We start from the raw sequence: 114,042 nt of genomic DNA, 5'->3' as shown, positions 1-114,042 counted from the left end.
AAATAATAAAAAAAAAGAAAAGCCTTAGCTCTTCCCAAAGGAGGGCCCATGTACTGGAGATGCCCAGAGGGTACTGTCAGATTAAATCATTTTAAAACATCGGTAGCAAGAACAATGCCAGCTTGCTTTCACACACACCTTCCGCATCTCTCCCCGCACATACAATGAAAGCAGAAATTAAATTAAATTAAATTAAACCGGGCTGGTTTGCGCGAGCGGTTTCCCGCTGCGGACAGGGCAGTAGCCCCGCAGCGCAGGGGGCGGTGGCTCGGGGACGGCTGTGCCCAGGCTCTGGTGCCCCCGGCCCGGGGCGCGGCACCAGGCGAGCCCCCAGCCCGCCGGGCCTGCGGAGGGGCACAGCCGGCCCCCGCCCTCCCTTGCCACCAGGCCGGAGCAGCGGGGCCCGCGGAGGGCAGCCCACGGGCGCTGAGGCGGGCAGGCGCCACTGCCCACACGGAGCTGTCAGGGCCCGGCGGGCTGGGGGCGGGGGGAGCGGTCTGGCGCGCATGCGCGCCGCCACGCGCCGGACCCTAACGGCCGCCAACCGCCGCGCTCCCCTCAGCGCCGGGCGGGCGGCTCGCGGGCGGGCGGGCGGACGGACTCACCGAGGCGCAGGGGCTGGAGGTGGCGCTCGGGGTAGGCGAGCGCTGCACTGTCACCAGAGCCATCGAGGCACGGCGGGGCCCCCCGTCCGGCCGGCGGGGGCCTTACTCCATGGCGAGAGCCGGTGGTGGTGGTGGTGGCGGCAGTGGCGACGGCGGCTGGGCGGGCGGGGAGGGGAGCGGAGGTGTCGCGGCGCCGGCCGCAGGGGGCAGCAGCTCCACGCGCGCCAACGGCCTCTCGCCGACTGAGGCGCGCTGGGGCTGGGCCGGGCGGGCACAATAAGGCTCCAGCGCGCATGCGCCACCTGTCAGCGCCGCGCCGCCTCCGGGCCGCCGCCGCGGGTTAACCCCTGCGGCGCCGCAGCGCTTCCGAGCCGCGGCCCGCCGGCGTCCTGCGGCGGCGCCCGGCCCGGCCCGGCTTCCAGTGACCTCCGCTCAGCCCGCTCCGGCGCGATCCGGTCCGGCTCCTGTGAGGGAAGGGAGGGAGGGCGGGGGCGCGGCATTCATCCCCGTTTGTCGAGCCTGAGGTGATCTTTGGTGCTGGGCTCCCACTCGCTGGCAGCCGCCCAGAGCAGACGCGGCCCCGGCAGGTAGGAGCGATGTTTTGCTGGAATCCCGTTCTCCTGGGAGCCGAGGCGGCAGCAGGGCGTGTGGCACGAGGCTCTGCGAAAGCGGGCCTTCCCTTGTACCTTGACGCTCCCGCGTTGTTGGTTTTTCCCTGGACTACGGAGCAATACTAACTCTTTCTGCAGTGAAAACAGACTAAAATTCTTTACATCATACATCAATGCACGAGCTCAAATAGCAAAAAAAAAAAAAAAAAAAAAAAAAAAAAAAAAATCTAGTAAGTACACATGACATTTTAAGCTTTGAAATATCCCCAGAATGCAATCCTACTTGAAAGTTTGCACTCTGAGACAAAGTGCCGAATACTGTTAAGCCAATTTATCATTTGCAGTTGCAGCCTGGTGCTGCTGAATTTTTGGTTGTGTTAGCATGAAAGCCATGGGGATCAAGTGCTGTCTTGGGCATCTAGGGGAAAACACTACATATGATAAACGGAAGCCATGCTAAATACCAAACAGAGCAGAGTGCATTTAATGCATTAATTCCTTTTAAGTATGTGGTTCATACTGCTTTCAGCTGCTTCTCAAGTTGACAGGACTGCGAGAGGCTCTTTGGCCCCTGTAAATCTGAGCATCAGAAAAGCGCCTCTAGTAGCTCTGCAGTCTGTTCCCCGGGCTCTACAGTCGAAATAATAAACAGGGAGGTTCTGTGCACTCTGCTAGTTGTGCCTTACTGCAGTGAAGAAGTGAGGGCTGCTAATGAGGCATTTTGCCTCCTAGTGGACGAGGGAGAATGAAAGGCAGGTTCATTAAACTAGACTAAAGTCGGGCTTAGAAAGTGAGTGTTGTTGGGGTTCTTCAGAGGGCTACACACCAAGGCAGAGCCTTGAACATGAAAGAGTCTAGAAGAACGCTCAGTGGGATCGGAGCGCATAGGGAGAATAAGCAATGACCCATACATAAACAAAGAGTCATTGTCCTCCGTTTTGTAACCGTCATGTTATTATTTTGAAACACAATACTTGCAGAAAGCTTGCTAACATTGTGCTGTGAGTTACGGCACAGGGCTCAAGAAAATACCTTCCAGACCTCTTTTAAATTATTATCCTGCTAGTCCGAAATATTCTATAACTTACCAACAAAACATTATTTTTTTATACGCAGCCTCCTGTGCTGTCTCTCCCTCCCCATTTATTGAGGACCTAGAGAAAACCACCCCAGGTGGTTTGGGTGTATCTGTACAGGTAGAAATAGATTGGCCAAAACTGCGCCAAAATGCAGACAAGCTTCTGCCATTATAAATAAAGCATCTTCTGTAAAAGTTTTAAGAGCAAAAGAATAGTTTTGTGCTTGTGAGTTGCATGTACCTAATGAATGGGTGTATGATTTTTACACACTTTCAAATGACATAGCTAGGCCAGTAAGATTGTTAGATGTGGCTACTGAAAAGAGCTCTAGCTCATAGTTTCATTTGTTTTAACCAATAGAAGACAGAACTTCTTTCCTACTCGTATTTTCTGTTTGCTCCAACTTGATAACTAAATTACAAAAACTATGTTTTTCATACCATATTAATCACTTTTTTATTTACTTCTTACCCCAGTTCAGGAAGGGACAGAAGTACAAGGTTAACTAAAAATGTCCTTTGACCAACAATATAATGGAGCACATGGGAACTCTGTTCTTGATAACTTTAGAGGTTATTTTTGTTTGCTGCTATGTTCATTGTAGATGCTTTTCTTTACATTTTACTCAGATGTGAAGTTTATTTTCCTAACTGCTTTTTTCCTAAATTTTTTTTCCTAACTTCTGTGAAACAGAAGTCTCCTGGGCAGAATGCTTCATTCCTTCAGGTGAAAACCATTCTGCATCACAGTAATCCTTTTGCTAATCCTGGGAACATAAGAAGCACAGATTCAGATGCTTGGCATATGCTGTATGTTGGTTATGCAAAGCATCACGAAGCTTTTCAGAACGAGAGTCTTTGTGATTTCTGAGCTCTTTGTTGAGCTTGTAGCCAGGTACTTCTCCATGCTCCTATAAAGTTTTTTGCCATGATTTTCCGTGGAGGCAGGACTCATATTTGAGGATATGAACTATTTTTCTCTGGCATATGACAGGAATCTTAATGCCTCTCACCTATCTCTGAAGTAGCGTATCTGGTTATTGTTTCATTTTCATCAGATGGATTCCTGCAAATACAGATCTACTTTCAGGCATATCTAGTTTTCATTTAGACATGTCTGTGTTGATATAAGCAGACTACAAGTTCCTAGAGTATTCATACAATTCCCTCGCCTGGGACTAGTTTTTCATTCTGGATTTTGAGAATTAGTTATGCAGTGATTACTATCAAGAAATGATTATTTAAACCACCTTCCCAAAGTGATCTTTGTCTAATTTTCATATATCTTGTAGCACTTCCAGTTATTTGAACAGCAAACACTTTTAAAAATCATTTACTACGAGTAAATAATGGAGTTGATATCTGCAGTTATCTGGAGGTCCAACATATCAGTTGTTAACTACAATAATCACAGATTGTAATGGTTCTTCAAGCCATTAGAAAGGTATAATTTACACGTGCAATGGTTTTTAGCAGCAAAATTTAAGTATGGGAGAGGAAGCTATAAGGCAGATGTATTATGATTGAGAAGAGCAATTAGAGGGCAGTCTGTGGTCACAACATCATGGCTGGTACAAAAAATAGAAACTGGAGGCCTATGGCTATATTCTTCCATGTGCTGAAAACACTGTGGTCAGCACTTAGTAGCTTTAGCCCAACAGCTCTTTTAAAGCCTGTGAAGCTATACGTGGGCTGGTTTTGTATGCATTTCTAAAATTTATTTTTTTTCTTTTTTTAATACACTGCAAATATTTCTCTGGCTAACACAACTTATTTTTATTATTACTACGTGTCAGGGCTTTATTGCATAATCTTGGCATCAGCTGCAAAAGGCGACAGAATGCTCCCAAAATGCATCTTATACAGAAAAAAAACCAGAAAAAGATAGAAGAGACAATTCCAGCAAAACAACTTTGATGACATACTCAGCCTATTATTTTGTCAACACTTCAAGTATTTGGTGGCATAATAAGAAGATACACTTTGCTTAGTGAAAACATTAAGAGATAACAGTCAAGTTAAATAGGGTGCAGTTAAGGATTTGCTTAACCCACGGGATTCAGTTTTCAGAAAAATAAAAATAGAGCCATTTTGATCCCTCTTTCCAAGTTTTGTTTGTATGCTCTCATTGAGGAATTAAACAATAGCTTTAAAGAAAGTGAGATTATTTTTTAAATTGAGGTGTCACACAAAAGAAAAGATGTGTAAGTTGACCATAATAATGACAAAATTCTGATTTGTAAAGGATAAAACTCAAGCCCACTTGAGAGAACAAGACAACAGGACCAGGGCCAGTTTGCTTTGAGGGGAAAAAAAGCACAATCCAATTTAAAGCTTCATTTTAAATCATTTTATATTGCTCTGCACCATTTTTCTATTTAATTTTTTGATGTAATCAATGTTTTATTTCAACGCATGTTGGAAATACACTAAAATGAGCTTGTTTCCTTCTGATACACTTTTTTTTTTCCAAATAGCAATAGCAAAAATGACTTTCTAAAAACAGTAAAAAATGACAGTTTGCATTCTGAAATTAAAACTCCAAAGTTCCTGAACTGGACAAAAACCGTGACTCACACAGATACTGGATCAGATTTTTTAGAAATCTGTTATTTATATTAAACCTCTATTTCACATTTTATGACAAGCTCAGCTGTCTCATGAAATTGAAAATTATGCTGTACCAGAGGGTAGGGTACAGTGCAGCTGTTCTAATGGCAAATAGCACAGATAAAGTCACAGTTTAGAGTTTTCATGCAGGTAAAAAGTCCAAAGGTCATGCATCCTCCAGTGCAACATATAGAGGAAGAAATAGCAGTAGGTGGACCTCGTTTCCTGGCAGAAATTGCCATCAGTTTCCTAATTGGAAATGCTGCATATCATAAATGAAGTCAATAAACAGACACCTGATTTACATTAGTATAAATGAGAGCAGCATGAGTGTTCATAGACTGTTTTGCTTTGCCCTTCTCCTTTCCCTTTGTTGCATAGTATTCTTTATAAATAGAAGAATAAGAGAAATTATTAAAAAACAATTCATCAAATTCCTTTAGATTCTGGTTTAAAGGTAGTCTTACAAAATGGTTCTGTAAGTTACCGCCTTTTTAGTGCTGTACCTGTCTTTCCTAACAGGCTGATACAGTGACACAGGTTTTTTACAAAAAGAAGAACCTAAAAATGTCTGTTAAATTTTGATTTGTAATTATTTTTTTTTAATCTCTCAGGTTCTCACATCTATTTGATGCAACCCTCCGTTTAGCCTGTAATTTTGTGGATTTGTGGCAGTTCTGGACTTCAAGATCCTTAAATCTGAAGGTGAACCTCTTTTTACTGGGCACTTGTGGATTCTCTTTCTGACTGTATGTCCCTTTAATGTTGTCTGTTGCCATTCATAGTCTTTTTTTTTTTTTTCCAGTCATGTAACACAATGATCTAAGTTCAGTACTGAAGAGTATGCTGGGCTGCCAAAGCCAAAAGACAACCTACAGCTATTCTGAGTCGTGGATGAGACATAGCAACCTTTGGGATTATTGCTTAGCAACAGCAAACACACACAGAGGAGTAAAGCTCACAGTCCAGCTCTACAGCAGGACTGAGAAATCCCTAATTGAATTTAAGTTTTTTAATGGCTGAGAACAGATGGGCATATATTTAAATTCCTATTCATTTGCAAAACCACTCTGGAAGCAGGAGGAATAAGATCTATTTTCATACCTGCTTCAAAGGTAAGAAAAACAGTTCTTTAGAGCTTCAGAAAACAAACAAGAAAATCTTCTTTAATTCTAATTGAAATTTAAAAGAAGATCAAGTGTTCAGAGGTATTGGGCACATTGTGATTAGTGAAATAAACATTCTCTATGAAACGCTTTAAGGAAAGTCAAGTCTATTTCTGAGCAGTAGCAGAATAAAAGAGATTGGACTCAGTTTTTGAAAGGACTTGTGTAATTCAAATGTTCCCAAAATATTTACCTGGACAAATTTTAGTCTTTCTTTGCCCTATTCCACCCATGAAAATTCCTAAGAGAATAACAATGAAACGGTAAAAATATTACTTATGAGTAGATTTGTTTCTTGTACAGAAAACTGGGAGATAATAATTTTGTACGTGCAGGGATTCCAGCAGGAATATTTCTGTCACAGAAAAGGAGCCAGGAAAGTGGCATCCTACTAAATAATGAAAAGCTTATCTTGCGCTTAGCTTGAACAAAGGCTTACAGGAAACTTTATATCAGATTTCAAATTTCCTAGGTGTTTCTAAAGCTTATCTCTGTGCCCTATGCTTACTTTTATTTGGACAGCCAAGCCGGACTCCACTAGAGAATGTCATAGGCCTTGAGAACTGTCTGTTACAGGCCAAATTCTCAGCTGATATAAATCAACACAGTTACATTGCAGTGTATGAAGCAGTGGCTTCTTACACAAACAGAAGTGTTGTCCCTGTAATCCTTGACAAATTCCAAGTTTCAGACCTGATTCTAGCATTCATTTGTGGTTTATTTTAGCTATTACTTGCTATTTTTAAGTTCTTCAATTTCTTCCTTGCCTCCTTTATCTCTCCTAAAAATTAAAGCAGTGAGTATAGTTCTGCGTGCCCTACTTCCATTCTTGGAGTTATGTCAGTGTTATGGAATGGAGATAGAGCAGTTGCACTTAGTTGTGTCTTTCATTTGGGAATGTAGAAGCATTTATAAGCACTAATCTTCACAGTCATCCTAATAAATAGTTGAAAGCAATGTAGAAAATAAATTTATCATCATTCGGAGTCAGCCACCTCATAGAGTCAGTTGCCACATTAACATTGCATAGAAACCTCAGAACAGTTTCGTAAAGGATGTTAAAAAATAACGTAAGTAATAGAAACTGCAAGAACAGTTTATTCTGGCACAACAAAATCAGTTGATTTGGAATGGGACCAGGACATTTGGTTGACACCCTACTTTGAACCAAAAAAAGTCTGTTTTTACTGCTTGTTGAAAAAAAGCTCACCTAAGGAAGGAACAATTTGACACATTTGACAGATTTTTCTTTCTGCCATTACAAAGCTGCACTCCTTTACAACTCATGTCCTTTGGTGGAAAAAACAGCTACCATTTTTACAAGACTCTGGATCGGGCAGGCAGCTTGATCCATAAATTTATCTTACTCTCCAGCAGGTAGTCATTATTCCAAACAAACAACTAGAAAATGCCAGCAAGCCCATTTAGAAAACAGACAGAAATTTAGTGCTGTGAAACTTCCTACCTATCCAAGCAATATTTGGATTCAGACAATGATTATGAATGAGAAGATCAACATCCTAGTAATTACATTGGTGTGCCAGGAGGGCCATAGATCACATCTGTGCATTTCCTGGAAGGCTAAACTCTGCAGAATAGCTACAAATGCTTAAGTATGAAATAGGAGGAGCAAAACACATCAAAGGCAGTAGTATTGCTGTGAATATTGAAAGGCCATAGTGAAAAGCGCTTTCAAATACAAACTTAAATAGGATAGTTGAAAGTGGAGTTTCATTTTAATTTGGAAGGACATTAGTCAGGTAGTCTATTAATATCACCATTCCCTTGCTGTTGCTTAACACCGGGCTAGGTTTTTTTGCAGCATGCTGGTGATTTTTCGTGCTTTGAGTTAAGTAGTTAAGCTACATTCTGCTGTATTCTGTATGTGTAAATCCCATTACAGATGCCAGTAGTTTTGTATGGAGGCATATAGGAATAACTTTCATTAGCAACTCAGTTTCTCCCTGATATTTCACAGAATAAACCTTCTGAGAAGGAAGCAGTTTTGTGAAATTGTAAAGGGAGATAGCGGCTCTCTGGAGGTCCATCTTTTACTGAGTGATCTACAAGATTAAATGCTGGCAAACAGCTTAATTTCAGAGTTCAGGTTATAGAATTTCCTATCCTTATGTGTTTTGCTGACCCATACTCCTGATGTTCTTTATCACCTTAAAAAAAAAAAATGTGCAGAGGAAACAAAACTGCAAAAGTTGAAATTAAGTAGCCTATAGGGTAAGCTTCCAACACTGTTTTCCACAGCTACTGAAAAGATGAAATGCTAACTGAGGATAGCAGAAAATGGGGAAAAGGTGTGTAGATACAGAAATCTCATTCCCAGGCATCTGATACTTTGTATGATTTGCTTCCTGAGTCTCATATCCACTGGACTTCCTGGAGGCATGGAAGGGAACTGTAACAGAAATAATGACATTAGAGATAAGAGGAATCCAATAGTTACAACTAGGCGATAAAACTTCTGAGCACTGTTCTCCACTTGGTTTCTAACTCACTAAGTGACCTGGAATTAATCATTTCTCTTTTGTGTCTCAGCTTTTTCTTCCATAAAAGAGGAACACAGTTACTTAGTTGCACTGTCTCCAAGGGCTGTTGCGATACATAATTAATCTTTAGAAATCACTTACTGATCTTTGAAGTAAAGAGATTGTATTTATTTAAGAGTACAAAGCAGCAGAATATAAAAATGAACACAGCGAAATATCTATTAGTCATTTCCTAACTATAGACTTGCTTCCTGTGTCACCTGTCAGGACACTGCTATCTCTCTTGGCATTATATAATATACTTCTCTTTTTCTGTGTCACAGTGAATGAAGTATGGCTGCTCAGTCAGAAGAAGCACAAATTCCAGGTCTAAAACTCCCTGAACATGGAAATAAGACTATGACTGTCACAGAATTGAAGACAAATCAGGGAAGTGACGAGCTACCATGTCTTAGCAATTATGCTCCGTGGAAAGACTGTTTTTATGAAAAGGTACAGCAGAGAACTCTGAGTCTGCAGGAGACAAAGATTAAGATGATTCAGGCACAAAAGGCAAAAGAAGAAAAGGTGAAAAAGAGAGAACCCTGTGACTGTCTGTCCAAGGGATGGTTTAGAGAAGAGAGATACTCACTGGATACTCGTACCTATTTGCTTGACAAACTCTTACCTACATTAATCCCAGGGGTGGAAAAGCTGTTAATGGAAGTGGAAAGAAAAAATGTGCTTGCAACAGACAAGCACTCAACCAAATTTGACCCCATTAATTTTCTTGGAGAATATCTGATGAGGCATAACCCCCAGTCCGATATTTTTACAAAACCAGGCCCATATGCGAGAGGAATGAAGATGGTTACAGAGGAGCTAAAAATTGAGGTACCAGATACAACATCAAACAGGTGAGAGATTTGAAAATATTGCTGGTTGCAAGACTTCAGCTCATGTCTCGGTCTCTATTTTACAAAAGGAGTGGAATCACAACCGTCTAGTTTGCAAAATGTGGAACTAAATGAGATGGTAGTTGCCTCCTTCTTAAAAACTGAGAAGCAGGACAAATACCAGACCATGTCACATAGGCACTTCTGTTTAAAGAAATATTCTGCCCTTCACAGGTGTGTAATACCTCCTTTGACTCTATCTTAATTACTTGTGTGGAATGCAAACAGCTTTTGAACGAATCTTGAAGCAGTCTAGGTTACTCACAGTAGTTCTTTAGGACAAATTATTAGTATCAATGGACTATGGACTCTCCAGACCATTTCTTTTGTGTTCCAAACTTAATGGAATGATGAGCCTCTTTTCTCATTCAGGATGATTTCCCTTTACTAAACTAAGAGCAATATGGTGCTGGTACATCATAGAAAGTCCTTCTTGTAGGATTTTTATTTTAGCCTTTCTTTCTAGATCCTTTTTCCTTTTAAAATAGAAACTACTTTTTATTTTATTATCTGGCTTATTTGTAGGGAGTATTCTAGATTGATTGCTTCTGTATAATATTTAGTGAATATTGGGGCATCTTACAATATATAACAGTTAAAATGTGAGTGCATTAGGTGAAAATGCTTCCATTTTAATTGCATTATTTGGAAAAACTTAGAAGTGAACATTTACATTTATAGATGACCTAGAGGTTATTGTGATTGATGTCAAAATTACTCATTTGCTACTAGAATCATTTATTCTGTACCTCTGTGTGTAGAATAATGACTTTGTTTGAATGGCTGTCTCTTTTGTTTGCATAAATAGTATGTACAGTTTGAAAATTTGTTTCAGTGTCAGGAATTAGGGAAGTAAAATGTTGACATGTCTTATGCATGACACTAAGTGAAGATAATTGAAGTTCCCAGTATTATAATGAATAAAAGAATATGTTAAATCTCTCTCTCTCTCTCTTCTCTGAGTCTCTGTCTCTCTATAGTCTACATGCCATTGTAATTCATAGGAACATGCACTATATGAATACAACTAAAGCTGTGTGATAAGTAAATTTCACACAATCACTGACCTCTTTTTGTCTCACAGAATAAAATAAATATAACTGCATTCATCATGGTCAGTATGTGAGAGCTCAGCTTTTTGGCTTTTCTTCATAAAGAGGCATGTAATAGTACAACCAGAGGTGGTAAGATATTTCCTAACAAAACGCAGTTGTATTGGAAATGTCAGTTCACTGAAACAAATGATCTGGGGAAACATTTGGTTTTCAGTGAAATTTCACATGAGCAGAGACTGTTGTGGGGGAATGCCTGAGATCCCAGGCTTGCCACGCCTTTCTTTTGGGGGCTGTTTTACCATTCATATTGCTTCATAGAGGGATACCTGGCTACAGGAAGTTTAGGACCATATTTTTTTTATTATTATTTTGAAAAGAAAAAAAAGGAAATTGAACTAAAATATGTAGTTTTTCCTTTTAATTTTTATTCTGCTAAAATTTTTAAATACTCCTAACTCTCATTCAGAATCAGAGCTTGTTTCTGGAGATGCCACGTTTTCCTGTAGAATGCAAAGTGTTGGCTACCCAGTGACTTATCTTGGCATTGTCCTGTGTTTGCATGTAGCGCCAGGTTCTCAGTTTTTAGCTATGGAAGATTCAGAGCTGATGCACAGGAAGTGACTTATTGGAGTCATAGAGGTCAACTCTTTGTGGTCAACACTGCCAGGAGGTTTACATAACCGTAGCTGTAGTAGGATTTGCATATCTGCTGGTAGTATTACCACGGGATTTGCATTCTCCATAGCTCAGGATTTACATATTTGTGATAGCACTGTATTGTGTGATGTGTATAGGGTGCTTAAACCAGCAACACAGAGGATTTTACTGACACCGTGTAGCATTTTGAGACTCCTAATGTGAGTCACTAGCTTTTTAAACAGGAAGAAAATGTAAAAAGAGAAATGCCAGGATGGGCTCAGAATCTCTCTCATAAGCAGCAGAAAGATCAGGAGTGAAATTCTGGTCCCAGCGGAACTTGTGGAAGCCTTGACATTACCTTCAACAAAGGCAGGATTTCACCACAGATACTTATCTAAAGTTTACTAATCCTCAGTCAGCTTTCTCAGGCTTCTTCCAGTCTCTCCTTAACTGTGACCTCACTGGGAGTCAAGGAATGAGGAGAACAGATGGATAAAATTCATTATCTGAACGGATTGATACCTGAAACAGAGACTGCATTTGTCCAAGGATGGCAGTCCTGTCTGAGTCACCCATCTCTGTGTGGGTGTTAGGCGGCTGACTTCCTGAAGAAACATGTTTTATTCTGCAGGGAGAAGTCACCATCCTTACCATCTCATCTTTTCTGGAAATGTCTAATACTGAAATGAGCTCATTGGACCATGGATACCCAGCACTTTTATAGCTTGTTTTATATGTCAGAGGTGGGAAGGTTTTGTCCCATGCCAGGGACAAGAGACATAGGATGCACCTGCCTGGTGATTTAGGACCTTAGGAATAAATGCAAAACTGCAGCACAGTGCAGATGCAGCATGTAATGTAACTTGTGCTTGACACTGCCCAAATTAATCACCAGAGCAGCCTGGCATCCCTTAGCATGGCCTCAGATCTTTTTTTCTTCTTGCAGACTATTCTGGAGGAGAACCTGCAGCTGGGTCTGTTTTCCTCTTTCTGTCTTTAGCATATAGTGAAGAAAAATCTCATGCTCCCTTTAGCATGGTTCCTACTACATACCTCCTCTTTGCTGTGTCTGTGATGGAGCCAGAAAATTACTCATTCTCCTGCTATCAAGGTGCCAGAGGTTGAACTGCTTTGCCAGGCACTTGTGCAATGTCCATGATTGATTAAATAACCCAATTATTGATTAAGAAACCTCTGTGATAAGTGGCCATGAAGAATAGGTACCTAGTGATGAAAATGACAGTGATCGAAGTGTATTGTTACAACAAGCTAAACAGGCCTTTATATTCATTAATGCAAATGTCATTGTTTTTATAATTTCTAGGATAACCTCAGAGCAGCAGAAGAGCCAGGGACAGTGTCAGCCCATCTTCATGCAATATATGAAAAACAGAGGGAGGAAGGGGGCAAAAATCATTTGGTTAAAATGTAGTTTCCAGACTACTGTGTTCTAAGGGACAAAAGAGGAGTAACTCCCTTTACTCTGACTAGCTATATGTTGGTGTGACTGAGAGCTACAGAGCAGGTGTGCTGTCTCTGTAATACAGAGAGATTCGAACCACCTCTAGAAGCAGAAATAGGCTGTTTTCAGACCCTTTCTCCCCATATGAACTGATCCTTTGGCTTTTAGCATTTTGAGCTTTAGTAATTTCCTAAATGTTTTATTTCCATTTCATAAATGAACAAAGTCAAAACCAAAGCAGATCGGTTCTACAGGATCAATTTAATTCTGTTGATTTTTGTACAAAGTAGGATATTGGCAAAAACATGTCTGGATGCTTACAGAAGCAAAGAAAACAGAAAGAAAAACAGAGAGAGGTAATTTCAGTCCAGCCTTGCAAACCCTTAAGTATTCACATAGAAAGAAAAGGTTGGTAGGTACTTTGTCCTAAAGTAGTAAGGAGTTTATTGTGTGAGACTGCTTAAGAAATTTAATGTTGCTATTTGCCAGTGAAGAGCTTATGTGAAATAGGCTTAGAAACAAATGCATATTTTGCTGGTAAATGAAGTGTAGAAAAACTAGGCACCTCCATTCCTGTTAAAATTGAAAGAAAATTGAAGGACATCTACAGAATAAATGATTAATGCGATTATAAACGTATGCAAGCATTAAAGGTAAAATTTATCACTGTTGGAATTACACAAACAAGCACTGTTGTACAGATGATTTTACCCTTGAATGTCAACTATGAACTGTACAAGAGGGTTTCTCCACATTCATGTACCTCATTCAGCAGCTTTTTCTTCAGCTTCATACTTACCCTGGATTTTGGGAGGCCATACATATCAGAATGTAAATAATCTCACCTCCTGGGAGCTGCCCTCTGAAAACACTGATTACTAATATCTAATCCAGTAATTGTGCTAATAATTTTGTGCCCAAAGATGAAGTATTTCCCTGGAGAAAGATCTGCTGGTACTAAAAGGACAAGAATTTCAGTGTGAAGTTATTTCATTTCTTTTTGTGCTTCAGAAGGGGTTTAGTCTAACTTAAATATATTTATTATGATAACTTTCTAAACCATATGCCCATGTCCTTCAGGTTGGCCAGGATGAAGTTTGAGGCAAAGAACAAACGTAAGCAAAGGGAACAGGTGGAGAATATAAAGTCTCAAGTGAAAGAGATGAGAAAGGAAGCTCTGGCAATTCAGTTCAAAGAATGGACAATGGATGTCAGTGGGAGAATACCAATCGCGCTGGTAACTAGGGAAGATATTTGTTAATATACCACTGCATTTATTCCAGACAGGAGGAAAAGGGAGTTGGTGATAATGCAGTCTGCCTTGGCATGACAGTAATGAAGCAGAAGGATGAGTAGTGGCTCTGATCTGACACCACCTAGGATCAGGGTGCAAGCTGGTGTCTATTATTTAGCCTCTATTATTTAACCTTGCTAAGCTCTAATTCACCATGTGCACATGGAAGGATTGCAATACTTTCTCCACAGAGGTTCTAGGAAGCTAAATACACCTTGAAGTACTCAGATGATACATACTTCATCACTGCATGGCCTTCACCATGTACCTGGTTGTCCCTCAGAATCCTTTTCAAAAGGTCTAGACAGCCACTCTTGCTCTCCTATGGCATCGTTAAATCTTGTTTATATCTCCATCAACACTGCAGCCCAGAAAAGATGAGATTTGAAATCGTCATAGTACATCTATTGATATCAGCACCTTACTTACAAGTCACATAAGTCCCTTAGGAAAATCTCCTGTGGCTACATAGGGTACAACATAGACAAGGTCTACATTTAACAGGGCCTCTTTATTTGTGGTAGGAAGCCTGGTGGACCCACAGAACTGGTCATTCAGGCTGATTTATTTTAGTAATTACCTACTGTTGTCTGCATGAAACAGACCTTTGACTATTACCTTGATTTGTAGGTTCAGAGTGCCCTGAGGTCATTTCTGGATGTCACTGCTTCTACTCCCATAAGTGCAGGAAAAGGTAAATTTTTGAGTGTCTTCTTTAGTTTTATTTCTATGATCTGAATTCTGATGCAGACTGAGCAAACTGCAAATGCATTTGATCATGGCAAAGAATCTGTAAGGGTAGTTACACCAGCTAGGACACTAACCACAGATCTTCAGGCAGATTGGAAAGAGAATCAACCAACTTGTGGTTCATCAGTATGATCATGAAAAGTACAGAGAGAAGTTTAAAAAATCTTTCAGAGAGATAAAAAGATCAGATTACAGGCCCTCTCCACTTATATCCTGCATTATCCAAACATTGCCATGTGTATATCACTGATTTCACTGTAACAACCTCCATCTTCACCTGCTTTATCACAGCAGGTGATAAAGCTTCCTGCCTCTTGGGAAGCCTTGGAAATTCTAAGGACAGCTTGGCATATTGGGAAGTGGGGAGGAAAGGCAGTATAAAAAAAATTGAAGTCTGACAGTGTTGTTGTTTTTTATGGTTTCGGGGAAAGCGCTGAAATTTACCTGACATACTCCACAAAATACTTCAGCCTGTATAGCCATTCCTTTTGATCACAGGCATGCCAGCCACATAAAACACAAGGGCCTCTGTATCAGAGCACTAGCATGGAAAGGATTTCCATAATGCTGATCCTCTTTATAGTTTACACTTGACCTCCCTGAATAATGATAATTGAATAGATAGAGCTAGAAATCTAGAAGTGGCAATGTACAGCCTGCTGCTAGCCCTTTATATAGATAACATATAATGATCATCAATGATAACAAATCTGCCTTTGCTGGAGGATGGGAGATAAGCAGGGCACCTCCAGACTGTATTTCTGTTTGCTGCTGAAATAACCTTCATCTAGAGCTTGCCCTTGCTCAGCCCTCTCTATATTACGGAGCTGTTTCTCTGAGTAATCATCCTAGACTGGTAACATATCATGCAAATGCCAAACACAGCCTTTGTGCTTCTAATATAGTGGCCATGGTTCTTGAGTCTTTCCAGCAGGAACAGGTACTGGTACATAAAAATGTGAAGGAAGTTTCTGGCCACACACTTGCTCTACAGATGCTGGAGGTGCTTTATGCCATATTTCACTAATAGCTTTGCTCTGTTTCTTAGTGTATTTAATAGCTTCCAATATGCATTAATGGACCTTTAAGCCTTGTTCTATAGTTTAATAAAGACAATGTGTAGTTTAGGAATGTCCTAAGGAACAAGAAACAAATGAATTCTATGGTGAGTTTTCTCATCATTCCTGATACACTGTAGAATAAATAACAGAGAAATAATCACAATAGAAATAGCATGTCTATGCTTCATTCAGAAATCCATGTAGGCATTTGACCTATCTTCTCAGTCCTTGATAGAAGCACAGAAGTTGGCCAAAAGATAGTTTTGAATATTATAGTCAATCAGAATATTTCCACGGAGCTGCTTCGGCAAATTACCATAGTTTTCAGATTACACTACTGCAAGGAAGAATCCCTGTCCTCAAAGTTTTAAGTATTGGTTTGTTAAAACTGTGCAGGGATAGCCTCAGATAAACTTATGAGAATAAATGTAATGTAACATACACTGCACAAAAAATGTGTATAACATGCAAAACCACATCTGTTTGCTTTCTAAACCAGTATCCCTTCGTTTTCTACTAGCAGTCTATGACAGGAAGCTGGAAATCGTAGACATGTTGGAAAAAAAAGTAAACATAGATGAATTCACAGAGGTGAGAAAAGAAGTAAAAGTATCTGATTCTGAACATGATGTTTATCACAAAGTAGTAGCATTTCTGTAGGAACAGCTAACATGAATAACTGAAGGGCTTCTTTTTTCTCCATCATTCCAGGTAATTCCTCATCTTAGGGCATTTCATGATACTTCCATCTTGCTATCCACCCTCCACAGTCACATTGCTTTAATTCTGGCCAGCAACAGGGAATATTTTTCTTTCCTCTGCTCCTCCTGCAGCCTGTGCTGCTCTCTGAGAAGATATTCCCAAAGCAGTGATTTTTACAACACACCTTTCAGTCCCTGTTTAGCTTGCAGAAGGGCTCCATTGCTGGTATACTGCAAGGAGAAAAACCTTAAATTGCTTTTGGATTCGGATTTTACATTGGTTGTGCATGGTAGATTCAGTGTCCAATATAACTATTACCTTGAGGTAATTAATACTATCTGTAAACTATTGTTATTCCTACTGACATTCTATTATTCATGGAAAAAACTTAACATGACTAACTGGGATGAGAAGCTGTCATTTTTGTCCTGAGCTGTTACTGGCCAAACTGCAACAATGTCATGACTGCATGTGAAGCAGAATTAGGCTGAAAAATGTGCAGTTTAAAAATCAAAAGCCATCATTAAGAAACATCAGAAATATGTTTTTAACTCTCCAAAATCAAGAAGTGTAGTTGGAAATTTCATCCCATCATTTTGCTTTTCATCAATTTGGAAACAACTGAATCAGTTCAAACTAAATTTACTGTAAAACTCTGCAGGCCAAGTCTTTGCCAACTGTTTCTACCTACAACAGAGCTAAATTTTATGGCTGGGTTATTAAACCTGTGAAAGGGAATGTTTAGAATAGAAATAATGACAGAGCCTCAACTGCAGCAGTGCTAGTGGGTGCTGTTATGATAATTAAAAACAGAGTATGAAGCATCTGTGCAGAGACTAATTTCAAGCAGCTATGTGTGATTTTTGTGCCTTCTTCACTCTCAGGAGACCCAGACGTTCAGTATTTTGCACAGAGATGCAATTTTATGATAACTTGTTGAAGATTTTTTAAGCATGAAATGAGATATTTTAAAATTTAACCTCAGAATAACTGCATTTAATTAAGGAACCTATTATGGATAATGGGAGCCCAGAGAATTGCTTTCGTCACTGAAATGAAGCATCAATCCATAAGCTCTATATTACATGTATAAGCACTGGATGAATTCATACAACATTAACATTAGAAGAATGTTTTAAAATATACTTTGCACACTTTATGTTTTAAGTCAATTAAAAGATACAAGAATTCAGAAATGTGAAAGACCTGAAATGTCAAGCTGTAAATTTACCAGCCAGTGCAAAATGGTTCTCAGAATACATTCTCTGGTGCTTTTTTCCAGTTCAGTTTTAAGTGAATCAAGTGATAAGGCTTTCTCACTTCCCGTGGGAAACTATTCCATAATCATAGGCCTCACTCTTAGGATAGTGCTGTCTCTAACCCTCAGCTTCAATAACCTTCGTTCATCAATTTGCATCATCCACCAAAAGCAGAAAAAGAAATGATCTTTCTCCATACTGATCTAGGCCCTTCCACATGTGGAAAGCATTACTTTTTAATGGACCTTAAAATTAAATGGTTTTATTTTTTTTCTTTCTTTTCAGTGCAGCTTTGGGTTATTTAATGGCTCTTAGAAACTCAGTCGAAAGACCTCACACAGTCTTCTTTTTCTGGGCAAGCAAAACAGTGGCTGTTGGTCTTTGTATCTGTACATCCTTGGTGACAAGCAGGTGGAGTCTTTTATATTAAAAGAGTTTATATCTCAAAGATCAGTCTTCCATAATTTATTTCACAGGATTTGTACTGTAACTTGCAGAACCTCTACTAGTCTGACACACAGCTTTTGACACCAAGAGAAATTTGGGCCTTCATAGAACTCAAAGGGCCTAAAGGACCCTTAGGCTTTAAAGATGAGATTATTTTTCAGGATTGCATTTGGCTTCCTCCTTTTATAATGAGATCAGTAGAAACAAAAAGCAAAGCCCAGCTGACCAATTGTTATCCATGATATGTGTTTACAAACTGCAGTGAGACTTCAAACTGAATAGCAAGAAGGAGGTATGCCAGCTTTCTTCTGAGAGGTGTTGAAATCTCTTGTTTAATAATAAATAAATGTATGTTTTTCATGTGTGCAATACTTTACGCTCTAGAGGGCTTTACACACATTAGCTAAGAAAAGCTTATGACCCCACAATCCTGCCTACACAGGCGAACATACGCTTCTAAAATTTCTGTGTAGCCGTTAGACAGCAATATTAATAGATAAGCCTTTGTATGTGTCATCAAAATGACACAAAAAATAACAAGCTGCTTGTCCAAGCTGTCTGCTCCCAGCTGCTGTCATCTTTAAGGTTTATCTGTCACAGGGTCCCAGGTTGTAATAGCTCTGAAAATCTAGCAGATTCATGTACAGCCTGATCTACTACCCTCTCCCCAACCCACCTACATCCTTTCTTTGTATGCTGAAATGCAGAAAAACTCATATTGCTTTAAGGATTCTTCTTTTCCACTAGCCACCTTCAGGCCATTGACTGTTTGTTTTCTGTCCTTCCTCCTCCCTAGTTGTCCCATATGTTTTGAAATTACGCAATACAGACATGAATAATAGTATATGTTAATATTTCAGTTAGTTAATCCCTGTGCAACATTTTCAACAAGTTCAAGATGCACTAGCACTTATGTTAGCAAAGGTTCTCTAGCTCTCAATACTCTAAAAATGGGATAATGGGAAACATTCTATGTTTTGCAAATTCCTCCTTTTAACTGCACAGGCTCCGTGTTACTATGGCTGGCTCTAGCAACCTGCTGTAATAATTCAGCACGGGCTTTGGGATTGTGGTTTGTTCTGAGGGCCATTATTATTTATACCATGCACACCACATTTTTAGAACCATATTGCTTTTGCTCATAAAACCACGTGGCTATAAATCCGAAGTGTTAAAGTGTCTCCAAGACTAGGACTTAAAATAAATCTTGATTTAGTAGTATTCCCGGTATCAGAGGACTTAGGTGACAGCATGCTCATTTTCAAAAGGTTCTTTCTTTCTTTTTTTTTCTTTTTTTTTTTTTTTTAGATGATTGTGACCAATTGTATTCAGATCAGTTCACTCACTCAACACTGAAGTTGTGGCCAATAGTCATTCTGTGGCCATAGGGTGCTGAATGACTGTCAGTTCTATGAAAACTAATTGCTCCAAATGTTACCTTGAGAATACTAGACGTTGCAGAAAACCACAGAGATCTTATATCTGAGAATTGAGATAATCTCTCTTAGGCAGTGACATTTCACAGGAGGGACTCTGGTGCAGCATCTCTGAGCCGCTGACCATGATGAGTATTCTCTGGGCCAGGAAAGGAACTGTTTAACACATTTGTCCAGTGCCTAGCACAGCAATGTCCCAGGCTATTTTGAAGAATGTTGCTGTTTCTGAAATAAAGAACAAAATAAGCAGTGTAGCATGCATGCACCAAGTTTGCATTACTTTAGTAGACTAAAGTGCAAGAGAAGTTCCAATATATTACTTTGCACGTGATAGTTTAAGCGTTCAAATAAAGATGAAAATACTTGAAGCTAACCATTTACACCACTTCTTGCTCTCCATAGTATGTCCATTCCACCATTGAAAACTTTTCAAGTGACATGTTCCAAGAACTCCTGAAGCATCTCTGTCAGTGTGCTGATGACTTCCGAGAAATAATAAGACATGATATGTGGAGGCAAATGTTTACTGATCTCTTCATAGATTGTGATTATGGAAAGGTAGGCAAAGCAACTCTAAACCTAATTTCCATATGGTGATGCTTCCAATTTGGTATTTCTCTGGGTCATTGCTTTCTTTTTGTTCTTTATAACTCCAGGTACTCTATTTTTGCTTACTCTGCATTATTTTAGAAGACAATAGCTGATGTATTGTCTTCAAATTTATGGTTCTTACTTAGACATAGAAATAATCAATAGCCTAAACCTGCTGGCTAATTAGAAACTAAATAACCCAAAGTGATGATCTGTAGTTGGAGTCTGATAATTCTGGAAAAGAAAATAATCATGGACATTACTATTCCTGGTCATTACCTGTTCCCATAGCACTTTCATAATATTTGGGTGCTAGCTTTTCTATCCAGCCATATTTCAGCAAAGATAACCTTAAAGAAGTTGATCTTAACAAATGTATACATTACTACAATAATGATATAATTTCATCAATTATGTTGTATTAATTTGTATACCTTTGCTCCTTTTATCAAATAATTGCAGAATGCTTCAAAATTAGAAAGCAAAAATAATCTAAGCTTTACAGCCTCTCTCCAGTAAGTACTGTGAACATCAGCTGCAGTTTATAGCCAGAAAATTAAAATACAGTGAGTCAGTTACAGAGCTGGAAATGGAACCCAAGAGCCATAATTTGGTTTTCAGCAGCTCTAAACTCTATCTTTTGTCCTCTGAATACACCTACATCCCCGTTAAAAAAAAAGAGTTATTAGAAAACCAGTAAGTAGTAGGAGCTGAAGAATCAATGGCATAAGCTTTTGCTAAAAACTTGGGCTTCATCCAAAAATGTATAGCTTTTTTCATGAGTAGTCTCAGTTAGCCAATGCTGGCTACTGCGCAGCAAACAGCTGACATAATCTTGCACTTTTCTCACTACGTATTATATATTCTATTCATCATTCCTCTAATGATGTTTATAGCATGCCTACCCAGAATGAATGAACTGTGCTCTACAATGTCATGCTAATAATGTCATTACTTCTAAGAGAATGGGATTTCAGAGCACATTTCAACACCAATAGTATGTTTTAGAGAATGGCAGACAAGCTATTTCAGAGATGAGGAAAGAAATATGTCTATTTCTCAGTCAGAAGACATTTAATTTTCCTATTGCCACATCAAGAACAGTTATAATGGCTTGTTAGTGTAATATGTAAAGCAGAGTCCTATCTTTGCCCTGCATTTTGAAAGCTACCCTTCTTCCTCTTTTGTGTTTTAATGTTACTTTCTTCCTATTAGTTCTGTGGCAGTTAGCACCATCTCCATGCTACTCATCCTGGTGGAATCTCAGAGACAGAGAGCCAAAGATTCTAGCACAGCATAACAAGAGTGAGCAGCTATCAGCACAGATGTCATCACTACCCAGAAAAAAAATCATAGTACAAATATAATTGCTGTTTCTAGCCTCTGAGATAGACTTGCTCTCCCAAATACAGTTTGTGAAACTAGTATGGCCCATGCACTTCTTTTAAATTTGACCTGATCTTCTTCTGGTCTCTGGGTTAGATGCAAACTAATCCAAAGACTTCTGCCACTTCACTGTGATCCATTACCTGTAGTGCTTATTCTGCAAAGCACAGCAAAGCAGTTGATTCAGTTCCTAATTTACATTTGTTTGGTGGCAGGCGGTTATTCCAGTCTGCGTAGTGAATGTGGCCAGCTGTCTCAGTGATTTGCAATTAGGGCCAGGGAGCTGAGAAAGCAGCGTTTAAATTACAGTCAGATTAGAAGGTATCCACATGATCATTATTATGATTTCAAATGTGTGAATCCAAAAGGATGGCAGTTCAGCAACAACAGCCTGGACTATATAGTGAAGCAGTTACATTCCAAGACAACTCCAGAAAAAAATTTAATCGCTGCTCTAATGCCCCAAAAGGAGATGGCTCTTTGAATTTTAAGGTTCTTACCTGTCTGCTATTTTGTGTCAGGCAGTCAGTACCTATCCTGAAAGTGTGAAATGTTGTTACTTTGATCTTCATGTGAAGAATTCGTTTGGCAGTATTGGTCACAATCATCTAACTGTAATTTCTCCAGAGTAGGCAATAGGATACACCTGCAAAGTAATATGTATGAGGAGTTCCAGCTAAGCTCAGAGAAATAATCTTTATCCCACTGAAATAAATTGACTACTTTGAATTTTTTGCTGATGTTTTGTTAATGATAAATGCCTTTGTGGGGCAGCAAATGATGATGTGATGCAAATGATGGCAAAAAGAAGCAGATAAAAAAAGTGGAAATAATTGTAATTTTTTTTTGTCTAGGTCGGTCTCTTAAATAGGCAAATAGTACTCGCCCTACTGGAAGAGTTCTATGACAGAAGCCCTGTGATTACCAAGAGGGGATTCTGTAATCCAAGACAATGTAAGTATATGGGATGTTTGGATTGTGCTTAAAACATTGGAAGACGCATGAAGTTGTATAGTTAATGTATGTTTTGTAAGTATTGCCAGAAAAAAGGCTTAAAAAGGGCCTAAATAAAAGCTGTGACATAGGATTTATTTTGCAAAAAAAAATGTATTTTGCAAACCGTGTGATACAATGTTCAGAAATGCTTCCAACATCTAAAACTTTTCTTTCATACAAAATTCTGTAATGCTTTCTGGAAGTAGGCATAAAGCAACACAACTTTCCCTGGAACAAGTGTTCTTTCATATTGGGCAATATTAGAAGTTAATTTGATAGTTACACTAAAATTTCTCCAGGAAGATAGAAGAATTAAAATAAAACAGTCATCTTCATGAAAGTAAAGTATTTTTCAGATATGGGACATTAATTACGTGCTGAGATTAAATGCAAGGGAAATTACAGCTTTCATTTTTAGTATGGAGAATTACAAAAAATGACGTCTGTTTCAGAAGATATATGGCATAATGCACACTTGATGACAAGAGCAGTTCTCTGCAGGTAAAAATACTGTTCCAATATCTTGAGTTTCTGAGTTTGAATATTTACAGGGGATACTTTCTAATGGTATGTATTTGCTTAGGAATACCTTTCTTCTTTTTTTTTTTTCTTGTTTTCTTATGTGACACCAGAGAACATGAAACAAATGCAAACTATCAACTTATCAACCTTTTTTTCTATATTAGGGCCAATAGTTGAGCTGCAAGAGACTGAGCTTGTAGATTTATGGGGAGGCCTTGATGAGCAGGAAGTTTTTGAGGAACTTAGTGAAAAGTCTGCACTGTCTGAAACAGAAATTTCTGAGGGACAGACTTTAGCATACGAACCTGTAGGTGATGATAGACAAGGCACATACGGAATGAGCGCTACTGACAGAGAAGATCCTTTTGAACAAATGGACATGAGTGAAGCTGGGACTAGAGAGATTTCTAAGGAGGAAAACCAAACAGCAACTGTGCTTCTGAAAACAGAATCAAGTGATGCAGAGGTAAGAGAGGAAAGTGAGGATGGTGTGTCAACGATGAAAAGCACTGATTTTGAACCTAGTGATGTGGATGGAGATATAATCCACAGTGAGAGATCTACTTTGTATGGAGACACCAGAACTGAGATGCAAGCTGAGACTGCAAGTGCAGACAGCCAGGAGGAATCCTTCCCAAGATCAACCTTTACTGGGGATTGTAGCACTAGAGATGAAGAACCTGGATCTGAAAAACAAATGGAGGAGAGGGAATTCAGCCTGGGTAGAGAGCCAGTTCCAGAAACAAGTACAGGTAAAGACTATATGATCTCAGATAGAGAATCTGGCACAGAAGGGCAAGTTAGACAGGAGGAGGACAGTTGGATTGCAGAGCCAACCAAAACAATTCCAAGACCAACACCTGAAGTTACAAGCATGACCTCAGAAGAAGGAGCTGTGTCTGGGAAAGAAACTTCTTCAAGAAAAGAGAGTTTTTCTAAGCAGCATGACAACCAGTTTGGAAGACAGGCAAGCTCAGAGACAAGACCACAGGCTGAATACCTTTTGCAAGACCAGGATAAAGGTAAAACATTCTCCTTTGCTGTGGCAAATCTTCGTCTGCATTGGTTTAACTATAGGTGTGTTTTTAATCCATTTCAAAACCAGAGGAAGCATGTGAGTAATTTCTGAGTAGGCAAGAGCATAAGTTTTGTTATCTTCTCAGCATGATATTTCCTGTCAGGATTTCAGAGCATGTTCCTCTCCCAGGACAGCAGTTGAGTCACTTTGCTGGTGATCTGTATTCAAGGCACTGAGCAGGCTCTTTAAATCAAGCAGGGACTTTTTTGAAGCAGCAGCACTTTTATAATAAGGAGAAACTTTATGTTCTGCTTCCACTCTCGAATATTATGACAGCAAGACAGAGCAGGAGCACATTAAATATAGAAATAGCTTTTAATAATTATTAGAATTGAAGGTCTATAGGGAAATATATTACGGAATCATATGCAGGAATCTTTTATCTCACTGTGTTTCCAAAGGAATATCATACTTCTCAATTATAAACAAAAGCCCTTGTTCTAGGAAGGCTGTGGTTGTGTAACTGTGTGTTCTGTATGAGGTGCTTTCTTAAACATAGTAGAAGGACAAACCTCCTTAACAGTGCTCTATGAATGCATTGTTTTGCATCTCACAGCTTAAAACACTGCAAGAACTGGGTTTACATTGCACTCCAGTCTAGTGATAAACTTATCATGTAAAGGGATGTGAACTTGATAGTACAGCGCCCTAGTATCTACGGCTTTGTGTGGTTAACTTCCAGTACAGAGCACTAACTTGTTATGCAGCCAGTCCACGGATGTACAAAGCTTTGTTTGAGGGATGCCATCCTTGCATCTTCAGAGCAGATTCCCACTCTTTTCTCATTGACATGATGGTAGGATGCTCTTCCAGAGAGAGAGGAGTGGGAAACAAGAAGTCTGGATATCATGTTGAACCTACATTGGAAAAGAAGGCTATTTTATTGCTGTTGCTAAAATGGATATTTGTAGTTGGGCTTAAGAAACGTAACAGTCACCAGGTGAGTTTCAGGAAGCAATATTCCAGACAGTAAAAATAAATAACTATTGATAACAAGCGTAACTCCAGAGACATAGAGGTAGATTTTACATACTGATCAGTAGGGTGCTCAGACCAGTAAGCCCTGGTTCACAGAAGATTTATTTTTAAAATTGCAGGTCCAGTACTCTCAGCCAGAAAGGATTCTCAAACTGAAGTTAACCAGGAGTTTGAAAAAGCAAAACAATTGATGGATGGGATGCCATGGTCAGGTGACTGCTTGTGTCAGCTCTTTTCACCTGCTTTAGACTGTGTTTGGATATGTATTTAACAGTCTTTAAAAAGCCGTATCTTATATCATTTTAAAAGGTTTGTATACTTACACAGTACGTTTTATCTTTCATCAGGTGATCTTCTGACCTCTGACCTAAGTTTCAGGTATAGCAGCTATGGAGAGGGAATTCCAGAGGACTGGAATTGTGAGAACTCTAGATTTCCAGGTATTTGGTTACAAAGTTGTATGTTCACGTGGACACAGAGTGACTGGCAGTGTCTATACACATGCTGTTACTGTATACTGAGCTATAAGTTTTGGAGACAATACAAACACTGGTTCCTGAAGCTGACTTCAAGATCAAGAGAAGAGTAGGCTTGTCTCAGACCATGTAGAACTTGTCTCAGAAGGCAACTTTTGATATAAATGATTTCAGCTACATCACTATTTTCAGTGATGTAACCTGGTTGCATGATAGCATCTATGCTAGGCTGGAGCAAAAGACTGAAGAGATACTATTAGAAAGTATCAACAGATTAAGGCCTTTAGTTAGCATGGAGCAAGTCTGTATTCAGTCATAACTTCACTGGATAAGAAGTGCAGAATTCAGCCTTTCTTTGATATCTCTCATTTGGCTGGCTTTAGGGTAGCATTTAGCTTCCAGCAATGCACTGTGCTTCTGCCTTTCAGACTTGCGTCCAATCATGGCAGAGATTCAGAGCCGTGGTGCTTCTCACATTAGGAGTGCGTTTGATGAAAGTTGCCTCAACCTGCCGCAGTTTGTCCAGCTCATGGAGATGTTTGTTGGTAAAGGCACTTCTTTGCCTACTATGAAGAGGCTTATTGCATTTATCAAAGAAGAATACAAACAGACAGAAGAGGATAAAATGGAACAACTAAAGAAAGTAAATATTGATGAGTTTTGCTTATCCCATGTCCAAACACAAGAGACACTTATAAAGTCAGTTCTTAATATTATACTGGCAGAGCTATTCACTTGCAATCTTGCATTCTTTTGCCCTTTCATTTTCATATGGATTCACCTACTTTAGCCCTTAGCCCTAGAACTGATGACAGACAAATCCTGTGACAGGTTATCTGCCTGTTTCAGAGCTGGCCTCGGTGAGACAGCAAGTGGATAGTTAGCTGTGAAAGAGCTCAAAACGTTCTGTTCTCTAGCAGTCAAGAACCTGATGTCTGACCTACTGCACTAGCATGTACATATGAGTTTGTGGATGTTTTGGGGAGGAATATAAATAAGTGTGCTTGCTCTTGCACGCGTGTGTGGGTGTGTATGAATGGGTACATACGTCTTCATGTTTAAGTTGCAAGGAGCAGTTGCCATCTGTTGAATAAATACGCTTCTCTCCAGCAATATCCTCAAGCACTGCATCAGGATGCCCCATATCATTTCAGAGTGTAGATATATTTCTTGGTGGATCTGTCCATAGAAGTGTCTGTAGCTGCAGTTTTCTCAGACTGCTTTCTAGTTTCCCTTTGTGCTCCTGACCTAATTTGGATGAGATATTGGATTTGACAGCTCTGCTGTCTTCATGCTGAACACAATATACACTGCCACTGTTTTGGCCTTTGAGAGAATTCCACTCCGAGCCATTTATCACTGTGTGCTGTGCAAATGCTGGTTCTAAAAAAACAAGTTGCACATACAGTTTCTTGGAGCCCATACACTTCAGCACAGCACCAGCAAAACAGCAAGGTACAGAAATACAAGCTTTCAAATCTTTGGGCGTTACTAACCAGGCTCTGGTTGTTTTTGTCTGGGAAGATGTTTGTATTCTGGGAAACTGTCACTTACCTGAGTTAATCTCACGTTAGATCTAGCACAGGCTTCACTTGTTTGTTTACTGGAAAATAACCCTTTGCAATGCTGATTCTGTCTGGTAAAACTAACCTGTCAACTGTGTGTATTGTTTTCAGGTATCTCCTAGTTTTAATGATTCATCTGGGTGTCCAAGTTGTGTATTTATGGAATTGACCTGGCCAGCAGGGATTGTGTGATGAGCCTACTGCTGCAATTTTCATACTTGTGTAGAATCTGAGTATCAGTGTCCACGAATTATCAAAAACCAGCTGTTTCTCTGTTCTAGGTTCACCGCAGCTCTCTCTTGGCCCGACGGAAACTGCTTTTGGAGGCACTTTTTGAAAAGTGGGACAACAATGGATCTGGGTTTCTGGACCTGGAAGAGGTAGATGCTGTTCTAAGCACATTCAAAGAAGGAATGGAAAAAAAGGCCTTGAGGAATGGTAAGGAAACAGCTTTACTGTGAGAGAGGAACAATGTCAACACAGCAGGCCTTCAAGCATTCAATGACGGTACTAATGAAATTATAAGCAAGCAACAGAAATTTTTTGGTTTTGCAGGCATAATTGTAAGTGTACATGTATGAAGTATAAAATGAAAAGGAACTTGTTAATACATAGCTCTATGCCCTCCTTCTGCAAAAGACTGTTCTGAGAATTAGGTTCCCAGTCAGAGAGGTAGTCCAATGCTTTCGTGACATTGTGCCAAGTTGAAAATTTATTTCCTCTTTAATAAGCATTAAGTGTATGTAATATAGCAGTGAAAAATGCAAAAAAAAAAAAAAAAAAAAAAGCCTGGGGATATGTGTTTTGCACTTTTGGTATGGCCTGAGTTATATAGCTGGTTTTAATAGATATATTTTACTGAGCTATCTGCAGGAATGTCTCTTGCAGGAGAGAGCACCAGCTCTCCTTATAGGTCTCAAATGACCTTTAGTAATCCACACTGTTGCATAGATCTCATGAATTAGATAGCAACTTTGAGTCTCATTTCTCAGTTGGTTCATTTCTCTCAATAAACTTAGCAAATTTGGTCTTTGACTTGGGTCAGTCAGAAATGCAGCAGGTTCACCTAGACCTGTGTGGCAGCCTCATGTGTATTAACATGTGGGCATTATATGCTCTGAAATACTGCATTAGCAATTAAGAACATGTCTGTATTTGTGCTTGGGCAAAGAGGATAGGTTTTATTCATCTGAAATCTGGGGGAAAGTCTGCACTGAACACTGCTACCCTAGATGGTCCCTCCTTCCCAATGCTTCAGGTTTGTACATCTCTGTATTACTCACTCTGCTATGCATTACTGAAAATGCCTCTTTTTGGCAACCACCTGAATTTCATTATCCCTTAGCTCGCTTGAGGCAGCTGGAGGAGTGCAGGGCTGCTGGCATGCTATGGTCAGTTCTCTCCAGGCTGTACAACCACAGAAACTGGGTGGTTTACAGTTCTGCTATACTCAAGCTATGTCAGAACACACTACAGAAATATGGAAGGACATAGTCCCGTCTCTGAAGACCTCATAAAGTAAAGGATAAATAAATAGAAATATGGTATAGCAAAATCAATGCTACATAAAAAGCAACATAAAACTATTTCTAGCAGCCTCAACCTAATCTCTCAAAGCAATCATAGAACAAGAAGATTTGAAGGTGGAGCTTACAGACATTGCATTCCTCCTGGATGAAAGCACAGCGTGAAAAGTGGGTTGAAATATTTGATTTTCTTTGTAAGTGAAAAGTGTAACAATACATATATAGCGGGGCCAAATAATTCATTATGTTGTGCCTCGCTAATGAAGGGACTGATCCTCCCAGGTGCTTACAGTTCCTGTGAGAGCCTTCCAGGGCAGAACAGCTTTCTTTGTAGAGGGCAAACCTATTCTTAGCTAACTGGAGAACTAGCACCAACTTTACCTTTTCTTGCCCGCTGCTATATATGCTGGCATTATCCTGCTGCATCTCAAGTCCTTGCCCAAACTTCACACATCCCAAAAAACAAATCTAGTGACATTATCAATGAGAGATCAAAAGCGTTGTAAGAATGGTGCAGACAAATAGTAGTTCTTTCTGCACTCAGCTCAAGGAACAATTCATATCACTTGTGCACGCAGACCCACAAGGCTGGGACCGTGGCTGGATTCAGCATTGCAGACAAAAGAATTGATGCGTCTGGCAGTGCTACGGGTCAGATTCCCCTGTGGATGACCATAGGGAGCCCCTTCCTGCACCTTGTGCTCTCCTGTTAGAACTTTGGTCAACAAAACAATTTTTTTATTAAAATGTCATTTGAACCAAAACCAATCATTTTGGAAGACATTTTTTCTTTGGAAGAAAAAACACTGGGACTGAAGGGGAAAAAAAGTTCAGCTTCTCATGTATTTCTTTTTTCATCTCTTTCTTCAAAGGGAGGAAAAAGTGGAGGTCAAATCCAAACAATTGTATATCATCAGAAAATCCTCCATCCTAATTTTGCCAGAAAATCAGAAATGACATTAAAGAATTCAGAACATTCTTCAGATGATTACCAGAATAAGACAGCATTAACAGTCAGCTCGAGAATGAGTGGAGCTTGTTAGTCACTACTACACACCAATGCTACTGCTACAGCTAAAATCAATGATAAAATGCCCACTGATTTCTGAGGGGGAAGGAGGAGACTCTCAGCTCCTGTAAAATATGTTTTTTGTTTTCTTTTTTCTCACAGCAAGAGGCAATCAGGGCATCAGGCAGCTTCCTGCCAGTTCTTGCACATCGTTAACCAGATGATTTTCTATTAGCCTGTTCCTTACAGACTATTTTATGTATTGATCACAAATACTGCCTGCTTAGCAGCAAACTTCACAGTTCTACCTATATATCACTGATTGTTAGTTTGTTAGTAGGAAGTGACCTGACAAATAGTTCTCTTTCCTTTTCTTTAATTCTTTGAGTCCTGCAGGATTTGAAATCAGGATGCAAAAAAAATGATCAAAGTGTTAGTCACTACAGTGTTCAGGAAAGGAATTGCCAGAGTCGTGATCAGGCAAGCACAGCTATAGGCAGAGTACTTGGTGAATCCCAGATTTCCAAAGCCAGGAAGCTGACCTGCAACTTCCAAAGACTGTACAAGAGCACCCCCATGAGTCCAAGATCTACAGCAAAGGAAGGAACATAATCAGATCTTATAAAAACTGTTATGGGGGCAAACAATTCAGAAAATCTCCTGTTAGACTGGCTTCTGATTTAAGTAGTAACTGAATGGAAACTGATCCAGTGAATGTACGTTTTCATGCTCAGCCTTTTAGGATTCCAAAACTAGGAAGAGCCTTATTTGTCTTCAGGACTTCTGGGAAAACTGGAAGTTTGTGAACTAGTAGAATTGAGTAGATACAGTAGATACACGAAAGCAATTCTTGATCATCACAATTAGATCCTTGTTGCATTCCTCCTTTCTCCAAGGGAAAAGGAAACTCTGCCAACCCTTTCTCCTGCAACTTATTTGCCCGTATTTGGGCCAGGTCAGCTTCATTCCCTAGGATATGAAAAACAGGATTGGAGCATGGCTCCACACCTCTGGCTTTTGCCAATGAGAAAGAGTAGCCTCCATGCAGTGATCCTTACTCCTTCATTCCCCTGGGAGTTAACAGACTCTGTGATGCTTTAGATATTTTTCAAACAAATTCAATCTTCTAAACCCAGCCACTTTTGCTAGCTCTTATTCAGGTGTTCTTGTTCTTTTTGCTCCACATGCATATCTCCAGGTGATTCTCAAACATTATTGTCCCATCTGTTGCATGTCCTCAATGAGGCTTTCATTTTCTTTGATCTTCATTTATGAGATTTAGCACAGTACAAATAATTCATCACAGGCACCCAAAGCAGCGTAATTAAGAATGATGGTTACTTTGGAAGGCTTCAAAAGAAAAATATAATTTCTGCAAATTTTGTATATAATGGAAAATTCAGGAATAAGAATGGTTTGTGAAATCATCTGTAGACTCTGACATTCACATTTTTAATGGGAATGGTTAGTAGTTTTGCTGTAAGATTTTGGCTAATATTGAAGCATTTCTACCTGCATCCCAGTCCCACCAGCCCCTCAAATGTCCATGAAGTTTGGTTCTACTGAAAAGGTGCCTCTGATTTTTCATATCTCCAGGCACCTGTCCCATTTTCTGTTGATCTTTATTGTTTAGGTATCTTGCAGAGGTGTAAAAGGGGCTCAGGAGCAATTTGCAGGTTTCTTTCTCAGAGTATGAGGCTGGAGGCACTTAGAGGAAAAGGTACATCCAGCCTTGAAACTGGAGATTACCTGTCATGATGACAATTTAAGTTCAGGGAATAGCTGGAAGAAAACCAGAATGAGGGTCTGGAGCATTCCACCTGAAGCCAGTTTAGGGGAAAAGCAAAATATATTATAGATTGTATAGAGATTACATAGATTGTCCTTGTCTTATTTTCTGTTTCTTCTACTAGCAAAGAAACACCTTTGCTCACATTACCCACAGCCAAGCAGAATGGGGAAACTGTCCCCACAGACATTCCAGACTTACCTTGAATTGGTGGTTTCTGAGTTAACTGGAGATGAGGATGAAGTCATTGATAACTTGGTGGAGTTTCTGACCACCAGTGTGGAACGAAGTCACGTGGAGCACCTGCGACGCTTGGCGAGGAGGAAATGGCTGCATAGTATCGAACAAGCAGCTGAGACCAGTGGAGCAAGCATGGAACCAGTTTACAAAGCAGTGTTTAAGGTCCTCTCCCAGGTATGTACCCCAGGAAGCATGAGAGTGTTTTCAGTTATGGATAGTGACACTGTCTTCAGACCCTGTTGCATTTGAGTGGAACTCTCAGATACCATGAGAAATTGGTCTAAGGCTGGATTTCCTTGTGCTTTTCTGAGCTTAGCTCAGGCTCAGGAGAGCCAGTGGTTATCCACAGAAAGAATCACAAGTCAGATTTGAGACACAGGAATTCTTATCCATGCTTTGCCAACAAAGAATACCTTTCATGAATACTTGCTGTCTCACATTTTGGAGACCTGATTAGTGTCAAATGTCAAAATCCACAATTTTAGCTTTAGAGCTTCTGAGAGGAAATGCAACAGATTTAGTCTGTGACAAAGATGAATAAGTTGTAGTGGGAATAGTTTCATTTTTTACTTCCAGATGCAACTTCAGATATTTGTCCTGACCATTAAAGCCCCCTTCAGAGCAAAACTTCTCTCCCTTTTCTGTAATGTAGTTATTGAAGCATTTTTATAATATTGTCCAGATCTGGAAAGGCAACAACTCTGGCACTTGCTTGTCTGTTGTTCCAGAAGAATATCCCATTGGAGATTAAATCAATAGGAGTTTTGCTTAGGCACAGATTATAATTATAAATTATTTTTAGGTGAACTAGCCTCTGCTAGCAGTAGCAAAAATGAAATCCGTTCTCCCTGTCAATCAAAATATGTGGTGTTTTTGCTTGTAATGGAGTATTCAGGTCAGATGCAATCACAGCATAAACATACATATGTCATGCAGTTGGTGCATGACATATAAAATCAGTGACCTAGAACAGCAGATCAGCATAAATGAGACAAGTGATAAGTGCATGAAATAAGAGTAATGGCCAATGGCTAATGTACATAATGTAATGGGAAACATCTGGTTGCTAGGATGCGGAAGCCCATGGGGATAACAAGAGGATCAGTGCATATATTGCCCTTTTGGAAGAGAACCAGGTCTCACCAGAGCGAGGACGGATTCTCCTACGCTGTGTAGCATGTACTGCAGATGATGCTCCGTATGTCCTAAATCAGATACTTTACAGAGATGTAGATGGAGTAAGGTAAGGAAAGCTGCAGAGAATGGTTCCTTTTTCTCAAAAAATATGTGGAATGTAAGGGTACCAGGCAGTGGTTTGGGGTGTGCTAGAAATGCAGGTTGACAGGGTACTCCACAGAAGAACTTCCCTCGGGGCCCACTGTGGAATGATTCATTATCATATATGTTATTATAATTTACACGGTCTACTTATAACTGCTCTGTGTGGGATTTCACTCCTTTCCTTAGGGAGATTAGCTCACAGTCTAATAAGTCTCATCCTTTAGCTAATGTCTATTATATTCACCCTTCCTTTTTCCTCCTTTAAAATTAATTCCATTACAGCATTTTATATCCACTGGATATTTTTTGAGAACAATGCCTTTTCTTCCCTAATATTTACAGTGTAAACAGCTTTTCTGCCTCTTTACTTCTTGTTTCCATAAGTTAGACACATTTATCTCTTTCTTTAAATCTTGCCTCTGCTCTCACTTCTGAATTCCTTTTCATTACACTCATTAGCTGATGTTTTTACAATGACTTGAGGATGAAAAGAGCCTTATTTATTGCCACTGACTTTGAGATGCAAGTAGTAAATGCAGTATTTCTAAGTGTGGTTAGAGTAAGGAGCTAACACCTTCCTTCTCTGATGCCTAATGAAGAAGAGTTCAAAGCTGTCTTTTTATTTTGCTAAATATTTTCCACTACTTTTACAAAGCTCCTCATAAGCTATTTTTTTTAGCTTTTTAGCTGTTGAAGAGGGGAAGCCAATCCATGTTCCAAAAGTTCAGCTCCATGGAAACATCCACTTCTGGAACTATGACCGCCCAGCTGAGGAGAGAAGAGGTTCATTCCTGGTACTGCCGTTGCAAGATGCTCGCTGGAGAGTCTTTGGAATTCTAGGACTTGATACACTTCGGGACAAGTGTGAGAAAACCATCTTTCTGACCCATGAGATCAGTTTCTATCAGGTAAGCACCATGAGAAGGCATTTCATAGACTACTCTTCAAAAAACTGGGTGAGGACCATGTGAATTTTACAGGCTTGCTCTGAGTAGATGAAGATGTACATCTCAGAATGGAATCCCTTTTTACTGTTTGTGGTGAAACTGGTATGTGCAGAACACCTTATTAGTATCTTGCTTATTACCACTTTACCTGTAATTGAATATCAGATTTCACCTTCTCAGTAGTTTATTTAAGCTTCTCCTGCAGATTTGACTAGTAAATTAACTGCAGATTTGTGCAAAGCCCAAAGAAAGTAGCATTAATTTACCCTGGACCTAATATTTGTGTTTGTTTCCGTAAAGTGTCATGAAATTTCACTTTTTACATGGTGGATTAATTATAAACAATGGCTGTTCGGATTTCTTTAGAATGCTAGAACTCTCTTTAGAATCAGCCTCATTGTGTATGCATCATCTGAACAGCAGGGAGCGCAGTAAGCCAACATTAGCAAAAAATTGGTTCTTTCCGCTAAAAAACAACTTTGTCTAGTTTAAGATTTGGCTGTGACGAGGGTGCTCTACAGCCTCGGAGCCTTATTTGATATGGGACATTTCATTGTAGCTTTTTAGCATTACAAGTTCTGATTTAAGTAACTTGTTACAACCATTTTACTTCATTTTGCTGCCTGAACATTTCCCCAGCTTAATCCCCAAGTCATATGGAAATGTCTGGCTCATTTGGAGTATTCTACTTTCACAGGGAGTTTCTCATACATTCAGCAAAGCCTACCACCATGTCTGCGCACTGGAAAATATTCTGCAAGTGACGCTCACTGCTCTGGACTGGTTGTATCCAAGAGCACCCAACATCCACACTGTTATTACGTATCTGATGGAGCCTGGCCAAGATAAGGTATGCAGGGTAGCGCAGTGAAAAGGGAGGGCTGGGGCTGATGGAGCTACTTTGGCATTTCTAGCTGCCTATCATTTCCTAGCAGCTTTTTCATCAAAACAGAAACCTATATGAGGTTTTTGTGCCTGCTTATGCATCAAAGGGGCAGTACAAATAGAGAGAGAAGGTTCCCTCTTTAAAGAAGACTACTCTTCATTCTTGTCCTCCTCCCATTTAAAACATCTCAGCACTACTCCTACAGTAGCCATTTCTCCGTGGGAAAAGGGAATATTCTTCTGCTTTAGTGTTTATGGCTGCATAAAAGTGAACAAAGCAAAACCGCACACCTACGCAGAAGTACATCCAGCAACTGGCTTACCAGCATTGCAACTCCCTGCTAAAGCTCTGCTAATTTGGCCCTCCACAAAGGAAACTTTGTGGAGATTCTACGTGTGCCAAAAAGGCATAGAATAAAGAAGATAATTAACATCCTAGCTCTTAATGTTAGCAAACAAGATGTAAATACAACTCCAGAAGTAGCTGCTCCCAGTTAGCTTGTAAGGGCAGCCCACATCCCTGCAGATCATATTCCAGTTATTCAGCAGGCACTTGGGCCCTGGGAAGCTTGTCAGTTCACATAAAAGTGAGTTAAGACAAAAAGCAAGTGTATGGATTATTTAGGACTGATCCTGTGTCACTGAAAAGTCTTTATGACATCTTCTGCAACCATAATTCATCTGCTTCCTCTGATAAGCAGGATTTGTGTTGGCAGCATTCTGTTGTCATTCTAGGCTTTGCTCTGTCCCTTTGTTAGCTGCCTGATAGCCAGGCCTTTTGCTCCCCTCTGTCCTTTTCATATATCAAGGTATGCTAAAATGAACATGACATGAGAAAGAGGTCTGTAAAAGGATATGAAAAAGAAGGGTCCATAGGAAACCTCTTCCCTGACCTGTGGCTGTTCCTCAGCCTGGGAACAGATTAAATAGTCTGGCTGAGGGAGGTCCAGGGCACATTTTTCATGAATCTTGAGCAATATACTTTGGGAATAAAACCAGACATTGTTGGAAGATATCTTTAAACCATCCCATTGCATTTGAATATAAGTGGGAGCTTTCCTCTGAGAAATAAAGCTTTCTCTCTCTCCAAGCTTCAGAATTGCTGTTCCTTTCAGAGATGAAGCTAAACCTCCTGTCTCTCTAACAGACATATGACTATGCTCTGCGGAAGGTGATTACTACAGATCATTCAGGGCAAAGAGAAATTCATACCTCTCCAGTTCTTCTCCTCAGAAAAGAGAACCTTTTAAGGTGGGTACTGCACCTGCAAACTAACCTGTTACTTCTGGTCCTAGATTATAGCCTGTATCAGGCACAATACACATTACATAAAGCCCATGGGAATGCAAGCCTACAAGGGTATCTGCCTATAGCTCTCTTACCACCATGGCATCTGGTGTGTGTATGCATGTGATACTGACTTATGAGGTGGTGATGTACATTTTCTTTGAGGTTAGGACTGTAAAAACTTAGATTCTAATATAGTGCTTACCTGATGAGCTGCCAAGCAAGCTCTATGCCTGTTGTGAAAGGTCTGCAAGATCAGAGCCTATACTGTAGCATTTTGCTCTTTAATCTGTCTTTTTTCCTGGCTATATTAGTCTCATTTCCTTCAACTATCTTTTTCCTTCAACTGCCAAGAACCTCACAGACTTGTCTTTAAACACATCCTCCTTGTTGTCAAGCTTGGTTAACAGTCATTTGCTGTTAGAGCAGATGTTTTTACTTCTTACAAAATTCTATAGAACAAATGTCAACATGGTTACAAACAGGAAGCTGTTTTTAAAGCAAGACTACAACTTAATATGTGTTTGTTAAACTCTTATGATTTTTAACAATTGCCTGAGTTAAGCAGTATTGTGCTCCAAAATGCTATTTTCACCTCTCTTTATGTGGCCTGAATGACACTTAAATCTGTTCAAAGTTAAGCTACAATAAGCAACTGATTTAGTAATATAAATACCCTTGTCTCAACAAGAGATGAATGGCTTCCTACTAAAATGTGCTACATAAGTACCAAAAAGACTGGAATTACAAAATGTAGGACATATTTTTCTCTTTACTTTCATTTTAGAGATTACCTGTTTAAATGCACAGACAGTTCACAGGTCATTGGTACTTATGTCTGTGGGGAACACCACTTTGCAATACCTCTCCGTGATCTATCAGGACATGCTCTTGGAGTATTAGATCTAAGTATGGGACATCACCAGGAATTACCACCTCATGAACATAAAGACCTGCAAAAAATGCTAAAGATGGTCCAAGCTGCCTGCTCTGAGATATTGAAGATGTCTTCAGGGGAAACAGAACCAGTCTATGTACTAGGTATTGTGCATACAGAGCCAAACTCCTTTTTTTTTTTGTGGGGATGAAATTAGGTTTCTCAGTAATACTACACTTGCAATATCATTCATACAAGTGTGAAAAGACAAATATAAACCTTTGGTACATACAATCTACTGAGCAAGCCTAAGTACTTAGCAGAGTACAGTTAAGCAGAATGTCTAAACTGTGGCTTAGGTTCACAAGGTGTTTTACTGCCTTTGGGTATCTCGCATTTCCTCCTCAGAACTGTCCAAGTAAAATCAAAAGAATTTGACTGTCACAGCTCCAGAATTACCTGCATCCCTGAACCCTTCATGGTCTCAAGACCCTTGCTCATTCCTTAGGCCTTTGTCTGACACAGTGCGAAACCTGCTTGCTGTGCCAGGATGTGCGTGTCAGGTTTCCAAACCAGGGTTAGATCTTGATACCATTTATCTTTTCTGTTTGTCTGGACTGTGCAACCAGAATGAGTCTCTCCCAGCAGAGCTGTATTACTTGCACTGTGGGAGGCTGTATTAATTACTTCCTTGGTGACTCCAGTTTTCCTGGGGACACAGTGGGTCTGATAACACTTATGGCCCCTGTGCAATTCCCTTGGAATATTCTGTGTTCTCAACACATCACACTTAAGTTACAGTGAGTTTAGTCTTCTCAAGCACATCTGCATTTTGAAATGATTCACAGAATACTTGGGCTGTGTGAAAAACAGCCACTTAGTTAATAAGAGAAAGAGTTAATCATAAAAAGGGCAGAGCCTTTCAGTCAGTAGCATGTCTTGAGTAGCAGATGTTTATTAGCAGTTTCTTGAAAGGTTGGCTTGTGATTCCAGAGGCAGAACATGCAGCAAGTTTGAGGCATACAGGGATTCTTTTCCACCGGTTCATGCTGCAGGACCTGCGTGAGTGTGTCCAGAAACTTAAAGCTGAGGACTTTGCTGAAATAAAGAGCTATGTAGAACCTCCAACTCTGGTACATAACATAGTAAAGGCCGTGCTGTTGCTTTTCTATCCAAACTGGAAGGAGAAGATTGAGAACTGGAGTCAGTGTATACTGGTGAGAATTTGAAGTGTTGAGGCATTTTTTCTGTTCTTCTGCCCCCAAGAAGATAAAATGGAATTTGCCAAGGGTGGATAGGCAGTGAAATAATTTGATGCATGTCACACAAAAAGGGGTGGCCAGTTTAATAAACCAGATTTTTTTTTTTTAAGTGGAGAATAGGCAAGTGAACACTGTAGGTATGTTCATGCATAAGTAATGACCAGATAAAGTCACTTAAAAAACTGCATTGTAAATACAGTTGTTGATAGAAAAGAATTGGACAACAGAATTTGGAGAGATTACATCCATTGAGACACAGTGTTAAGGAGCTGTTATATATGGTAAAAATATCCATATAACAGACATAAGTCTATAGTTATTCCATATCTGCCTAAATGCAAAATGAAGAATATGATTTGTAGTCAATTTCTAAACATTGGAGGGATATCCTTCTAAATTAAGCATAAATGAATACTACGTATTTTTCCATCCTTGCAGACCTTATCCTTTCAATCTCCCATTTCTTCTATTTATCTTTTCTAGAAGTTCTACCTACAGATATCCTATATGCTTGACTTAGCCATCTTCAATTCTGTAATGCTCTTAAATTTTTCACCACCACCTGACTCTGTTCTCTGCATTGCAGAAACTTGATGACAATTTGATTCAGAAGATTTACTACTTTGATCCAACCGCTGCACCTGCACAAGTTCAAGCAGAAGTGCTGCTGGACTGTATCACCGGTAAATATCCTGAACTTTGTGGGGTTACCAGACATAGCTCATCAATGAAACTGATTCAGCATTCAACTGAATGCTTTTAAGGTGCTTGTTTCAGAAACTAACTTGGGCTTCTCAATAGATTGAATCACAGATAATCCTAAATGTTTGCACTCTTTTTCAGTCAATAAAGGTCAATCCCTTAAATTTACTACCAAAATTCATTGCCTTAAGAAAAGGGGAACAGATCAGCTTTGAGATCTATAAAAAAGGTGACCTCACTGTAAACCTATAGATAACATATTAAGAGTGATGGTTCTTTTGATGAGCAATCTGTTCTGCGTACTTCAGACTGCGCTGCCCTGCACTAGGGACTTGCGCATAGTTCCACTCTTAGGGATGATCTTCTCTGCTTAGTATGGTAGAATCACTGGTCACAATTTTGACTTTGACTTTTGCAGTTATAGCTCTTCTTTGTTTCAGGTATACCTAGAGCAGACGTGTGGAAGCATGGCTCTGTTCTGACTGAATACCTGTATGACTGGGTAGGCACCTGCTTGTCACTGGTAGCGCTCACAAAGTGCCTTCATGACACCAAAGCTCCATCTTCAGCCACTGTGATACCAAATTCTAAAGTTAAATCATTCATTTTCTCATATAACTCTAGTGATTCTGATAGTTAATATTTTTCATTAAATTAACTGTTGTTTTACATTTGTTCTGCATTGCTACTAAATATTTTTGTTAAGATGGTAGGTAGGAAGCCTGTTAGGAATTTTAAAGAAAACTTTCTAAAATATTAAAGGGAACAATTTTGCTAGTATAGATATATCTACTAAGCTTTAAAAGTTTTTAAAAAAATTATTTTTTTAATTCTGATGAGAAAAGAGAGAAGTAAGGAAAAACAGTTTATGTCTACCAAGCAGCAAGGTTCATAAATGATACAGCAAAACCTTTCAAGATTCACTCTCCTTATTTTTTTAGGAATATTTTTAAATAAAGGTTGTTAATCAACATTAAAAAAACTTCTAAATGAGATGCAGAAAAGCCCTACACTTTTAATATACTAAAAAGAGCTTTCTTATTGGAATAAAGCTTGAGATTACAGCCAAGTTCGCTGTCTGCAGCAAGATTTCATCTTTGCAATAACGTTTCTTTTGGCAGAATCACTTTTTTAATAAAATTTTGGGAAATGAAACACCTCTTTCTTTATTTAGTCAGCAACAGGGGACGTCGACCAGGTATTTTATAGCTGATGGCGGCGGGTTGATTTCTAAGCCTCTTCTCCCCTCCCACCTGGCAATGGCGGCCTGGGCGGGGCAGGGGGGGGCCTGCCCCAGCCCCCGGCGGCCCCGGCGCTCGGGGCGCCTGCTCCCCCCCATCAGCACTTTCGTCACTCGCCGATGAGCCGTTAAAAAAACGTCCCCAGGCTCTAGCACCCCTCCCCCCCCCTCCATCCGCCCTCTCGCTGCTTCCGCGCTGGGGAGAGGCGGGGGCAGGCGGCTGCCCGAGCGCCCGGGGCGGGCGGGGAAAGGGGCGCCTCGGCTGAGGGGAATCTGCGGCCGCGGAACGGCAGGCGGCTCCACCCCGCGGCGGCGGCGGGTGCCGGGACAAGATGGCGGCGCCGAGCAAGCAGTGAGTGAGGGCGGCGCTGGGGCTGCGGGGCCGCCTCGGGGCCTCGGGGCTGGGCGGGCCCTGCTGCGCGGGGCAGCAGCTGGGGGGGGGGGGCGGGGGCCGCCGCTCGGCGCTCAGGGCGGGCGCAGACGGGGCCCTGCCTCGGGCCCCCGGGCCTGGCAGAGCCCCCCGCCCGGGCCGGCCCGCCCGCCCGCCGTGTAAGGGGCCTGTCACGCGGGGCCGGCGCCTGAGGCTTTTCCAGCTGGGGAGCTGGTGGTTGTCCGGGCACTCGAGGGGCAGGAGGACCGAGGACCCGGCCCGGCAAGGAAATCGCTTAAGCGGCTTCATTTGCGCTCGGAGCCCTCGGGAGCAGCAGGCCTCGGTAGCCGGTTGGCCCCCTGAGCTCCCTTCCATCGGCTGCCGCGTCTTTGCGGGCCTGGGGCTTCAGTTCCGTGCCTGCTGTTTCTTACAGTTGTTTTGTAAACGTGGCAGAAGTGTTTAGTTTTCCAGAGTTAGTACAGTGCTGCTGTTAAGCTGGGGCTGTCCTTTGGACCAGAGCAGGATGGGTTTACCCTGTAGCCTTGTTATCTGTAGTGGTCTGAATTTAAAGCTATGTTTACTTTAAAAGAATAAAAACAAAAAACAAGAATACAAATGAAAAAGCAGTGATGGCTACTGTTGTTCTAATACAGGGGAGTTTTCACTCTTAAGAAGCAGCAGTCTCTTAGGAGTCCCATGCAGAGTGCTTTGTAGCTGGTACAATCCAAATCTGCAGAATACTTGGGACTGACATGATGCTGGTGTGGCAGGAGCGCAGTTTGGCCTGCTGTCTGCACAGCAGGAGCAAATAAAGCTAGTGGGGGCAGGCTGAAAGCATATGAAAGGAAATAGTTCTTCACAGAGTGTGGAGATAAGCTGGAGACCTCCACAATGCTGTAGATACAGGAAGCTAAATGAGCTCAGGGAGAGGCTGATGGAAGAGAAATTCTTGAAGGCAAAACTGGTGATTACTGAAAATGCCACAGATGTTAGGTGTGTCAGCCCAAGGGTCCTGCATGTGTAGTTATTTGATTTCTATGTATGACATAAGCTGACTGTAAGTTTTTTTACCAGAGCTGTATCTGTGTATTGGTGATTTACAGTCTCGTGGTAAGTATGTGAACTATTTACAGCAGAGGCAAACTTAATTACAGAGGAGTATGTCCTGTAGGCTAAGACTAGGTTAAAGAGTAGTCATTTCTCCTCTCTCTGTGAGAGGAAAAGGCATTATTTAAAAAACTAAGGATGAGAGGGTGTTGCCACCAAATTTAGATGGTAGCATTCAGAAACTTTTGCATAGAAAAAACAGCAATAACATTGAGAGAAGCTGACAAGTATGTGGCAAAGTTGAGTGTGCTGCTACAAATACTGGTCAGGACTATATTTGATAGCATTGTGTTGATGCTGATCTCTTGTTTCTAAAATTGTGAATAGTGGATTTTTGTTTTAGAACACACTGTATTTTTTGTTGTGAATACTATTAAAGGCAATCTTTAATCTTTTTCCCAGATATGGACTTATTTTGCCCCAAAAAATGCAGCAGAAAAATCTTGCTACGAAGAAACTCTCAGTGTTTGCAGATGACTCTGATGAAGAGGTCAGTTAATCAATTTTCTTCTGAAATTTGCCCCATATTCTTGAAAGTATTTTATTTATTACAATTTATTTACAATCCTAATGCTAGCATCAGATTACAGCAACATTATGAAGATATGCATCATCATTTTGATTGTGATTGTGAAATATGATCTATGTTTTCTTTAGTTCAGGTTAAATGGAAGTGATAACTTGATGCTTAGTTACTTTCTGTCAGCTTTTCCCAAAGGTAATTACACATTTGTGGCCATTTCTTTGCAAGTGTTAGCAACATCTCGCTCATAAAGAAATTGTTTAGGTTTGTCACAGGTAAACATGTCTACAAATAGAAACACCAGTAGTGGTTAACTGTTGATTTTAACACCTACACTTTATAAGTGTGTTTTAATATTGATCTTTCCACCCAAATTTGGCAATACTGATTTATTAAGTGGGGACTTACTTTCAACAAAAGCAAAAGTAACTTCAGTGGAGTTTACTGTCCAAGCTGAACAAGTCAAAAGTTTTAAAGAAGAAAAGGAGGGGGGGAAGCCCCCCCCCCCAAAAGCCACCCTTCCCTCAAAAAACAGGCAAGTAGTGAATGTTGCTTGTAATTTTCGTGATACTTGAAATGTGTTATTAGGTCAGAGAATATACAGCCTTTTTATGATCACAAAGTTTATTAATATTGTATGATGTGTGATTATATTACATGATGTTGATAGTGTCCCTTTCCTTAGTTTCCTTAATCTTTTTTTAATACTACCTTCAGAATAAAAAATTTCTACCTGCCCCTGTAGAGGGTGCTGTACACCATAAAAATTACAGTTCTGTATGTACTGCTGTTAGCATGAGGAACATTCAAGAACTGGCTTGGTATATAAGGCTGATTTGTTTACCTTTACACATACCCAGCTTCTAAAATAGACTGTGTTTCAACTTGTATAACCAAACAATTTAAATAGCTTCATAGTTTACAGGTAAAGAGTAGAAACTCAGAACTGTAGAGATGAACTTGCCACATAGATGGAGAACCAATATTACTATTTTTCACAAACTATTATGTTTTTGAACCTATGGTTACTATATTCTGGTTTTTATCCGTCAGGAATTACTGGTGTTAATTTAATCATAAAGTCATTGTGCGCACATTAAACTTTTTCACCAACCCCACCCTCTTCTCTGAAAATAAAGTTAACATATGCTTATAGTCTGGAATTTTAACCTTTTAAGATGTTAACATTTAAAATACTAATATTTTTATAACCTTTGTTAGATAAATGCTATTTTTACTTTAAAGAGTGTTACTGAATGCACTTATGCGTTATCTTGTGTGTGGTTTAAAAAACAATGCTAGTAAGGTGTCAAATAATCTGCCAGTCTCTCACTCCCATTATCAACATAGTTTTTTAGTGTGTTACCTCAGCTTCTGTGAGAAGTAGTTGCTCTTAACTATATTTTGCAGAAAGCATGGGTCATTTGTATGCCAGGTTCCACAGTAGAGTCCAGAATGCTGCTGAAGGTGTCTGAACTCCCTTTATATGATGTATGGTGAGAGAGTGAGGTGCTTCCTAGTAATATTGACTGACCCTGTACACTGAACATGAAGCTGCCTCAGTGCAGCTTACAGGAAGCACACAGGATGTCAGTGTTTAAGTCGCTTCTCTTTCCTCACTTAGCCAGTGCGCTCAGAACTGTCGGGAAATGCCTCATTTGAGCTCATAGTTGGCCCCATGACTCAAAAGAGAGGCTTTCCTTTAAACACAGCTAACAGAGATAGTAGTGGATCCACTGCACTCAGTGGCGGGAGAATTTTCCTTGTCTTTGGCGGTTTGGGATTTGGTGTTCTTTTCTACATTGAGGGACTGAACCCACATGTTTCAAATTCTAAGCACAAGCTTGAAGTAGTCTATTGCCATTAAATACTAAATTATTCTTAAGATGTGTAAGAAATCCATGAGGTAGGACTGGACCCTTCCCAAGTATGGGAGAGTCTTGCTTTTTTTCCATTTTTGCATTTTGTCTTTGGACCAATGAATTTTGACTTCTTTCCAGAAAAATAGAATGGCTAGGAAGCCATTGTTAGCAAGAAGCAGGAATGCCCTTGTAAAATACCCTGTAGCCCAGGGCACTCTCCTGGGAGGTAAGAGGTGTGAATTTGAATTCTTGCAGGCAAAGGGAACACCTGGGTCCAAGTCTCTTACATGCTGGGCAGAGTAGTTATCACCTAGCTCTTCTATTGCTGTGATGAAAAGCACAATCATCACGATGGCCAACAGCAGGGATTCCTTTGTATAGAATTTGTTGATATTTTGTGCAGAATTTAACCTGTTTGACATGCTGTGAATTTATCAAGTTGGCTTTGGGGACCTGAGCAAGAGGGATATCCAGTCTGAATCCTGGTGGAGTTAAGCATGTATTAAGAACTGAACTTCTCATCGTTGTCAGGCATGCAGAAAAACACTGGGTAACTGAGGTACCTGCAGATTGAAAACTTAGAAAGCTGTAAACCTGAGATGCTTCCAGAGTTATCAATTGGATTGCATATTTTCAAATTATAGTTCTGGATCCATTTGAAATTTAAGGGCTTGAGTTAATGGGTCTCTTTCTGAGATCTGGCCCTAAATGCTTTGCTTAAGGCTACACAGCAAGCATATAGCAAAACAGGTTTTTCTGTCCCTCTGCTGCTAGATGCACTTGTTATCTGGAAGTGTGTCCTTTCACATGCAATGAGAGGATAAAAACAAAATCATGATAAAGCATCATTATGAAGCTCTACCACAGCAGAATATTCTGGGGTTTGATTTTGGTATGTGGAAAAAGACCCTTACTCTTTGAAACACTAGATGATTTGCATTATACTCTTCAACTGATTAGCTGTTACCCAAAATACTTTCAATACATGCTGGTGACACTAATGGAGAATGGTGTTTTCTAAAGCTTCAGAGAAATACATAGTGTAAATGTTTCTGTAGTTTCATTGTTAATATTTAAACATGAAAGCAAAATAATGAATTATAATATGATGCTATAAACTAACTTTTAGCTTAGCAGATTAAGGTTTCTTCCTTCCAAAGGATTTGTGAAGGCTGACACATTCACTATCAGTATCTACTCTAAAGACTCTTGGAAGTTGCCATGCGCATCAATATGGTACATACACAGCAAAAAGTAATAATCTCCTAACTGCCTTTATCACATGAGATCACTTTAAAAAAAGGCAAAATTACTTTATTAGTTCAATAATAATTTCAGAGCTTTTCGAGATAAGGAGTAGCATTTGGGAGGGGTTTCATTTCCTGTCTGCTACCTTATCTGTCAGAACTACATCTCAAATGTCTGGAGATTGTATTTTTAACTGAACTCTAATAAAGTTTGTGCTGGGAAATCTACACACCTGACTTGGTCTGTGATTATGTATTAGATACCAAACTTCTGCTCTTTTTTTTTTAATGTTACTATGCATATTTCGTTAAGATACTGCCTCTACGCTTGCTGAAGGAATTTGAAAGGTGTGTGTTTTTATAAAAATTCTGTCTGCTGTGGCTGAGGACATCAGTGAATGCTAGTGACTGGTGAAGATGATCTTTAGGTTAGTTAACAGCAAGCTAAACGTCTGGGATGGCAATTTTCTTGAAATACCATTTTGCCTGGGAAAAAGTAAACAATGCAATTCCAGTTATTTCTAACCCAAATAATTCTGGGGTTTTTTTTTTTTGCCTTCATAGTGAGAAGTAATTGTTACTTTGTTAAAATATTTTGGGGGAGTTGTTACCCCTAGGAAAGCCTATTACAGGGAATATATACTACAGCAACAAATAATGAGATGTTAGAAATAAGTTCCCATTCTGGCTTATTCTCATTTGTGATCTCTCCACTTTCGTCAAAGAAATTATCCTCCCCCCCTTTTTTTTCTATGTATTGCCTTTTCAGAGACAGTTTGTCAGTATTACTATTGTGCTGTTTCATATTCTGTTGTTTAACTGGAATTTAGTTGAAATAGCTCTGGGTAAATTGAGACTCATATTACAGCAGGTAAGATTTCCGTTTCTTTATTTTACCAGAACTATCCAACATATATTCCTGTACCTTGCATGGCAGTCTTTCAAAATTGATTCATTGCTACGGGATGTAATGTGCAGATGAAGAGTTAACTGTGCACACAGCATGATAGGTGCTAAATTCTGGAAAGATGTGTTGGAGTCGATGTGGATAGTTTGGTAGATGTATCAGCTTAGTTTTTAGTGACCATCCAAAAGATAAATGGAGTGTTTAAGAAAATGTGTTTTTTTTTTAAAAAAAAAAAAGACACTGGAAAACAAGGAGAAAACTATATGCTATTGCAGACTCAGATCTTTGTTTTTGCTTGCAGCTTCTTCTGTTCACTTTCAAAAAAGATAAAGCATGGCTTAAGAAGAAGAAGAAAAAAAAAGGAGAGCTAATGAGTAATGATTATGGCCAGAGTTTATGCAAGTTTTCAGACAGAATAAAACTAGATAGACTAGGAGGCTCTTAGAAAAGATTACTGAGGAAAAGAAAGTGGAGAGAAATAACTGAAGTGTATAAAAGCATGAAAGATTTAGAGAAGGTAAAGTGATTTTGCAGTTTACCAGTTTTATCATTCAAAATATGAGTGTTAGGATGTATTATGGAATAACCAAGTAACTGGTTTAATCTAAACAAAAGGAAGGGGTTTTGATGGTTTTTTGTTTGGTTGGTTTGGGATTTTTTTTTTCTCCCACACAATGTATAATTAAATTGTGGAACTCATTGCCACAGGATGCTGTGGTGTGTCCGAAAATGTAGATGGATTCAGAAAGTCATTAGCCAAATTAAGGGATGCATCTTGGTGTCAAACAATGATCCAGGTGTGTCCTCCAGTTCAGGAAGTCCCTAAACTTCTGTTTACTGGAAGCTGTGAGGGTGTGCTGAGGAAAGCTAATTATTCACATGACCTGTTTTTCACATTATTTCTCTTCTGTTAGTGGCCATGGCTAGGATTGCATATGAAATGAGATGAATCTGTTGTCTGGCTTTCTTTTAATGAAGGCTTGAGTCTCATTTATGTTTAGTAATTTTCCATATGTAGCCTTATAGTATGATAATACAAGTTTACAGGTGAGTAAGCCCTAATGAACTGTTGCTGAATATGTGTGTGTGTGTGTGTGTATATATATATATATATATATATATATATATATATATATATATATATGAGAATGTAAGTAGGTTTAACTAAAACTTGCTCATTTTAAGATCACATTTTGATACCAAAATGTCACAAATCCAAGTATCTTGACATGAGCCTGAAGATAACACGAGATTCAGTACACCACACGAGAAGAGTGAAATGGTCTGAACAAAGTCATGTCTCAGCCTTTCTGAGACTTAGCCATGTAGGTCCACAAACTCTGGGTGACATCCATACATATAAAATTATGTAGACATCTACAGTCGAGTACCCTGAACTCCTGCTCAGGGTCAATAGAGATATTGATCCTTCTGGGGCACAACTCATTCTGAAGTAGATATCTAAAATCAGTTAGATGAATTTTGCTCTGGAAGCATCTATTTCTCTTTAATGACAGACAGCATTCAGGATGGCTAATTCAGCATAAATATAAGTTTTTGCTTTTTGAGAACTCATTGGCTATCTGGGCATCTTTCTCTTGCTGATCAAATAATAGTCCAGATTATCCTGCTGTTGCTGTTTGGTCAAATACTCTTCTGCATATCCAGCTAAAACTAGACTGTTGTAGTGAGGGATTAAAACAAACTACATTTAATCTGCCTTGCATCATTAAAACAATTTCATTTCACTTTAAAATGAATTTCTCTGTAAAGAAAGATAACTTATTTAGTATGTCTACTGAGAAACGGCATGTGGAGAGTTCAAAAGTACAGTGTTAAAAGGCAAGGCCATGTAGAATTAAGGCTGTAACTTTCCAGAAACTAGCTTCATTACTGAAAATGGTACTAGTCATAGGTCTAAGACTGTCTGTGATTATGCTGCAAATGGTGTCACATCTGCTGCCCTAGGAATTGCATAACTTAGAGCAGAATTTAGAAGAAATTCCTGCTAAAACCCAAAGCCAGCAACTGGCTTTTTATCAAGAATGGATGAGATGGCTAACAAATCAGAAGACTAAATGTAACACAACTGTTCTTTCAACTAAGCACATTCAAGTCAATCATTTATTACCCTCCTTTTGATATAGTTTCCTAAAAAGAGGTTTAGACAAGTCATTCTCTGACATTTGCCCCTAGTAACATCTTGAACACGCTGCCTAATTTCAAGCAAATTGGACAAGACTAGGCATGTCTAGCTGCAGAACAAAGATCCCACTAATGGCCTGAAGAGAGGAGAGGCAGCATGACCTTAACCCACCTCCTTGCTGTCCCGCAGGCCTGGAGGCAGAGGGCTGGCTGCCTAGCCACCCTGTTCCTGCCATTTAGCTGATAAGCAGATTCCTACATCTTGGCCACTCACATCGCATGCTGCTTCTTAGCAAAGCCAAATGAAAGTTTTTGCGGACATCAGAGGAAATTCAGACTGTTTCAGAGTGTGCATATGGGATAGCACTTGGGATATTGTAGATGGGCTCTTCAGTGAATGTGAGAGGGACCTGCAGATGTGGAAAGGCTGGGATGTTGTGGTAGTGGGAAGGTGGAGGGAGCGTACAAGATAAACTTGTAAGAAAATGAAATTTTTAAGTTGTCTCCTTTGCAGAGTCACCTTTTTAGATGTTTGATTTTGAACTTTAAATTGAGCTTTTTGTAAATAGTTTGCATGTTGTTAGCATGATTTGAATTTACCAGAAATAAGTGAAAAACTTTGTTTACTAGTTTGATTATCTGTTCTTTGCTTGTATCAGAGCAAAGTAAGGAAGTCATTTCAAGAAGCAACTTAGAAGAGATGTAAACCTGCTGGATACAAATAAGGAGGTGGTTCATGTGCTTAAGAACCCTGAAGGAAAACTTGTAAGAGAAAAGAAATGGGAAGGCTCAGTAAAAAACAGTAGTAGATATCAGGCCATTTCAGGCCATTTCTTTTGTTACTTTTTAAAACTTTTTCAGTTGTGAACAAGCTATCTTCCATGATTTTGTAGGGCTGGTGTACTGTCAGGTCTCATTTTTAAGAATTTCTGGATTTGCATGGATTCTATATAGTTTCACAGGATAGGGTTAAAGCATTTTCTTACTCAGAAAATATTAAACTATAAGCTTTGTGCTTCCAAAGAATAGCCTGACTGCAGGGAAACAAAGTATAAGACGGTTTGCTGAGCTTGTAGGGCCTTTAATAAATGGACAGTTGATAAGTAGAAACAATACAAAAGAACAGGAAGTTCTCATCTATCAGAGCTCATAGCACAACAGGAAATTGTCAACCGTAAACCTAGGGAAGGTATTTGTTTTTTGTAAACTTACTGCTGTTCTGGACAAACAAATCACAGGTGGACTTCTTTATAATTTATATACAATAATGAAGATTGTCTATTACTTTCTGTGTTTGCATAATCTTTATAGATCAGTACATTTACTTCTTGTAGGACAAGGAAAACATTCTAAGCAGTGTTTCAAATATTTTGGTGGAATAAAGTTTATTTTGCAAATATAATTGTAGAATTTGTTTTTCTTTTCCTCTTTCATTGAGCCCCTGCTTTCTGGCAGGTGGCAGAGGAGAGGAGATTCCTTACTGTTCATCTGGCTTTCTGCATAGCCACTGTAATAGGGTCTGATAAAGGAATCCTTCAGTGATTTCCTTAATACAAGAAGCAGAGAACCATCTTCCTCCCTAAAAGAGCTGGGAGCGAGTCTGGATCTTCTGTGTAACGCTGATGTGTGCTCTGCTGCCAATTTAAGATAATTGCTTATTCCAAGAGAATCATACTGCTTCCTAGATAGCATTTTTAGAAGAAATCATATGACATAAAATTTACAGTATTTACAATACTTCTAAACATCAGCTACTAAGTCTGAAAGCCACAGGAAAATAAGAGATAATTGAAACTGGGATTCTTGTAGATTGTTTTAAACCAAACAGTCCTTTATCACTTCCCCTAGTCAAGCAGTCAACTAAGTAACTAAATGAGAGGAATATGTCCAACTCAAGTGCACAGAATACAAGAATACAGCAAGCTGCAACCTAATTAATATCTGGGTAAAGGGACAGGTGTAAATATGTTTTTTAATCCTTCTCCCTTTTGAGAAGGAGCAGCTGCCTGCTCAATACAGTGGCAAATTTTAACCACATGGAGTGCTGCCCTCTTGTCAAATCAAGCAGGTAGGATACCTATGATGATAAAGGAAATAGAGACAGATCGTCCAAAGCCATTTAAAAGGAAACTTCATTAATTCTGCTGTTTATGGCAGAACATGTTTTGAGTTTCTGAAATGAACTAGTTAAAAACATCTGAATTGTTTACAGTCTGTCATGTAGAAAATTGTGGAAAAGCACTTGTCTTTTTTTTTTCCTTTGTTGACACATCTGTTAAAATTTCCACAGTGTAAGAAAAAAGAGGTCACGACGCATCATTATTTTCTAAGCACCAAATGAAATGCAGAGCTCTTCTGTTCAGTGGGTCTGTTTGAATTTAGATTGTACTAGGTTTATTTGATTTCAAAAGATCCTAGTTCCTGCTTCCAAGCTTCCTGTTGTTTGGTTTTCTGTTTTAATTTTTATTAATAGTTGGTTACACAATCTTTTTCTTTTTTTAAAAAATGTGATATAGAGCATATTCTATCCAAAGGTACAAAACTTGAGAAGCTTCCAAAATGGAAAAGGATTTTTCCTTCTTATGTGTGCTTGGTAAGATTAAGTGATACCTAATTACATAAACAAGGCTATGAGTCCTGTCATTTATAGTGAGTCTGTTTAGTAAATAGTATTATCTGTTGGTTGGCAGAAGAAAGATATGCAGTCTAATTCAACCCTAAGTAAAAGACTAACTAACTAAAATGTAATTTTAAAGAATGAGTAGAAACCATTCTTCAGCAGTGGATTTTTTCCCTGGGAAAGATTAGTGTTGCTATTTTCTAGCATATTAATTGTGAAAAATTAAAGTTAGACACCAGTGCTTGGGGTACTTGTTGAAATCAGTAGCATTCTTAGTTTTAAAAATACAGTACTAATGGCACAGATCGAACTTAAAATAAACACCGAAATTCTTTTGACTATTGGGTTTTGACTGTGAATACAGTTCTTTCATATGGTTGTCAGTAAAAATATTGGCTCATGACTATTTTATTTCTGGCTAAATTTACATATTAGAAACTGTACATTCTGAACAGCACCTACTTATTTCAGAGAGTAATAGAAATATAATACAAAAAAAAAATTGAATATTTATCCTTCTGTGTTCACAAACATAGTTTCCAGCAGCATTAACAACATTTTTGATATGCAACATGGTAGGAGGATTTGCTTCCAGTTTATGTTAACTTTGGGGTGGAGTTCAGTGCTTTCCCTTTTCCTTTTTTTTCCCCCTTATGTAGCAATAAAAAGGAAGTTTAGTGTTTTTGAGAATGAGTAGGCACATTGCAAGCACTCTTCTCTTACGCATGTTTCAGTCTTGGCCTTAACTGCCAGCAAAAAAATAGATGTTTTGCTTGCCTGTGTGCTAACTTCTTGCACCAATGGACTGACCCTTGCCTAAGTTGAGTGATCTTGTCTTTTCTATCGGTTCTTTGGCAGTGGTTGAAGCAAGTGTTTGGGACAAAACAGTTGTCACAGAACTCCCCATGTCTCTGAGTGTTTCTTGAAAGGAAATTCCTTGTTTTGTGAAATGGCATCAGAATATGTGCAAGTTATTTTGAAGTATACTGTTAGAAAAAAAAATGTTTTTAAACTCAGCACTTTTTTGTAATAAGTATGTATGCTGAGGTATTGCAGTTTTGCTTATTGAAGAAGCTGATTTGTTGTATGCTTATGAATGAACTTTTAGTTTTTCTTGCTTTCAGAAAAATACAGAACTTCAGGACTAGCTGATAAAATGAGACTTTATTTAGATAGCTGTCTAGAAAACAGTTGGTAGAAAAACTAGTGTTAGAAAAATAACATGGGCTATTTCAGTATTATTAACTTTATTTCTGCAATATTTCTATCTTTCAGACATCTGTTGGTGAAAGTCTTCAGAAAGAAGCATTGAAAAAACAAGCAATGAAACAGGTAAGCTGTGACAGGGACTCTTCATGCCTACAGCAAGCTAGGAAATTACTGAATTCATAGCTAATTGGTGGTTTTACCTATATCTGAATGTTTGTCTTCAGGGAGCCAGCTTAGCAGAGGTGTGGGTCTGCACATGTTTTGTTATGGTGACAAAGCTATCAGAAATTCTAGCTAAGAGTAAGAAATTCCAACTCCTGTCCTTTTATTCCTGAGCCTTCAGTTGTGCTGGGATAATGGATGGTGAATCTGCACTGTTAAGGGCTATGAAATAAGCAGGTTGACAGTACAGGCTCACAAGCAGTGGTGTGAACTGAGGATGAAGTGGGCCACAGAGACAGAAAAAATAACCAGCTGGAGTGAGCAAAGCAGAGGAGCTTTCTAATTTGGCTTTGCCAATGATGCCAATGTATGTGGAATTGCCTTTTTTTTTTTAAGGTTTGTTAGATTGATAAAATGTCTTCCTTTCTTAAACTTCCTATATAAATAGTTTTTCATTTAGCTTTATAAATTTTTAATATGTGTCTTTATTAGGAGGCACGTGCTCATCATTATTTTCCAGAAACATAATAATCGGAATCTAAGATACTCTAAATTTGGGGAGGTGAAATGGTAACCATTTCATTTTTCTGTTTTTTTTCGTCCTTTCCTCCCTTATTCTCATTTAGACTAAATTGGAGATCCAGAAGGCTTTGGCTGAAGATGCTACAGTGTATGAATATGACAGTATTTATGATGAAATGCAGCAGCGGAAGAAAGAAAATAATGCCAAAATATTATCAGGAAAAGATGAGAAAAAGGTCCATACCTGAAAATGTATGCTGTCTGTCTTATTTATGTATACTAGGAATAACTATGGTTATTTAATCTTAAACTTTGTCTTAATAAGCCAAACGTATTCTCTACTGGAGCATAGAAGGTTTGTGCTCAAATCCTGTCACATAAGATAGTAATTCATAAGAATTTTGGTAAAACTGTTAGTTTGTTGGATATTTTAAGGTCCTGTTCCAGTGGTATTCTGGAGGGCAGCAGTGCCTCCGTGTTTCCCACTCTATTTAAGGTGTACATAATACTTGTGCATTTCTGAAGAGACTGTGGGATACAGTGGGATGGTAGAATTAGAGCGAATGGGCACTGCTAGTGTACTATTTCTGATTATAAAGGCTTTTGTTATTTGGCCAATGAACATAAACTATTGTTCTCACTCACTAGTGCGCTTACAGGAGGACTGCTGGAAGGCTAAAGTTATTACCTTTCATTGGTGAAATGTGAGCCAGTTTTCACAGCCCAACATCTTGTTTCAAAGCATTGCTGAATTATCCTGACATATTTTCACTATTACTCATTCTATTTCATTTGAAAACGCTTGTCAGGTTATGGCAGATATAAAAGAAAGCATCCCACTCGCTTGCAGTAATAGAAGGGGAAGACTATTACAAGACAGAAGTCAGAGGAGTGGGAAATCAAAAACATTTGATTTCACTCAGCAAAATGCATCCTAATCAAAGCTAGGCTGACTTTTTAATTGAATGCAGCAGCCTCTTTTGTTGTAAAAAGGAAGCATGCCATGATAGTGACTTGAAAGAGGATGACGGTTTAAGATTGCTTTCAAACTCCGTGAGACTAGTGTCTGTTGCTTTTTCTTCTATTGCAAAATTTCTTCTACATTTTTAGCAATCTCAATTTATGTTTTCTCAGCCACCTTAATTGTCTTTCAGCATTATACCATTCCCCCCCATTTATTCTAGCCCAGATACATCCAAAATATCCTCAAAGCAGCTGAGATTAGAAAGAAGGAACAAGAAAAAAGGATGGAAAGAAAAATTCAGAAAGAGCGTGAAATGGAAGGAGGAGAGTTTGCTGACAAAGAGGCCTTTGTGACTTCAGCCTATAAAAAGAAGCTGCAAGAAAGGGCTGAGGAGGAGGAAAGAGAAAGAAGAGAAGCAGCTCTGGAGGGTGAGATTCATGCTGAATCAGTATGACTCCTGCTTAAAAAGAAACATGGTCTTGTATGTGATTTACAGTGTTGTTATCCTAGATTCTCTGAGAGGCTTGAAATAGTTGAAATATCAAAAAGGAATAGATAGCAATCTGTACAGAATCAGATTCTGGCTGTTACTTTTCCTTTGACAGATTATGGAAGGAACAGAGCAAGCTCTTCAATTTGTGTGTCAGTACTATTTGAGGTACTACTTCTAACTTTTGAGGAAGGGTCAGTTGATGAAGGAAGAATATTATGCCTGGAGTCCAACAATGTTTTGCACCTTACTGCAGATGTTCTGTGAAGTGTCTAGAAATAGGCATGAAGGACTAGGACTACGAATGGGTAGTAGAATAAAGAACAAGAGCGAGCAGTTTAATAGACTTGTAATCTGTATTTTCAGCATTCTGCATATAGGATCATAAGATAATTCAGGTTTGAAGGGACCTCCCTCAGAAGGTCATCTATTCCAGAGAGATTGCTCTGGGCTTTTTTTGAAAACCTCTAAGTTGGAAATTGTGCTCTTGATGATACTTTACCACCTGTGAGTAGTGTCTGAGCATTTATGACACAGTTATTCCAACCTTTTTTTTTTTTTTTTTTTTTCCTTAGCATGCCTGGATGTGACCAAACAGAAGGATCTCAGTGGATTTTACAGACATTTTTTAAATCAAAAAGTTGGAGAAGAAGAGATGCCTAAATGCAGCTTCCGTGAAGCCAGGTAGGATGTGATTCCAGAAGGGCTTTGTATACAAAGTTACTTCTGGTTATTTGTGATTCCAAAATCGTTGGAACCCTGCAGAAAGGCAGGAAATACTAAAACACTGGTAGGGCAAGCATAATACTTCATACAGCTGAGTTACTTGGGAAGTGTCTGGTCGTCGGTTGTACAGACTTTACTATAAGACAGAAGCAAGCAGAGCAGGGATGCTGTTTTAAAAGGTAGCGGAGGATAATCTCACTGTTAGTACTGCCTGTTATTATTCTAACCTTGTTTTTATTTTGGGTTACACAGTACTTGGCAATCTGCATTAAGTTAAATAGTTTAATCATGTGAATAACAAAGGTAAAATAAAGGGCATAGAGAGATAAGGTACTCTAAACTTAATCATAGGAAATGATGGAAAAAAGTCCTGGAAAAGATCTGTCCACATTTACAGATGTATGAAATACAAATAAACTTAGTGTTGATTCTGTGGTAAAAGGAAGTTAATGAAATATATAGATGTCCAGTAGGACTATTTTAAAATATATTAATATATGTGCAGTCTCAAACTGATCAGATGAGGCTGAATTATTTATGTAGTTGAGATGTTCTCTAGATAAAGATGTTGACTGGGATATACTTGTTACATGCAGCAAAAATTATTTGAAACAATTAGTTCAGATTAAAACTCACTTGGTAGACTTTAAAACTAGATATCAGAAAGTTGAGTAATTTCACTGTGCTCACACTTCTGAAATATGGGCATTCTGTGTTACCTCTTTTGATGCAAGGATCTGTCACTTCATTGCATATAACAGTGAAAAGTGGTGTAAAAGGTAAAAATTACTGATTGGAAGAAAAGCAGAACAGCTTCCTGAATTCAAGTGGAGAATGTGAAATTTGAGGCCATAATTGTTTGTCATATGAGACTTAAAATATTAGTTAGGACATTTTTCCAAGTGTACAGGTCTACTGTATCCGTTTTCACTAGGGAGCAATATTTGCTTGGTTTCTGTGGCTGTCTGGCAAAGATTGCTACTGACAATTGTTAAATGAATTTTGCTTTTCATGGTTTCTTCTTTTTACTGGTGAAATTTAAGTTTTTCTGTTGCATCTCTTGTAGCTGTAGTGATTGGCCCCCCTGGTTTTCCACTTGCTCGTACAGTTCTTTCAAAGCCACTTCATGAAGATACCGTTTTTGTACTGTATAGAGATCATTTTGGAATGACAGTTTCTTAATCTTGCGAATTATGAAAGTGTTTCTTTTACAAACTGTATATAAAATTAATTTGAAGGAATACAAGTAGTGCCTGTATATAGTGCTCTGAGCTAGGCTTTCAGATGAGCTCAGGTGTATATTTTAATTTTATTCTTTATTATGGCAGGATAATAGAATACAAAAAGAGCACAGTTCAGAATTTAAAATCTCACTTTACATTTCTTGGCCTTAAAATGATCCACTCTTGACTTGTTATTTTAATAAATTGAATTAGTAAAGCAAATGAAGACATAATTATGGAATTCTTCAGTGTAATTTTTAGTCAGTTTTCATGGAATAACCGCACATTCAACAACGCATCAAACATTCAATCTAACCAGATGGTCCACTGGTTCATAAGGAGAATTTACCACAGACTATTACTGAAGCTATGTTATAAGAAAGAAAAGGCATGTGGCATGTGTGATTAAACATATGTTTTCTTCAGTCAGAAAAGAATGAAGAAGCATAACCTTCCTGGCTAATGGCCAAATTGAAATCTATGAATTTGTCCTCCATGGTTCTTGTATTTAATAATCTGTGAGCTGTGGAAAAGATACTAGTTTCTATTTAACCAAAACTGTGAGATCTTCAGAAATACTGGATTAAGAAATCTCCTACTAATAATGGAAGCTATGTTCTTATCTTGTCACCAAAAATAAGACCTGCTTCTCCAAATAATTATTTGACATGCAGAGAGGAATAAACACATAAATCAAAATGTATAGCTTGCCAAAGAGCTAACACTAGAATATGAATCTGTCCTGTCCAACAGAGGCTGCAGATATTTAACCATACTCATTCTTTTAGATAAATTCATCTGCTTGTATTTGTCAACGAACCGGACATACATTTTTTTATACAGATCCTTTGCACTGGACTCCTGGAACTAGAGCCACAGATAGGTTGGCTTTCTTAGACTTTTCAGCAGCATCCATCATTTAGTCTTGCTTAGATCCTGACCAGAAGTCAGCTTCTAGAAATATCTGAAATTTCAGGCTGTGTAATGTTTTTTTTCTTTTTTTAACATAAAAATATAGGATAAAAGAAGAAAAATCTAACAATTATTACGATGAATCCAACAAAAGAAACAAAGGCCTAGATGAAAGACGGAGACTCAAGCCTTCTGCTAAGGAAGAGGATAATCCAGATGCTGACACTGACTTGGGAAGTGATAGTAGTGATGATGATAAGAGACGTAGAAATAGTAAAGTATATTTTAAAGAGAAGGAGAGGCGAGACAGCTCTGTGAGCAGTGAAGAGGAGTCTAAACATCACAAGAGCCGGAAGCATTCCAGGTCACCAGGCTCATCCAGTGAGGAGGATGAGCTGCGCGCAAAAGCACGAACAAATCATCCGAAGAGGGGAGAGAGCAAAACAGGCAGAATGGGAAATGATGAACCATACAGGGAAAAAGATTATGAGAGAAAAGGTAGGACCCAGGAAAAGGATCACCAAAGGGAAAAGGAAGAGCGACATAGATATGGGGATCGTACTAGTAAGGATAACTACAGAAGGAAGGAAGAGCAAGATGATAAACAAAGGGGGAAGGAAAGAAAAGAGAGAGAAGGACATAGAGAATGGAGGAAGGCAAAGGAGAGAGAGGAGAAGAGTTCAGAAAGGGAAAGAGAAAAAGAAAAATTAAGAAATGATAAAGATAGGTACAGTGATAGAGAGAGGGACAGAGCAGAGAAGTACAGAGAAAAGGAAGATCATGTAAAAGAGAGAAAAGAGAAATATGGTAGTGATGAAAAGAAATACAGAGACAGGAGGGAAAGGAGTCCTACATCTTTAGAAGAAGATGGAGAGATTGATCTAGAAAAGCACACAAAGGGAAAAGACAGAGAGGTGGATGATAAGAGCAGCTCCAGCTCTGGAATTTTATTTGGGCCAAAACGTAAAGCTGGAGAGGAAGGAGAGAAAGAAGAGAACGGACAGACACAGAAACCGTCTGAGAACATAAGCAAATTTGCCAAACGGAGCAATGAAGAGACAGTCATGTCAGCAAGGGATCGCTATTTGGCAAGGCAAATGGCACGTGTCAGTACAAAATCTTACATTGAGAAAGAAGAAGATTAATTTCATTGCAGTGGACTAAAGCACTTGGATCTCTCAAACTAAAGAGAAAAGCCACCGCTGCAAGGGCTCTTGTACAGAAGCAAAAGTGTTTCCTAGTTACTTATTCCTGACTCTTCTTTAAAATGTGCTCCATAGTAGAAAAAGTATCTTTTGAAATGGATTAATGGATCACTTCGTATATAACCTCAGTAAATTTATATAGTCAGTGTATTAAATTTGTCTGTTTCTGCCCACCCTTGCCTTTAATACCCTATCCTACATGTGTTTTATTACTCATCTGAAGAATCTGGGACAGTCCTGCAGGTTTGACACACCACTGAGTGAGAACACATCCTCTAGCGAGCCCCTACTTCTCTTACCAGCTGATATTGGCTCTGTTGAAGCAACAGTGTTTTCAGGCCATATCAAAAATTATTGTTGCCCAATGATGCTCTCAAAAATGAGAAATATCTGTAAATGAGAAAAATGCAAGAAAAACAGCCTGAATAATAATCTGGGAAATCTCTACGTATTATGCTGTTTTGTTAGCTAAATGTGTATTAACATATGGATTTGAATATGCGTGTGGGCTTTGGTTTTGGGGACCTGATGTACAGAAATTATTAAAGTATAATATACATACTGGATCCAGTGTGTAGGTATTTTTTTAACGTCTGTGTTATTTTACTGAGAAGAGCTGCATTTTTTTCTGTGAAATGAAGTACATGAATATTTTTCAGGTATGATTGTCATACCTGCTTGTTCTGCTAGAGGTAATATCTTAAATTTGTCAATTCATTTGTTCAAGGGGTCATAAGCAAGCAATAAACTTCTCTCCAAGCTGTATCTTGGCAAACAGGTCATAGTTTTTGGACTATATTGTCAACACTTTTTCCAGTAGTTTTTTTCTGTTTTTTTCTCCCCCCCCCCCCCATAAATGTATCACTTTTCTGCCCCCATATATGGTGAATGAGTATCAAACAGACAAATTCTTAGAAGTACCGTAGAGGTTTTCAACACTTAGGAATCATATTATGGCAGTCCTCTAGTTTCAGAATAGATGCAAAGAAGCATAATAAACAATCAGCTGCTTATGAGGGAAATGGTGTTAAATATTTTCAGACTATTTTACATTCCAAAGATTGAGATTTGTGGATTGTCTACTGTATATGTAACACTTTGTTTTAGAGGTGATAAGATTAATAGCTATTAACAATTTGTTCCCTTTTAAATTAGCTGAGTGAAATAAAAAAGGTTCTGATTTACTAATCCTTTTAATTCTAAAAATTTCTATGGGGCTTTCTCAAACATGGCTTTGATAGCCTAGTTCTTTGAGTGCTCAGTGTTTTCTGCTAGGACTGAAGAAAAGGATTCTCAGTCTTGAAATGTGGCATTTTTAAGAAACTTGTCAAGAAGGCTTATAGTGTGATTAACTTAACTACATAAATTTATAGTAGAAAGAGCAGCTGAGTCAGTTGTGTTCTTGTTTCCTTTTCAGTTAAATGCTGCCAAAACCTCTGGGCTCCTTTTTCATATCATAAAATATATTTCTTGGAGTAGAATTAACCAGAGGTTTTGGTTGGGGATTTTATTCTCCCCCTTCCTTTACGATATGTACTTGCTCTTTTTCTGTGGCAAAATATAAGCTTATGAACAGGATACCTTTAACTAGAAATACTTGTGTTTTGAGTAATCTTCCCTACAATTTTTGATTTTTTTTTTTTCCAAGGTGAAGCCTGAACAAAAAATAAGACTTTTCCACCTTGTCTTTTCATCCTTTATTTTGGCCAAAAAGAGAAAACAGTGTTTGGGCTGATCATCCATTTACAGCAAGTGTAATGCTTTCTAGAGGAGGACTTATGTTTGAAAAATACATTGTTGTCAAAGCTTTGGTTAACTTAAGCAGAGGACAATTAAAGGAGAGAAGGAATATAATGTTTGGGTTCCTTTTTTACATTCAAAATCATCTTTTCTGTCTGTGAGAGCTCGATAATATGAACAGACAGCCTTAATTTTTCTTGATCACAGGTCAGGGTCTAGGCATAGTTTGAATTAATAGTTTTTTATATTGCTAGTAGCAGATGATATGGCAACAAATTTCTGTTATATGCAGATTCAGACTGAAGTGGATTGTACCTGCTTGCATTAGGTTTAAATAATTACTAAAGTCTCCAGCTGTGTTGTCTAAAAAAATATTCAAAATATTTTTTGCATTGATGTCTTGAGAATTTGGCTTTATGACTATATCACCATTAGTTAATTAATATCTCTAATATGTTGTTCATAGATAGGCTAAAATGTCAGTTCAACTAAAGGTAAAACATGCCAGTTCACAAAGACTTGAAATGGAATAAGTTTTATGTGCAAGTTAATTGAGTAATTATGCATTTACTCCAAATGTGGAGGAGTTCGCTTTTGCTCTTCTGCCTAAACAAATGTCATGTATATTGGATCTTCTGTTGAAACAGAATGAAAACAGGGTATTTAGTAGTGGGCCAAGGTTCAAACACCAAAGGAAATACTCTGCTCTTTGTCAAAGAGGCCTTCTTGGTGTAGTAAACTGACTACATGTTCTGGTTTCTCTTGAAATTGAGTTCTATCTTTGTTTTTTAAAGATGGGATCTATTGTAGACCAGTATAAAGATTCCTGTAAGAGAGAGACATGAGACACCTAGAGATGGATTATGAATATTAAATTTATTACAATGACAGTTAACAGTACAAGGCACATACTCATGACTTAGCTTGCAGCACTTGTAACTAAACAGCCACATAAATTAATACAGGTGCATCATGTACAAGTTGGAGGGAATACTTAGTTCTGTACAACTAAAACTCCAGTTTAATTTTTTTAATCTTTGCTTATAAGGCAAACGTTCCTAATTTACTGGTATCGTAAGTTCCCTTTTCACTGTGCAGAATAGAGGGTGGAATTTACTCATGTGGAAGGTGAACTGAAGAGATGAAAGAAATTGTTTGCCTCAAACCCTTTTAATTGCAGTGCAGCCCATTTGGTATCCATATAATTAGCTTTTTGAGAATAGTTATGTTAACAGTATGCCAGCTTATTGAGCCACTTGATAACTATTAGTTATCAATCTGAAATGTTTGAAATATGTAGAAGGAAGAAGAAAGGAATCAACAATAAAAATAAATGAAATCAATTTCTCAATTTTCCAGCCACTGAGCTAAATATACTAAGAAATGAAGTGAGCATATGAACAAGATTTAGAAAACCTCAAAACTAGTGTACTATCAAAAAAAATTAATGGGAACTAATGTGATGTATATACTCAGCTTTTGCAGAATGAAAATATAATGAGATAAAATAGATCCATATAGTAAAAGACCTTTTTAATACACCCCTGGAAGGCTCCCTCCTACCTTTCCTGTGGAGACCACAAATTGGATTATTCTGGTGAAAAGAAAGTAAATATGTATCATTGCTAGTGATCTTTTGGACTGCAAATTTCTAATTTTTTTTTCTGTGACTATGCATGTCTGCATTGTTTTTTACATCTTGAAAGGATTTATAACACATCTGCCACTTTCAATACATCTTTAGGAAAATTCCTTATCTCATTTTTTTTGGTCTGAGAAATTCAAGCAGAGCAAACTTGCTTTGTTTTACACTGTGACTGTAACAGTGCTTATATTAAGATCGTGGCTTCTTGGCTGACTTCTGTTCCGTCAGTGGCATTTCCTGGGCAGTTACTCAGCATTCTGTGTTAAAACCACCCAGAAAGGCAATGTCTGTTGTATATTGCTGTCTAAATAATACAAATTAAAGGTGTGGCTTTTGCCATTTCAATTGCTGTTGTAAAGCCATAACATGTCAGTAGCATTGAACACTAAATAGCAGTGATTTCCTGCAAATACTCTGCAGGTTGTTCCATTAGAAATAATGTTCCTAGTTTCAGATTGTTGGCAAGGGCTAGAAGAGAAACCTTTGGCTTTGATGAAGATGGTGCTCATATTTAGCCTAACCATCTTTGTCCCCACCTTTTCCCTTCCTACTGAAAGGTAGCAAGCAGAATATCTGTTAAAAGAGACTTTTGCAAGTTGGATATACATTAATGACTGACAATCAGAACTGTAAAATATATATATATATATATATATATATATATATATATATATGGGGGGGGGGGGGAGGCGGGGAATGAACCTAGCAGGAAACAGTATCAACTCTAGCAGGAAGTTCCACTTGTAATATATGTCTGTTTAAGATATTTATCCCTTTAGGGAAAAAAATATAGCATTACTTGAACACCAGTCTGAAGAATGGAGAAGGTATGTGGGGAGGGGGATTCCTCCGGCATTTCCCAAAATTGATACTGGGTACGTATGAATACTTAATTCATCTTACATTGTCATTTCATATGTATTGTTCAACTAATAAATTCCTAATTGAAAATCTTAATTAAAAATTCAGTAATTTTCTGTTTGGTAACTTAAAATCTTAATGGTGTTCTAGTATTTAAAAAAATTCCAAACTCTTTCTCCCTCACAATGAAGCTGGTTTTGAAAGTGCTTTTCAAAAATAACTTGAGTTATAAGCCATGAAGCTATTTCTTATGAGTAACTAACTATCCAGTAAGATTTATTGTATTTTTCTGGTGGCAATGTAAGAACATATTCCATTTTTAAAAATAATTTAATTTTGGAATCTTTTGTTAGTAATTTAGACAGAACAAATCATTGTCCCTTTAAGTTCTTTCCTTATTGGAAGTTGGGCTTGAGACCCAAAGATAAGCGAACTCAGGTCAGTAGCTGAAGTGAGAGGCATACCTCGGAGGAGGTATCTGCACACCTAAGCAGAAAAGCCTTGTTGGAAGTGGTGAAAATGTTTTCAGAAGGCATTCGCACAGTAACTGCATTCCTCTAGCGTGGTAAAAGTTCTTTGTACCTATGTAAACTTTTCAGTAGGTTTCTTAATGCATGCTTCTATGAGTGTATATATAACCTTGTTATTTTTAGCAGTATATCACCTAAGTAGATCATGGAATACAAAAGAGATTTTTATGCCTATTTTACTTTTCATATCATAGACTGTTATAATATGTGGTAGAGTAAAAATACAATCAAGTATTTATATAAATGATGACTACTTAGGTTTATCTAAGTTCCATGTAACTGCAGCAAAACTATGGTCCTCCAACTGACTTGGCAATTGCAGTCAGTCTATAGGGCAGTTACCTTTGGAAGACACATGTACATATAAAGTATGTGCATGGAATTTAATTTATATATCACTGCCTCAAAATTTAATGTAAACAAACAGTTCTGGTCGGAATCAATCCTGCTGAATTCATTTTTTTTATTAAAAAAAAATATATATATCTCTTATTCTTCAGAGTGAAAACCAAATGTGTTCACATTAGAATATGAGCTAGTAAATCTTCAAAGCAGGTTTGTAGAGTTTGTTAAAAGTGGTTTTCTCAGCCAGCCAAAAGGGTTACTCTAAGCTTTAGTTCTACACAAGGAAACAACGGCAAAAGTCACAGTCTCTAGCAAATTTTAGCTGTGAAATTTAATTTAAAAACAACAGACAAAACAAAGCAAAAAAAAAAAAAAAAAAAAAACTTTGAGGGTCCACTTTTTGGCATCTGAACTCAAAGTAATTCATTGCTTCTTTGGGAATAAATATTAAGTCTGTCAGTACAATGACAGCTGTGAATATCTAGCTTAGTTATAAAAACAGTGTAGTAACTTCTAACAACTTAAATGCTTGTCAAGGTCCTCATGACAAGGTGTTGCTTGATTGGTTGCAAAGGAAAGTAAAAAGGATTTAAGAGTTGGAGCCTACACTGCAAAAAATCAGGGGATTTTTTGGTAGTATTTGGTATGCCAAAAAAAAAAACTAGCAGAAACTGTTATCACCTAAAAAGTGCAGGAAATGAAAAGGAGGATGGTGCTATCAGATGTGTTTGGTGCTGTACACAGATGTATATAGTGCTATTCAGGATTGTTTCTTACAAGACATCTTCCTCTGTCTACTGCACTACAAACCTAGAGATCAAAGGACTTACTAACTTGTTTTGTTTTATTTTATAAAACCCTGTGTTACTTGGATAATGTATGGCTATCAGAAATATTTTTGTATTCTTCAGTGTAGTTTAAGCAGTTAGAACCTTAGAAGCAAATACGACATGGCCCAGTACAGACGATCACATTGAAGAAGATACAGGAGTACTGCCACAGACTTGCAATTCTAAATCTAATCCTACCTGCTGATGCTCATCCTATAGCGTCTTACGCAAGCATGCATACTTGCAAACGGCCCTGGTGTCCATGCATGGAATAATGGTATTCTCATGCATACAGACTCCTCGTGTTTCCAGAATAAGTAAGTTCTTCAGTGAATATAGTCTTTTTAGAAGCGCACGGCAGATTTCATTGAATTGCTTGGATGTATGTACTGGAGGTATCAGGTTTCCAACTGCCTGTTGTCAGTGGCAGCCTCCACGGAAAACTCCTCCAATTGTTGTCTCGGCTGGAAACATAATTCTTTGGAGGAGAGAGTATGGGGAAAGTTAACTTTTATGCTCTCCCTCTCTCCCCACAGAAAATAGGGTAACTTAAACTGCATTCATGCGGATGTCTCCAAACGGAATTTCTGTGGCTGTTTCTGGAGTAATGCTTTTCAGAATACGCTGCCAGAAAGAAATCGACATTAGAAAATGATTAATTTTAGAGTTAATATATAACATTAAAGCCATTTGAAAAGTTATTTATAATAAAAATTTATTTGAGTTACACCTCTTGAACTACCACACAATGATGTTTCAGGCTCATGTTGTCTAAGCACTATGAAGACAAAGTGCTATAGAAGTACACAGCGTTATCTATTATTTGTAACATTATTTGAATGCAGACTAGACAGCTTTTGTGTTTAGGACTTTGTAATTTACTTGAATACCCTGAATCACTTGATTCTCTCTGAACTGATATTTACACATGACTTAAGAAAACACCCAAAATGTCATTAGAGGCTGCTATAGATTTATGACAGAGAAACCTTGTTAAGTAAGTGTAGAAGAGAAAAAGAAATGTGTTCCGACAGATATACCCAAGGGAAATATCTTTCACTGGCTTATTTAGTTGATACTGTGTCTTGTGTGATCTCTAAAGAAGTTCACCAGATCTTAAAAAAAATAATCTGGTTTAATATTTGTTGTGAATATGTCAGTGGCCTTACCAAGGCCTGGGATGTTACTGTGCCACTCAGTGGGCAGAGGACAATGAGCTCAATGAGCTGGCTAGGAGCAAAGCAGCAATAATCCTCAAGTCTCCTGGAAAGAGCCACAAATGATATTTATTGGACTCCCTTCCTTCTTAACAGTCAAATAAACTTGAATCAACAGAGCATATCAGATACCTCTTTAAGTGTTCCTGGAGTGATGATCAACTGATAAACCATGTAGATTGGAATGCAGATGACAGAAGAGGTTCCTATGCAATAACCCACTACTGTGGTCCAATAGGGATAATTATAATCAAAAAGCCGTAGCTCAGGAGGATTGGACAGAAAGCTGCAAGTGACAAACTGGAAGGAAAAAGGAAATGTATAAATACGTGTATTTTGATGGCACAAACTTATTTTAGGGAACTCTGTCCAACGTACCATTGAACTAAAACAAAATGAGTAGGACTTGAAAAGGATTAAACACATTAATACTGCAAAAATCCCAAGAGTCACTAGTATAGATTTAAAAGATTTGAGTATCTGATCTTTACTTCAGAGAATGTGATGAGCTCAGGAGCTTCGGTGTATAACACAAACTGTAACTGAAAGAAACAAGGTAAAAATTCCCATATGGACTGTTTATTCCATAAATAAGTATGCTGATGGTTCTTGCCTAAGGAGCATTAGAAAGAAAATACAGGACCAAACTCATTTACTTCAATGAAAAAAGATGGTTAGATGGACAAAATCAGATTAATCCATACCAATACATAGAATTTCATCCAGTTACCCTTGTATTGAGCCCTGTAACTTGATTCCAACTAAAGCCTTTCCTCTAGAAAGGCATAGTCTTAATTAAAAGGCCATCTGAAATGGCAAGTGTACCATTTTCCTTAGCCATTTGTTCAATATTTAACTATTAACATTGTGAATTTTCATTGTCTGTATTTAACTTGTAATCACTCTATTGCTTTTTTTAATGCTGTTCTTTACTGGGCTGAAGACTCTTCTAAAACTCTTTCAAATACTGTCGAAGTACTTACACCTGGCAATAACAACAGCTTTCAGTTTTCTTTGTGGTAAGGTATATAGATTCCATTTTTCACTGTTTCATGTTTTCTCCAAATTTTATATCATTTTGATGATATTTGCCTATCATGTTTCAGTTTTTCAGCAGCCTTTGCGAATGTTAACATTAGTTTGGATACAATATTCTGGTGTTAGCTAGATTAATGATGATATTTTCCTGTGTGGTGTTTATGGATCCAATGATCACAGTAGGCCTGATGTATAAATGGCCTATGAATGTGGTCTGAAATGGCAGCTTTTAATGTGGCTTTTTATTTTGTCATTCTGTTGAATTTTACAGTGATCACAAATCTCTGCTTTGAAGTAAGTATGATTAAAAGTTAATACCGTACCAAATGACCAACTATGTGGGAACAGAGAGAATTTTTTCCTTAGGTCATGTTTTAATTCTTCCAACTTGATTATTCCTGTTGATCTACTCTCTCCCTGCTTTTGACTGTTTTAGAATGATACAAGAAGATACGCTTCTTAACAGTTTATAGCTCATTCTCATCCATTGTGATCATTTCCTCCTTCTATAAACATGCTGGGCGTGCTTTTTATTTTGATACATAGTATAAGTGGTTTTTTTAAGGATAAACAAACATTGCATTATTTTCAGATCTGAAAGCATACCTATAACTAATTTATTTTTGTCATTCTTACCAGAGACCAACTGTCTTAGGTCCATAATAAAGGATTTAGGGAATGAGACGATTTTGTGTAATACCAGGTTTGTCCAGCTTGAATGAGGTTGTACTGTTTCAGGCTTCTTACAAAGCGTGTCTGTTTTTTGGTATTACTTTAAGTCTTCCTGGGCCCATGTGTTCCCAGCAGGAAAAAATAGTGTGATTGAGTCTTACTCTGAATTTGATTCATTGTCTTCATCCTGCATATCCTTCGTGACTGAGAAATTTCTTGTGAAGCACAACTTTTTCATTGAAAACTGCATAAATAGTATTTGTGACTATCCACAGAAGGAATGCCAACTCCATTTTCACAGGGTATCATCAAAAGATCAGATTACAAAATTTCCATTTAGAGAAATAACATATTAACTTACAGGCTTTCCTTAGTTTAGTTTAGTTTCCACTGAGAATACAAATAGCTTTGCCTAGTAACCACATCACCAAAGCTATATTCCTCTCTGTTTGTTTTATAGTTTTAGGATCACAAAGAAGACAGCAGTATACAAATTATTTTTAGTGTCATACATCTATTTATAGCCCTTTTTTTTGACAGGTAATAAAATGAAAATCAGTTAAACACATTAATCATTACAACAGTGTTTTGAATTCACTCTGTAGGCCTTAAGTCTACATTCTGTGTGTGTGTTAAACTCCATCTTGACCTGCTTTGCTCTCACTAAGGCTAGTGACAACAAAAGACAGTATGAACTAACTTTGGATCAGGAAATGAACACTATGTTAAAATGTTATTGATAATACTGCCAAGTCAAACATTGGGACAGTATTTCCATTTCTGAATTACAGATTTATAAAGGTTACCATTAACTGTTGTAAATTTTAAGTGGGATATTCTAAAGTTGTCAGTCAGCAGTTACTGAGACAGTAAATATTTAATTATTATCTTAGTTTTCCTCCTCTGACAGTATGTTTCATCATCATCTTTTATTGTTTCATTTTGCTGAGGTACATATAAAGCAACAAAACAAAGTAACTTTGTTCGCTGAGGGGGTTGTTGAGAACCCACTCTTGTTTATCTAGTTCGTCTACAAAAAAACTTAAAATACTGATTTAGTATCTAGACCTACCAGCATTTTATTTGATTTCTCACTAATAGCGCATTTTTGGCTTAACAAGAGTTGTTGTTAGAGAAGTTCACAAGGAAGTTCTGTAATTGAACTTTTAGCACTCTAAGGAGCTGCGTCATTCAACAGTAATTTTCTTGGGTTGGGGAAAAAAAGGCTGTAAAGCAAACTCACCAAAAGGAAGATGGGGCTAATCACTACCCAGCAAACTCGCCAGTACCAGCCTGGGGTAAAGCCTAACATTTCTTTCACATCACTGCAGAACTGGGTGATGCCTGTGGAGACAAGTGGGAGGAGAGTGGTGACAGCAGAAACAAGTTTTTCATAAGTAGGTGTTCTGGGAATAAATTTAGAATCCATGATGAAATACAGTTTTGTCCCTGTAATTCTTAATTACATTAAATCTTTATTTATTCTATATTAGGTCTCCTGTTACTTTTGGATGTCACTGTACTTCTGCCAGAGAACAGTCAGTAGTAATTCTCATGGATCTGGCAATATATAAACTTTTTCTGAAACATCAGTGGTCCTGTCTGCAGAAGCAGAGGGAATGCTGTTCAGCGGGAGCTACGGGAATCTGGTTAGCCTTGTTTGTAGTGGAGCAGTAAACTCACCATAAAACCAGGCCACAGCGACTGATTCCAGAAACACCACTGTTAGGACAGCTGGGCCAGTGGCATATTCTTCAAACAGCTTTACCACGTATGCACCTCCCTAGAGAGGAAAGCAAATTATTAGTGAACCAGAGTTCACCAGTGATGGCAATTCTGTAACACTAGTTTTTGTGTTGTTTCTGTCTGGACCAGAACATTCATGGATGTGCAGTTCAGTCAGTTCTGTCACTTCATGGCTGTTCTTGCCTATGAAGTCCTCGAGAGCGCTGCTGATCTGTGTGCCCTCCCTCTCTCCCACAAATGTATTTCTGCCATACAGAAAAGCTGAAACTGAATCTGCTGGCCATTCAAGTTGGGTTTTAATGAACAAATGAGATTTGATGAGATCTCTGCTTTTTGCATGCCTTCTGTAACGGCATCTTCTTTCTCCAACCTGAGCCATTGCTATCAAATGGGAAACCGATAGGGTGTTACTTTGCTTTCTTTCCATCCAAGGTCTAGAATCAGCAGAGGAGGAGAATGTTGTGTCTCAGGGAGGAACTAGGTCTCCTGCTAGAGTAAATGCTTTAGATGAGGAAGGAGTTGTTCATAAATGAGTAAGTAAGTGGAATGTGAAACATGCCAGGAAAGTGAAATACTTTTTCAACGTTACTTATGATCATTCAACTCTTAATTCAAAATTTTGTTTGTTATGAAAATGAAATCCCACAGGTGATGAAGGGTCTATTTAGGTGTGACTAACTGTACTTTCTGCCTGCTTTGATGAGGAAGATCCTAGAAATTCATTGCTAGAAATTTCTGGAGAACACCCCAGCAAAAAATTACAGCCATTTCTAGCAGATAATTTTAGCTCATTCTTTTTTTTTAATCTGAAATGTTTTTCAAACACGAGGAAAATTAAAATAATATATTTTTTAAAATCTGTTAACAGCTTTGTAGCTTTGGAGACAGAGAAGTAAATCATGTAGAAATTCAGAAGGTTATCTGCTTACTGGTTTAGCCATTTAAGCAGGGGCTGAATCTTTTATGATGTGTAGTATATGATGAGTTTTGCTGAATTGCAATACAGTCATTTTGCAACACACTTCCTAGTGAGTGTTCTCACTGATTCCAAGTATAGATTTGTAATGCATACAGAAAACAGTCTGGAGATTTAATCTGACTTCTTGAAATCATATTCAAAAAATTCTGTCATCTCCAAGGTGTAATGTGCAGGAAACTGCTAGTAAGCGAACCTGAGGAGTAGGTAAAATACTTACAAATGTCAGGGTTGCTAATGACCCCAAAAAGCACATGATGATCAATCCAAGCACAAACAGTTCCCTGCGTTTGCCCCAGACATGTGGGAATTCATCAAGTATTCCAGTAATCATTCCTTCTAGTCCTGCAAACTGAAAAGCACGGAAAAATTAATGGAAAATAGAGGGCAGTCTTAACAGGAAAAAGAACTTCAGAGCACTGAAATGCTGGTCCTCGATTCTGCCTGTAGTGCTGGGGTGGCTGTTGTTCAGACTACCCTTCAGAGTTTTTTTAGTTAAGGTGGAGCACTTCTGTAGAAAGTGCTTAGAGAAGTACTCTGTTACAAGTAATAAGATGGTGATGAGTAGTAAATGGCTCAGTAAAACCAAGATAGAGACATCAGCTGAGTTAGCCATCCTGGAAGAAACACACTGCCAATTTGCAAGAACAGACTCATATGGCAAGAGATTTTTAGAACAGCTTTTTGGAAGGCTGTTAAGAAGGGCACATCCAATTCCAACCTTTTAAATCTAATCAGTGTGAAAAAAATCTGCAACATAGTAATTAATTTACAAGTTTACAGTTACAAGACAGAAGGAACCTGGAAAGCTGCATCCCAACCAGCAGATCATGAATCGAGTGCTCTGCGTTGTGTTCCCAGGCCTGCTACTGACTGTCACATTGTGACTTTGACAAATCACTTTTAGTTTTATTTAGGTCTCAGTTTCTCCAACTTTGAAATTGGAGTAAGAGTTGCTATCTTACAAAAATTATATGGAGATTATTGTTGCTATCCTGCTTTAACACCCTTTCATGACAGCACAGTCTTTGTAATTCTATTTCTTCTGATGTTTGCTGAGATAAGGCCATACACCAAATGCTATTCATCCAGCTTGCCAGGTCTGCTCACTCAGACACTTGTCTACTCACCGTGCTGTCTAAGCCCAGCGTGAGTAACATCAGGAAAAATATGATGGCAAAGAAAGTTGAAGCAGGCATGTTTGCAATGGCCTCAGCATACGTGATGAAGAGAAGGCTGGGTCCTGATATGAAAATTGAGAATAATTGTTAGCGTGTTGTGCTGTGGGGAAGACAGGCTGTTTCACTGTGCCATGTAGTCCTTCTAATGGAAAGCTGCTTCCCCCAGGCTGTTCTACAGTGTGCAGTTACAACTAGGTTTGCTAAGTCATATATACAGTATGACTTCTGTATCTTGTCCTTATAGAATGATTTTTAGCTGTACTGTATATTTATACTCGTGCCTTTAACATAAAGCGCTACCATATCCTGAATTATATATCAAATATTTTGCATAATTTGAGACACTTGCTCAAACTGAGATTAGCTGCCCTGGCCCTGCCTTTTAAATGACTCAGTAATTAAAAAGTAAAGGCCCTTTCAGTCCCAAAGATAATATACAAATATACAAAAAAGGTAGCCTACCAGTATCTTTGGCAACCTCTGATACATCTTCATTCCTCATCTCAGCCATGTATCCAAGCACAGTGAAAATGACAAATCCAGACACAAAACTGGTCACACAGTTCACAGTACTGGTAACCAGAGCATCTCTGCAACAGAAGACCTAACTCATATCAGGTACTTGGCATCCACTGGAAAGGATAGTTTGCTAACAGGAGGGCTGAGTTATCTGAATAGACTCTGGGCAGGAACTGGAGGCATGCAGTGAAAAGAACAGGCAGCAGGTATGGAAAAAAGAAAAAACTGCTTTTTCTCATTACTTTTTCTAAGGAAGAACTTCAGACAGATGTAACATTAGTCTAGCAAATTAGTTTGAGTGCTGGAATTATATTGCAATTTTTAAAAGATAGGAATTGCTGTAGAAAATTAAGGAGTTAAGGAATTTATTTTACAAATATGAATCCTTAAGAAAATAAGCAAAACTGAAAATTACATTCCAATTCAGTACTCTAAAGTCATATCCTAACTGACTGCAGAGATTAAATGATTATAATCTGATTGTTTGGTAGTGGAGTGGTCTTATTTTCTTTTTACAGGTTCCTACATTTTAGACTCATTGCTGTAATTGGTAGAGATTATCTCTCTTTAGGGTAGGCACAACAGAGAAGAATGTTTCAGAGTACAGGTTCTTTGAATAATTTTTTGCTCTGTTACACTTTTGTCTGATTTATATTTATACAGGTCTGACAGCTCAATGCCCTTTACCAGCACTGTTTCTTCTTCATAAATATTCACACTTACACTTTTTTAACACTATTTTACTTATAGAATAAGGTAGAACTCACTGGTAGCAGTTGTTATGGAATTTGTTGTAGCTGGCATAAGCCAACAGGACCCCAAAACCTGGACCAAGGGAGAAAAAAATCTGAGCTGCTGCATCCACCCAAACCTGAAAAATAGTTAAGATCAAGAAAAAAATATCACACTGGCAAATTCAAAATGTCACTGGCCCTACAAAACTGTATTTCAGTAGTCTGCCTCTATCCTAGTCTTGGTCTAAACCATTTTGTTAGGCATGTGTGTTGAAATGTATGTTTTGTAGATTTGTGAGCAGTCTAAATATCCGCTATACTTGTGTCTTTGGTGTGCTTGTTTTCTTTGGTGATGTCATTGGGATTTATCTGAATAGAGTTTCACCATAGGAAGAAATGATACTGTATTTCTTTATACAGGATTCTAAGTACTTAGTGACAATTTCACTTCTGACAGCATCTTACATAATTCACAGTGATTGCCTGTAGTGAGTCTAACAGCTTTTGCAGTATATAGGGAGCTTCCTATCCATGATTTTGCAATGGGTTTGGCCCATCTTTCTTCCTCCAAACTTTCTTCTGTGCAATAGTCCAGTGTTTGACTGTGCGGACGTGTCAACTGGGCAAGGCAGTAGATGACTGCTGCCCGGTTTTCTCCTGGACTTGTAAAAGTATATTTGACAGTGAGGACGCATGTCTAGTTATAAGGACTTGATTCAACTCTGGTGAAGTCGTGACAGATGCAAGTGTGATGATCGTGTTATGAAAAGGCTGTTGTACTTGGAAAGTGGCCATAGCCTTAATGAGTAGTGTTTCCAAAGTACTAATATCAGTTCTTTCTGAAGGTAAAAGTCCCGACTCATTTATCCTCTTTTGATTGAAACATGAACTTCATTGCAACTCATTTCTAATATTCTCATCTGTCGTGTGAGGCCATCCTGTACCATCCACAGATAGAGCTCTGTCATCGTCCAGCACGCAGATTGCAATCTGCTGTCCTCACTTCAGATACATCCAATACAATATCAATGCCCTTTATTGCTTTTTCAGAAGATGTGGTCCCCTATTGGAGATGCTGCTTTATCAGACAGTGGTGTCTTTTCATTTCCTCTTCATTCAAAACTCTCCATATCAGCTGGGCAGCAGCAGACTTGCAAACATTAGAATTTTTAATCTTTTTATTTGTAGTATTTATTGCTTTGGGCTTTTTCTATTATCCTGCCCACTAGAGTCTTTCATATGCGGTGAAGTAAAAGCAGCCTTGAGCCTGATGGGCTGCTTGTCATCCACACTGTTCAAAGCTAAATCAGATATTGGAATATTTGGGGGTTTTTGGTTAGGTTAGTCTTCTCCTGACTCCTCTTTTCTTTTCAGATCTTGGTGGTTCATTTATTCCTTCTCCACATGCATTTACACATGTCCACTCATCTTTGTTGGAGTCACACTTCAGTTGGTGGATAGAGACTCCACTTTGCTCTGTGTGACTATAATAGGTGAAGGGTTGTGCTGCAATGTAGTAGTAATTATAATAGCTCCTCACTCAGTGCTGGGCTGTCCCCCATTTTCCAGGAGAAATGTTGTTTGGTCACTTTTTTATCATATCACTAATGATGAAGTCTATGCTGTCTGTTTAATCATGCTCCATACTGCTAATAAGCATGGATATAGACGTGCTGATAAACACACACATATATAGGCTAAAAGTGAACCTCTCTCTCTCTCTCTCTCTCTCTCTCTCTCTCTCTCTCTCTCTCCCCTTATTTTTTTTTTTTTTTTTTTACCTCAGTGGCCAGGAGTTTCTGCCAGTCAGGTTTCAAGTAGTAGAGGACACCTCTCCAGGCACCAGGCAAAGTTGCACCTCTCACTAGCAGGATGAAGAGTATGACATAAGGGAATGTGGCAGTCACCCATACCACCTGTGAGGGAAAACATCGGTATAGCATTTGCTATGGGTAGAAAATTAACAGTTGATAATGAGAATAATGAGTTAAACAAATGATAACCCTTAGCATTTATAACAGCTTCATATGAAAGTCTCAAAATTCTGTAAACAGGCAATTTATGCACATATAGCCAGGCTTTCTCTGGGCAGGGTTGTTCTCGTCCACAGAGCAGTGGCACAAGTCATTGTTATATATGATTTAGATAACAATAGCAGTCACTCTGCTAAATGCTTCCCAAATACAAGAAGACGTAATCCCTGCTCTGAAGACGGTCTAGAACAACTTTCTGACATGTTAATCGGCTCCTTCAGAACTGCTGCAAAACTGTACTATACCAAATGATTTCTCTTGCTTTTCCATTCACCTTGCCAGATGTTTTGACCCCTTTCCAGATGCTGAAGTATACAATGGTGAAGATTAACAATAAACAGAGGGTCAATTGCCAGCTAATGCCCCCCAGGTCATCCAGCCCATTGGACCTATGCACCTGTAGAACTTGGCGGCTGAAAGAGGAAAGAAAAGCACAATATAGATATTTTTGTAACAAATACTTATGTTAAGTACGCTTTGAGCAGTTGTTCCCATACTGTGGTCTGAGCACTACTAGTAGTCCTGAAGCCTTGATAAGTAGTCTTCAGAGCCATGTTATTTTTTATTTTATTTTTTAATTAAAAGCTTTACATTAATGGTACACCAAAAATGATCAATGACAAATGATGAGAGCTGATAATGGCTAGAAAATTTGGAAACTTCTGATATAAAATGGAAAGTTGGAGTAACCTCCCCACACCTTATGCATACAGACAGCTACAGATATTTATTATAAGAGTAGTTCAGAGTAGAGTACCATTACTAAATACCCCTTCTGCCCCTTCGGAGAAAAGCTTGCTACATATTCTGCCATTCTGTCTCATATTACTGTCTCCACTTACATGCACTTACGTATAAAATTCTTCTGCGGGAGAGATGGAGTGTGGGGCCCAGCTGACATTGTCCTTGCTGAAGTAGTTAGTGCAGTTGCCTGTATTCCAAGCATTTGTGCAGCTAATCCAGGGCAGCTCCGTTGTGAAGGAGGATATGAGGTAGTAAAAGGCCCACGCCATAATGGTATTGTAATAGGAGGCTACATAAAGATCTATTATACAGATGGCAAAGCCAATTCCTAGTAAGGTAGGAAATAGTTACATGAGAGTGAGTGTGAGTGTAACTTTTAGGGCTAGAAAAGAGAAGGAATTGGTTATTCACATCAAGTACGATTAGTAACTGTCTCAGGCATCCCTGCACAAGGTACACATACCCTGTCAAGTGTCTACAACACTGGAATTTCTTGTGTCTTCAAAAAGACTCAGGCTCTGATTGCAGAAAAGCATCATTATTCAAGACAGAAAGTGCTTATATAGTTTTTTCATCTGTTTCTAAAATCTGGAATTTAGAAATACACATCTCCTACTTCAGTAAAAAACAAAGACAAAACCAGGGCTTTAACACTGGGAACAATGGTAACAAACAAATAGAACAGGTCCTTCTACTCTAAAAAGACTCTTTGGTAGGATAGCAATTGAGAGACAAACAGATTGAAGAGCGGGAATAATTTCTTTACAGTATTTTTGAAACAGAAATTATAGATCTTTCTGCTTCCTTTTTTTCAAATTTGTGTTGAGTTCAGTTATGTTGTATTTACTTCATTAGTTGTTTATTTTGGGGAATTTTTCTAGGTCAAGAAACTAGATTTCTAGCAGAGAAAGGCCTCTTTCAAGTCATTTGGAGTCTTGCATATCGTACATGCATATGAGAGTACATGTATATGAGCACACACACATCTGCAGATGTACTAAAGCTTTATGAAAGCTTTCTTTGCAAAGCCAAAATCCTGTGTCTAAATGAGCCTTACTTTAGTTTCTGAGATTTTCAGAAGTTTTTTCAGAAATTTCATCTTTATAGGAAAATCTTCCAGTTATTCTGAAAGTTCCTAGTAATTCTCCATTTTCCTTCATTACCTTTGAATATAGGACAAATTTTTCTCCAAATTGAAATGCACCCGTTCCTGTGGTACTGTCCTAGTGCTAGCTCCATGTAGAAGAGAGGAATACCTCCAAAGATGGCCATAATTGTGTAAGGGATGAGGAATGCTCCTGCAAGAAAGCAAGCAGATGATTATAACTTTTCATAGTAGTTCTCTTCCAATAGTGTCAGCACGCCATCGCCATAAACAACAGTTCCTTCTGTCCCACAGGGAAAATGCATATATCCCCCCAGCCAGTGTGCCATGCTGAATTAACGTGGGATTTCTCATATGAGTAAGTACTTAGCTGCGTGAATAAGAAGGAACACTCAGGTGAAACTTCTCACATTTCTCTAGCAAGTATACCTAGGATTCACAAAGACTGTGCTGTCTACCTAGCATACAAATTGTAAGAGAGGATACACATAAAATAATTATTTTCTTCAGTAAAACGTCTAGGTACATCATGGAGACAAAAGTCTTTTCAAGTTCTCCTTCATTAGATTTTATATTAGCTGAAATGTAGTGAGACTAAGACTTAGCATTCCTACTGAGTGTTTTGACATGTTGATTAATTTGGTTTTAAATATTCTTTTTGTCAAGGATTCAGTCTCTTCTCTTGGGAGGTTATTCTGCACCTAACCAGCTCTCAATTTCTAGCTGTACTGATTTTTATATCTTGCTAAATAGTTTCTAGTTATCCTGTTGCAGTTTTTAGGTTTTTCAGTCTGCTTGAAAGATTGGTAATTTCCCCATAGTCATTTGTCATTTGTGATATTAAAATGAGCCACTAAGCTTATCCATTTATAAGCAAGGAAGTTCAGTATTAAGGAACAGCATATAGAACTGGTCACTGACCTCCTCCGTTTTGATAGCATATATAAGGAAATCGCCACACATTTCCCAGATCCACTGCATACCCAATGACAGAGAGCAGAAAGTCAATTTTTTTACTCCAGGTCTCTCTGTCTTCTAGCTCCATCAGCTGCTGCTGGCCTTCTGCTCCACAGGTGGTCGACGTGGTGGTTGTAGTGGTGGTTGTGGCTGCTGGGGCAGTGCACTGGGCATCTTCTACCTCTCCCATTCCATTGCAAGGAACAGAGCTCTGAATCCCTGAATAACCATTTGAGATTTGAGCTGCCTCTCCTTTATCTCCCTGGCTAGGATGGACTTTATTCCCATCTTCCATTAGTCGCAGAGCAGATTTAGGGTTTCTGACCAGAAGTTCATTCTCTTTACAGTCTTCTCCTTCATTACAGTCTGAGACGTCTTTCTTGGAAGTCAGGGGCTGGGTCTCATTTCTTGGTGCCTTTTTTTCCATTTTTCCAAAAGTGATTTATTCTGCTCACTTGCAGACAGACAGCAGCGCAGAGTCCCGTTGTGGCTTGCTTTCCCACTCTTATATTCCCAGTGCTCTTAGATTTTCCCTTCCATATTTAAATCCACTGGATTGTAGGAACGAACACCATCTAAGAAGTAAAAAATAGTTTTAAAATGCATTATAGGGCTTGTTGATGCTGGTAACTTTCTAGTTAAAACTACCACGGATTCTGTGATTAAAATACATTTGAAAATAAGAAGCAATCACAACATGCGATTGAAATCATTTAGCAGATACAGCTAATTTCTAAGTGATCTACAGAGAAAGGTGATAGAGAGGAGGTAACCTTTCTCTTCTACACTAGACGTCTGTGCACTTAGATTTCAATCACTGAGCCAGGTTTGCTGGACTTTTAGTGCAGTGTTGGGCAACTTGCAGGCAATCCCAGTCCTGCTCTCACCTGTTCCCACATCCTCCCTCTAACACTGCTTGCACAGACGACAGGGAACTGCCAGTTTGCACAAAAAAGAGCAGTTTGATATTTCGCCTGGGTTTTCCTTTTCATAAGATCATCTTGTGACTTCTAGCACTAGTTTCCAGATTCACCCAACATTAAGGAAAAAGAAGTGTTTAAACAAATACTTAGATAGCAATAGATACACAAACTACATTTCATAATCATCTGTATTCAGAAATCTCACAGGGCCTGCCGTGATTAGCAACGGATCTACAAGGCTTAAGTGAAGGTTTAGAAAGCTATTTAAAAGTCATTGCATTTGCATCAACTGACTTCTGAGGCTCAGTCAGTGCTAATAACAAGAAAAAATGGTCAGGAGACTTCAACTGGGTTGAATCGGTAAGAAATAACTTCTGGATCTATTCAGGACAAAACCCATCCCCAGTTCCAGACCTGGGAAAGGTAGTAGGCATGAATTTATGCTGTATGTGCCCCGTAAACAAAAAAGAGGCATTGAGACAATCTCTGGCTTTACCTTCTTTTTACGTATGTACTGGAAGAATAATCCAGGAGAAATAAACTGTTCAGAAATTAAAATTAAAAAAAAAAAAAAAAGCAATTTGTTTTTCCTTGAGAACATGACAGAAAAAAAAATGTGATTTAGCTGGTCACGTTCTGTTCTCTGCTCCTTTGCTGAGGTAATGTAACTGCCCAGCTGCCCTGCTCAATGAAATCTCAAAATAGGAACTGATCCTTTGGGCTGTAAAGCCCTTGGGGCATTAACCTTGCCTTCTTTGTAGCTTGCAAGGGGTTATACAATCTACATGATGCCACCAAATATTAGATGACAATAATTACATCTCATTTTTCCTTCTGAAGGATTTTACCACAGTAATTATCATTACAACATCCTGAGCAGAAGAATAAGCATCCTTTCAGTTTTAACTGTTGGAAAAATGATAGCAGACAGCAGATACTATTTGCAGGCACTGCCAGAATTATTAAAGCTGAAGGTGTTCCCTGCTTCCAGCGTTGTGCACAGACAACTTGTTACACCTCTTCCTAAACAATTATCTGTGCAAGCAGAAAGAGAAGGAAAGCTACAAAGCTGCAGAGCAAACAGGATGATGTTCTCAAGCTAGCAGTCTCTGGAAGGTGTTAAAACTTCCAGAAAGCTGTCAGTTCTTCAGGCTTACATTCTGTATTTACCCAGATAACGTCGTCATATAGCACACACTGCATCATTAATGCTGAATTCCTACGATAACAGTACTTTGTTACTATTAGTTAATCATCCACAAACACTGAAACGTCTTCAGAGTTTCAGAAAAAAAGATAATATGGCGAAGAACAGTAGTTTCTGTTTTACCTGCAAGAGTATAAAAACCCAGTGTCTTTGGAGTCCAGAACCTTCCAAATGTCTCAAAAGAGCTTGTATAGATGAAAACAGGCCCCCCACCACTGGTGGTAACATAAAAATCCTAGGAAAGGCCACAGCCTATCCTTCTCTCCTTCTTGTATAGAGCATATTAAATAGAAGATTGGATCATGGAAAAGTAACCTGAGCCGTTCTGGACTTTACACCCCTGACTCGTAAATGAGAAAGCAGTAAAGTATGTTGATTTAACTACATTATTTTGTAGGACTGAATTTTCCATACCTGAGGTTTAAGCATTTAATGTATTTATTCAACATTTTATTTCTGCACATAGCTCGTTCTTGGCACATTCTATACTGAGAGAAACTGCTGAAAGTATTGTTGCTTTCCTGCGTGCGTGACAAGCAAGATTGCTATCTTTACCAGTTCTAGGTGCCTTCTAGTCTTCTCCAGGGCAGAGGAAAGAAATACCAAAGCATTTAAAATATTTTTGTATGATTTTCAGTAGTTTTAACCTCAGAGCTGTAAAATGACTCGTGAACTTTCCAGGGCTTCAGGTGGGCTTCACACTACTCCTTTCTGAAAGAATATTACGGCTGGTAGCTGTCACGGGAAATACCTCTGGAGTGATAGACTTTACAGCTGTATCTTCATAGAGGCATGGCTGGCACATGAAAACAGAGTGGTTCCAGAACCATAAGATTTCAGTATCCTGAAAAAATAAACTTCAAGTTACCTCACTGGAGAATGTCCTCCTTGTCCCTTCTTGTTACAATTCAAGGGAAAAGTGCATATCTGAAGGAACTGTAACTGCTATAAACAGTGTAAACAGCGGCAGAACTGGAGCTGTGGGAGGTTGAGATGAATGCTAAACTCATTAGGGAAAGTTATGTTAGTGCTGGAGGATTTTGCCCACCCCAGCCTCCACTTAATCGCTGTGTGTCCATCTCCCTCTGGTTACAGGATCCAATGTAACAATGTTTGGTCCTTTTAGTGAATGATACAAGGAATGGTAGTTTATTATTTTTTTGTTCTGAGCTGTTGCAAAGGTTGCTGTTACATAGATACATATCAGCTTCTTATCACCAACAGAATTAGCTACCAAAGAAAAAGGAAAGAAAAAGAGAAAGCAAAAAAGAAAGATAGCTGCGCCTGCATTTAGTTTTGATCCGTGCTTTGTAAATGTGGCCTTGCTCCTTTAGAGGCCGTGTCTGTGACGTCCCTCTCTCCAGTAGCTCCGAACAGAGATTATTCTGAAGAGCAGCTTCCCTGTCACTGGTACTGTGCTTTCCACAAGCATGTGGAAGGTGTCCCGTTGCCAGCACTGTAAACCGCACTGCTCCTTGTGCAAAGAGTGGCTAAAGAGGAGTGAAGCTTGACTCAGTCCCAGGGAAGCTCGGCTCTGCTCTAGAGAGGCACCAACTAACAAAAAGTGCAACTGCTCTGTGCTTTGCTTTTTTCGTCAAACGTGCTGGTGTGGATGATTGAACATGTGTATCTAGCAGCTAGACTGAAGCCTCCAACACAGTTCTCGTAAGCCAAATATTAATTAAATGATAATTTTTGATTACTCCCACATAGAGCTAAATTTGAACCGGAGCTGTAGATTTAAAAGGCCCTGTCTCTCCCTTGATACGCAAAACCAACTCCGTTGCATCTAGCAAAGCGATCTGCTAGGAGCATCACCGTCCTGGGGTCCAGTTCCTTTCTGAGCGGGGCATGTTGGGATCAAGGGATCATTGGCTTGTTTATTTTGGGGGGCATGTTAGTGACCTCTTGTGGCAATGTGGGGATCCCCTTCCTTTAATGATCCCACCATGCAATGAAACAAATCTTTCCAGCGCTCTAATACAAACTGATTTTCCTGCATTTTGGAAAGGAGAGAATTGACTTTTAATGTGTTTAGGAGATTAAAACGATGAGGCTGAGGTGTAGCAAATACTGGATGCTGCAAGGGAGGCAAACGTCAGTACGTTGCCTCATGTCACCTGGAGAAATACTTTATTTACAACAGGGCAGCAGTGCAAATTCCTGACTTGCTGAACTCCTCAGTACAAGGCTTGTTACAAAAGTTACTATTTGTCTCCAAATGATCACACACTTTTTAACTCCTACAGCTGCAAAGTATGTATATTTGCATATATTTCACTTCAAACAGTTTTTTTTTAATGTGCTGATTTAATAACCCAGCACTTGCTGGAGTACCAGCCACTGACTTACAGCTGCATTCCCGGAGGAGGATTCTCACACTACTGTTGTCGCTCACGGTGTTCCATCTGCCTTACTTCTGTCCACTTACATGCTGGCAATTACAAAGAATTCAGCTGCTTTAAACTCTAAGAGAAATTTACCCCATATTCTTGGTAAACAGACCAAACACTTCCCTCATTTCCACTTAAAAGTTAAAATTATTTCTGTGAAATTGGCCTAAATCTCATTTTTATCAGGAAGTATTTAAGATAGTTGAAATTATTTAGCTGCTCGACTGCCTTTCAGTAAAGATGCAGTTCACACCAGCAGTTGTCTGTAAAAGCCCAGGGTTCATGGAAATTCTTTTTTATATAAAAAATCAAGAAAATGTTTGTATGAGGAGAGAAATCATGAATGCTGTACAGAAAAATGCTATAAAGTTTATCCGTAGGTACTATTTTCATCTCTGAGCCACAGTATCAACTCTGACCTGTGATATGTGGTTTTCGAGATACTTGATTCCAATAAATGTAGATGTAAGCATTCCTGGTCTTCCCCCACGTCTCCTCACACAGTCCTGGTCTGTCTTTCTGCACAGGATGGGAGGCACATGACTTGGACGACAGTGTGAACGTTGTAAAGATTATCCCTTTTGACATGTTTTTGTGGACTAGGGAATTCCTATTTTGCTGCATGTGTGGAGTGAGGGAGTATACAGTCTTAAACTTACTTTTCCTCCCATTTTGCACAGGCTAGAAATCACACTTCAGTTAAAATTTTACAGGATAGCTCACATGCTCCAATATGAGGAGCTGTTAGAAAATAACAATATTTCAGCCAGTTAAATCTTGAAACCAGATTGTACTGCATTATGATGAGTTTTACCTGTTGTTTGTTGTAGATGAGTCAGAGTTCATAAAAAAAAATGCCATTTGCTTTTGTATGCGTTTACATATACTGATTTCAATAAGAAATGAGTACTCTAGAGTATCTTTTTCTATTAGTTTGTTTCCATTAGGAAAATTTATAATAACTGTGGTGGATTGTATTTCAGATTTCTAGAACTGATATTCATAAATACATAATAAGTTGATATATAGCCCCAGATTTAATATGGCTGCTGATAACCTGAGAATCAGAGAGAGTACAGGCAAAGCAGATACAAGCTGATGTCTAGACCATCCCTCAACAACTAGGAATTTCTCTCTTCAGTTTCTTTTAGCTATGCTTCATCTGTTTTAAGACATTCAAAACTGATTTTTGATCAAGAATGATCAAAATCCACTGAAAGTACTGGATTATTTCCATGCATATCACATCTGATCCCATTACCAATGTTTCTAAGTGTAATTGGGTTTCGTATTTCTGCACATCACTATAATACATATTTTATAATAAATTTGCAGTATATAGGTGGCCAAATGGATCCTGTATGTGAATAATTGCAACTGTCCAAGGGCTGGCTCACATTCTTATTAAAACAGAGTGGAGCTGTACTCAACAAGTAGTCCCATGGAAAAAGTGACCCTTTTGGCAGAATAAGAAGCTACTTACCAAAGGAAGGATGGCATAAGTAGTAAGCTTTCTTCAGTTAACCTGCGTGTTCCCAGGCAAGATTAAACTTAGATAAGATGTAAAAGTAGCACTTCTAAAAACAGTATTATTGGGCAATATAAACTTGTACTGTGAATTTGATGTCATAATCTTGTGCATGTTTCAGTCTGAAATTATAGAGTAGGCAGGAAACAGATCTTACCAATAAAAATTGTTGAGAATAGACACTGTATTGTAGTGGGAATGCTGCCAAACTGATGACACTCATTTAAACAACAGAGAGGGGGAAGAAAATACATTTTATGGCCGGAGAGTGTTCACACATAGTGCAAGGAAACAGATAAGCTTAGAAGGAATGATATTCCTTTTTTTTCTTCCTCAAATTATTTATACAAACTTGAAGGAAGAGTCCTAATAGAGCAGTTTTCACCAAATGAACTCAGCACTGTTCCTTAATATCATTCTGCTTAGGCAAATTAATGTGCACAATCTATCAAGAGACCTGTTCACTTACTCAAAAGTGAAAGGCTGGCTGCATATGTATGCCAGCGTGCATGTATTCATACTTAGGCTTGCAGTGTTTTTACCTAACGAAAATAAAGAAACAGTCACAAGTATTCCAAGGTGATGTTTCTTTGAAGATACTTGTTAACGGCAGTCTCCAAGTTACAATCCCATTATTCAGGCTCCAAGCTCTACTTAAGTGTTTTATGAAACACTTATCATAGACGGGCTTCATTATGTTGTATTAGTTGTATAAAATACAGATTGCCAGACCTACAGAGCTGCACTAATACATTTTGAAAAGAGTTAAACAACTTCAGAGAAAACGCAAGGGTACAAAATCAACATTTCTTTAGGCTCTTAATGCTGTTCCTAGCGAAAACTCAGCTGCTTAAACATTTCCTTGCAGGAAGGCAGGAATGAGATTAAATATGCTGCATATTGCCATGTGTGGGAATTTCTTCTTAGTTAACTTTCCAGTTTGAGGGCAGTTTTTGTTAATGTATATAACAAGTTGAAACTCATCTCCCCCTGCTCAGTTAGAAAATGCACCCACAACAGTCATTTGCCACATGCCAAGTTTACAAAGTACGCTCCAAGATTATGGTCAATCCACTCAAAAACACCAGCAGACAAAGCGTAAGTGTGTGAGATGTTTTCCTGATAAAATGCTCGACAGCTAACAACCTACATTTAAAAAGTTCCACAGACGTAATAATCTCAAGCCCTATGACTGCACCATCCTTTTCCCCCAGGCTTTCTTAACATACCAAAATATGTTTCCCCTGACTATTTTTATATTCAATTACATTGTACTCCTCACTTAAACTTCCGTATTGCTTAGCAAACTAACTCAGCAAGCCAGTAGCTTTCAGTAGTAAACATGATTGACTCTACATATATTCATGATATACTCTTCAGATTTATTATTTATAGTAAATCTGTCCCATTGAGTTAGATAATTTACTATGCTGGAACCTTTTGAAGTTAAAAGTTAAGTTTACCTTTTAAAACATAATTCAATGAGATTAATAAAGTTTACCTTATCCTTTTAAAATAAATAACAGTTTGCACTGATTTTTTTTGCTTTAGATGCTACTTCTTCCCTTTATTTTTCTTTTGTTGTAGTTTAATGTTTTTTCAAAAAAAAATTTTTTTTATGTTCACAATACAACTATATGAACTGCCAAAATTCTAATTTAAGATTGTCATAACATGTTCTGCTGCAGGCATATAACTCCTAATATTTAAGTGCTGGACAAGTGCCTGAAAAAGGCAGAGGAGGGGATATAGCATCAGAAAAGCAAGGAAAAGCATATATTAAAAAGAAAAAGAAAAAAAAATAGAGCAAACTTTCACCAAAAATCAATGTATTTTTTTTCCAAACTTACGTTAGATGTGTATTTTCTCAGATTTTTTTAAATTAACTCAAGACCTTAAAAGTTCATTTAAATATCAAACACTCAAAAACATTATATACATTTTAGACTGTCATTAGTATTTCAGAGTTCGTAACCAAAGTTGAACAAGGTAACAAAGAGTGAAAGTTAATGAAACTCTGATATCTGCTCAATTTAGAAGGTAGGCTCTGGAGACAGGCTTCCAGGAGTCTGTCTAAATTTCATAAAATCCTTTAGATATCTGTGTATTAGAAACAAAATTGTAAAGTACCTGTCCTTCGGATGGGTTTGAAGCGCTTTCCCAGGAGTTATCCAAGCTCGAGTAACCCCAACCCCACGTTCACTTCAGAGCCTCGGAAGTGCAGCCTGTGGGCAACTCAGCATCTTGTTGAGGTTTTTGTACACCAGTCCCTCTCACATGGTCTGATTTCAGATAATCTGCTGCCAAAGAGCTCTTTAAGAATTTTTGCGTCACTTTAGTCAAATAAACTTTATGTTTCACCAGGGCTGCAGCTCAGCTTTCCTCCTAGAGGTGGGTGGCTACATTTGTGTGTTCTGATCAGCTCACGAGAGCAGGATCCAGTGAGGCTAGAGTAAGGCTGAGGGAAGCTCTTCTGGTAAGGGACAGTTTTGTTGTCTGTTATTACAGCTGTATATAGCAGAACGGCGGTGGGGAAAGAGACAATAAATGGGACTGAAGTTTTGAGGGAGTCTGTAATTACAAGTTTGCATGTGGGTCTGTTGATTACAGAAAGAGATGAAGGACTGGGATATTATCACAGTAAAAGGACTGGAAAGAATAATATTCATTACTCAATGTTTACATTATTTTAACGAAGAAATAAAGATAAGTTTAGTTCTGTTTTAAAATTTTGAAGGACAATTTCTTTAAAAAGCATTTTTCTGTTTCAATAAGCTCAACAAGTGATTTCGTCTTACTACTCCTCAAAACATCTGACTCAACATCTGACACATGCTTTTTCTCCAGTTTCTTTCATCCAGAGTTTCTTCATTTCTCAACTTTACGATTTGTTTATAAAAGGTGATAAATCATAGATCAGTAAAATAGTGCCACGGTTTATGTGATGGGTTTGAAAAAGAAAGTAGAAAAACAGTAGGGGGAAGATAAGAATAGCTAATCGTCAGAGCATCAGCAGTCTTGCTGTAAGTTACTGCTAGTTTTCAGAGAAGTGTCCCAAACCATTATATGTAAACAAACTCTGAAAACTAAAAAACACAGAGTTATAATTAGCACTTTTTCTGCCTTCTGGTCCCCTGCTGACACCAGCAGACAAGCAGCAGTGTGTCATTTGCACCATCTCAAGGATAGCTCAGGTACTGCAATTACAAACATCAGGCGTGTTAAGCAGAATCTTTGCTTTCCCATTAATTCTTGCAGACAGCACATTGAAAGTATTTTGTTACATTAGCTTCGTAACCTTTAATTGTTTTAGAGATTTGTTGTTCTTTTACTCAAGATAGCAACATCTAACTTGTCTTCTCTCTGCCATGCTGCGTCGTCCTCCTGTACTCTTCTTTCCAAAATAAACAGTTGTGCTAATCTCTGCTTCGCTGCAGTTAGAGGAAGAAAAGCAAGTTAGTGTTTTTACACGTTATAATGTTCACAGTCTTCCCGCTGTTTTGTCTTATTCTGAAGAGTTTGTGAGGACAAAGACTGCTGTGGTTCATCCACTAAATCTTACTTAAGATCAAAGTACAACGTTTTAATGCTTAAGTACTCGTCGGAGCATTAGACCCCATGCTGTGGATACTGGGCTTTTTCTTTCTTAGGAGGCAGGAGGCTGGGTGGCACCGAGGGTCTGTGCCTCCTCTTACACACACATTTCCAGCACACCAGCACTGGGAAACTGGAATGGATTTTCCAAACTCGCTTATGCTAGTCTCATACAGGAAATAAAATTTATCTTCATATTCTTTGGGTTCCTCTGCTATTTGTACATCCATGTGTGTAAAAACTTTTATAGGCACCTTGACCCTTGTCTGAAGTTTTTCCTCCATCTTAGTCTCTACTGAAAGCATTTTTTTTTACCAAGTTCTGAAATGCTGTTGAATACCATTCATCTTGGTCAACACTTGCAGTTAAACTGCTTTCATTTGGTCACATTGGTGACATGCAGTGTCAGTATTTAGTTATTTTTGTAGAGCATACAAAGCTGTAATGTGAAAAACAGCATGTTAAGAACACAAAAACACCCTTTTTGGCTTATCCTGGTCTTTCACTTCAATTGCTTTTTTTCATTGATGTCTTTTGCAGCAGTGAAGGTTTTTTAAATCTCTTGCCAAAGAGTCTAGAGCCTTTTGGGCATAATAGAAAAAACAGACTTAAGCTTTCAGGCTGTCCCCTCAACTTTATGACACTTACCTATCCATCACGTGAAAGCTTTTGGATACTGAATCAGCTCCAGAACATCAAGGAGTCTTCTACGTATTAGTGGAGAAAATCTTATTGATTTTAGGGCAAGTATGGAAAAACAAAAGGAAGAAACTTTACACAGTTGTTTGGTAGCAACATAACTTCAAATGCTTCCGCAGCTCCGTACAGAGGAAGCAGCTGTAGATGCCAGTCGCCAATGCCAGGGCAACCATGGGAAGCATTAAGCAGCTTACCTGCAGACAGTAGTACCAGCTCTACCACAAAGTCAGTAATGATGCAAGTCATGCAAGCATGTCTGTGCTGCACTGCCAGTAAGAGGACAGGAACAACCTCACAAATAACACAAAACAAGAGAAATTTTACATATTTACTTGTTCCCATCTTTTGCTTAGTTATGAATCAGACTACATTTAGAAGCTGTTAAGGTTGGCTTTGGGATGAAAGAGAGAGGAATTCTGTTTGTCCTTCTCTGCTATTTCCTACGCTGGGATACACATCTCAGAGTTCGATGGGTTTAAGAGGTTTGTGTTGCTTCCACAAGAGCTGTGTAGAGAGAGAACGTTCTGGGGGAGAAATCTCATTCTGGTCACTTCCAAACTGCCACCAGATGTAACCTCTCCTCCTGCCTCTTCCTTTTCTTGATCAGCAGCATTTATTATTCTTGAACTTCTGACTGAAACTGAGGCAGCTGACCTTTATAACATGGCCTGTCAATATCTTACAGCTGTCAGAGAAACTCTTTGGATTATCACATGAAAATTAGATGCTTTTATTGATACAATTTGGAAAAGGAAACTATTTGTCGGTTGGCTGGTTCCACAGCAATCCAAAGGTCTTTTTAAAACGTGCAAAGGGTACGAACTGAAGAAATGGCACTGAAACAGGGAGGGGAAGGCGTGGGGTTTTGTTGTGTTTTTTGTTTGTTTGTTTGCATTTCATTCTAACCTAAGCATCTTTTTACTGGTTGGACGTTAATTTTTTTTGTAAAGTGGTCCATCAGGCATTGAGCTTTCTCTGCTTAATTTTAGCAAGCTAAGCTTATTGCCACATCATTTCCATTTTGAAGAGAGAGTTTAATTTTGATTGACTCTAAACCAGTTCCTGAGAACCGACTGGAGTAAAGCAGCCTGCTTCTCATTTACACACTCCCATAGTACTCTGCTGGAGAGGTGCTGGGCCAAGTCCGTCATCTCCCCCGGCTGCACTCATCAACTACCCTGAACCCGAGAAAAGGCCGAGGCTCTGCTGGATCCAGCCGTGCCTTTCGCTGTGCAGGACAAGACGAACTTTCTCAGCCTTCTTACGGAGCACACGGCCTCTCAATCACCGACTTGACCGTCTTGATTCTTAATCCCACGGCTGAGGGCTGCTGATCCCGTTACTGTTTTTTCCTTTAGGACAAAAGGGCAGCGTGCGCCAGGAAACCATTGTGTCTTCCCTGAGCCAAGAGCTGAGGTGCAATTTTTTATCATCTTTTCCTCATTTTTTCCAATAGCAAAATTAAGGACACATGAATAAATACCCTGCAAGAAACTTCAGTTTCAGATTCTTAGCATTGATTTCTCAGAAGTTTTTTTTTTTTTTTTTTTGAAACCAATCATTACTTGAATCTCGGCTGTGATCCAACTCAGCAGACCTAAATGAACCAGAATGAGGCATAGTGCCAGCTTGCATTACCCAGCGTTCACTGAGGCTGGATACCAACACAAAAATAAGCCAAAACTAAATAGTAAAGGAGGTATTTATAGCTAGATTGATTTTTCATTTTTTCCTCTGTTATCATGTAAAATTCATTTCAGCTGCTTCAGAAACTCTTTCAGAAGACAAAATATTTATTTTTTTGAAGCAGAAGCATAAGGCTAATTTTCAGGAACTTCTCCGTCTTAATGTAGATAGCATGTTAATGGGAAATAATTTTACACATGCAGATTTTATTCATCTTTCAAGCTACAATCTAAAAACAAGTTCACTTGCCACTAAGATTTGATGGGCTATTTCACGAACAACAGACTGCTGGTTAGCAAGAGCATGCAGCTATCAACTCCGATCAAAGGCACAGGATTGGCCATCGTGGACTGTTGTCACCCAGGCAGCAAACCACAAAATACCCAACAAGTATTCTGCCAGCCTTAAATTTTAGGAAGAGGCATTAGCATGAACCTTAGAACTGTTTGTTCAACACCCCTTGGAATTTTCAAAGCAGAAGAAATACAGCCCTCCCTTTGGCATATGTATTTTCCCTCCTTTTGCCCGTTCCTTCTTAAAAAGAATTTACGAAGTTGCTGGGCATAAATGCAAAACTGCTTCTGCCAGAATGGCTTCATTTCCTTTAGCACATTTTAGCATGTAAGTTTTGTGCTCTTTTTTTTTTTTTTCCTCCTTTGAAGGAAAGTGGGAAAAAACATAGCATTGTATAAGCTGTACTGGGAAATATCTGGGCAAGAACTGCAAAGATAAGCCACAGTGGACAATACTTTTAAATACCCAAATTGACAAAAACTGGCTTGGAAACAGTTTTTAATTTGTCAAACTCAATCAACAGAGCTGGCATGGGCAACACAGCCATTAATCAGCTAAACCTCCAGAGAAGAAGTTAACTCTCTGACTGCTATAACCCTCTGGTGTATCTGGTAGATAGCATAAAGGAAGTAGAAGAACTGGTGTAATGTCACAAACAAAGATTTTGGAAGACTAAATTACTGACCTTTTGGAAGAAAAAAGCTCCCCAAAACAACACATGCATTAGTCATAACCAAAATATTGTGTATAATACAACTTTCCAAGAGATTTGGCTTTGTTTCAGAGCCACCAGGATTCAGCATCAAGCACAAGACTGTTTACTTGCCTCAATGCAAGTAACAGCATGAGGTAGAGATTGTGCATTACAGAACCCTAAGGCCAGAAGGAACCTCAAAAGATCATCTCGTGCATCCCTTTGCCCTAAGCAAGGATCAACCAAAGCCATTTCTGGCATGTTTTTTGTAAGCTTTTGTAAAGATCTCCAACAAAGGAGACTCCACACTTCCTCAGGCAGTTTAGTCCAGAGCTTCACTATTTGTATCACTGCACTATTTTTATCACTAGAAAACTTTTCCTAATCTCACTGAATCTTGCTGCAGTTAGAGACCATGACTTGTTGATCTATTTATCATGAGCAGTGGGAACAAAATTCCCTTCTTTGAAGTACCTATTTATGAATTAAAAGAAAATGATGTCTCCCCTTTTCTCTGAGTAAACACCATGGCTCTTTCTGCTTATCAGTCATATTTTTCAAGTCTTCTGATCATTCTTATCACTTTTCTCTGCACTCTTTTTGGTCCACATCTTTTGAGGTGCAGTACCTAAACTGGATGCTGCTGTCCAGCTAAGCCCCCACAAGTGCTGAGCAGAGCTGGGTGACCTCACATTGTAGGCTATTTCTGTTTATATGCTCCAACATGGCATTATATAATCTTGTGAAAAAAGTAGTCAACCATAACGTTAACATTTCTCTTGCCACACATACTTAGCTTACACTTGTTTGTATGCTCTATTCATACTCTACACATTTGCCTTTTTGATAGACATCAGATTTGAATATCAAGTATAAATCAGAATGTTTACAAATTATTTAACAATAACCTGATTTCTCCTGTTACTTAAAAGGTATGCTCAAACTTCCAGAAAGAAAACAGTACGTGAGGCACACTTCTGACAGTCACATTGCAGAAAGCAAGAAAGGCCATCTACCTTTCCTAAACTGGTGGGGAAGTCTAAGCATCACACTTTGGATCTTCTGAATTAGGAAAACTTGTTGCAGAGGTGCAGCTGTATGTTATTGCTTACGCTGCTGCTACTAGAAAGAGGCAAACTGAAAGCAAGAGAGTTTTCTTAAAAAACAAAACAAGTGAGAAGTACCCTCAGTCTTGGGATGACAGAAGACTTTTTGACTTAAGCCCAAAATGACATGAGCTGAATTTTACTAGAAGAAAGGGAATCAAGCTATAGTATCATGATACTACCAAGATGCATTCTGTACATCTCCAGAACATCTCCATTACATTTGCAGAAGATACTGCAAGGGTCACAGTTTCTTAAAGCACATAATTCAGGGAGAGGAACAGCCCTGCTGCTGTTACATACTGCATTGTTTCCCTCCTCTAGCCAACACTCCTACTCAAAGAAATATTAAATCATAGCATGTTGAATCAGCATGGATGTTTCCTGGCCAAACCCAAATCTGAATTTAGTTTAGCAGGCAACGTGTACACACATACTTTACCTTGGCATTTTAAATATATTTTGTGTAACAAGCATAAGATAAATACATATTCATATCTAAGGGAATGGTATTTAGCAGCTTCCTGATAGAGACAGTATTACATCTGCCTTTCAAGCCCAGCCTTATTTCAGAGCTTTTGAATTCAAAAGCTCTAGAAGTATATGAGGCAGTGTGCAAGTGAAGGAAATCTGGAGGGAGGAACAAAAAAGAACAAAAAAGAACAACAAAAAATAATTTAACAACTTTCTGCCTTAAGTCAAAAAGCAAGAAAACTTTGTTGTAGAACACTATGGCACACCATAAAACTCTACAGCAGTTCATTTTAGTAATATTTACCTATCACCCACAGTAGCTGGCGTATTATTTGAATGTAGTTTAAAAAGCTCACTTTCCCTCTTATTTGTCTATCACTAAACTCAGTACAGAACAAGAAAACTATTAGGGTACACAGAGTCTGCCATTTTGGCACAATTTAAGTCTAAGGATTGGTACTGTACTCATCACCAGAGTATCTGAGTGCCTGCAGTGCACGAGATGCAACGTGTTTATCTTTGTTCAGTGAGAGGAGTACCTTCGTGACTACTACTGAGAATATAACACAGCATGTCTTCTTGATCTGTTCATGTCCTGGCTCACTTAGGTTTGTTTGCAAGTCACTAATATCCTTCCAATTCAATAGTTACATGTGGCTCATTAAATAAAAATAAACAGAGCTGAACCAGTCACTTAAGAAAGTGTTTATTTAAAAGCTTCATAGCACCATCTTGGTTTTGAAAACATCCAAATAAAATGCAGCAATTAATTTTTTTTTTCTGTAGAGCACAACACTAACTCCATCTGTGAACATATTTACGGTTGTTCTTGTTAATCTAACTGAAAAATAGCGCTCCTGTGCATGCAACATAGTGCTAGGCCTGGATAGAGTTATCCAGTCTAGCTCAATAATGGAAGAATAGAAACAAGTGGAACTGAAAACCTCCAGGAAGCAGTTGTTTCTCTCCTGCTGGAAGAGAAAATTTTCTGAAGGCTGTTTTAAGGAATGGAGCAGTTTCTACTCTTATGTCCCCTTTCAATTTTCTTCCCTTGGCAGCAAAACTAAAAATGTATAGGTTAAAATATTTTGAATATTCTTTTAAGGTATAAGAGGCCATAGATAATTAATTTATAAATATCTTGATGTATTTGTTTTAGCAATCACCTAGCTGTTAACTTTAAAGAATGGCCTATTATGACCATCTTCTCTAGGGAAAATACTAGTCAAAAGTTACTATGATGATTTTTGTTTAAAAAAGTAAAGATAAAAATCAAACAGCCATTGAAAGCACTTGTATTACATTTTCATGATGAGTTTTTTCCTTTCTCCCTTTTTAGTTTTGCAGAGTAGCCTGCCTGAGAGCTTTTATTGAGCCAATCAGTAAAGCGCTATTTTCCAAAGATCCTTAACTTACATTTCAAGAATATGGACCATGCTGAGTGCTTGGTCACGTTAACATTTGGCTATGGCTTCCAACCACTGGGATTCTCTATTGCATCTACTTCTGGTTGATCATTAGGAGGCAAAGAATCTGTAGTTCACTTGGCTAATGCCCCCATAGGGTCCCAAGCTGGCAAAACAATCGGCTCCTGCTGCATCACTGCCAAGATATCTTCTGGCACATGCTTCTTATCCACCACAACTTCATACACGTACTCAGAAAACCAGTCATCAGTCATGATCAGGTAACCTGGAGATGAAAACAGTTCATTACAACAGAGAACCATTACTGCTACAATGAAGCAGTGACAGTTTCACCCATGCATGATCCAATACAGTACTGGACCCACTCATACTCCAATATCTATCAGGACAAAGTACAAGGAGAAAAAAAAACGAACAAAAACCCCACCAAATCTCACATCACTAAGAACTTAACATCCAGGCTAAGCTGATGTTGAAGCATTTCAATGTGCACTGTTAGACCAAGCAAGAAACCTACTAGGAGAAATAAGACCCAGAATATTCATCATTTAGGCTTCCTCTATTAAAACAGACACCTGGAATACTCAAGTGAATTGCAATGCCTTTAAAAAATTAATATTTAAGTCAGAATGTAAAGTTATCTGGGTCTCTAGCTTTACAATTTTCAGGATTTTGATTAAAGAAATTTTCCTGATGAATATCCAGCTCTTTGGTTTAAGTAACCTCAAACTTTGTTGCTTTAGTTCTTGTAGTAAAAGGAGGCTATCTGGTTTCCTCAAATACAAAGCCAACTAAATCTCACTGTGGCTCAACTAATTCTTAAATTTTTTCCCTTAATGTTATTCTTCCTGAGAAGTTCAGTGGGCTGCCTTTGAACCGGGGGGGAAAATTACATTTAGAGTATCACAGTTTTCAGCAGAAAACTACCACTGGAAACAAGCTATTCAAGGTGAACCAAAATTATAGCGTGCCAGGGAAAAAGAATACATTCAGAAGACAGATGAGAAAGCTTTATGTAATAAAGTTCCTCATGTCCTTATACAATATCATCACAATCAAATGAAACAAGAAAATGTCCAAAGAATATGGACAATAAATGCATCTATCTACACCATCTTGTTTCTAAAGCAGGAGATCAGATTGAATTCCCATAAATTAAAAACCCTATCAATTGTAATCCGAGCTAGAAGCCATTTTGGAAACACTGCCAAAGGGAGCTGCCTTGATTATTCTCTCTTCAGGATATGAGTTCTGTGGGACACACAAAAACCTCTCACTCCCAAGAGCCAACAAGTAATTGTACTCAGAGGATAATGAACTCTGCCTCTGACATCCTGTATCTCAAAGCCTGACAGCGCTGATTAGGATCATGCTGTCTGAACAAGAAGGAAACATCAAGCAAAACTTCAGAACATGCAAAAAAGGAAGGTTGCTCTTTGAGAAGGCCTGTGCCCTGTGTCACAATGAAAGCTGTTATCAATTTCTTCATTAAAAGGAGACACACATTATAGGCAGCAACATATATACCTGAGAGCCTGCCTTAGGCAACCCTTCCTAAGGGTAGCAGGGAAAAAGTAAAATAAATAAATAAAAAGTAAACAGAAGTGTTTTTCCAAACAGGGTACAGCCATGGAGTTTTACCTCAGGCAATGAATCTATTGCTTCTACTCAACCCATTTGTATGTTAACTAGCAATACAATACAGGAGAACTTGGAACAGCATTGTCTTCGTCTGACCTGACTGGTTACTCCTCCTCACATACATAAGGCTTGGCCACATTTCTCTAACTTATTCAAAGAAAAATGTAACAATGAAGGATTTTAACGCTGACAAGCAGCAGGTTAAGGAGCAGTCGGTCAAGGCAGCAAGGCCAACAGCTACAGCACAACCTAGGATTCAGGCACCTGAAAATAAAGCCCTTGCACCAAAGTTCCTCCTACAAGCCACTTGGTACTCAGAACCTTCCCTTCCTAATGTGCTCCTGGAAAGATATATACGAAGACAGTCACTAAGTGTCTACACTTAAACCCTTGAAGTGTCTTAATGCATATGGAGAATAAATATGTAACAGCACAAGTAGAAAGGAAAAAGTCAAAAGGGAGGTGACTTCTAGCTGGAAATGTACCATAAGAAAGTTGTCCTCATGACAGAAACAGATGGACCCCCAAAGAGATGCAATAATGTGATTCAGTATTTGCCTTTGAAGACCTCTTTCTTGCTCTTAAAGAGAGATATCTAAAGGGATAAGCTGGGCTCAAGGTTAAGTAATACTGTACTGTGGCTCCAGAACAGAGAGTAAGCAGAATAATTAAACTTGCCTGGATGGCTGACAAAGTGCCAGTAAAACATAGAATGGAACTTTTCTCTGAGAAGTGATTTTTATTTATGTTTTTACCTCAAAAGGCAAAATATGTTTGTCAGCAGCTGTGTTCATTCCTTGAGGAAAAACAGACTGGATTCCAAGAAACAGTTTTTAAAACAGATACCCATATAATTACTAAATATTTAGGAGAGCCAATGCTAGCTGTTCTCAGGGCTTCCCTTTCCCTGGGGCAAGCACTAGAATTCAGTTCTGTCCCCTGGAAGGAATGCGAGCATATAACTAACTTCCTCCCATGACACCCAATACAAGAGTCATGCTTGTTCCATTCCTGCACCACGCCAGTCTGGGAAAACTGGTGCTCCTCAGGCTGTTGCACCTCAGATGGTACTCAGAGCAATGCAAGAGGGACCCCATATAAAAGTATTCCCATTTCCAACCAACTATAAGCTTTCTATGACTCAAAAAAAAAAAAAACTAGTTTCTGGCACTTTTTTGCATGCTGTACCCCTTTACTATCCTGTCCAAGGAACAGTAGAGTTGGGTCTTGTATCCCCACACCCAGCTGGGCCTCAGCTGTAAGATGCCAAGTTTAACATCATTCTTGGCCTCCTCTTTAGTGATGTGGATTCTGGTTTCCTGTGCTGGACTTATCCAAACATAGCTTCCCAATTCCTTAACAAGCAGATAAGAAAGTTCACTGCCAGGCTGACTCAATGATGCAGCAAAAGAGCTAGAACAGACTGCAAATCCCCATCCTCTTGAGGCCAGCTAGGACTGGATGTTGAAGAGTGTGTAACCATCATGCCTATTGCTCCTGTCAGGTTGCCTCAAAGGATATGTCCAATTGCCTTTAACTAAACAGTAAGTTGATTGAACACACCTAAGAAAATTACTTAAGGATTCACCTCCCTGAAAAAAAAAAAAAAAAAGAAAAAAGAAAAAAGTAGTCTGAAATAGAAATCAAGCTTCCTAGTTCTGATGGGATTTTCAACCAATGCTTTTTTCTAAACAACTCTCTAACCAAAAGAAAATATAGACAGTGAGCAAGAATTTCCAGAGACAGTAGTCTCTACCCCTACAAAACAGATAAATGACAGTGACTCATCAAGAAAAGTTCACATAGATGGTGTGCATGCAATACATGCATACGATGTATGGACAAGATTTATTCAAATCACACTAGAGCCCTATTATATTCTAAAGGAGCAATGAGCTCCACTTAAGTGGTTCTAGAAGAACTCATTCCTGAAAAGTGAATGTATATGCAGGAAAAAGACAATCTCTCAGGGCAAGTAAACTAACTGCAGACTAAGTAACTCGAGCTTACAAAGCTGGCAAACTTTCAAAGTTCAACAAAATAATACTCAACACTAGGTAATTGACTTAGTGTTATTTTTAAGTCAAAGCCTGAGGCACTGCACCTTTCATTTGTAGCTGCTGCAGTTATTAGTGTAGCCATACTCTCACTGCCTTACTTCCAAAAACAGTTAACAAAAGTTTGCAGTGATTGATAAACAGTGCTTTAAAAGAAAACATAAGACACATTCAGTTTTCACATATGATTCAGGAAGACTATTTAAATAATAATTCAGCCACTGTCAGCATGGGGTACAACATGAGACAACTCTAATAAACAGAGCTAAGCTTGAATCTGTAACCAAAAAATTTCAAATGTACTAAAGTATGCAGTGAAGTCTCTTTACTTTCCTACAAGAAGGACAAAGTATTTTTCTACAGTGCATTCTGAGCGATTTCTTGGAAGTGACCCTATCTTACCTGGTCTTGCAAAGGATCTCCTATCTTATCTATTGTCCTTTTATTAAAAAGTTCGTTTTACATCACTGAAATTCTTGCCATTGCATAAAAGAAATACTACTACATTTTCAAATCAATACTACTACATTTTCAGATGTGTATTTTGCAGCAAAGTCTTATGAGCAAGAAAATAAGAAGAGTTCTGCTCTCTTGGCACTTGTCAAACTCTTACAGCTGCTTTCTCTCCTCTTCCACTCAAGGGTAATGGCTCACAATTTGTGACCAAAAGCCAATCAGTATATACTCCTTAAGGAAAAAAAAGCAGCTTTACAACAACCACCTAACTAAAAAAAAAAAAGATCTATTTTATGAAAGTTTATTACTTTAAATACTTTATTATATGAACTTTAGATATGTTTTCTAGAATGCCTTTGATAAAATTTAATATTTCCAAGAGGCCCTGAACTCTTCATGGTACATCCTACTACTTGCCATGTCCTGACATCATAGCAAGTGAAGACACACCTTTGCAGGGTATCAAATTGTTTTTAAATGAGGCCTCAGGTTCATAACTGTAATTACTAAAATATTAATGTGATCTGATAAGATGTCTCTCAGAGCAAGAAAGTAACCATTACTAGCCAAATTACTTGGAATGAAAATTCACTTAGACAAGCTGAACCCATTTGATCTGGTGACAGAAGTCTACTGGTATCTACTCATTACCTTCCATACACAAATTAAACAGTTTGACTATTGGATTGTCAAAAGCTACAGGACAAGGACAAAATACACCTCGTTCAGCTTAAGCTATGCCATCTAAAGCAAGGGTCAGCTTTGTTATTCTGCCTTTGGGTGAAGAGAAAGGCTCCCTCACTGTCAGTTCCAACCATCTTCCACGAAGTGCAATGGCCTCTACAGTTTGACATGCTAAGACAATGCCAAGTTAATCCAGTGACACTACTTGCTTCCAGTCAATGTCTCAACTGAATTTACTTAGAGGTAAAACACATTTAAGCTAAGATGGTTTGTCTTCCAGAAATAGTGCCATATCTCAGCAATCCACATGCTGTTTGCAGGCTCATTTCGCAGCACATCCTTTTTCCCCTTCCAGTTCCCTATTTCCAAATACTACAGTTCAGTATTCCGGTCCTGTGACTATAAATTACTTTACCTTTATTACCACGGTCTTCACCCCAGGAGTTTTCCACTCTCCATTTTTCAAATGACCCTTCTTGCCCATCCTGTGACAAAACAAGTACATTGCTATTCAGTGGTGAAGAGCTGTGCCCGTTTACAGCAGTTAACCCTTCCAAGCCTGAATCCAGCACCAGCAACCACAGAGCTCTACCCCCCCGCCCCCCAAAAAAGAGACAGAGTCTCAGACAATGGTTTCTTGCTAACAGGTTGAAGAAAGTAATTTTCAAAAGATTACTTACATAATGCATGAGGAAAGGTAGCTGAGAGGGGAGCCTACAGTAGATACCTATTTTAATCTGAGAACTGAATTGAAATTGAACTTAGTTCAAGTTTCTAATCAACTGCCAGGAAGAATTTAAGTAGCCTTCCCTATCATCTAACAGAGTCCTGGCTGCCTTGTGAAATACAGAAATACTTGCATAAACTAGAAATCAAAAAAGACAGGAACCAGGGCAATACAGTAACTGTAATGATTTAGGACAGTATTAGTAAGAGTAAGTGCAAACACTTGAGAAATCAAGCTGAAGGACCAGTCTGGTTCACTGGAAAATATATAAGGCTTCTAACAAACATAAAATACATTTGATTTTACATTTACAAGTACACTATATTCTAGACAGCACTGTGCATATCTGAAGAGCCTAGTTCAAATATATCAAGTACCTAAAAGCATTGAAAACAGCTTCACAGGCTTGCTATACCACAAAATGAACTGCTGCTTCCTCCAGAGAAGGAGGAAAAAGCAGCTCCCTTGAGGAACTAATGAATATTCATTCTTTCTAATGCAAGTATTTTTTTTTTAATAACAAATCCATTTTTAATATTTAAAGGAATATTGCTATATTAAGATTTTATTCTCACTTTAAAAATATATAAAAAAATCCCTAAAATATGACACTCGGGAGCTATCAAACTAAGGGTAAGTTTACCCATCATGCTATCTGACAAACTAGAATGAACATTTACGTAAATGAATTTTAAAAACAAAAAGTACATTGAATCCACATAATATTTTTGCATTGTAAAAATCATAATACGATTTCCTTTTTATCTTCAAAGCCTTTTTTTTTTTTTATAAAGCAGGTAAATCCAAAGTATTACATTTTTTACAGCTATCTATCAAAGCTCTTTTAGATTAAGTTAAAATTTAATATCAAACAACATGTTCAAGCCAAAATTAGAAAGAACAACTTGTCTATGTTTTGAATGTGGAAAAGCCTTCAAATACTGGACTTGTTCCAAGATAGCGAAATATTTCTTTTAAAGTATCTTTTCATTCTAGAAATACCATATATTGCTATATTAACATACATTGATATATGAAATTAAGTTTTTAATGTTATACGTATTTTTCTTCTTTAAGAAATCAGATCACATTTGACCTTATTTTATGTAACTACATATTTGTGCACATAAAAGTAGAAATTCAAAAACAGATCGTAGATTATATCGTTCAGTGAAATGCAGTCAGTAATTGTGATCTATGATTGTGAACATATACACTACAGCAGCAAATATATAGGTTCTGAATGCCGGAAAATTATAAACATCTAGCTCAAAAAAAATTTTTTTAAGATGCACTCATGCAATCTGATACATGAAATACAAGCATTAGAGCTCAAAATGCAGAATAGTAGGAAAAATTCTGTTGAATTGTAAATAGTAATTCAGAAAAGCTCATGACTTCTCAGCAGTCCCATCTCAAGTTCTTAAACTCCAGCATTCAAGGGAACTCTTTCAATTACATGTGAGCTGTTACTTCTCAAAGCCAAGGTCATCTTGGACTGGAAGAAATCACTTCAAAGAGACTTTAGTAATAATGACTTCTGGAAATAATGGAAAATATCAGAATTGCAGATAACCCAAAGTAAATATTCACACGGTTCTTTTTAGCTCATTCTCTCTGCTTTGTTATACTGCCAGGAGCAGATGTAGTGTGGGATTCATCTCAGCATACTGTCTGCTGTACAACTATTTTGAGTAACTTCTTCCTTCCTAATTATGAGTAGGTCAGAAGTCACACATCATTGACTTGTAGAAGGTTAAGATTTTTACTGAAGTGCCTCCTACTGGCTGTTCTGGCACTTTAACAGAGTATGAGCTTCATGCCATAAAACCTAGATTGGACTAATCCAATGGGATAGGATGGGAAATACCTGCTGCCATACTTGATTCCTTGCTCAGCCAGGTATGTCAGAATTTGCATTTAAAACCTGTTAGGAGAGGTTTTCTGGTATCTTAAAGATGGATCTTTCCTTCCCCTTCTCCAATAGCAGTTTGTGGATAGAAGAAAAGATATCCTCAACTTGTCTAAAATTCTTCCCTCCTTGTTAAATATTTATAGCACTTCTGAACATTCAGAGACACAAATAACAGGGAGAATAGACAACCTAGGCCTTGTGCACCAAGACTGTCACACACATGGCGAGCTTTAGCAAAACAGCTCATACACTGTGAATAAGCCCTGAACATATAAACAAACTGCCAGAATGGTAAAATACATCTGTGCAAACATCAGAACTTCAGAAGGAAGACTACCTTCTCAGTGACGGCCGTTAGGACCATAGCGTGGGTCATCATTGAATCACCAAAGATTAATCGTTCTGCTTTGTTCATATTTTTGATGGAGACACCAAACACCAGTTCATGATTAAATCTGCAAGAAAGTCACATAAATGTTGTCAGAAGGGCTGCAGGAAGGATTCTCACAACTAACCAGAAAATCAGTAGACTGCAGTGTCCCAGGAATCAGTGCACAGACCTATGATGAATTCAACTATTTTTAGAGTCAGAATAAATGAAAGACTGGTCCTTTCGGAGCAACTCTCCCCAGATTAGACAATTCAGATGAGTATTTAACAGATCACTTGTAGTGCATCTTTAAAGTATCAAAATTTTAGATAACAAGTGAAGAGAATATATTTCTTTTGCCAATGAAATATTTAAAAGCTGTCATTTTAGGTCTAAACTAAAGCATGTACAAATGAATTTTAGCCAAAGTTTTTTCATGTCTGTCCAAGTATCCAAAGAGGTATTCTGTTTTGATTTTCTACCTACATATTCATGTCATTGATTCCCAGCTTGCCATAGAAGTGCTTTGCAACATCACAGCCAAACCACACAGCCTACAAGCAGAAGAAAAAAAAAATCATGTCTAGGTTATATCCCAGTAAGTTTTATATTACAAGAGTCAGCACCACACCATCTATGGAAAAAAAGAAAAAAAAAAAAAAACCAAACAAACCTCGCCATCCTTAATAGAGGCTGCAGCCAATTTTTTCAAGACCTCAACAGGCTGGTTATTGTAGAGCGTTCTCCTCCCTCCTACCATATTGCCAAGGTATTCCACCGTATACAGCTTGTTATATGGGTTCTGTGGTCGAGGATCGTTCACTAGACAAATCTGCCAAAATCAAGATGCCATTAAGGTATAACTTAATTGAAAACTCTGAGAAGTGAATTAGACAGATTTTGGGCAACTGCTTCTGTGCTGCTAGCTTTCTATCACATTAGCAGACAACAAGTTTTGACAGAAATACCAGAAGGCTTTTAAAGCAGGGATTTTTTTGTTTTTTGTTTTTTAAATATACCCTGTAAGTTCACCTTCAATTGTGGCACAGAAGCTTTGCATGCTATTCTTGTTCTCTAACAGCTGGTTTTATTTATAGCTGTTTGTGACTTATCTGACCATTGCATATTATATCATTACAATCTCAAAATGCAATGCAAGGTCACACAGCCAAGGGAGGGGCAGTGCACAAACATGAGAATGGGGAGAATAGATGTGGAGTGAGCTTGTGGGAGCTGTATCCATCCTGTGGTGTGCAGTTACAGATGCAGACAGTACACCTGCAACAGTGGAAAGGAATAACTAGGCGGGTTTTACAGTAAGATGGTCTTGGAAAACCACTGCCTTTCTGCAAGCCCAACCTTGTCCTCCATGTTGAAGTAAGGCTTCACATGCTCATTGTAGAATTGCACTGGTGTCACAGGGCCAATTTTGTTGTAGTTCTTCTCCTTATCCCGGAACTCCCAGCAGAAGGTCTCTGGAGGGCTACCCAAGCAAGTACTCACTATTCTGAAAACCTGTCCAAAGAAGCAAACAGCTATGAGAACTCACTGCAACATCCAGGTCTGTCCTTTTTACCACAGCAACGTCAGCAATCAATGGATTTCCCCAAATAAGAACTAACTGGAAATCTGGGTTAACTTTCACCTTTGACGCACCATGAATAACCCCCCATGTATCAATTATTTGCATCCAGTTTCAGCAATCTACACCTTGCAACAGTTCTAAATCAATCTAAAAGGCCACCCCAAAAAAATTTAACAGAATCTCTCCATTGTCACACTCTGTACCTGCTTAAGGTACAAGAAATTCCCAACAAGAAATGTTTCCAGTGTATGAGAAATAATGTCAAATTGATTCTAGAGAAAAATCAGCAGTCAAAGAACTGCTCTAAGAGGTGATTTGCCCCATGCACAAAGAGCTGAATCTCCTAAGGTACATACAGCAAAGCATTTTATCCCAGTGCTTCCTCTATACTAATCCCTTCTTTCCTGTAATGTTCATTTGGATTTCAAAGATGGGCCTTTGCTTTTTTTCAAAAATCCTAGAATAATCTTCTCATGTGTATTTAATACATTTAGCAATGCCTCAATTTAGGGTTAAGCTGGCAGGTTATGTAATTTAACTGAAGATCCCTGCTTGCTGTGACATCCTCTTCAGCTGACATCTTTCTGCTGATTTTAATTACAAAAAGTCTCAACTAGATTTCAGGTAAGCAGTCTCCCTGTAAACATATGAAACAGAAATAGTCTACTGTACTTTCTTACTGGTCTTACCATAAGATGTGCTAACTTGTAGGCAGTGTAACTAGATGAATGCCTTCAAGAATACTCAGCAAGACCTATTACAGAAACTATGGGAACAAAGAATTCAGTCATATGTGAGCAGGTTTGAATTGGTTTTACTTTAGCTGAAACTAGTCTACTGCAGCTCTGTCATTCTGAATGTCTTGAACATAAGAAGTGTTTTCCTTGCAAAGAATACATGGTTTATTTGAAATAAAATAAGGGGGGAATCAAATTTAACCCGCACCTACCCCTTCTACACTATGATTCATGCCTGTGGTTTGTGTTAACATTCCTGGGCTGTCAGTCTTCACACTTTACACTTGCCAAGTTTTCATAACAGAAGAGACAGAAAACCTTTCTCAGATCTGACTTACTCCTTCTGGAACAAGTTGAACCAATTTATATGGATTCCAAGCTTCTTCTCAGTAGATTCTATAACCACCACTTGTTAATTAACCAAGCTAGACAGCCTCTGTGATTATACCAACCTTTTTGCAGAACTGAGGCTTACTGCCTTAAAAAAAAAAAGGCAACAAAATGATAAAATCTCAGGCTTTTTTTTTTTTTTTTTTTTAAACACTCATGTATTGGCTGCACTGAATGTCTATACATTAGAAGGTGCACATTGCATGCAAAAATGAACAATTATCTTCATGCCAACACTATTTGGCTGTGCACAAGATTCAGATAAAGGTGTTCTTGCTCCACATACTTTATGGAAAACAAGAGATTAATTATGAACCTGTACCCTTGTTTCAACTCATGTTTTTACTGAAGGAACTTGTACTTTGCTTTTTTAATAAATATGTTTAAAAGAAATGTAAATCCTTAAACTGCTATAAATATTCAATTTTGCACAGATTGCACAAAAGGTAACATTTGCTGTAGACACACCCACATTACCTCAGATAGCCTCATCTCTCACCACTTGCGGTTATGGAAACAAAACATGCCAGAAAAATGCCTAAAAGTAGAGCAGCAAGCAGAAGGGCTCCAGCCAGAGGAAGGAAAGCGATGGAGACAGAAGTCTTAAGTTAACAGAGGTGGCCATGCCTGGGAATGGCTCCCTCACTTGTTTTTCCACCACACCCATCAAAGGCCATCCCCTGATATCTAAAAAGCTTCCTCTATCAATGCTCTTCAAAGACTTAAACCTAAAGGTAACTTGTATCACTCTGGTGACAGCTAGAACCAAAATAAGGCAAAGATATAATGGCTTTTGTTAAAAACAAAGAGTGAGGAGGAGAAAAGGAGACGCTCCTGATAAGGAAGAGTCCATAAAGGAAAACAGTGAAGAAAGAAACATTAAATCACATGTGCCGCACTGATTTGAACTTCTGACTTCTTGTGCACTAGTTTGATAAGAAGAATGTTTATACAGTCCTGCACTAAATATTCAGTCCTATGTTCCAGTATAGCTGCGCAATGTTAGCTGGAGTACTGCCTTCCAACATAAGCAAACTAAGAAACAACACAAATAAAACTCCACCACACAAAGGCCAAGTTCTGTTTCACCATACACAAAATGGATGTTTAGCCACTTATACACATACACACAAAAAACAGTGGTCTCAAACCCTTATGAGTTTTTAAAGTATATACAACAGGTGCAGATTTTTATTGAAAGAAAATCCACTTAGGTTAAACTACTATTACTACTGCAAGAGGAAATACTTCATTAACTCCAGAGAATTAAGCATAATCTTTTTACAGAACAGAAAAATGACAATCAGTTAATGATTCTTTAACACTGGTTCCAGGATCCCTTTTCAGAGGGCAAGAGGCTTTAAACAAGTGAAGACGCATTTTGCAGTGAGCTGTATGTCACTGCCCTAAAAGTGAACATAGCCAGCTCCTAAAAGGTTTGGATTCTGCTGCAAAACCCTCCAAAGGCTTTTGGACACACTAGATGCAAGTTAGCATTTAGTTTAACAGTGTGTTAATATAATTTGCAACACTCCAAAGGATAGATTCAAAGGGCAGAATTACTTTTGATCTTATTAGTATATGTATTTCATAGAACAAAGTATTTTAACTTTAATAATGCAATCCAAGGAACTTGTACCAGTTTTTTAATACTTTTTAAGTTAGCTTTAGAATTAGGTAAAAAGCAGCTAGAGGTTATATATGGATTAGGAAGATGAGATTTCAAGAATCAAACACATCAGCAAAACTTGTGTAATAGGGGAACTGCTTAAAACTTTATAGAACTATCCCAATGTAACTTTTGCTTACATCTTAAGCAGAAATTACAATAAACATCTGCTGATCTTTCCTCTGCAACCCCCACTAGCAGATCACAGCTAGATTCAGCAGCATTCAGTTCAAATCTTTCTTACACTGCAGAGTTCTCTTTTGTTGTTCTTTCCTGCTCTCTTGTGGGGAATTTCTGCAACAACACTTGTGCTACAGGATTTGGCTTTTACAACTGTGAGAACAATTTCAACTTGCCTCTTTCTTACTAGAGACAGAAGCCTGACAGACCACTATTCTGATCTCTATTAAGATCCAAAATGCTGCTTTCTTTCAGAAAAGTGCAGATCTTTTCTGGTAGTAAACTGTCATAATTCTGGACAGTTCTGATACTTATCTGGAAGAACTCACTGCATTAAGTAACTAAATAGGCTCCTTCAAGAAAAATCATTTTTAAATACTTCAAAGTGCAATGCCATACAAAATCTTCCTACTTAAGCACACAGAAGTCCCTTGTTTTGCCTGATCCAGCAAAACAAGAGCTGTCAAGAAATGCACTCAAAGCCCCTGTTCCAAGTCACACAAATGTCATACAAATATATTTACCTCTTCTATCATAGCATCCATTTCAGCAGTAAGTTCCCCCTTAGTTATCCCACATGCCACCATATTTCTTAGCCGCAAACAGTACTCTCTCATCTGTTTAAAGAAAAAATCATTTAAGATTAAGAAAGGTGCTACACCTAATCAGTTTTCAGAACTTTCTATACAGTTGTTTCAGACACCTGTTTTACCCTTTACAAAACAGCTTCAGAAAAAAATTCTTTCAGAAAGCTTTGTTAGATGTTGATTCTTTAAAAGCAATATAATGAAATCATTTAAAGATAAAAGACGACAAAAAAATTATTAGTTGCAATTCAATTACTATTTTCCAACTCTGATTTGAAGCTTATACCATTAGCATTTCTTTAGGCTTGATTTCTTTCAGTTCCATAACATAACTCAGGCCACAACATCCATATGCATTACTGTCTGTGACTCACAGGGAACAGTCTTCATACTGTAGAATTTAATTTTGCAATTCTAACGCATAATTCATCTCTTGGTTGATAAGAAGAATGAAGCATTTTCCTGCTACATGCAGAGTTGTGGTAAGAGCAGTACATGCCTCCCATTACTGTCACCATCCATAAGGCCAGGAAGCAGTGAGTGGGGCTCCCTCAGGACCAGCTGGTTTGTGATGTTCAGGACAGAAGTAACATTAACATCACCATACTGTCTAAGCTTATTTCAGCACATATTTTCCATTTTTTAATATAGATTTCAGATAGCAATTTTCCCTGAGCATGCACCATATGAACTGGAAAAAAAAATAAAAATCAAAGCCCACAGCAAAAAAGAAAAGCAGCTTTTAATTGCCTTTTTATCTAGCCACCTAGACTAGCTTCTTCACAGATTAATTCATTTCAGTGAATAAGCTTATACCTTTCTTCAGGCAAAGACACATCCCCATACATTGCAAGCTGATTTTTAACATTCAATGTTTTTAAAAAACATACTTTTTGATCTTAGCCATCAACTTTGGCAGTAATCTCTAGAAAGCTCAGCATACTGGTAGACAAAATACTGAGAAACAGGCACTCAAGCATCAAACACTAGTTTTACAGAAAAGTACTTTTTAAGCAACACTTCAAGAATTAACTTTTTGGAGATTTGAGGATTAGAAACAATTACTAAAACCATATGGATTTCCAAGCTACTGAATCCTAGCAACATCCATCTTCCACATGCACATTTTCTTGCTCAATGTTTCAAGATCTATCTCATTCCTTTGCTAAGACTTAAGGCTACCGTCTGAATAAAAGCAGGTCACTTGCTGAGATGCGCTTAATACTTTGGTCAATAAAGAGACATGAGGATGGCTATGAACACCTGAAGCAAGATCATTCCTGTGCCCTCCCCTTCTTTAACCCTAACACCTAAATCTGGATTACCTTATGATTCAAGATCTCATTCATCCTTCTTGTAGCCTCTGTGGTATGAGATTCTGGGAAGTACTTCTTGGGGACAACACCATACTTTTCTAAAAGAAAGAAGTAAAGCTATGAGTTAATAATCATCTTTTCCACATGGCAAATGCTGATGCTTCTGCTCATAGCCACATAAAAGCTTAATACAGCTGTTTTCTGTGCAGGGAGTATAAGGGAGAAGTTTCTCATTTAAAAAGATGTAATTGTTCAAAGCTTGCACTTCAACCTGTGACTGAATCTTCACCTCTAATCTGCATTTCACAAGGGTCCCAAAGGATGGAATCCACTAACATTTCAATCTGACACTTTAGAAGTTCTAATCTAATTTGTGCTTTAAGAAGCTCTTTTGACCAATACAAAACCTAATTAATTTTAAAAGTAAGCTAGTGAAACACCTTCTGAGAAAAAACATACCTCTTATGAATTATTACATGCATCTAACCTGTGGTTAGTTGACTAACTTCCTGTCTTCCTTCCTCCACAGGAACAGAAAAAAGGCCTCAGGACTACTTCTCCTCAACATTTATAAAACATATGCAACTGCTCAATTACTTCTTACATTACACTACTAAACAAAGATCACACCATGCAAAGCTCTGGACATAATAGCATCATCTAAAATCTTCTCTGCCCTGATTAAATATTTATAACATCTGAATGTGGAAAAGTGACCTCCAGGCTTCAAAGGAACAAGTTCCTTTTGTGATTCTAAACTTACATTAGTGGCTTGTTATTCTACAAAGGCATCATATTATTTTGCAACACAAACGAAAGCGAGTGCTAGTATAATTCAGACACTGAAGCATCTCCTCAAGCGGTGAAAAGATCCTACCTAAATTGCATCTTTAAGACCAGCACAGCCACATTCCACATTTCCCTCTCACCAGTCTTTGTATTTTGTTTCTTCAGGTTGCAACTTAAAGAAGTTTTTTTCTGCCTTGTAGATACACCCTATTCTAACTATGTTTTTTTTCCTAGCATGTACTAGTAATTGTACACGTGGATATAAGCAAAGGCAACAGTGTTGAGAAGATCACTGAAAAGTAATGCAATTGTGTATTTTCACTGAACAGTCAGGTGCATCTGATTACTTCTCTTGACTTTCTGAACCTCTGTCAGTAGTATACCAAAATGAAAGATCTCAAAAAAGATTTATGCCTAACACCTGCAAGCAAACATGACAAACTTTTTTGATTAAAAAAGCCAGTGGCCAATATCACATCCTTTAGCATATTTCCAGGTTTCAGACTCAAATTCTTCCTAGTCAGGAAGCCTACTGTAGTTAATCTTAAAGGCATACCACAAGGTTTTCCCACTGCACTCATATTTAGGTATAAGGGAGGTGGGACAAGAAATCCCATGCATATAGAAGTATATATCCTTCTTTTTTCCCCCAAACTAGTAACATGAAGATAATTATTATTTGAAAGGGGTATGGTTAGGAAATGAGACAAGTACATTTGATGCAGTGTATTAGAAGCTTAAAGTAGGGTCTGGAAATCAGGAACTAAGTGCAGAATAGCTTATGTCATTCCTAAAAAAAAAAAAAAAAAAAAAATTCATCCCATCTAAAATGCTTTCCATTAAGTATTAGCAGAATATTCAAAGCTTCTAGGCATAAAAAAAAAAAAAGTGAACTGCTTAATAAACCTTACATTCAGAGCTAACTTATTACTTGAACACAAACTTGCTTTCAACCCATATGAAATGCTTTTTAGTGTTTGCATGGTTCATAAAATTACTACTGACCATCTGAAATCATGAGCTGCATTCCAGTTTAGCCACAGCAATACAAACTGAAGTTGTTTCCAAAGCTGTTAAGTTCCTTGTTTTTGAAAGTTTAGGAGCAGAATCTCACTTTAATGACGGTAAAAATAAGGAAAGCATAAAGCAGTTAAATGCTGGCTCAAAGCAACATTAGCATTGTTTCAGCTACATCATTTGTTTGTATTATCAAATCTTTCTTACTGAGTACAGACTGACAACCACATATTTGCAGACTGTTGATATTATAAAGACTATGTGCTTTGAGAAGATCAAAAAATACAAGTGAGTTTAAGGAGATAATGTGTATATTTTAAGAGAATTGCATAGTCAAAGTGTTTCATTTCAGATTACAAAAAGTTTTTTTTTTTTTTTTTTTAATCATCACAGTCATTCCAGACTAGGTTCTGAACAGTGACACAGTGAAAGTACAGACAATCTTTTATTTGAAGCTTTTAATAGTGCCTGGCACTCTATGATCTAGGAGATCCTATACTGTGTAATATCTAGTATAGCACCAGATATTGTAAAAGGAAATCAAAATTGTGTTAGCTGCTTCATTCCTCATCACTCAAGCCAGCATACAACTTCAGCAATCTCTTCTACTGACAGATTCTCTTACCAATAAGATTAACCAACATATCCCACTGTCCACCATCATTTGTGGGGTTAGAAAGCAGGAATTGTATCAGTCTTCCTTCCACAGGCTCCTTTTTCTGAGCTGTTTCCACAAAGGCATTTAAGAAGTAGTAACAACGTTCAACCTGGAATTAGAAGGCAAGTAAAAAACTCTAGGTGTGACATACTACATACGACTTCATTCCTGTGCATTCATTTCTTTCACAGTCCTAACTAGATGAAACTACATTCTAGCCATGCACTGAAGTTCTTATTTTCCCTATAATTTTTTAAGTATTATCCTATAAACTTATTTTCAGTTACATATGAAACATTTACACATGAATCGGTATAGAGCTTGGAGGGTGCAGGAGCAGGAAATAGGAAACAGAAGTCATGTAATGAAACCTAGATCAAACCTAGTTCAGTTTCAAGCACTACAAGTTTACTTAATTTCCTTATAGGCAGCAAACTAGCACATAGCTCTCAGATCAGTAGGTCAGAAGTTCTATTAAAAGAGAGCTCAACAAAAAATTAGTGATGTTTCCCATTGGGCCTCCTACAAATAATGTCTGATATATTCAATACTTGAGAGAAAAAAAAATCATATTCCAAAGTATTAACGTCTTGACAATTTTCTTCTCAAGCCGAAAAATCCCACTTTGGTCTACCCTCATTTACAACTTTTTGAGGTTTTGTCTCACGTATGCTTTCCATCTAGATTCTTAGGATGGTCAACAGCCTAAATGAAATTCTCTCCAAAGATTAATACCCATTGCATAACCAGTCCTACCACAACATATGACCTATACTACTGTACCTTATCCCAGAAAAAGAGATACGACTGGCTAAATTCAAACTCCTCAATGTTGTATTTCTTCATGAAAGGAAGACGCATTGCATTGAGACAAGAAAAGATCCAACATCTCCCTGAGAGATCAAAAGAACAAGAATTAAACTGGAATGTACACACTGAAGATTTGCACAACATTTTTAAACACTAAATTTACAGTACTCTTGTGTCACAAGCCTTTTGCTCATTGTTCTAGTTGGCTTATACACTAGAAGAAAAACAATAAAAATGTCAGAAAAAATAGCTAAATATTGAAAATAACTAAACATTGCAAGGCTAAAGACCATTAGTAAATCAAAAGAATAACGTAAGGATTCATTTTCATCCCTCATAAGGCATTTTGAAAAGCTGTATCAGAACTCATGTGTAACAAAAGCTAAAATAAGGCTGGAAATTCTTCTGAAATAGTGTGTGCATCAATCCTATACTTTAAGCCATCATATACCACAAGAGATCATTCCTAACAGAAAAAAAAATTGACTGTAACTTTTCATTAATAATTCATCATTATTTTTTGATTGGGATCCAGTGATATATCAAGAGCCTTTAGAATAACCCATTTTTGAAATAATCCTTGAACAAACAACATCTTGCTCAGAGGCCCAAAGGAAAGGCTTCAGAGGAAGACGCTGCTTCCACAAGCACCGGGCGCACAGCGCAGATTACATCACCCATCCCCAAACGGCAGCGCTCCCTGGCAGAGATGTTAACCCCCAGCCCCAGCAGCAGGCAGGGAAGGTGCCGGGCGCCCCTTACCCGAGTTCTTCTGGTTCGTGACGGGCTTGCCCTCGGCGGGCACGGCGTGCTGGAACACCTGCACCGTGTCCTGCACCACCTGCCGCTGCAAGCACACCTCCAGCGGGTCGTTGCAGGTCGCCACGTTCTGGGCCAGCAGGAACTGCGGCTCGGCCCGCAGGCGGCGGGCGAAGGCGGCGGCCTTCTCTGCGCTGAGCCCTGCGGGCCACGGGGCACCGTCACCCGAGCTGCACCCCCCCCCCCCCCGCGGGGCAGGGGCCCCCCTCCCGGACCCCCGGACCCCTCGAGGGCCGCTGCCCAGGGACCTCCCCCAACATCACCTCTCGCCCCGCTAACCGTCATCCTCCCCCCAAAACATGATCGTCCCCCCCGGCCATGTCAGCCCCCCCCCTTAAAAATCCGTTGCCCCGGTAACCACGGACACGACCCCCCCCCCAGGACCCGTCACCCCACTAACTGTCGTTCCCTTCCCCCCCCCCCCCGGCCGTTATCCCGGTAACGGTCTCCCCCGCTCTTGGGGACACGACCCCCCCCCGTTGCCCCGGTAACCGGCCGGCCCCGCCCCTCACCGCGGGCGTTCATGGCACAGGCGGCGCGAGCTCCGGGCACCCGGAAAGGAAAGCGCCGCGCGACGGCAGGGCCCCGCGGCAGGTCGCGCGCCGAGGCGGAAGCGGCTCTTATAGCCCCGGCACCGGAAGCAGGAAGCGGGACCCACGCAAGCGGCCGGGGTGGAGGGCCCCGGGCGGGGGGAGGGGGAGTGGGGAGCGCTGCTCGACGGCGCGCCGACAGGGACAAGCTGGCGGCGGCGGCGGCGCGCGCCGTTCCGGCGGGGGCCGCGCGGGGGCCCCCGCGGCCGCTGCGCCGCGCCGCGCCGCGGGAGGCCGCCTGCCTGCCGCCCCTGGGCGCCGCGGGCCTCGCCGGGCGCCTTCTAGAAGGTTCTGCGGAGGCGGCCGAGGCGAGCGCAGGGCGCCGCTGCGCCACCCGCCGCGGCCTTGGGCGCCCCGCGGCCCTGCCCGAGCGCCCGGCCGTGCTAGAGGGGCCGCAGCCCCGCGGCCCCGGGTTTCCACAAGCACCTCCCTGCGCGTCCGACGCCCTCCCGGCACGCAGCGCCCACCCTGTCCCGCCATCGCCCGCCACAGCGGCAGGGCGGGAACATGCTGGGTCGCGCTGTGGGACAGAGGCGTTCAGCTCCGCCGCGCTGGAGCGGCACTTGCGGTCCTCGTGGGGAAGGAACCTCTTCTCGGGGGTGAGCTTAAAGTAGTGCGCGTGGTGCCGTGAGCTTACGCTAAAACTGCCGTGACAGCGTTCCCTGAGCGCTAGTGAACGCCAACTGGCAGACACGCTGTCGCTCCAGCAGTCAAGGACGCGCTCCGTTTCATGCTGCCGTGTCTTCCTGTTGAGTAATTCCCCTGCTCCTTTCTGAGAAGAATATTTGCGCATCGGAGACTTGAATTAATTTATAGCACGCAGTGTTTGTTGACAGTATTAGTAATGTACAATGTCAAGACGTGATGAGTCTTTAAAAGCTTGCCAGGACCTTGAGAAAAGTGCATGAGTGGCTTATTTCGGGGAGGGATGGAGAGGTTGTCCTGCCGTTTCAGCACGGGAACATTCTCACCGAAGCTTTCATCGCATGTTACTGAGTGCCTGAGGTTGCCCTGAACACTGAGGAGAGCTCCTAGCCAAGGAGGAGAGCAGATACAGCAGCAGTGCAAGGTAGGAAGCAGGCAGGAAGCTTTGGCCCTGGCCAGCAGAAGCTGAGAAGCCCTGGAATTACCATGAGGCGGCAGCAAGTTGTTCTTAAAGTTGGCCTGCGCTGCCAAGGCCAGGTAGAGCGTCACTGTGGGCTACAGCCAAGAAAGCAGCTACCAGACGCACATCCCACATTATTCGTGCATAACATCACTTTCTGTGGTGACCCATTATGGATTTATCTGTGGACTAACCAACTGGGATCAGGTCCCTGACCACCAGCTTTCCTGACTGCACACACACACACACCCCCTTTAGGAATAGGGCTTTTAAGCACAGGGTGCTGGATGAGGCATCCTACCCTGCCATGGCTGCGCTCTAAGCAGTGTGTTAGAATCAAGAGACATGAAGAACCACTTATATTTTGAAAAAGACTGTATGAACTTCAGCCCCAAAAGTTTCAGTGCTTGATCTCATCAGTTCAACAAGGTTTCATCTTCTGCTGCTACAAGTGGTGTTTCTTGGGTTTCTTTCTCCTGTGTACAGAACTTTCTTCACCTGTGGCAGAATGAAAAAGAGAATTGGAAAATCACTTAATGTGGAGAGAAAGGGTGAGTTGAATTCACTTGGGCTACATCTAGCTCAGGAAGACTTGCAGGA

The 114,042-nt window shown here is 38.8% G+C and overlaps 4 protein-coding genes across 6 annotated transcripts; 2 read left to right on the top strand and 2 right to left on the bottom strand.

The window, feature by feature from the left end:
* Positions 1-544: 544 nt before the first annotated feature.
* On the top strand, positions 545-39,648 carry EFCAB5 (EF-hand calcium binding domain 5). Its single transcript, XM_062592817.1, has 21 exons — positions 545-636; positions 5,519-5,609; positions 5,710-6,019; positions 8,895-9,467; positions 13,743-13,899; positions 14,587-14,650; positions 16,291-16,358; positions 20,014-20,169; positions 22,443-22,542; positions 23,271-24,128; positions 26,067-26,281; positions 27,485-27,641; positions 31,652-31,941; positions 32,838-33,010; positions 33,728-33,956; positions 34,693-34,845; positions 36,028-36,131; positions 36,955-37,208; positions 38,038-38,261; positions 38,893-38,989; positions 39,449-39,648. The coding sequence occupies exons 4-21, from the start codon at positions 8,905-8,907 to the stop codon at positions 39,646-39,648; spliced, it is 4,062 nt and encodes a 1,353-aa protein (XP_062448801.1). The 5' UTR covers positions 545-636; positions 5,519-5,609; positions 5,710-6,019; positions 8,895-8,904.
* An 866-nt stretch (positions 39,649-40,514) lies between these two features.
* On the top strand, positions 40,515-59,008 carry NSRP1 (nuclear speckle splicing regulatory protein 1). Of its 2 annotated transcripts, XM_062592340.1 has the most exons (7): positions 40,515-40,600; positions 42,128-42,215; positions 52,305-52,361; positions 53,027-53,158; positions 54,107-54,314; positions 54,952-55,060; positions 57,344-59,008. In XM_062592340.1, the coding sequence occupies exons 1-7, from the start codon at positions 40,581-40,583 to the stop codon at positions 58,380-58,382; spliced, it is 1,653 nt and encodes a 550-aa protein (XP_062448324.1). In that variant the 5' UTR covers positions 40,515-40,580; the 3' UTR covers positions 58,383-59,008. The 2 variants fall into 2 exon arrangements, with proteins under 2 accessions (XP_062448324.1, XP_062448325.1); XM_062592341.1 differs by lacking the exons at positions 40,515-40,600; positions 42,128-42,215; positions 52,305-52,361 and having other exon boundaries at positions 53,098-53,174.
* Positions 59,009-62,513: 3,505 nt separating this feature from the next.
* On the bottom strand, positions 62,514-85,569 carry SLC6A4 (solute carrier family 6 member 4). 2 transcript variants are annotated; one of them, XM_062592193.1, is made up of 14 exons: positions 85,497-85,569; positions 77,280-77,890; positions 76,417-76,551; positions 75,362-75,581; positions 74,784-74,922; positions 74,258-74,392; positions 72,510-72,613; positions 71,686-71,813; positions 71,173-71,285; positions 70,263-70,394; positions 69,004-69,103; positions 68,564-68,664; positions 65,743-65,910; positions 62,514-65,017 (listed from the first exon to the last, which is right to left on the bottom strand). In XM_062592193.1, the coding sequence occupies exons 2-14, from the start codon at positions 77,740-77,742 to the stop codon at positions 64,943-64,945; spliced, it is 2,013 nt and encodes a 670-aa protein (XP_062448177.1). In that variant the 5' UTR covers positions 77,743-77,890; positions 85,497-85,569; the 3' UTR covers positions 62,514-64,942. The 2 variants fall into 2 exon arrangements, with proteins under 2 accessions (XP_062448177.1, XP_062448178.1); XM_062592194.1 differs by lacking the exon at positions 85,497-85,569 and adding an exon at positions 80,197-80,225.
* Positions 85,570-92,603: 7,034 nt separating this feature from the next.
* BLMH (bleomycin hydrolase) lies at positions 92,604-112,355 on the bottom strand. The gene is made up of 12 exons (XM_062592392.1): positions 112,260-112,355; positions 111,691-111,888; positions 110,902-111,011; positions 110,086-110,227; positions 107,664-107,752; positions 106,276-106,368; positions 102,550-102,705; positions 101,864-102,022; positions 101,677-101,744; positions 101,158-101,275; positions 98,594-98,663; positions 92,604-93,605 (listed from the first exon to the last, which is right to left on the bottom strand). Exons 1-12 carry the CDS (start codon positions 112,270-112,272, stop codon positions 93,454-93,456), a joined length of 1,368 nt encoding a protein of 455 aa, XP_062448376.1. The 5' UTR covers positions 112,273-112,355; the 3' UTR covers positions 92,604-93,453.
* Between the last annotated feature and the right edge of the window lie 1,687 nt (positions 112,356-114,042).

The sequence above is a fragment of the Rhea pennata genome, chromosome 20 (genome assembly GCF_028389875.1).
Source record: "Rhea pennata isolate bPtePen1 chromosome 20, bPtePen1.pri, whole genome shotgun sequence".
Lineage (NCBI taxonomy): Eukaryota > Metazoa > Chordata > Aves > Rheiformes > Rheidae > Rhea > Rhea pennata.
This window is presented reverse-complemented; position numbering and strand designations above follow the sequence as displayed.

Bases quoted from the DNA above. Each gene is read 5' to 3' on its own strand.
- EFCAB5 (XM_062592817.1), top strand. From the start codon at position 8,905: ATGGCTGCTCAGTCAGAAGAAGCACAAATTCCAGGTCTAAAACTCCCT. The intron at 22,543-23,270 runs GTAAGTATATGG...TTTCTATATTAG, and splicing joins ATTCTGTAATCCAAGACAAT to GGCCAATAGTTGAGCTGCAA. The intron at 36,132-36,954 runs GTGGGTACTGCA...CTTTCATTTTAG, and splicing joins AGAAAAGAGAACCTTTTAAG to AGATTACCTGTTTAAATGCA.
- NSRP1 (XM_062592340.1), top strand. From the start codon at position 40,581: ATGGCGGCGCCGAGCAAGCA. The intron at 40,601-42,127 runs GTGAGTGAGGGC...TCTTTTTCCCAG, and splicing joins ATGGCGGCGCCGAGCAAGCA to ATATGGACTTATTTTGCCCC. The intron at 54,315-54,951 runs GTGAGATTCATG...TTTTTTCCTTAG, and splicing joins AAGAGAAGCAGCTCTGGAGG to CATGCCTGGATGTGACCAAA.
- SLC6A4 (XM_062592193.1), bottom strand. From the start codon at position 77,742: ATGGAAAAAAAGGCACCAAGAAATGAGACCCAGCCCCTGACTTCCAAG. The intron at 74,393-74,783 runs GTGAATGGAAAA...TTTCCCTCACAG, and splicing joins GGGTCAAAACATCTGGCAAG to GTGGTATGGGTGACTGCCAC. The intron at 71,286-71,685 runs GTAGGCTACCTT...TTTTCATATCAG, and splicing joins AGAGGTTGCCAAAGATACTG to GACCCAGCCTTCTCTTCATC.
- BLMH (XM_062592392.1), bottom strand. The intron at 107,753-110,085 runs GTAAGAGAATCT...TCTTTCTTTTAG, and splicing joins TATGTTGGTTAATCTTATTG to AAAAGTATGGTGTTGTCCCC. The intron at 93,606-98,593 runs GTAAAGTAATTT...TTTCATCTCCAG, and splicing joins TGAAGACCGTGGTAATAAAG to GTTACCTGATCATGACTGAT.